The 115,631-nt window shown below is 45.9% G+C and overlaps 2 protein-coding genes and 1 long non-coding RNA gene across 4 annotated transcripts; 2 read left to right on the top strand and 1 right to left on the bottom strand.

The window, feature by feature from the left end:
* The first annotated feature begins 31,313 nt into the window (after positions 1 to 31,313).
* On the top strand, positions 31,314 to 60,170 carry CSGALNACT2 (chondroitin sulfate N-acetylgalactosaminyltransferase 2). Its single transcript, XM_068982349.1, has 7 exons — positions 31,314 to 31,974; positions 34,025 to 34,241; positions 35,619 to 35,724; positions 38,917 to 39,091; positions 40,681 to 40,775; positions 50,886 to 50,967; positions 57,849 to 60,170. The coding sequence occupies exons 1-7, from the start codon at positions 31,314 to 31,316 to the stop codon at positions 58,139 to 58,141; spliced, it is 1,629 nt and encodes a 542-aa protein (XP_068838450.1). The 3' UTR covers positions 58,142 to 60,170.
* A 6,035-nt stretch (positions 60,171 to 66,205) lies between these two features.
* Positions 66,206 to 72,062, top strand: LOC138087124 (uncharacterized). Of its 2 annotated transcripts, XR_011145473.1 has the most exons (4): positions 66,206 to 66,896; positions 67,607 to 67,740; positions 69,942 to 70,111; positions 71,621 to 72,062. It is a non-coding gene; the product is annotated as an uncharacterized lncRNA (long non-coding RNA). The 2 variants fall into 2 exon arrangements; XR_011145472.1 differs by having other exon boundaries at positions 69,942 to 72,062.
* On the bottom strand, positions 69,738 to 78,757 carry RASGEF1A (RasGEF domain family member 1A). The gene is made up of 12 exons (XM_068982002.1): positions 78,560 to 78,757; positions 76,142 to 76,264; positions 74,097 to 74,234; positions 73,543 to 73,764; positions 72,920 to 72,994; positions 72,508 to 72,600; positions 71,968 to 72,070; positions 71,804 to 71,883; positions 70,925 to 71,116; positions 70,474 to 70,597; positions 69,998 to 70,070; positions 69,738 to 69,762 (listed from the first exon to the last, which is right to left on the bottom strand). Exons 1-12 carry the CDS (start codon positions 78,752 to 78,754, stop codon positions 69,738 to 69,740), a joined length of 1,443 nt encoding a protein of 480 aa, XP_068838103.1. The 5' UTR covers positions 78,755 to 78,757.
* Between the last annotated feature and the right edge of the window lie 36,874 nt (positions 78,758 to 115,631).

Below are 115,631 nucleotides of genomic sequence, written 5' to 3'. Positions count from 1 at the left end.
CTGTTTGCTTCTTGAAACTGGAGTTGGACAGTTGTGAGAGAGACTGTAAAATGCATTGTCATGACTGAAGGGCTGCTGGAGGAAAAACTTTGCCCTGAACCACTATGAAATTTAAAATACTAAATGCTTCTGTTTATGACTTCCTGTTGGGTTATGTAGGAATGCTATGAGCTCCTCAGAAACCTGGCAAGGAGCAGTTGGTGGGTCAGTAGGGAAACACAAGTTATTAGCAACATAGGTCTGATCTGCGGTTACGTTGTGCACTGGACACAGAGGGCCTTGGGTGCACACGTGTACACACAGTCAGGTGCGAGAGTCACCCAGGGGCTGCCCCAGGCCCACAGTGCTCGAGCTCCTGGCCCTCAGCGCCTCCTTCAATCTAGACCTCAGGGATGGGAAATGAATATAATTTCTAGACTCAGTTATTTGCCTCTGAATGTTTAGAAACCCATGTTGAAAAAAGCTAATACTAAAATACGAAAAACTCCTTTTTCAAGAGGAGAAAGCTTCCATAAGTATTGTCTCTGTGTACGTGTGGTTTATTTTTCTGAAAAGGCACATTCTTCACCAAGCTCCACACAGGATTACTCACAAGGTCAGCTTATTTGGCTAGAAATGGAGTTGAATACTGGAGGAGGGAATGGTTACCTGTTCCAGTATTCTTGCCTGGAAAATTCCATGGACAGAGGAGCCTGGTGGGCTACAGGCCATGGGGTCACAAAAGAGTCAGACACAGCTGAGCAACTGAGCAGGTATTTGAATATAATGTCTGAGAACGTCTTGGACAAACACTTAACATAAAAGGGAAAGCAGAGTTTCCCCCACTAGAAACAGAGCATTTTTCCAGGCAGAAGAGTGGATATTTCCCTCTTCTCCTTTGAGCGTGTTTATATGTGGGATATTTGGATGGTGGTATTTAGGGTGATTCTAGAAAGTACAGAAGAAATCCTTACCTCTGTGTCCCTGGAAAGATGCAGTAAGAGTGGGGCTGAAGGGTGTGTGCCACAGTGGGGGCACACCCTCCCTTCTGCATGAATTTGCACGTGGTGTTTACCTTCTGGGTGTGCCTATACATCCAGAAAGCACTGTACACTCAGGTTCCCTGCCCCACTCCATCCCTTCTCCACAGCAACAACCTTGGCAGGCTCACTAGAACTTTAAAGGAACTTCCCTGGCAGTCCAGTGGTTAAGACTCCATGCTTCCACGGCAGGGGTTATGAGTTTGATCCCTGGGCAGGGAACTAAGATCCCCACATGCCACCCAGCACAGCTAAAGTTTGTTTTTTTTTTTTTTTAATAATTAAAAGAACTTTGTAGAGTTTCCCACATCTTTAGGGAGCTGGGATTCACATGAATAATTCTTGGCTGAGATCAGGAGAAACCAGAACCTGTATGTAGAGAGTTTTTCAGTGTGGAGTATGGTGCTGTGCCTGCAGAAGAGGCTGGATGGGTGGCTGTGTTAACTAACAGCTGGGAGGATAAGCTTCACTCCCGAAATTAAAGAGGCACGTATGTGAATGCTTGAAAGAAATCCCGGTTAATCTGTGCACCTCAGGTTTCAATTGCTGTGTCAAGTGATGAGATATTTCTGCAGATGTTTCTGGAATGTGCTAAGTCACAGGACCTGGCGAATGGAGATCTCTCAGGGGAGCTGTGACAGGGAGGCCATCTCGCTGCGTCAGCTTCAGCAACATCAGTGTCACAGGAACTGGGCCAGGCACGTGGAGGGAGCCGCGACCAGAGACCACCCCAATCAGTGTGACCCAGGACTTCTGTACCACCCCAGGAGAGACCTTGATCTTGCATCCTCTCAGATGACACTGCACAGTTCAAGTTCAAAATTGGTGTGGGCAGGTGAGGTAAGTACATTCTAAAACTAAGGGGGAAAAAATCATTTTTCAAGAAAAAGAATTTTTGATACTTCAGAGACTATTTATCATGCAGACTATGAGTTTTTTGAATAAAAATGCAAAGTTCATTTTTTACATCCTGATTTTTATTTATGTCAGTTTAATCAATGGTACTCTTTCAGGCTGCACTTGGTTTTCACCTGTGGTCCAGTCCTTTTCTGCACTTTTCATTTTCCCTTAGAGGAAAGTCATTCCTGTGGGTTGGGAAGGGTCTAGCCCTAGGTAGCACAGTGGTGAAGAATCCGCTTGCCAATGCAGAAGGTACGAGAGACTGGGCTTCAATCCCTGGATTGGGAAGATCTCTTGGAGTAGGAAATTGCAGCTCCCTCCAGTATTCTTGCCTGGGAAATCCCATGGACAGAGGAGCCTGGCAGGCTGCAGTCTATGGGGGTGCAGAGAGTTGGACACAACAGAGCAACGGCACACACATAGCCCGGAAGAAAAGAACATAAGGCTGCCTCTTGTTACCGGAGGCAAGGGACTTTGAAGGACTTCAGGGAGCCCATATATGCTTTGTCACAGCCTCTGCCCTTCGGAGCTCCTCTCAGCAAGAGCACGTGACTTGCTCCATGTTTTGTACCTTTTTTTTCTGGGAGTTTTAAAAAGCTTGAAAATTTTCCTTGAGACTCTCTGGCCATAGGACATGAGAAGCCAAAGTTCTTGGATTTTTCAGAACTCCAGGGTAAAAGGGTTGGAGGACTTCATGAACATATTAAAAGAAAAGATTACAGGAAACAAATATATGTATGTGTTTATTTAGCATGGCGTCTTAGCCATTGGACCATCAGGGAAGTGCCCATAGGAAACAATTTTTAATGTCAGGAATGACACAGAAGAGGGAAAGATTGCAGTTTCTCAAAGGATAGTCATTGAAAGAAATTAGAAGTGTTGTGGCAAAAAATAGAATTGTTTTCTGTCTGCACTGTTGTGGCTTGCAGTATCTTAATTCCCCAACCAGGGATTGGACCTATGCCCCCTGCAATAGAAGCATGGAGTCATAACGACTGGGCCACCATGGAATTCCCAGGAAATTGTACTTTTTTTAAGAGAGTTAAATCATCTATATAGCTTTGTAGAAACAAATAAGACCACCCAAAAGAAAATGAGCAGGGTTTATTTATTCTGCACTTGCTATTGCAAAGGAAGAGGCCACCATCTTGCTTTTGGCAAAGACTCAAAGGCAAGCAGAGGAGGAAGAAAGCTTTATATGAAAAAAAAAATAGTGGGGGAGGCTTCAGGTGTACTGTGATTGGAGGCTACTGGCATGAGGAGGCTGAAGGCACTAAAGTGACTAGAATGAGCATCTTAGGTGGTTCACTTGGAGAATATATTTGGCTTTCTTTGGGCAGTTTCAAGTTGGAAACGGGGGCAAAACAGGGAATCTGGCAGTTATTGACCAAATCCTGACCATTTTAGGCTGGTTACTGCAGAAGTTACGGGTTGGAGTTCTTTGGTTATACGTGGGCTGGCCGTTGTCTGTCTGCATATTCAGACTCTCAGTTCCTCTCATTTGGTCATTTTTTTGCTTGAAAGTTGATGAATACAAGGAAGTTTATAAATCCAGGCCTGCACCACTTAGAGGCTGATTATTCAGTCATCTCCATGGTTAACTGTATTGTGAGGTATTGTTTTTTAAAGGATGGATTATATTTATTTATTTACTTTCAATGTGTATTTATTTGGCCATGCTGAGGGGAGTATGTGGAATCCCATATCCCCTGCATTCTGGAAACATGGAGTCTTAACTACTGGACCACCAGGGAAGTCCCTGTTGATTGATTTTTTTTTTTTTTCCAAAAGAGTCATTCTAACAAATGTGAGGTAATACACCATGGTTGTTTGGACTTGATTTTCCCTTACCTTCCTGTTGTATCATCATGTTGATCACCTGACAAGAAAGTGGCTGTTCAGAAGCATTTGGGTCCCAGATAGACGCAAAGAACCAGCATCATGACACTAGGATGAAAACAAGAACAGTTAATAAACCCTGTAAGGTTTATTGAACGAAGAATCCCAGCCCAAGCCAAGCACAAATCCCATATAGACCATGAGGATCAAATTTATTAGAGAGTGAAGTAGCTTTGCCTGAAGGCATTGTATTGTCTGTCCCAGCTTCCCTGTTTCAATGACACAAGTAGGGTATTAGGAATGGCACAGATCATGTCTAAGCAACAAGAAGTCTAGAGCAATGCAACTGTCCATCACTAGTTGTGTCAACAAGATGGGACTGATCGGTGTTCCGTCTGGGGAAGAGGTGGTACTGCTAATGTCTTTTGCCAGAGTTAGTGATAAGTTTCTTACAAACCTATATTCATGGTTTCTACTGATGGAACACTGCTCTAATTGTTCACATAAACAATGAGACAGAAATTCCCCCAGGTTGAGTGCTGCATAATCAAGGCTGGCTTTGTTTTGAAACTCAGAATTTTCAGCCTTGGTCATTTAGAGACTTAGAGTCTGTGTACAGACAAGTCTTGGAATATTATTCCTAACTTGCATGAGATGTTGCTATGTCACTTCAGTCGTGTCTGACTCTGCAACTCTATGGACTGTAGCCTACCAGGCTCCCCTGTCTGTGGGATTCTCCAGGCAAGAAAACTGGAGTGGGTTGCCATACTCTCCTCCAGGGGATCTTCCTGATCCAGGGATCTAACCTGCATCATCTCTGGCGTCTCCTGCATTGCAGGTGGATTCTTTACTGCTGGGCCACCAGGGACGCCCAAAGCAAACAGGACCAGGCATCCTGATTACAAAAGATGTAATTTCTGGTAGGGACAATGGCAATCTAGGAAAGAAGATACTCATAACAGAAGGCTGGAACCAGGGCTTACATGGGTTGCACTACATGTTTGGATTGCCGTTGGTCTTTTACAGGTGGCAAATATTTGACTTATCACTCTGGAATTCAAACCTAAGGTCTGGCAATTACCTAGATTGTAATAACTGTTTTGTTTTGTTTTTTTTTTTCTTTTTGCTGATAAAGCAGGACACAAGGAGAGTCACGGGTGAACTTGTTTAAGGTTGTTTTCCATGTTGCTGCAAATGGAGCTGCCATCAACTGTAATTCTTATTGTCTCCTTTGATAAGATGTTAGCTTCCTTGTGGTTTTCATCTCGGGGTCTCGAGATGGAGGGTAGACTCAGCAGTAAGTTTAAGATCTAAGGCAGTGGCTACTTCTTGGGATAATCTATCAATGGCGTTAGAATGAGTATGTTCGGACATAACCATTGTAATAAAGAGAAAAGACAGGAGAGGAAAAGGGCCATTATTGGTAAATGACAAGCAGAGATCTACAGAAAATGAGAATAAGAATAAGCAAGCCAATAAACACACACACAAATACAAGAATTAGACAGAGTTTTGGTCTAACATCTTGGGGAGAACTATTCTATATCTTGCACACTACCCTAGGTTGTCTGCTTGTTCTAAAGGTCTTGAGTCAGCTCCCTGCTTCTGAAGATCAGCCACTTTTGGGGGTCTCAGAATCCTCAGTTTGAGGTTCTCTATTGGAATAGCCTTCCAATTATGTGGAATTCCAGATTACTTCTTAGTTGTGAAACATGAACCCGAGGATTGATGCCCTAAAGTTTCACTGCTATAACATATTCCCTCCCAGATGAAGGCAGAAAAGGTATTGACTGTTATTATTCAGCAAGGCATGAAATTCTGACATGTGCTGCAACATGGATGAAGCTTGAAAATGTTATGCTAAGTGAAATAAGACAGACCACAAAGAGACAAACACTAAAATTTTCCACTTACATGAAGTACTTACAGCAGTCAAATTCTTAGACACAGAAAGTCAAATGGTTGCCAGTGGTGGGGGGAGGGAAAATGGCAAGTTAGTGTTTCAGTTTTGGGATGATGAAAAATTCTAGACATGTTGGTGATGCTTGCATCAGGATGTGAATGTACTTAATGCCACTGAACTGTGTACTCTAAAATGGATAAAATTGTGAATTTTATGTTACGTATATTTTACCATGCAAACACAAAGAAAGCAATTGATTGTGTCTTGATCTAGAAGCATACTGAAAAAGCTAAGCAAAGATTCACTACAGCAAGTATGGTATTTAAGTTAAGTGAGGAGTAACAGGATGGTATTTGAATTAAGAAGTGAGCAGTAACAATTTTATTAATGGTCCTGTGGTCTTATACCTGTCCTTGTAATGTGGGCATATTATAATGGCAGGATCCCTTACTATGCTTACAGTTTCAAGGGTTATTGGAGGAGTTTAAGCAATGGTTTGGTAGGATCTATATGAACTTTAATAGGTTCTCTTCTGATTATTTTCCCATAACAGTGGAACTATGAGCCCGTGGAGTGTCAGGTTCAGTTTCAGTATTTATCTGGGGCATGCACCAAAAATAATGCAATACTAAATATACACCAGAGTACTGGGGACTAGTTGTGAGATTCCAGAGGACTCCTCTACTCATAAGCAGGTTGATTCTGTTCCCCATTATTTTTTGGTGCAAAATTTCAAATGCATTTCTCAAATGAACAAACTTGTTCAAAGTCAGTGTTCCTCAGAGTGGCCACTGAAGGCCCAAAACATCCTTGGTGAAGTTATGCCATTTAGAAAGATAGACCCAAGAGCTGGTTGGTGTTGCAAAGAAACAATATAAGAAGCAGGAGGTTTCCTTAGGGAACACGATGAGAGCCGGCAACATCAGGTAGGAATGTCATGCTTGTGCACCTTGTGTCTCTCAGGACACATAATTGAGATGGAAGAACCCCATTAAGTTTTACTGACAACTGCTATAAAGTTTGTCCTAGTGGGTGAACGCTAGACTCACAGGTCGAGGAGGCTCTGCCTGTGTTCTGCACCATAACTCTCCATCTGACAGACAACACTTTTAGACAGTACAACACAAAATAGAAACACAAAAGACAGCAAAAAGGATGCAAAAGAATGACCTGCTTCTATCAAAGATGCCAGTCAAATGGGAATCAACAACAAAACCTGAATACCAGACTGCAACTAAATAGCCCAGGAATCTAACATAAAGAGAGCAGAGGTAAGACCCCAAATGAAGAACTGCAAGGTACAAGGAGGCCACATGTACCAAATCTGCTTGAAGGCTGCAGTCTGAGGCAACAAGCAGACTATGATGCAGACCATATCTTGGTGGGGCCACCAGGAAAATGATCCAAATGAAGACTGCCCCAATGAAACAGGCAAAGGCTATTTATTCAGAGCTTGCCATAGAAAGGGGGTCAGACCCATCACTTACTTTTGGCAGAGACTCAAAGGCAGGCTGGGTTTCCCAGATGGCTCAGTGGTAAAGCATCCACCTGCCAATGCTGGAGATGCAGGTTCAACCCCTGGGTCAGGAAGATCCCTTGGAGGAGAAAACAGCAACAAACTGTAGTATTCTTCCTGAGGTAATCCCATGGTTAGAGGAACTGGCAGGCTATAGTCCGTGGAATTGCAGAATTGGACATGACTGAGCACGCACACATACGTGCAGAAGCAGGCTGAGGGAAGCTTTATAGTTTAAAAGAAAATCCTCAGATATTGGTGGGAGATTTTAAGGTTCTTTAAACTACATCCTTCTGATACTAATCATACCACAGTTGCGCTTTAGTATTTTTCCCAAGGGAACTACTTATTTTATAAGCCCCAATATATCACCCATTATCCACCATAGAATTTGAATTATGCATTATCTTCTCTCTAAATTCAAGTTACATACATTTAATGTATGATTTTGGAGAAGGCAATGGCACTCCACTCCAGTACTCTTGCCTGGAAAATCCCATGGATGGAGGAGCCTGGTGGGCTGCAGTCCATGGGGTCACTAAGAGTTGGACACAACTGAGTGACTTCACTTTGACTTTTCACTTCCATGCATTGGAGAAGGAAATGGCAACCCACTCCAGGATTCTTGCCTGCAGCGTCCCAGCCTGGTGGGCTGCCATCTATGGGGTCGCACAGAGTCAAACATGACTGAAGCGACTTAGCAGTGTATGATTTGGCAGTTAATAAGCTTACAATTAAAATTCATTGACGGCAGAACCTAAGTTGTATTTTTAAAGCAATTCTAATGGAGGAATCAAAGAACAGTTTTAAAGAAACAACACACTGCTATGATTTCATGCCAGATCCTGCACTGAGAGAGCCTCTACAGTTTCTTTCTCTTGAGTTTGTGTTTTCCCTGTTGTAAACTGAAGACCATAACCTATTCCATAGAGGTATCAAGAGACTATCCCTAGAGCATGACCAGGCAACCAGACCAAAGTGTAGTTGTGGCAGGCAGAAAATGTAATCAGGCATGTCATCTTCTCTAGAAGCTGGTCAAATGGTAGAGATTCTGGAAAAGAGAGGGATCATTATGTGTTATTTTAACCAATTCAATATATATTTATTGACCACTATGTGCAAAGTCAGAGAAGGCAATGGCACCCCACTCCAGTACTCTTGCCTGGAAAATCCCATGGACGGCGGAGCCTGGTGGGCTGCAGTCCATGGGGTCGCACAGAGTTGGACACGACTGAAGTGACTTAGCAGAGAGAGAGATGTGCAAAGTCCTGGGAGACAAAAGACATGACCCTTATTTTCAGAAGCTTAGAGACCCATGGAGTCTATAACTAGATGAATTCTTTACTCTTGAGTCAGGCTGAGGGGGAAAGGGTGTCAGAACTGTAAATGTTTTCATTTGTTCAGAAATGATATGAGAGCAGAATGAGACCTTGAAGTGGGTAGAGACTGGATATTCTACAAGCCTGGCTTAGAAGTAGACTTCCAGACTCTCTTACCCATGGGATTTTCCACAGGACATATCCAAGGAGAACATCTGGCTTAAAGACATCCCAACAACCATCATCCAGTAAAGCCAGCGGTCATTAGGAAACCTCTCAGAACACCACCTACTGTGACCTTCCCTAGTGGCAAAGAGTCTGCCTGCAATATGGGAGACCTGGGTTCGATCCCTGGGTTGGGAAGATCCCCTGGAGAAGGGAATGGCAACCTACTCCAGTATTCTTACCTGGAAAACCCCATGGACAGAGGAACCTGGTGGGCCCCAATCCATGGGGTCGCAAAAAGTTGGACAGGACTGAGCGACTAACACACAGAACACCACCACTCCTACAGGAGGCACCCCCCACCCATTCACCCCAGACTTCTGTTCTAACTAATGCACTTCTTGATAGCCATGAGCTCTGCCTACCACATACCTGCTAGGCACAGTGCCAAACACTTCAAATACAAAATTTCGTTTAATCCTCACAACAATCTTAGGAAGTACATGCTGTGTTATTGTCCCCTTAACATAGTTGAGAAAACTGGGGCTTGAAGAGGCTAAGTCCACGAAGGCTGCCAAGGTAACCAAATGGGGAAAGCAGAGCCCAGATAAGAGACCTAAGCCCTCTTAGCACAGTCATGTGCTGCCCAGACAAAGGCAGACGCCCGGTATCTCCTCTACTGCTCAGCTTGGGGCCTGACAAAGTGCCTTGGGGATGTGTCTGGAACAGCAATTGAGCGGCGGGAATGTCAGGGAGGGTTCTTCCCCCGCACCCACTGAAGTCAAGCAATGTCAGATCTCGAAGTCATTTTCCATAAAATCTACCCCAATCCCCTCCTTTCACATACAAGGAAATTAAGGGCCAAAGAAATGGAGTGACTGGCAGCCAGGGCTTCCTCGCTGGGGCTAAACACGCAGCCCAGCACTCCTGAGGATGCTCAGACACCTCTGACGACCTGTCAGTCCTCAGCTCACTTCCCACGCAGGCACTTATCGCCCCCTCGTTCTCCCAAGTCAGGGTTCCAGGGCAGAATCAGCACTGCCATCCTCTGCTGAGTCCCTTCCTTTTGCAAAGCCAGCCGTCCGGCCCAAGCTGGTGGTACTCCCGTCCTTGTAGACGCTTGCTCGGGCAAAAGCAGTTTACTGACCTCCGCACTCTCCCAGCCTCCACAAATCGTTTTTTTGAGCTCCACACACGCGGTCACGCACACCGGCGTATGTGTAACAGATCATGGATTATAATCAGTATTGGATGCTATTGCGCTGTCTTCGCCAAGCTCGGCGCGGATGGGGCGGGGGCGGGGCCGGGGCGGGCGTGGGCGTGGCGAGATCGCTCCGCGGCGGCGGCCCCATTTCCTCACGCGCGCCGGAAGTGGAGGTTGGCGGCGCGGCGGCGCGCCCCGAGGGAGGGAGGTGAGGCGGCGGCGGCCTCAGAGAGCCGGGCGCCGCCCAGTAGTGCCTGCGGCTGGGGCGCTGGCGGTAGGGCAACGGCCGCCGTGAGCAGATGGGTGAACGCGGTGAGTACCCAGCCCTCCTGGCTCACCGGCCTGCAGCTTCCAGAGCGCAGGGGCGCGGGTCCCGGACTGTGGGTCTCGCTCCTGGTCGGGTCACCTCACGGACGAGCTCTCCGGGGGCTCCTGCCCGCGTGGGGTCGCCGCACGGACAAGCTCTCCGGAGTCGGCTCCGTGTCAGGAAAAGCTGCGGTTTTTCGGAGCGGTTTGTCTTTTTATGAACAGTGCTGCCAGAGACCGTTGGTTTGGGTGTTTTATTTTTATCACTTTTTTAAAAAACCAATACACCACTGTCTCTGCTCCCCTCAGTGGATAAACTTTGTAGTCAGCTGTTACCTCTTTATTGCGTTAAATTAGTATTCTCTGGCGGCAGCCTCGCTTTCTCCCAGACGCTAGGCGCCTTTGAAAGACGCACATTTGTGGAGCAATTAGTGGGGCCGAGGAGACCAAGGGACGGGAAACCTCTTGCATTTTCAGACTTCATCTTGAAAATTATACTATTCCAGAGCAACTTGCAGAGGAATAATTGGTAAACGCCATAGTGAGGCTTTTGTTGATGATGATGTTATTGGCAGAATGAAAATTTGATTGTAAATCTTAAGCTTTTATCCTTCAGCCTGCTTTTCAAATTTATATGTGATGTCTGGATATTTAACTATCACTGATGGTTCTCAGGAGCTGGACCTCCATTTTTGCTGGAATTAATGTTGTATTAAAATAGTACTTCAAATGTGGAAGTAGCACTCCCAAGTATCTTATGACTGAGAATGTTAACGTTGGTTTTGTATTATTCTGATACTGTTTGTTTTAAATTGTCTTATGATTTAAAGAATGTATAAAGGATTTTGGATATCCAGTATTTGTGGCTCAGAGAATTTTTACATAAACACAGTTTTAGTCCATCAGTTTGGAGATTACATTTTTTCTTAACTTTTTGATTGAGGTATAAAATATATATGAAGTCATAAAGTGCATGAATCTTAGTTGTACAGCTCTGTGAACTTTTATGTATGTATGAAGTTTTGCAGCCACCAGCCACATCATATTATATACCTATGGAACGTTTCCATCATTCCAGGAGTTTTCCCCCTGCTGCTTCTAAGTCAGTTATACCCCTGTGCCCGCCCCCCCATCAGTATTCAGATTTCTGTCATCTATTAGTTTTGTTTAGTTGGGGTTTTATATTAGTGGAATCATACAGTATACTCTGCATACTGCTTATGAGTTTCACCCATAATGTTTCATGCATCAGTAGTTTGTTCTTTTTTACTGTGTGTAGAGTCCATTGCATGATTATATGACTACACTGTTGGTTGATCTTTTTGTTTCTAGTTTTTCTACATTGTGTATTTTGAAGACTGCTATGAACATTCTTACAAATGTCTTGGTGAACATCTGTGTCAGCTGTGGAATGGCTAAATCATAAAGTAGATGGAAAATAACTTTTTAACCATCCTGGAGTCTTCCTTTTTTAAAAAGTACAGTTTGTTATCTTAACTTTTGTAACATTAAAGATTGGTAAAAAGCATAACCATTAATATTTTCAAGACTTAAGTGATTTATTACCATATTATTTACTCCTTGGATTGCACGTCTATGACTGTCATTATTTAACTGTCCCTTAGTTAAGTCTGTTGGACAAGAGGTGGTGCCGTTTTGTCCCTGAAACTTGTTGTGTAACACTTAGGTAAGAACTGTGTTACTCAAGTTAGTGGTTGTTAGGGGAAATGAAACACCGAAAGAAGGTGACTAAAAATGGATTGAAGAGTCAAATGAATTGCAAGTCAAACACTTAACATTGTTCTCATACTGCACAAAGTTCTGGGTATAAATGTAAAATTGAATTATAAGGTTAGTTACAGTTGTGAATTTACTACAGGAGTACAGTGGTTTCCACCTGTGCTGAGATAGTGATACGTTTATAATGGAAACACCACAAAGATGATTAAAAGATACCCCTGACTGAGCAAAACACAAAGGACTGGACCTGAAACAATGGAGTTCATGTAAGAAAAAGAAGAAAACTTTAATATAGATATTAATAGGCCCAGATTTGGGAAGGTATGGCTCCCCTAGTGGCTCAGTGGTAAAGAATCTGCCTGCAGTGCAGGATATGCAAGATGTGTGTACGATCCCTGGGTGGGGAAGGTCCCCGGAGGAGGAAATGGCAGCCCACTCCAGTAATCTTGCTGGGACAATCCCATGGATAGAGGAGCCTGTTGGGCTACAGTCCATGGGGTTGCAAAGAGTCGGACATGACGGAGCAGCTGAGCACAGTCAGCACCGTCACATACCTACTGAATGTATACCAGCTGGCCTGAAAATACACAGTCAGTTCTTGAACATTAAAACATAGAGTGTTGGAAAAAGAACTTCCCTGGTGGTCCATTGGTTAAGACTCCAGGCTTCCACTGCAGGTGGCAAGGGTTCCATCCCTGGATGGGGAGCTGAGATTGCACATGCCTTGCATTGTGGCTCCTCCCCCAGAAAAGCTCTCATTGAGCATTCCGCCCCCCCCACCCCCCACCCCCACCACATTGGACTTGTTTTGAATTCAGAATCTTATTTCTCACCAAACTCTCATTCAAAGTAGTGGGAAAATAAAATCATTTTTACCCAGACCCACTTGGAATGTCTCAGGATGAACTATATCAAATGAAAAATTAATCCAAGAAAAATACATGTGGAATTCAAGAAACAGTAATGAAAGAAAACAGTAAAATGTATTTCTTTACTCCAAGGCATTGCTAACTAGCTAAGAAGGTTAATGCAATGCAAAAGAAGAAGTCATAAGCCAGCGTATATAGTTTTTAAGTCTGTAATCTGGAACATATATTTGACATGATTTTAAAGTTAATTGGGAAGGTGGATAATAGATAAAGCATGTGGGAACGTTTATCCCGAGTAAGGGAGAAGCTATAGATAACTGACCAATTACTGTTTGAAATGAATGCTTTATGGAAATTTGTCCCAGCTGGAAAGTTCCATTTCCAGGGATTTATCCTGAAGATTAATTCACATGTGGAAAGTTATGTATACACATATAAGACTATTTCTGCTGAGATTTTAATAATGTCAATGGATTTAGAAGAATACACAAAAACTAGAGAAGGGAACCCGGCCTCTGGGTTAGAAGGATAGGTGTCACTGTATGCCTTTATATTGTGTTTAACCTTTTTATTACATGTATTGTTTTGTGGAATTTTATAAAAAACATTTTTAAGAATGTAAAAATTCGTAAGGGTTTAGGGCATGGGATGCCAAGTCTGGTTGTCCACCAGACTTGATCCTACTTTCGTATGATCTGTGACCTAAGAGTGGCTTTTATATTTTCAAGTGCTTGGGGAAAAAAGAATAGTTTGTAACATGAAAATTATATGAAGTTAAAGCTTCAGCATCCTTTAGAACACACCTCCGCCATTCATTTACTCATTTTCTATGGCTGCCTTTGTGCTCTGAGGCAGAGTTGACTGGTTGTGATATTTACTGCTTGACCCTTTACCTAAAATGTTTGCTAACCGCTTATTTAGAGGCCAGAAATAGACTTCCATATATGTAGGAATTTTGCTTTGATTAAAGTGGCATTTCAAATTAGTGTCAAGAGTATGGATTATTTAATAAATTTTAAGATTTGACTATTTGATGAAATAAATATTATACTAGAATTATTTCTGGTAGGGAAGCCAAAATTGAGAAGTCCTGCAGGAAAAGATTGATAGGTTTAACCATTAACAGCAACAACAAAGCAAAACTTTGTGTAATGGGAAATAATACCTAACACTTATTGAACACTTAATGATTGTCACGTTTTGCTTAGTTAATTTGTACAATAACACTCTAAGGTAGATTCTGTAACTGTCCCTACCTAACAGATGAGAAAACTGAAGTTTATAGAGATTCAAGAATTTGTATTGATGAGTTAGAAAGTGATAGAGCAGATGTGTGAACTCAGACCATCTGGCTCCTAAGACTGTTATACAGACAAAACCCGAAAGAAGTATTTGTAGTTTGTTAACACCATTGTATTGGAGAAGGCAATGGCACCCCACTCCAGTACTCTTGCCTGGAAAATCCCATGGACGGAGGAGCCTGGTAGGCTGCAGTCCACGGGGTCACTAAGAGTCGGACACGACTGAGCGACTTCACTTTGACTTTTCACTTTCAGCATTGGGGAAGGAAATGGCAACCCACTCCAGTATTCTTGCCTAGAGAATGCCAGGGATGGGGGAGCCTGGTGGGCTGCCATCTATGGGGTCGCACAGAGTCAGACACAACTGAAGCGACTTAGCAGCAACACCATTGTATAGATATTTATCTATGTCAGCCGCATCTGGATCTGCTTCATCCCTTTTAGATAGACATTCTGTTATTTTCTGGTAGACATTCTGCAGTTTACTAAACCTTTCCCCTATTGAAGGACTTTAAATTGCTATTATTTAGCTTTATATCCCTGGAGTTCAGACGGTAAAGAATCTGCCTGCAGTGTAGGAGACCTGGGTTTGATCCCTGAATTGGGAAGATTGCCTGGAGAAGGGAATGACTACCCACTCCAGTATTCTTGTCTGAAGAATCCTATGGACAGAGAAGCCTGGTGGGCTACAGTCCATGGGATCACAAAGAGCGGACACCACTGAGCGACTAACACTCCCTCACACTCATAACACTAGCAAACACCTTATGCATTGACTTTATATATTAGTATGAATATTTCTGTAGTTTAGAATCTTAAACATGGAATTGCAAATTGTTGAATTAAAGGGCATGTGCATTTAAATCAGATTTGTCCTCCAAAAAATAAAAATGTGTGTGCATGTGTGTCCATATATGTGTGTATTTTTAGTTTATCCTTGTCTGTATGTGTATGTGTATATTTTTAGTTTATCTTTCATCATTCAGACAAACCATCTCTTTTTCCAGACCAAGCCCAGAAAGGTTAAGTGTTTTGCTCAAGATTACATAGCTATTAAGTAGCTATGATTTGACTCTTTTTTATTGTGCTGCAGGCTGCCTTTGGCAGAATTTTCTGCTTTATCTATAATGATATTGATGTTACTGCATTTATCTTGCTGAAATCTGTGTACCATAAGTTTAGTTTTCGTAAACTTATAAAATCCATAAGTTTAGTTTTCCCCAGAAACACTCGTCAGAATTAATTCATCTGACCTTACTTGTTCTTGACACCCAGCGCTATGCCTCTCTTAGTCAGTTTGGGATATTATAATAAAGTACTTGTAGACTGAGGGCTTCCCCTGTGGCTCAGAGGCAGAGAATCTGCCTGCAGTGAAGGAGATGCAGATTAGATCCTTGGGTCTGGATGATCCCCTGGACGAGGAAATGGCAGCCCATTCCATTATGCTTGCCGGGAAAATCCCATGGACAGAGGAGCCTGGTGGGCTGCAGTCTGTGGGGTCACAAAGAGCAAGTGACCATAGACTGAGTGACTTATAACAAGTATATTTCTCAAGTCTGAGATCGGGATGCCAGCATGATTGGATTGTGTTGAGGACGCTCTTCCAGGCTGTATCTTATTGTATCTTCACAAAGCAGAAAGAGGGCTACTCTGTTCCCTCATAGGGCTTCCCTGGCTGGCTCAGACGGTAAGGACTCTGCTTGCAGTGCAGGAGACCTGGGTTCAATCCCTGGGTAGGGAAGATCCTCCGGAGAAGGAAATGGCAACCCACTCCAGTGTTCTTGCCTGGAAAATCCCATGGACAGAGGAGCGTGGCAGGCTACAGTCCATGGTGTCGCAAGAGTTGGATACGACTGAGTGACTTCACTTTTGTTCTCTCCTAAGGGCATAAGTCCCATTCAAGAGGGCTCCACCTTCATGAACTGATTAGCTGCCAAAGGCCCTGACTCCTAACACTGCCATATTGGGGTTTAGGATTTTAGCGTATGAATTTGCTGGGGGGTGGTGGGTGCGGCTCATTCATTGCAGTGCCTGGACACATAGTAGGTGCTCAAAATATTTGTTGAATGGACACTGCCTTTTGGTAATCAGTATTTCTAAATATCTACAAAACATTTATTCAGTAACATGTTAAAGAATCCATGTATCATTGGAATTTTCATCAGTTTCTCAAGAAATAAAAAGTTCTAATTCCCTCCCTCACATGTTTGTACTTCATGTTTAGTCTACTGACAGGCTTTGTTTTCCTAATAGTTTTTGTGACTTTGTTTAAATGAACTCATAATTATATATTAAGTTTTTGAAAACTTAGTACATTATTCTGCACAGAAAATTTAGGAAGATTATACAAACTAGAACTTTGAAAATAAATATTCAAATTCAAATGAATTGCTTGTATTTTGCAGAAGATAGTAGGCTACTCTTATTGCAGAAGTTAGTTTGGCTTCCTGCAGTGTAAGCATTCTGGAAGTGATGTTTGAAGAGTTTATTAGTAGTTCCATAAAATTATAGAATCAAATGTTTGAGTAGGAACTGGAAAGGTCATATTATGTAGGGATCAGTACTGTAGAATGAACTATCTTTAATACTCTCTTCTTGTCTCAAAGTCACAAGGCAAATAGAAAGATGAATGAGACTTTCAGAGTAATCCAGGTTCTACTTTTGTAGGGATGGAGCCTGGGGTATTCTTAGTTTTGTTTTTTTAAATACAAATTTGTTGTTAATAAATCTTTGTACTTGTCCAAATGACCAAAATGGAGTTTACTTGCAAATGCCTCTTTAGCACTACTACTCGAACTACATTGGATTTGGTTTTATTTTTCAAACAGCTTCATTGAGGTATTGTAGGGTATTAACTTATAATACCCTGCACATATTTAAAGTATAACATTTGATAATTTGAACATGTCTACTGAAATCACCACCACACTCAAAATGATAGACATATCCATCACTACCAAAAGTTTCTTTGTGCCCTTTAATAATTTCTTACTGGTATCACCTTCCCCTACTCTTACTCCATTCCAGGAAACCACTGACTCCTGTGCTTTCTGTCACTATAAATTACCTTACATTGTCTTGAGTTTATATAAATGGAATCATAGTCTTTCATTGTACTCATTTTATTGTTGGACTTCTATTATTGAGATTCATCCATATTAAAGCTCAGTCACTCCCATCTCTTTGTGACCCTTTGAACCGTAGCTTGTTGGGCTCGTCTGTCCATGCGATTTTTCAGGCAAGAATACTGGAGTGGGTTGCCACTTCCTCCTCCAGCAGACCTTCCTGACCAGGGATCGATCTGTCTCTCCTGTTACAGGTGGATTCTTTACTCACTGAGCCATTGGGGAAAGCCACTGACGTCTGTATCAGTAGTTTATTCCTTTCTATCGCTAGCGGTGTTCCAGTGTATGGCTGTACTAGTTTGCTTATCCATTCCCTTGTTAATGGACATTTGAGTTGTTTCTAGTTTTTGGCTGTTTCAGGTACAGCTGTTTTGAACATTTGTGTACAAGTCTTTGTATGGACATATACTTTAATTTCTCTTGTTTAACTATCGAGGAATGGAATGGCTCGATCAAATGATAGGCTTATATTCAACTTGTTGAGAAACTGAAACCATCTTGCATGATCACCAGCAGTGTATGGAAGTTCTAACTCCTCCACTTGTCACTAGCATCAGGCTTTTAAATTTCAGCCCATCTAAGATGAACCATTGTGGTGTCTCATGTTTTGAATTTGTATTTCCCTAATGGCTAACAGTGTTGAGTATTTTTTTCATGTTCTTATTTGAAGTGTTTCTTCACATCTTTTGAATATAAGTCTTTTATCATATATTTGCTTCACCCATATTTTTTCCTGGTCTGTGACTTGTTTTTCCATTCTCTTAATGGTGTTCTTCAAAGAGCACAAATTTTGATGAAGTTCAATTTATTAATTATGCTGTTAGTTACATATCAAAGATATCTTTGCCTAATTCAGGGGCACAAAGATTTTCCCCTTTGCTTCTAGTTTTATAGTTTGCATATAGAACTGTGATTCATTTTGTGATTTTTTTTTTAAGTTGAGGTGTAGTTAACTTAAAATATCATTTGAGTTTTCAGGTGTACAACATAGTGATTCACTATTTTTATAGGTTATTCTGCATTTAAAGTTATTAAAAAATATCAGCTGTGTTCCCTGTGCTATAGATACTTGTATCTTATTTATACCTAGTAGTTGATACCTCTTAATCCCCTTCCCCTGTCATGCCCCTTCCCCCTGTGACTCACCTTGAACTATACACTAGTGCATATGAAGCAGTGTCTCATTGTGGTTTTCATTTTCCTATTGGATTATGATGTTGAGCATCTTTTTATATTGCTTGTAGACTTAATCTTTAAAGAAATGTCTACTCACACCTTTTCGGTTACATATCTTTTTTTGTTTTGTTTTTTGGCTGCATCAGGCAGCATGCAGAATCTTAATTAGTTTCCGGACCAGAAATAGAGCCCATACCCTCTGCACTGGAAGCACAGAGTCTTAACCACTGGACGGCCAGGCGATTCCCTGTTATTTATCTTTTTAATGTTGAGTAGTAAGAGTTCTTTATATATTCTAGATGCAGACCTCTATCAGATATATTATTTACAAATATTTTCTCCCATCCTTTTCACTTTCTTGATGATACCCTTTGCAGCACAAAAGTTTTTAATTTTAATGAAATCTACTTTATTTGATCTTTGGTATTTTGATGTCATATTTAAGAAGCCATTGCCCAATCTAAGGTCCCAAAGATTTACACTTATGTTTTGATTGTAAGTGTATAATTTATAGTTTTAACTCTAAAACACTTAGATCTTTGATCCATTTTGGGTTAATTTTTGACTATAGGGTGAGGTAGAGATTCAGTTTTGTTCTTTTGTTTGTGAGTATCAAGGTATTCTAGCACCTTTTATTAAAAAGACCGTTCTTTTTCCATTGAGTTACCTTGCCACTTTTGTCGAAAATCAGTTGACTTAATGTGAACATTTATTTCTGGACCCTCAGTTCTGCCCCATTGATCCGTATGTCTAGTCTTATGCTAGTTCCATGCTCTCTTGATTACTATAGCTTTGAAGTAAGTTTGGAAATGGAAAAGTTGAATTCTACGATTTTGTCCTTCTTTCTTAGTACTGTTTTGGCTAATCCAGGTTCCTTGAATTTCCATATGAGTTTTAAGATAAGCTTGTCAATTTCTGTAAAGCTGGGAATCTGAAGGAGATTGTGTTGAATCTGTAAACCAATTTGGAGAGTATTGCCATCTTAATAATACTAAGTCTTCCAGTCAGTGAGCGTTGCTGTCTTTCCATTTATTTAAATCTTTAGTTTCCTTTAACAGTGTTTTGTAGTTTTCAGAGTACAGGACTTGTAATTTTTTTTTTAATTAAGGTATAGTTGATTTACAGTGCTATGCTAATTTCTGCTGTACAGCAAAATGATTCAGTTATACATACATAGACATTCTTTTTTAATATTCTTTTCCATTATAGTTTATCCCAGGAGATTGGATATGGTTTCTTTGCCATCCAGTAGGACCTTGTTGTTTATCTATTCTAAATGTAATAGTTTGCATCTACTAACCCAAAACTCAGGCTTTCCCTCTCCCTCCCCCAACCCCATGGCAACCATAAGTCTGTCGTCTATGTCTGTGAGTCTTGTTTCTTTTTTGTTGATAGGTTCATTTGTGCCGTAGTTTAGATTCCACATATGAGTGATGTGGTGGTGTCTGTTTCTGACTGACTTCACTTAGCATGATGATCTCTAGTTGCACCCATGTTGCTGCAGATGACTTTCATTCTTTTTATGGCTGAGTAGTATTCCACTGTATATATGTACCACATATTCTTTATACATTTATCTGTTGGTGGACATTTAGGTTATTTCCATGTATTGACTTGTGAACAGCACTGCTATGAATGTAGGGTCTTTTGGTATTGTAGTTTTATCAAGTATATGCTCAGGAGTGGGATTTCTGGATCATGTGGTAATTCTGTTAGTTTTTTAAGAAACTTCACACTGTTTTCCATAGTGGCTGTGCCAACTTACATACCCATCAACACTATAGAAGGGTTCCCTTGTCTCCATGCCTTCTCCAGCATTTGCTGTTTGTACACTTCTTAATTTTGGTTATTCTGACTGGTGTGAGGTGGTACCTCGTAGCTTTGATTTGCATTTCTCTAATAATTAGTGATATTGAGTGTATTTTCATGTGCCTACTGGCCATCTGTATATTTTTTTTGGAGAAATCTCTATTAAGGTCTTCTGCCCGTTTTTTAATTGGCTTTTTTTGTTGTTGAATTGTATGGCCTCCTTGTATACTTTGGAGGTCAAGCCCTTGTCAGTGACATCATTTGCACATATTTTTTCTCACTCTGTAGTTTGTCTTTTCATTTTTTTTTTAATGGTTTCCTTGGAAATGGCAATCCACTCCAGTATTCTTGCCTGGAGAATCCCATGGAGGGAGAAACCTAGTAGGTTACAGTCCATGGGGTCGCAAAGAGTTGGACACGACTGAGCAACTTCACCTTTGCCTTTACTGTGCAAAAGCTTTTAAGTTTGATTAGGTCCCATTTGTTTATTTTTGTTTTTCTTTCTATTGCCTTGGGAAACTGACCTAAGAAAACATTGGTGTAATTTATGTCAGAGAATGTTTTGCCCATGCTCTGTTCTAGGAGTTTTATGGTGTTGTGTCTTATTTCTAACTCTTTGAGCCATTTTGAGCTTGTTTTTGTGCGTGGTGTGAGGGTATGTTCTAACGCTTTGCATGCAGCTGTTCACCTTTCCCTGCATCATTTGCTGAAGAGGTTATCCTTTGCCCATTTTATGTTTGTTGAAGATTAATTGACTTCAGGTATGTGGGTTTATTTCTGGACTCTGTTACTTTCCATTGATCCAAGTGTCCTGTTTTTGTACCAATACCACACTTTTCTTCAGCTTTCGTGTTATCTGAAGTCAGAGAGAGAGAGTGATGCCTCTTGCTTTGTTTTTCCCCCTCAGAATTGCTTTGTCAATTTTGTGTCTTTTATGATTCCGTGTAAATTTTTGGAGTGTGGGATTTCTTTCCATTTCTTTGAATCATGCTTTCATTTTCCTTTATTAATGTTTTATAGTTCTCATCGTATAAGTCTTTCACTTCCTTGGTCAGGTTTATTCCTAGGTTTGGGTTTTTTTGGTTGTTGTTTTGGTGTGGTTTTAAAAGATGTTACATTCTCTTTACATTCTCTTTCTGATGTTTTATTGTTTGTAAATAAATGCAACCAATTTTTGAATGTTAATCTTGTATCCTGCCAGTGTGCTGAATTCATTTACTAGATCAAGTAGTTTTTGTGTGGAGTCATTAGGATTTTCTCTATATAATGTCATGTCATCTGCATATAGCGACAGTTTTCCCCTTCCAATTTGGATACCTTTTATTTCTTTTTTTTTTTGTCTGATTGCTGTGGCTGGGACTTTTACCACTGTATTGAATAGAAGTGGTTAGCGTGGGCATCCTTGTCTTGTTCCAGATTTTAGCAGACAAGTTTTCAGCTTTTAACCACTGAGTATTATTTTGGCAGTGGATTTGTCATAAATGGCTTTTATTATTTAGAGATATATTCCCTTTGTACCCTCTGGTAAGAGTTTTTATCATGGATGAATGTTAAATTTAGTCAGATGCGTTTTCTGCATCTGTTAAGATGATCATGTGGTTTTTTACTTTTCTTTTTTAATGTGGTATATTACATTGATTTACATATATTGAATCATCCTTGTGAACTTGGATTGAATCCCACATAGTCATGGTGTATGATCTTTTTATATGTTGTTGGATTGGTTTGCTAATATTTTGTTGAGAATTTTTGCATCTATAGTCATCAAAGATATAGACCTGTGATTTTCTTTTTTGGTGGTTATCTTTGTTTGGTTTGGTATCAAGGTTGATGGTGGCTTCATAAAGTGTCTTCAGGATATTCCCTCCTCTTCAGTCTTTTGGAAGCTTTTGAGAAGGATCAGTATAAATTCTTCGTATATTTGGTAGGATTTGGCTGTGATGCCATCTGGTCCTGGACTTTTGTTTGTAGGGAGTTTTTTGTTTGTTTTGATTTTTAAAGATTATATTTCACTTTTAGTGATTGGTCTGTTCAAATTAGCTCTTTCTTCTTGCCTGTGATGCCATCTGGTCCTGGGCTTTTGTTTGTAGGCAGTTTTTTGTTTGTTTTGATTTTTAAAGATTGTATTTCACTTTTAGTAATTGGTTTGTTCAAATTAGCTCCTCTGTCTCAGTTTTGATGGGCTGCTTCTAGAAAGTTGTCCATTTCTTGTAGGCTCTCATTGTTGACATATAATATTTCATAGTATTCTCTTATATATTTTTTTATATATTTCTATGGTATTGGTTGAGGTTTCTCCTTTTTCATTTTTTATTTGGATTCTCTCTCTTCTTCTTCTTGGTAAGCCTGGCCAGAGGTTTGTCAGTTTTGTTTCAAACCAACTCTTGGTTTTAGTGATTTTTTTCCTTTTTTTTTAAAATCTCTATTTTGTTTGTTTCCTGTCTGGCGGTTATTATTTCCTTCCTTCTGCTGACTTTAGTTTTTGTTTGTCCTTCTTTTTCTAAATCTTTTCAGTCAGTCCAGTCACTCAGTCGTGTCCAACTCTTTGCGACCCCATGGACTGCAGCACGCCAGGCCTCCCTGTCCATCACCAACTCCCGGAGTTTACTCAAACTCATGTCCATTGAGTCGGTGATGCCATCCAGCCATCTCATCCTCTGTCGTCCCCTTTTCCTCCTGCCTTCAATCTTTCCCAGCATCAGGGTCTTTTCTGATGAGTCAGTTCTTCACATTGGGTGGCCAAAGTATTGGAGTTTCAGCTTCAATCCTTCCAAAGAATATTCAGGACTGATGAGGTGGTAAGTTAGGTTGTTTAATTTTACTTGAGATTTTTCTTGCTTTTTTTTTTGTTTGTTTTTGAGGAAGGTCTGTATCACTATAAACTTCTCTCTGAGAACTGCTTTTCCTGCATCCCATGCTTTATATTATTCCATGAAAGTGAAAGTTGCTCAGTTATATCCAACTCTTTTGCGACCCCATGGACTGTATAGTCCTGAATTCGCCAGGCCAGAATACTGGCATGAGTAGTCTTTCCCTTCTCCAGGGGATCTTCCCAACCCAGGGATCGAACCCATGTCTCCCACATTCCAGGCTGATTCTTTACCAGCTGAGCCACAAGGGAAGCCCAAGAATACTGGAGTGGGTATCCTATCCCTTCTTCAGTGGATCTTCATGACCCAGGAATTGAACCAGGGTCTCCTACATTTCAGGTGGATTCTTTACCAACTGAGCTATCAGGGAAGCCTGTATTATTCCATAGATATCTTATATTGCTTTCTTTCTTTTTTTTTTTTTTTACTTTCTGCCTGCTGTTTTGATTAATTTCCATTATTCTATCTTTCAAATCACTTATTCTTTTTTCTGCATTATTCATTCTGCTATTCATTGCCTTTAGCTCAGGTTTTATCTTGGCAAATCAATTTTCTAATTTTTCTTGACGCTTCCATATAGTTTCTAGTTCCTTTTTACAGTAATCTGCATTTCTTTTGCTACACTTTCTTAATTCTTTACTTCAGTATCTTCATTACCTCCTTTTGAACTTGGTGTCAGACCATAGAGATCTGTCTTATTACTTGTTCCATCAGGGGAATTCTCTTGGACTATTGGTTTCTCTGCTTCTTCATTTTGCTTATATTTCTGTTACTCTATGAGTTTAGGAGAAACAGTTATCTACTATAATCTTGGAGAGCTATTTATAGTCAGGAGCATCCCTGTGTGGCCTGTGTGGGTTTAATATATGTTTGGTGTGAGTGCTGGTTTGTTTGTTTGTTTGGCATGCTAATAGGAAAACATTTTATAGCCTACGTGTTTTATCGATTATACCAAATTGTAACACAAACATTATACGTGTGCTTTTAGCAGTAGACTTAAAAGTAAGCAGTGATATATGTTATGAGTAGTTATACTCTGTAAAAACTTCACTAGATAATTTTCTTTCCATCCTGAACACTGGGGTAAAAAATATGTTTAGAAGAAATACAATAACTTTCCTAGTTTGTTGAGTGATTTTATCAGGAAATGGTGCTGGATTTTGTGAAATGTTTTTCTATCTATTGATAGTCTTATGGGGTTTGTCCTTTGTTCTATTGATGTGGTGTATTGCATTAATTGAGTTTCCGATGGTAAATCCAGCTTGCATTTTTGGGATAAATTTCAGTTGGTCATGGCATGTGTTGACAGATTTAGTGTGCTTATTTTTGTTGAGGATTTTTGTGTCTGTATTTATAAGGAATGTTATTTTCCATTGATATCTTTGTCTGGTTTTGATATCAAGAGTAATACTGGCCTTATGGAGTGAGTTAAGAAGTATTCTGTTTTTTGAAGGATTTTGTGAAGAATTGATATTAATTCTTATTAATGCTTGAATTCACTGGTGAAACTATCTGGTTCTGAATTTTTTTTGGTGGGTGGTTTTTTCATTGCTAATTCAGTCTTATTATAGATCTATTTATATTTGCTGTTTCTCCTGAGTCAGTTACAGTAATTTGTCTAGGAATTTACCCATTTCATTCAGTTTTATTTTAAAGCAATTTAAATAATAAAAGAAATCTTGAGGCATTCCCTGGCAGTTCAGTGGTTAGGATGCTGTGCTTTCACTGCTGTGGCGCAGGTTCAGTCCTGGTCATGGAACTAATAATCCCACAAGGTGTGTGATGCAACCAAAAGAAAAAAAAAAAAGGAAGAAAGGAAGAAATCTTGTAATTATCCATGAAGTTAACACTTCGTGTTTCTTTTACATTTTCTTTCTGCTTAAAGGACTTTAGAGCAGGTCTGATGATGATGAATTATTTTTAACTTTCTAATGTCTAAAAGTTTTTGGCCTTTATTCTTGAAAGACACTTTTTTATTTTTCCTTTCAGTTTCATAAAGACATTGCTCCATTGTCTTTGTTTCTTGTATGTGTTTGATGTGTCTTTCTCCTAGGGTTCATTTTAGGGTTTTCTGTTTATCAGTAGGATTTAAGCAGTTCAATTATCATGAGCCTTACTTTAGTTTTCTTTGTGGCTTTTGTATTTGGTATTCATTGAGCTTGTCGCATCTATATGTTGATAGTTTTCATCAAATTTGGAAAATTTTCAGCCTTATTGCTTTAAATATTTCCCCTAGCCCCCTCCCCCTTCTTTGGAGACTCTGTTGTTGAGTCACTAAATCGTGTCCAACTCTGCGACTCCGTGAACTGCAGCACAGTAGGCTTCCCTCTCTCACTATCTCCCAGAGTTTTCTCAAACTCATGTCCATTGAGTCAGTGATGCCATCCAACCATCTCACTCTCTGTTGCCCCCTTCTCCTCTTGCCCTCAGTCGTTCCCAGGACCAGGCTCTTTTGCTCTTCACATCAGGTGGCCGGATTGTTGGAGCTTCAGCTTCAGCATCAGTCCTTCCAGTGAATATTCAGGGTTGATTTCCTTTAGGATTGACTGGTTTGATCTTCTTGCTGTCCAAGGGACTCTTAAAGAGTCTTCTCCAGCACCATAGTTAAAAGCATCAATTCTTCAAGACTCAGCTTTCTTTATGATTCAGCTCTCTAATTATATATATATTAGGCTGCTTGAAGTGGTCACACTGGCTCCTTGAAGCTTCAGTTAAGTTCAGTTGCTCAGTCATGTCTGACTCTCTGTGACCCCATGAACCGCGGCACACCAGGCCTCCCTGTCCACCACCAACTCCTGGAGTCTACCCAAACCCATGTCCATCAAGTTGGTGGTGCCATCCAACCACCTCATCCTCTGTTGTCGCCTTCTCCTCCTGCCCTCAATCTTTCCCAGCATCAGGGTCTTTTCAAATAAGTCAGCTCTTCACAACAGGTGGCCAAAGTATTGGAGTTTCAGCTTCAGCATCAGTCTTTCCAATGAATATTCAGAACTGATTTCCTTTAGGATGGACTGGTTGGATCTCCTTGCAGTCCAAGGGACTCTCAAGAGTCTTCTCCAACACCACAGTTCAAAAGCATCAATTCTTCAGTGCTCAGCTTTCTTTATAGCCCAACTCTCACATCCTTACATGACCACTGGAAAAACCATAACCTTGACTAGATGGACCATTGTTGGCAAAGTAATGTCTCTGCCTCTTAATATACTGTCTAGATTGGTCATAACTTTCCTTCCAAGGAGTAAGTGTCTTTTAATTTCATGGCTGCAGTCACCATCTGCAGTGATTTTGGAGCCCCAAAAAATAAACTCTGACACTGTTTCCACTGTTTCCCCACCTATTTCCCATGAAGTGATGGGACCAGATGCCATGATCTTCGTTTTCTGAATGTTGAGTTTTAAGCCAACTTTTTCACTCTTCTCTTTCACTTCCATCAAGAGGCTCTTTCATCAAGTGACTCTTCTTCACTTTCTGCCATAAGGGTGGTGTCATCTGCATATCTGAGGTTATTGATATTTCTCTGGCAATCTTGATTCCAGCTTGTGCTTCCTCCAGCCCAGCGTTTCTCATGATGTACTCTCATATAAGTTAAATAAGCAGGGTGACAATATACAGCCTTGACGTACTCCTTTTCCTATTTGGAACCAGTCTGTTGTTCCATGTCCAGTTCTAGTTGCTTCCTGACCTGCATACAGGTTTCTCAGGAGGTAGGTCAGGTGGTCTGGTATTCCCATCTCTTTCAGAATTTTCCACAGTTTATTGTGATCCACACAGTCAAAGGCTTTGGGATAGTCAGTAAAGCAGAAATAGATGTTTACCAGGTGCTTTATTCATGTTTTTCATTCTTTTTTCCTTCTACATTTTGAACAATTTGTTATGTCTTCAATTCATTAATAGTTTGTTGTGAAATATTTAGCCTACTGTTAATCCCGTTCAGTGTATTTTAAATCTCTTACGTTGATGTTTTCATCTCCTTAGTTCAATTTGGGTCTTTTTTTTTTTTTTAATGTCATTTGTCTCTCCCTATGTTTTTTGAACATGAGTGTCATTTAAATACAGTTGTAATAGCTTTTTAAATGTATTTCTGTGAATTCCAGCGTCTGTATCTTTCTAGGTCAATTTCAATCATTTCTAAAATTATGGATTGCATTTTTCTGTGTATGTCTGACCATTTTTGTTTGGATGTCAAAAAATTGAATTTTATTTTACTGAATGCTAGATATTTTTATATTTCTATAAATATTTGTGAGGCTTGTGCAATTACATGGAAACAACTTGATCCTTTCAGGTCTTGCTTTTAAGATTTGTTGGCAGGATCAGGTCCATGTTTAGTCTGGAGCTAATTATTTCCCACTACTGAGGCAAGACCGTTTTGAGTCCTCTACCCAGTCAGTGCCCATGAATTTGAAGTTTTCCAGCCTGTCTGGTGGGAACGTGCACTGTTCTGGTCCTGTTTGAGTGCTGAGCTCTGTGTCTCCTCATTTTTGTGTTCTTCCTTCCTTAGCTTCAGTTAGTTTCTTTGCATGCCTGCCCTCCTCAGTGCTCTGCTGCACGCCCACAGGGTGTCCTCTGAAGATCTCTGGCCTTCCCTCCCTGTGCAGCTCTCTCCTCTGGTACTGTATCCTTTGAACCTAGTTGCCTTGGTCTTCTCAGACTGTCAGCTTCCCCTCATCAACTCAGGGAGTTAGCTGGACTCTGCTTAGGAGAGGACTTCCTGTGCTATGGTGTAGAAACTAAGGCAGTTAGCTGTGCAGGCACTTGTTTCTTGTTCTTCCAGAGATCAGTGTACTTTATTACCTAATGTTCAGTATTTTGAAAATCATTGTTTCATATATTGGGTTTATTTTTTAATTGATTTTGTTTGTGTTTAGTTGTTTCAAGTGTGAGAGTTAAATCTGGTCCATATTACTTCATCTTGGCTATAAGAGGAAATCTCTTTAGTCTGTTTTAAAGGGTAAGAATTGATGGCTCCTAAACTTTCTTTCTGGGGCTTTCCTGGTGGCTCAGTGGTAAAGAGTGCGCCTGCCAACACAGAAAACTCAGGAGATGTGGGTTCGATTCTTAGGTGGGGAAGATCCCTGGAGTAGGAAATGGCAACCAAGTTCAGCATTCTGCCTGGAAAACCCCATGGATACGGGAACCTGGCAGGCTTAGTGACTGAACAACGGCAATAAGGACTTCTTTCTACTCCAGAGCTCTTTGATTTTGTTTTACATCTGTGACAGTTCCATTTCCCATTTCCACAATATCTCACCTTCAGAATACTTAACTGTCTGCTGTTGGTGCTTGGAACGTTGCTTGGAATTACCTTTGGGTTATGAATGAATCTTGTTTATCATACAAACACACTACTGCAGTGATGGCAGTCAGGCTGTAACAGCATGAAAATGGATGTGTTCTCTAATACTGTTCTTAACATATTTAGAGCTGTCATAATCCAGTATTTTAGGATGTTGTTAAAGAATTTCTTTCAGGAACTAGGTAAATAAGACTTATTTGGAATGCTTAAAGTAGAATGCTGCTTTTATGGTTAACAACTACGGAGCTCTGCAACTAACATTTATATTCTAAAGTAATTACAACAACTCTTTCATTTCAGTGGATAATATTCAGCATAAGAATACTTAACTGAAGATAGGCATGTAAGATCTCTCAGACCTATATTTTGCTTAAAGGAAAGAGAAAGATGACCTTGGCTTAAATGCGATCACTTAATAGTTATGTTACCATATTTAAATTAAATCTTTTCATTTCTGGACCTGTTTTTCCTAGACAAAATGGAGATTAAAACAGCACTGTTCTGAAAGGATGGCATGAGAAATGTATAAAAATATAAATCAGTATTTTTTCAAGATTTTTGGATCACAGCTCACTTATAAACATTTTGTGTGGCTAGCTCATGCATATGTGTGTATGGATTTACAATACAAAATTTGCTCCTGTACATAATGTATGCCAATATTTCCTGTTCTGTTTCATTGAAAAGTAAACCTTAGGTGCATGTGGGTGCATTCACTTGGATTCAACTCTTTGTAACCCCGTGGATTGTACTCCCCCCCAGGCTCCTCTGTCCATCGAATTTTCCAAACAAGAATATTGGAATGCATTGCCATTTCCTACTCCAGGGGATCTTCCCAATCCAGTGATCAAACCTGTGTCTCTTGGCGTCTCCTGCATCGGCAGGCCACTAGGAAGCCATTAATGGATGAGATCTCAATTTCAAATATACTGTCTATATGAAGAAAGAAATTATGAGGCATCATATTAATGAAAGGTTGAAGTACTTAGATTTTTTCGTTCAAAATATTATCGAGTTTGAAGGTGAAGTCACTCAGTCGTGTCCAACTCTTTGCGACCCCATGGACTGTAACCTACTAGGCTTCTCTGTCCATGGGATTCTCCAGGCAAGAATACTGGAGTGGATTGCCATTTTCTTCTCCAAGGAATCTTCCCGACCCAGGGATCGAACCCGGGTTAGCTTTGCATCCTTATTTTTTACTTAGTTTTCTTAATACTGATTTTTTTCCTTATTTTTCTATATCACTTAAAATAAGATTTAAAATCAGTAAAAAAGATGCCATCATAGTAAAATTTACTTGTGAGTTAAATTTTTAAGGATACATGGTTATCTTTTGGTTAACTAAAGTAATAAATGGCTAAGGATTGTAAAGTCCATTGTTTGTGATCCACTAGCCCAAAGAAGTTTGAATCTATCCTACATTTTGTACAGAGATGTGCCATGGTGGGGGGAGGGGGAAATCACAGCATTTTACACAGAAGGCATCCAGACTTTCCAGATCAGTAGGAAACTGATGAGGATCAACGTTGCCCAGTGACTTTCTTCCATAGGTTCTGCTGCAGTGGGCGAAACCAATTCTTTTAAAAGCTGGCTGTAGTATCACACATATTCTTCTTGACAGACACTTCTTTAGTAGAGTAGCTCTCTCTGCAGTAGAGGCCTTCCCTGCTTCCTGTCTCCTAGGTTTAATCTTCTCTGTTTCTAAAATTAAGTATCCTTAAAGGTTAGAAAGAAACATCGAAGAGCTCACATAACTGGTTGTAGTATGAACGATAGCATGTAATTCTGTAAATTTATAATGGATTCTTTGGAGAAGGGAATGGCAGCCCACTCCAGTATTCTTGCCTGGAAAATTCCATAGACAGAAGAACCTGGTGGGCTACAGTCCATAGGATTGCAGAGTCAGACACAACTGAGCAACTAACCCACCCACCCACATAATGGATTCTTTAATTTTTTTCCTGCAGATAAACATGTTCATGTCTTTATATAGACTCCAGACCTTTCCAGACTTGTAGGAAATCTGTTGCTGTGTAATACAGTGGAAAGAATTATGTGATCTAATGCTCAAATAATCTACTGGAAGAAAGACTTTGGATATAAAAATGTTTCTTAATGTGTTTTCCACATGTCTGTGACCTTCTGAAATTGCTTCCCCACGCTCACTTAATTTTAAGTCTTTTAGATTCACTAAGTTGAGCTATAGAAATTAATAAAGTAGAATGCTTAAATTGAATAAACAGTAAGAAAATCTCTCTCTCTAGAAAGCCATTATCAGTATAACAAAAACAATTCAGCTCCCAAATGGTGATATATTATAATTGGGAAATGGTGGGTTAATTGAAATGTTAGTATAGAGTTATACGTGATGTAATTTACAAATAGTTAGGGACCGATATAATCTGTGTAACACAAACTATGCTAAACATAATTTTAATGTTTCCTTGATTCATTCAAGTTATGGATATGTAGATATTCTGGTTGAAAGTATTTCATATATTTTAGTGTTTCAGAAGGTATTTTTCTTAATACTTTCTCCCAGCATTAACTGAATATTATATAGTATATTAGTGGCTCTCATGGTGCTCTGCCTATGATTTCACATAGCTAAGCTTACTAAAGCTGTCAACAGTTTGATATACTTAAGGAAACAAAATTCTGATTGATTCTGATGTGTTTCTTTCAGAAAAATCAACACCCATGGATTTTATCTGACTGTGTAGATCAGGTTTTTTTTATTCTGGATATCACGGTAACAGTATAGGAAATATGCATTATTTCTCATGTCTGCAAGTAGTCCTCACTGCTGAAGGAAGCAATTTTTTAAGCTACAGCCAAATTCATTTTGGTACTTTTTATGGAAATCTTGATTTTGTTTTTACTTTTTTATAACCTTTTGCAAAAGGTATTAACAAGCAAAGAGCTCATCTCATTAGGCAAGTCCACATTAATAAGAATGCCTAGAAGAGGGTTGATTCTTCACACCCGGACCCACTGGCTACTGTTGGGTCTTGCTTTACTCTGCAGTTTGATATTATTTTTATACCTTCTGGAATGTGCCCCCCAGACTGATGGAAATGCATCTCTTCCTGGTATCATCGGGGAAAATTATGGTAAAGAGTATTATCAAGCCCTCCTACAGGAGCAAGAAGAACATTATCAAACCAGAGCAACCAGTCTGAAACGCCAAATTGCCCAACTGAAACAAGAACTACAAGAAATGAGTGAGAAGATGAGATCTTTGCAAGAGAGAAAAAATGTAGGGGCTAATGGCATAAGCTATCAAGGCAACAAAGAACAAGCACCTAGTGATCTTTTAGAGTTTCTTCATTCACAAATTGACAAAGCTGAAGTTAGCATAGGAGCCAAACTACCTAGTGAGTATGGAGTCATTCCCTTTGAAAGTTTTACCTTAATGAAAGTATTCCAGTTGGAAATGGGTCTCACTCGCCATCCTGAGGAAAAGCCAGTTAGAAAAGATAAGCGAGATGAATTGGTAGAAGTTATTGAAGCTGGCTTGGAGGTCATTAATAATCCTGATGAAGATGATGAGCAGGAAGATGAGGATGGTCCCCTTGGAGAGAAACTGATATTTAATGAAAATGACTTCATAGAAGGTAATGTGAAAAATGTGTTGATCCGTTAACATTAGTATGACAAAATTCTGTTATTGTATGCTGATAATATGTCAGAAAAAGTTATAATGTGATCAAAATAAAATAGAAAATAAGAACCAGGGAAATAGAATAAGTCTAAGCTTGTATAGCAGAATACTCCCCAAGTTGAACGGCTCTTAGGGTTGTGTGTGTATTTGCATGTATATGTATTTGCATTTATCTCTGAACTGGTTTTGATGTTCCTTTTTTATATTTTTTAAAATGTATGAACTAAGGCTCAAAATTTGAAAACCATTTGCTAAAGGAAAAAAGAACCTAATTAAGATTAGTGGTAATTCTGTATTTCGAGTGGAGGAGAAACACATGTCAGAACATCAAGGAGGCATACATAATTTTGAAAAGCATATTTGGCATTTGGAAAAGTAAAGAAATAAACCCATTTTCTTAACACAGACTGCAGAAAGGGCATAGCATTTTTATATGTCAAGATGGGACACGACTCAGAAGTTGAGGAGCACTCATATACATTTAAGAAATTTGTTGATTGATATAATTATAGATTATATCAGGAATAATTATAGGCCCTAACCCATCTCCATCTTATACCCCATGCTAGATATTTAGTTGTAGGCTTAAGGCCGTTTTGAATACAAATATTTCTTAAAAGTTCTCTTTGCATGATTCTGTATGCCACATGTAGTTTTTTGGGTTTTGTTTTTTTCTTACCCCAATCTTCATGGGTATCACTTGCTATAATATAATACCTTCAGCCTTTGGAGGCCGTCACCAAGGGCCTTGTACTTTTCTGTGGCATTTTAGCTATCTTCTCCGTATAGCCATCTCTTTTTACCCCGTCACTTCCTGCAGTTTTTGATGGGTTGTTTCTTTCAAAACTCCTGTAGTTTTTCTGCAGGCTCAGCTTTTTATCTTTTCACTCAGTATGTTTATAGCTTATGGCAGAATTGAAAGCTGCAGAGGAAGTAACTAAGATATGTAAAATGTCTTCGTGTCTTCTTAAAAAGAAAGGAACCTATGCCAGTTTTATATTCTGTATCTTCTGCTTTTTTTTTTTTTTTAAATATAATTCTCCTGGGATTCTGTCACTTACAGGATTTTTCTCCGTTATGGAACATATTTTGTCCCTTGGTTTTCCTCCATTGCTCCACTTCCCTCATCAGAAAAATAATTACGGACAATGATTTAGTAGCTCCTGTCCCTCTGCCAGACTTCAGCTTAGATGTCACTTCTTCTGGGGAGGTCATCACCAACCTAAAAGTTTAAGATAACAGTATTCCTATATGTTCTTATAATCTCTACCCTGTGCCCCCTCTCAGAGCACTGTCCTAATATACCGCATTGCCCATTTCCTGATTTGTAGTTCTGTTAGACTGTAAGCCTCAGGAGGAAGCTCTTGTTCACCATTTTATTTCCAGATATTGGCTGACTGACACATCTGTAGGTCTAATCTCTCTCCTGAGTGTCACACTTACAAAATCAGATTGCCTAATAGACTTCCAGGCTTTTCTCCCAAAGGCATCTCAAATCACCATGTTTAAACTTACACTAATTTTTCTTCATCTGACTTCATTCTGTTGTGTGTTTGCATGTGTATATCACTATATTATTATTTCCTTTTTCCGTCTCCATTGCTAGACGGAACTGGGACCATGTAGCCATCTTTATACCATTAGTACCTGACACAGAAGTTTTGACTTTCAAGTCTAGAATTTAATATTGCTAGAAGTAATTTGTTTATTTTCATCATTTGGTTTATGTGTTGATAGATTCTGCTATTAAAAAAAAGTCATGTAAAAAGGAATCATCATCATTTGGAGTAAATTTTATGGGTTGAATAATAGAGCAGAATATTTTTTTAATCTTTTAAAGTAGCAGTTTTTACTGACTGTATCATGGGGATAAAATTTTCACAAATGTATAAAAGCTGTACAAGTCTGATTTCACACTTTTGATCGTTGAGTAAAGTCAGTAGTCACACTGAATTTGTGAGCGTTGATATGGAGACATCTTTGTTCCTAATTCTTTCCTTTAGGTTATTATCGCACTGAGAAAGATAAGGGCACACAGTATGAACTCTTCTTTAAGAAAGCAGACCTTATGGAATATAGACACGTGACTCTCTTTCGCCCTTTTGGACCTCTCATGAAAGTGAAGAGTGAGATGATTGACATTACTAGATCAATTATTAATATCATCGTGCCACTTGCTGAAAGAACTGAAGCATTTGCACAGTTTATGCAGAACTTCAGGTAATTCCCAGAGCTTAGTGATTTGGCTAAGTGCTCCTAAAAAAAAAAAATTTTCTTGCCATTTTATTTAGTTTACCTTCACTGAGTAGGGTTACTTAGAATTGCAGAATAATTTTATAGGCTTTGGGGAACTTCATGTTTTTGATATTCCCTTTATTCTTAAGGCATGTATAGTATATTGTGTCATTGACAATTTGAACTGTGAAGTAAATTGAGGGTAACAACTATTAGGGACTAAATTTGATTACTTTTATAATTGTGTTTGAATTCATTTTAGGACAAGTTGAATTTTTAAAAATAACTTTATTGAGGCGTAACTTATATACAATAAAATTGACCTGTTCCAAGCATACAGGTTTCATGACTTCTGACAAATTTATACATTCTTGTAACTGCCTTTCCAATTAAGATATAGAACATTACTATCTCCTCAGAAAACTCCCCTGAGAACAATTTGAATTTCAAAATTGGAAGAAAAGACAAATATTCAAGTAAAAATGGGAGAATGTTATTCTGTCTTGGGAAGCAGAGATTGTAATGGTTTTAAAAGCATTTTTTTAAATTATTAAATTTGGATATTTTTATATGCTGAAGTGTTAAAAATTAACATCTATATATTAGACTTTTTTTTAGACTTTTGATTTGAGAAAAGTTTTGTTTGTTTTTTTAATTTAATAATTGTCATGTTTTTAATACTTTAATATGGTAGTCTTAATTCTTTGTAATCCCAATTTTTGTTCTCATTGGAGTTGTTGGGTATAAAAACTAGTAAACACGATTCTGTTACAGAACATCTAGAAATCATGCTTCCAAATGAGTTTTGCCTTTTTGAAATTGCTCGCTTGAGATCTGATTTCCTAAAGCATTTTTAATTGCCTTCTGGGAATTACCTTCAGATGCTACATTTTTCTCTACAGTTAATACTCAATCATGACAAATATTTATTCCTTGATGATAGGTATAATTTCTCTAATTAGGTAGTCTGAGGACAAAATAAGTTTTGAACTAAAACTTGAGTTATTTATTTGATTTTGAACTGATTGTACTTAATTCTTTGAGTAGCTTATAGTTTGGTTCTGAAGGCAATACCAAAGCAAAAGTTCCAAAAATGTTTCAAAATATGGCAGCTTCTTGGGCTGCTTACATTGGCTCTCCAAGTGTTGCATTCATTTTGACATATATGCTGTTACACATTTGCTGTGATGCCTTTAATAATTCAGCAATATTGCCAGTTTTATATTTCCTTAGTTTCATGTGATTTCATTCTAAATGAGTAATGCTTTATTTGTTTTCTTGTAAAGCTTCGTATGATTGCCTTCTGAATGAGTAGTGCCTTCTGTATTTTCCTGAATGAACTTTATTTTTCAACCCTGTCAGGGATGTATGTATTCATCAGGACAAGAGAATTCATCTCACAGTGGTGTATTTTGGTAAAGAAGGACTTTCTAAAGTCAAGTCTATCCTAGAATCTGTCGCAAGGTTGGTGAGCCATGTCCACATTGAAGTCTTGTATGTATAATAGCAGAAGAATGAGAAGTTCAGATACTTAATGAATTAATAATTTTGAATAGTTGCTGTTGAAAGTTGGCTAAGATGTGAGTGGTTGTGGTAGTAAGTTCCTTGTTTCACCCCTAAGTTTATTCATGCAACTCTAATGACTCGTCTTCCTTAACCTCAGCGTGGCATGATTAGGGTGCTCTTACTCTGTGGCCCACTCACCTTCTTTGCATTTGCCTCCATGCACTCTTCATTTCCTTCTTTTGAACTCTTTACTTTTTCTAAATCTAATCCTTTCACTTTGATATCATCCCCTAAGCTTGTCTCTTACTTGCCACCTTTCTTTCCTTCCATTTCCCTAAGTTCTTTCCCTGCAAATGATGCTTAGGTCTCCCCTATCTTTCAGAGACCCCCGCCTGACTGTGCAGTACCCAGTAACTACCACTAGGTTTCTGTCCTTTCACAACTAAACCTCACAGAACAGTAGTTCTCTAACCAAGCAACTCATGTAGTACCTGGCACATAGTAGGTGCTCAGAGGTTTGAACGAATGAATTAGTCATTCCTTGATACTCCATTATTAATTCCGTAGCTTCTCTTCCTTTTCATCTCTACGTTATGGGCCCAGAGTTATGACCTAACTGCCAGTTTCAGCCTTTTCTCTGTCATCCTCTTTGACTGCTTTCTTACACTTGATACCTAACCAGTATTTCCTTCTTGAAACTCTCCTCTGATGTTTGTAAAATGTATATATTTTGTAAATGTAGATATGTTATAATATAAGATACTAGGTTGATTGTCTTTTCTGACCACATCAACCCTGTATCCTTTACTTGCTTCTTTACCTTTCTGCTAGTTGTGGCCACTCCCTAAGAGTCCAGCTTTGGCCGGCCTTTCTTCTCGAGTCGTTCAACTAACATTCATTGAGTCCCACCGACTATGTTCCAGGTACACTGCTTGGGAGTCTTGACTGGGGTGGTTGGGATAGGACTGGGCACAGAGGAGGGAGTGCGCTCCCGGTCCCAAAGGGACTCAGCATTGGGGTATGAAAAACACTGTCTTCTCCTTCCCCTTCGCCAGCTCCTCCTCCTGATGGCCCTCTTTCAGTTCACACTAAGCTCGTTCTCATAATCCCTGGGCTTGATGTCTGAGAGCAGCATCTTTCACTCATTCTTTCCCTGTAATTAGTCAGTTTCTGCACGCTGCCCAGGACCTCTGCTCTGCCCTTTCCTTGCGGCTGCCACCACCTTAACCCAGGTTCCTTTCCCTCCTTACCATTTTCAAATCACTTACTAAGTGCCAGTGACTGATGTTAGCATCACGGAAGTTGCATTAATCAAGACTCCTCTGTGGCAGATGATGGAAACTTATTAACTTACTCTGAATTTACTTGAGGAAAATGGGAGTGTTATTGAAGAATCTTGGCTAACTCCCCAGATTAAAGGAATTATTAAAACCAAATTTAATGAAGAATACCAAAACAGCTTTGGTGTCTCAGTGACTGGGCTCAGAGACTTGAATACCGTCAGAATTCTCTTGTCTTCCTGTCTGTTTCTCTCTGCATGTTGACTTCATTCTCCTGTTGCAGATTGGCTCCTTGCACATGTGAGGTATATGGCTGTTGGCGGCTCTGGGCTCACATCTTCTCGGCTTTGCTGTCAGAGAGGAAAGAGCTTTCTCCCAGGTCCAGTTGAGAAAATCCCAGGGAAGGACTTTTGCCCAGTCTTGAGCCACTTACTATGGCCAGGTGGGGTGGGGATATTTGGATTAACCCAGCCTGAGTCTGGCTCCCTGCCCCTAGGAAGTTACTGTGGTTGGTATATTCTATGATTAGTTCCTCCACTTGAGCCTGGGAGTGAGAGGTGGTGATTGACAGTTTCCTCAAAAGAAGAGAGAGATTTGCAACATGTCGGGTGGAGGGGCAGGGGCACTCAGAGTCCACTCCATGCCTTGTTTGAGCCTTGGCATCCATCTCTCCAGTCCCCATTCTATCCTGTTGTAAGAGTAATCTTTTTAAAATGTTCCTTTTTGATCCAGCTATCCCCTAGTGCAGTAGTTCTCCAACGTCAGTCACCTGGAGTGACTTGTCGCGAGAGTCGCTGATGCTTGTCTCCTTCCCTAATATCTGATTCGGGGGTCTGGGGTGGGGCCTGAGAATTTGTGTTTCTAACACGTTTCCAGGCAGATCTGATGCAGTGGGTACAGTCCATTGGCTGTGGAAACCACTGCCCTTGTGGAAAAACCCTGACTCCTCCTTGACTTCAGAACACTAACCAAGTTCTTTAACCTCTCCTCCTCAGTCTGACCCTTTTCTGGTCTTCTCTCATTGTTGCCATTTTTATCCCTGTGTTTCAGTCTGATTTGTCTGATTACTGTTCTTTAAAAAGCTTTCTACTTTCTTACCTCCTTGCCTTTGAGAATAATTCATTGGAATGACCTTTACATTCCCCACTGAATTCAGTATTTTAACCAAGACATAACTTAAATTCTGCTTCTGACATCTTTTCTAACTACTACAGACACAAGCTGTCTTTTTTTCTCGAACTGCACTTCATTCATTCAGTCAGAAAATACTTATTGAACTCATACCCTGTGAGGAGCACTGTCCATAGTAATGAACAAAACAAAATCCCTCCTCTCATGGAGCTTACATTCTAGTGGGAGACACTCGAACAGACATGTCCGGTGATACTGAGGGAAACAACGCTGGGCAGAGGGATGAAGATTGAAGCAAAGGGAGGTCAGGGCTACTTCACGTGTGGTGTGAAGGGGATCCCCCTGATGAGGGCACATTAGAGCAAAGGTCTAAGAAACTCGAGAAAAGGATATTCTTTGTATGTATCATTCATGTGGATTGCGTTATTTATTACCAGACACTATGATTATTTTCCCATGTGTATATTTCTTAACGACCCCAATAGGTTTTTAAGATCCTGAAAGGTAGTGGCCTCTCAGCACATACTAACTTCACATCACTAGCATGTTGCCTCAGATGTGGGCATTTAGTTGAATATCTGTCCCTGATGATACAGACATTTAAAGCTGATGATTTCCCTGTATCACTATAGACCCAACATAATAAATACCTGAAGTGTAAAGTATTTTTTTGTTACTTGTGTTAACAGAGTCAACTTCAAGTGGGACTTACCATTTGTTGTATGTGTTTTCCTCATAGTGAGTCTAATTTTCACAATTACACCTTGGTCTCACTGAATGAAGAATTTAATCGTGGACGAGGACTAAACGTGGGTGCCCGAGCCTGGGACAAGGGAGAAGTCTTGATGTTTTTCTGTGATGTCGATATATATTTCTCAGCTGAATTCCTTAACAGCTGCCGATTAAACGCTGAGCCGGGTGCGTAAAATGTTGGCAGGTGAATTGAGTGTAAAATTTTAGAACATTCAAGTGTCAGCGCATTCCATATTTTGAATCAAGTTTTTTAAAGTTATATTTGGCATGATTTAATTGGAATATTAAGTAGGAAAGTAAAAATTTGCCCCTCTGAAGTTCATACCCCTTATTATTTTATGGCCGGATTCCAGTGTATACATTTGAATCCAAATAAACAAATGCAAAGAAATAAAAAGTCTTGAAATTGATTAAGGAGGAAGTAGAACTCATCAGAAAAAGCCAAGCAGTGTGATGTGTGTGAGTCAGAAGCAGTCTTCCTCAGGCAGGTGGTGCCAACATGCATGTAGGCGTGCACTCATGAAGTCTAGGTACAGATGGTGCTTGGGCAACTGCTGTGCACTTGGGGATGACTACTATACTTTGTTTTATTTGTACGTGTTTCAAAAATGTTAAGAGCAAATGACTTTTATATATCAGATATTATTGTAATGTGATAAGGAGGTTTTTCTATATTAAAAATTCTCATAGTGTATGTTTTTTATATAGAACTACTCAGATCATGCGGGTTATCTTCTTGCGAATCATTTTGGTTAGGGTTGGTTGTCAGGAACTCTTTGAGACTCAGGGGGATAAATGAGGGTTAGATTTACTTTTTTTCTAGCAGATAGCAGGAAGGCCAGAATGTGGCAGTTGAAGATGTATTTACTTAATGTAGAAGAAATATTTTATCTGAAGTATTTTATATTCATTTTAAATTGTTTCTTTAATGTAACAGAACAATTTGCCTTGGGGAAATTGAGCTCCCCTTCCCTACATGGTTTAATGAAGATGAATGAAGTCTGCTGGGGATCTTGTATTAAAAAGACTATCACGTTATTTACAGGGTCCTTTGCAGTTTCTGAGCACTGTATATTACCATATCTGATTGAAGCCAGTCTCAACAGGGTGTTCTCTGTTGAGGGGAGATGGGCTAGCTAGTTAGCCTTAATGGTCTCTTCAGTGCTAACTATTTGAAAGCTAATAACAAGGCCTTTTGAGGGGCCATTGGGTACTTAAAACTCAAGTCTTCCCAGGTTTTCCAAATCTTGTTCAGATCTGTCTGCAGTTCTGTATTTTACTTATTTTCTGTATATCCATTGTACAATATCCTCTGGATTCACTGTTTCACAATTCATTTTGAAGGATGGATTTAATAGACGTTTGGGAGTTTCTTGGTGATTGGTTAACCTACATCTGTTACTGCTAATTCAGTGAAATAATGATTAATAAATGGCTCACCTCATGAACAGCTAAGAGAATACTTTTGAGCATCTCCTCAGAGTAAAAGGGAATAAAGCATCTTTTAGTCTTTTTTTCTCTATTCTTTTGCAGGGTTATAGTTTCATAGCCTGAACTACTGATGCATTGTAAAATCATTATCATGATCATCAACATGAGGTTTTAGTAACCTGAACGTTGATAGAATGCAGTATTAATAAAATAAAATCATCATATGTAATAAAAACTTTAATGAAATTGTAGTAGATATTGCAGTAAAGATCAGTGCTTTATTTTATTCTTTTTGTGGTGTAAATGTATATTTTCATTTATAGGTAAGAAGGTGTTTTACCCTGTGGTGTTCAGTCTTTACAACCCTGCCATCGTTTATGCCAACCTGGATGTGCCCCCACCTGTGGAACAGCAGCTGGTAAGACTCTTATGGTCAATTATGAAAAGCCTCAAAGATCCTTGCTAGGTTCCTTAATGTTTGTTTCACTGGTAGAAAAAGTTTCAATTAAAAACTATAGTTACTATAAACACTTTTCATAGTGTACCCTCCTCCATAACATGCTTTCATATTTATTATTTCAGAATTGTGTCATTCTGGCAGGGATGTTGGGGATGGAAGAGAAAAATTAAGGCTACAGAGAAAAATGCATGTTCTAGATTATGAAAAATTTCTAGTCATTTCTACCAAATTACTTTTAGTGATACTAAAAATAAAATTTAATTTTAAAACCTTACTGAAATTAAAACTACTAAATAAGAAGGAATAGTATACTATGGGAAATTACTTAGAAAGTTTTAGAATGGGAATGCCATATATCAGAACTTAATAGTTATTGACAAAGTTATACAAATTTTGAAAAAAAAAGTCAAACTTCTATGGAATAATTCAGATTTACAGAAAAGTTGGAAAAATAGTATAGAGAGTTCCTGTACTTCACCCAGTTTCCCCTAATGTTAGCATTTTACATAACCATGGTTCATTTGTCAAAATTAAGAAACTAACATTGGTAAGTTACTTCTAACTCCACTGTAGATTATATTAGGGTTTCACCAGTTTTTCTACTATAGTCCTCTTTCTGTTCCAGGATCCAGTCCATAGTACTTTGCATTTAGCCTAATCTTTTATTGTTATTAATAACATTAAGAACAAAAAGGAAACAAATAAACTAAGAAGATAGTTTAACCTGTTTAAAAAATGAAAAATAACTCCAGAAAAGAAGTAAAGATAAAAGCAGAAATTAATGAACCAAAAATAATAGGTTGTCACACATAGCTTATTCTTTATGTGCAGGAAGAAAATAATCATAAAGTTAGGTGAATTCAGGGTATAAAAGAAAATACAACATAGGAAATTAGAATAAGACATTACAAGAAATCAATCTCATATAGTAAGTTTTTAAAAATTCTAACTAGGAATTCCCTGGTGGTACGGTGGATAAGAATCTGCCTGTGGATTCAGAGAACACAGTTCGATCCCTGGTCCGGGAAGATTCTTCATGCCTCAGAGCAGCTAAGGCACACACCACAGCTACTGAGCCTGTGTACTGCAGCTGCTGGAATCTGTGCTCCTCAACAAGAGAAGCCAGTGCACTGCAACGAACAGCAGCCCTCACTGGCCGAGCAGAGAAAGGCCACACACAGCAATGAAGATGCAGCACAACCAAAAAAAAAACCTAACTAAAAGGAAAAATTTGAAAGTTTATAAAATATTAACATGAGCTAAATTCATGTTAGTATTTTATAAAAGCTCATCTTAGTATTCTATAGATAAAAGAGGTGGAAGCTCTTAAGAGATTAAGAGCAACTAAAAATATAAGAACAGTTATCAAATAGTTAACCTCCATATATATATATATATATGTATGTATGTTTCACTGTTGAGTTTTTCCAAACTTTCAAAGAACAGATAATATTAGTACCATATCATCTGCCTGCCAGGTTCCTCTGTCCATGGGGATTCTCCAGGCAAAATTACTGGAGCAGGTTGCCATTTCCTCCTCCAAGGGATATTCCTGACCCCGGGATCAAACCCAGGTCTCCTGCATTGCAGGCAGGTTCTTCACTGTCTGAGCCACCAGGGAAGCCCATCTTTATAGCAGTCCCTGGTAAAACAGGTATGCATAACATACATGTACACAGATGTCTACTTTATCTGTAGGCCAGTATTAGGAATATAGATACAAATGGGGTCAAAATGACCAATTGGGCACCACATCTGCTTTCTCTGACACTCTAAATCCTTTGTAGAGGTAAATTATCAGAAATGAAAAGCCATATTAGTATTGGAGAATGAGAGAAGTGCTATTGGGAGATCTAAACTTTGAGAACTTTGTATAAGATGACAGTAGTTGTCATAGGATTGGTTACTGGAGGAGAGAGCAGTCTGGAACATATTTAGGAGAACAATGACAACGAGGCTGCCTTGCATCCTCTGAGCTCATAGAAGACAGCAGTGGTGGCGTCTGTGTGCTTCTCTGGGAGGTGTGCTGAGCAGCATGCATCACAGGCATCTCACAGGCTGAGGCAATATGTTTGGTCCCTGGAGCTAGAGAGGCAGGATAGAGCCCTAGGATTACTGATTATAGGGTGGATGGGGAGCCGCAGACTCCAAAGGTGAACTGCTACTGGCACATTCTGTCCAAGGCCATGTTTAGCCCCTTCTTCACTGTTATTGGAGATAGACCTTTGTAATCATAGCTAACAACCATGGTTTTTGAACAGTGATTTTTGAAACAAAAATGAGAAGCAGTTAACCACAACTAGCCAAACAGTTGAGGGAAACTAACACTGTGAAGGAAGACCAAATTTGAATAAAGAGAAAAATTGACACATGAGAATATGAATAGAAATAGAAAACAACTTTAACTTAAATATATCTTTATAAGGAAATTAAAGAAAATGTTAATTTCATAAAATTATTAGCATTTGTTACCAAAAATAGACTTGGAACTTGCAAAAATATAGAACTCAATAAGTAGGGTGAATAGCAGAATGATCACAGTTGAAATAGATTTGTAAACTAGCAGACAGGCCAGCTGGACATGTAAAGACCAAGAGGCAATGTTAGAGAAATATCAAGATATGGGAAATCAATTCAGAAGCTCTAAGACTGTTAAATAAATGGAGTTCCAAAAGGGAGAGAAAAGAGAGAACAGAGTGAGGAGGAAATAGAAGAAAACATCAAAGAACTAGGGAAAGAGAAGTCTTCTGGCATTTGAGAACAGAAGGGACAATCCTAGTAGTTTCCAGAGATGCTCAAAGGAGCAGAATCTAGCTTATCTACAAAGGAATAATAATCAGGTTGGCACTTGCAGCCTTTGTGATAATATTGATACTAGAAAATACTAAAGAAGTCCCTTGAACATTCTAAAGAAAAATAACTTCAATTATAGAATTCATATTTGACCTGTTTGAAAGCAAAATAGACATTTTTGAACACTGAAGAACTCAGTTTAACTATTTTTCAGAGGCCTTTTCTAATTCAGCAGAATGAAAAATCAGCATATTGAAAGAGGAAGACCTAAGAATAAGAGTGGTCAACAATAAGAACCCAGTAAAACTTCTTTAATTAGTTTCTTTAAATAGTTGATGGAACACATAATAAAGTTAAATAGCAATTTAGGATTAAAAAGTCAAAAGGTATATACATGGTATAATATGTGTATTACCTAACTCTGTCCCAAGATACCCAGAAGCAGTGGCATCCTTAGAGTATTAAGCATCCTTAGAGTAACAGCTCCCAGATGTTAGTGCTGAGATGGGTGGTAGAGGAGCCCAGAACATCTTGTAGCTCTAGAAAAAAAAGACGATGGTATATGTCAGAGGGATGTAAGACCCTGAAAGAGCTCCCAGTGGCAAAGCTGGAACAGTTTGAGCAACAAACTAGTACTGGATTATAACACCAGCATAAAATAAATATCATGAGTCCATACTGATATGAATAACTTTGTGAGTGAATAAGGAGATAAATAATAATAATAAATGACAGATTGATAGGTTGATTAGATTAGATGGGGGTTGGAAAGGGACAGATCTTCCAACAGAATTTTAAAGAACTCTTGTAGGTACTCCCTTTTCCACAAGATGGAGCTAGGTGACTCACTTCCAAAGAAACAAGTAAGAGAAAAGTTTTTCTTCTTAACTTTTCAACAGAGAAATCTGGCAGGCACCACCTTTAACTAAGTAATGAAGGTTAACATCACTAGTGTTGTACCCCCCACATAAGATGTAACAAGAGGGGCATGTCACCCCTGTGGTCCTTCTTCCAAAAACCTATAACCCCAGCCTAATCATGAGAAAAACTTCAGATAAACCCAGATGGAGGGACATCCTATCAAATACCTGACCATTACTCCTCAAAACTGCCACGATCATCAAAAAGAAGACTTGAGAGGCACTCACAGTTTCTCAGGAGACTAAGGAGACAACGTCAAATGTACTGTAGTGCCCTGGACAGATCCTAGAACAGAAAAAAGAACATTAGAGGAAAAACTGGTAGAATCCAAGTAAAGGAAAAAACTGATGGCATCCAAATAAAGTCAGGAGTGAGTTAGTAGTAATGTATCAATGTTGGTTTCTTAGTTTTGACAAATGTACCACAACAGTGTGAGATCATAACATTTAAAGGAAGCTAAAGCTACATGAGAAATATATGGGAACTCTTTATTATGTTGTAACTTTTCTGTAAACCTGAAATTGTTTCAAAATTTAAAAGTCTAAAAATTTTGCTTGAAAAACAGACCAAAAGAAATGCAAAATGGACTCAACCTGTAAGAATGAAGAGCGAATATTCTTGTCTGGTTTGAGAGAGTGTGGACAAAGATGTTTTGAGGTAGATTCATTCTAGATGTTATATAGAAAAATAAGTTTAAGTGCTTCCACTTCAAATTCTAGTTTCACCACTTTGTAACCATTGCAAGCTATTTAACCTATTTAAGCTTCATTCTCGTTAAAAAGCGTAAGACAAAAGTTTGCTCTCTATAATGTTTAAAGATACATTAGAAAGTAAATAGGAAATACACCAAACAGAAAAAATTAGGTAAAAGACATCTGACAATAATTCATAGTAAACAGTTTGAAATAGTCATTCTTCACAAGAATGAGTTAAAACAACAGGTGATAATTTTTTCTGCTGTTAAAGTGCTTTTTTTAAAAAACAGTCACATGAGTGAGGCTGGCAGGGTAGAGTCTCTTCCATCCCTGCGGTGGTGTGGGAATACAGGTACACTTTCTGGTTTGAGAGTTGTCAGGTAAGTTCATCCCTCTGATCCAGTAATTTCCATGACAGGAGTCTCTCCTGAGGAAATAATCAGAGGTGTGTAACGCAGCAGTATGCAGAACATTGACAACATTCAAATCAAGTAGAACTCTAATAATAAAATGATAAGTTGAATTATAGAATATACTGGTGAATGTCATGTGTCAAGAGGAGATTGTTCATGAAATGGAAATAAATACAACTACATGAATGTAGAAGTAAATGTGAGGTTAAAAAATGGAGGATGGTGTATATATATATTAGATATTTTAATACTATAATATCTAGTATTTTTATGTACATTTTTCTTCATGCAAGGTACTGTTCTGTTTTTTTATACATGTTAATTCATTTAATCCTGTAACAACCTCTCAGGTAGGCACTATTATTACCTGTATTTTATAAATGAAGAGAGAACTAGGCATAAATGGGTGCCCCTCCCCCAGTGCACAGCTCACCAAGGTGGGGCCAGGAGCCCGGGCAATGTTGGCTCCATAGTCTCCACTCTGTTATATTAATTCATTAAATAGTGAGTGTCCATTCTGTGCCAGCCATTATTCACCACTGGAACCCCAAGATCCATACAAATGTGGTTATTATTCATAAGAATCTTTAGTCTTGCAGGAAGAGACAGAAAATAAAATCAGTTAGCAAATAACCAGCAGATAATTAAAAGAGGCTGAGTTGTGAAGAATGATGAGGTCATTTCTGTGCTGTTTGGTCAGAAAGGTCTCTCCGAGATGAGGCTGTTGGAGGGCCATCTGAATGACAGGAAGGAACCTGCCCCACAGTGACTGGGGAAGGCGGTTCCAGACAGAAAGATAGCTAGTAGATTTCCTAAGGTGACTGGAGCACAGTGGGTGAGGGAGCACAAAGGCCAGGTCATGGAGAGCCTGTTTATACCCCTGTGAGAGGTTTGACTTTATGCTAAGGGTGATAGACAGCCTTGGGAGCTTTGATTCTGTGGAGAATGAATTGTGCGTGGCTCCAGCTGCAAGTAGCCAGTTAGGCTTTTGCAGTAGATCAAGGAGGTGCTGTGGCTTGGGCAAGGGTGGTAATTGTGTAGAGAGGTTTAGGTATGATTTAGAAACAGCACTTGCTGTTGGATTAGAACGTGGGGAGTGAGGGAGAGACAGGAGTGGAAAGAGGAGAGAACAGGACTTTGGTTTGAGCTTGGTAGGTGAGTGTTGCTTATTAGTGGCCTGAGGTGATGTGTCAGGGTTGCCAGGGGATTCATGAACCTGTTGTTTGTGAGGGGCTGAGAGCTGGAGATGTAGCTTATGTGTGGATAGCTGCATCCCCCACTTGCTTAGGAGAAAAATAAGAGTAAAAACAAACAATCAGGGATTATGGATAATATGAGTTTCCTTCTACTTTCCTCCATGAAAATGTGCTAATTTAAAAATCAAAGCCAATGACTCTTTCCCCCAAGTCTGATATTTGAAGAATTTTCATAATATTTATTAAATCAGAATTGGCATAGGGTAGAAATGTCAGAGTAGATGTCTTAATACTTTGCACCAGGATTATATGTATATTTTTTGACTACAGAGATAAGTATATTAGAGCCTAATCTTGGTTTTGCCACAGAAGTTACACCTCTATAAGTTTGTTTATTTGTTTAAATATTTATTGAAAGCCTGTGCTGTGCCTTGCATTGTTCCAGGTGCTAGAGATATAGAAGTGATTAACATTAGCAAAAGGTCCTGCCCTCAAGAAAGTTTTACATTCTACTAGAAGCAGGAGCGGAGAAAGCAATGATAACCCACTCCAGTACTCTTGCCTGGAAAATCCCATAGGCGGAGGAGCCTGGTGGACTGCAGTCCATGGGGTCGCTAAGAGTCGGACACAACTGAGCAACTTCACTTTCATGTATTGGAGAAGGAAATGGCAACCCACTCCGGTGTTCTTGCCTGGAGAATCCCGGGGACAGGGGAGCCTGGTGGGCTGCTGTCTATGGGGTCGCACAGAGTCGGACACGACTGAAGTGACTTAGCAGCAGAAGCAGGAGAGAAGCCTTCCCCACCCCAAACCTCCCAAATGGAATAGGAAAGTTTGTGTTTCATTTATTAGCTTCTACTTGAGCCAGATCCTCAGTACTGCCTGGGTCATTCTGTTTTCTAGTTGGTTCTCTCATTCTGCACAGCAGCTTTTTCAGACTGTCCCCTGAAACTCTCAACACCCCTAACTCTTCTCAGAAGTTAATGCCTCTACAGACCTATATATTCTTATATTCCTGCTATCTGTAAGAATTTCCATGTGGTTGCCCTATAGATGACTCAAATTCATTATGTCCAGAACATTGCTCCACATCATTCCTCCTGGGCTGACCCTTTATGGTGCTCCCACTCTCGGGGAGATAACCATCATGTACCCTTTGTCAGGACAGCAGTCTGTGGTCCAACCTCCTGCCTAGTTTTGTAGGGCCCAGGAGTTAAGAATGGCTGAAAAATATTTTCAAAAGGATAATATTTCATGACATATGAAAATTTCATGAGATTCAAATTTCAGTGGCCTTAAATAAAGTGTTTTGGAATACAGCATGTTTCTTTAACTATTGTTAATGACTGCTTTCACTCTACACTGGCAAAGTTGAGACAGATTCTGTGTTCTTCAGAGCCTAAAATATATACTATCTAGTTTTTATCAAAGTTTCCTGAGACGTGCTCTACATTCGTGGGCACCGAAACATCTGACTCCAGTATTTAGACACATCATTTTTCACCCACAGTGGTCTCTCCCACCTCAGGCCTTTGCACAAACTGTTGTCTTGCCTGAAACTCTCTCCCAGCATATCTTCTTTTACTTGATTAACTCTTGCTTCTCTGTCAGATCCCAGCTCTCCCTTCATTTCTTGGAGGAAGCTGTCTGAGAATGCTGCAGTTTGGGTGAGGGATCAGTCTCTCTGCTTTCTGTCACCCTCCTCACAGCCATATCCTCACTTCCCTCCATATCTAACTAGACTCCATGGTCAGTCATGAGCTCCAGCCTCTTCTTTGCTGTACACTCACCTCCTTCATCCCTCACTCCTTCCAGTGTTTTCTCTTAGAACCCCAGCCTAGTAGTTAAGGGCACCACTGTCAACCAGGCCACCGAGCAGCAGAAGGTAGAGAGCGAGAAATACCCTCCCACTGCACAGCACAGCTTTAAATACTTAACCACAGGCTTCTGGGTCTCAGGCTGCCTGTAGTCCCCGTAGTCTTTGTCTTCCACTCCAGCCGCACTGTCCCTACGCCTCCCAGCAACCCTCACCACTTCTCACTCCACGTATCCTGCTTCCTGTTTCACTTAGGAAGGAGAAGCAGTCAAGCGTTCACTCCCTTATTTTCCTGTCATGAGACCCATGGGCCTCACTGGCCCTGTCACCTCCTCAGCCTCTCTCTCTCCAGTCCCAGTGGAGGAACTACCCACATCCCTTCCTAAGGCCGGCTCGTCCTTCTGTAGTGGACTAGATAGAGCTCATTCCTGATGTCTAAACAAGGATATCCCTCCAGCTTTCTTCACTCTATCATGTCCTAACATTCTGCCTCTTCTGGATCATCACCATTTGCCTACAAAAATACTGTAATACCACTTAGGTCTGAAAAATGTAATAGCTCTTTCTTGACCTGGGGCCACGTTCTTCTTGCCCTTGTTCTCTGAGCTCTTGCCAGAGTCGCTTTTTACTGTTGACCACTCCAGATGTGCTCCTACCTCAGAGCCGTGGTTCATGCTCCTGGAATGCTCTCCAGATACTTGCGTGGTTCACTCCCTGATTTCACTAGGGTCTCTGCCCAGACTTACCTCCTCAGGCCTTTTGTGGCTGTTATATCTAAAATAGGCTTTCTGTTTTGCTCTCTCTTTGGCCTACAGCATCTTTCTTCCTAACATGTGTCACCACCTGAGACCTGTATTTATTTATTTGGTATTTTCCCATCAAAACGGAGGCTCTGTGGTAGTAGAGACTCTGTTCATGGCTGGGTCCCCACTGAATTGTGAATTTTAAAAGGCAGTCTATCAAGCTTCAACTTTTACTTGATTCTACATGCCCAATATCATCAAAGCCCTGATTTTTTTCTTTCTCTGCTTGGACTTCAAGGGTGACTATTCCATTTTAAAGCTGGCTTCCCTCATGGTGGGAAAAAACTGCAGCAGTTCCAGACTTCATATTTACACCCTATGCCAGAGACTGACAAACTTACTCTGTAAAGAGCCACATAGGAAATATTTTAGGTTTCGCAGGCCATAAATCCCTGTTGCAACTATTCAGCTCTGTCATTGTACCATGAAAACACCCACAGACAATTCATAAACAAATGAGTATGCCTGTGTTACAGTAAAATGATGTACAAAGCCAGTAGCTGGCCAGATGTAGCCTGGAAGCTGTAGTTTGCTTACTCCGGCCCTGCACTATCCAAGGGGAGCAAGCGTCTTTTCTAGTATCTCTCTCAGAAGAATGAGGGGGCTCTCTGTTTTCCAACGTTCCCAACAAGCGTCCTATTTTAGCATGTTGGCCTGAACATTATCTCGGAATTCCCTGTAGCTCAAACGGTAAAGAATCGGCCTGTGATGCAGGAGACCAGGGTTCGATCCCTGGGTCGGGAAGATCCTCTGGAGAAGGGAATGACAATCCACTCCAGTATTCTTGCCTGGAGAATTCCATGGACAGAGGGGCCTGACAGGCTACATTCGTAGGGTTGATTATCTAATGCCTGTTAGTGAAGTAGTTCGTGAGTGAGTGGGATGAGACTGCCTCATTGGTGGAGAGTGCTCACAGTCCAGTCTGATGCTGCTAGTGGAAGGAGCATCCCTGAAGCTCATGGACTGCATGGGGCCAGGTAATTACCTGAGCAAAACTTGATACAGTTAGGAATGGGGGTAGGGGAATGGATGCTGGCCATGCATCAGATAAGGTCTGCTGTGTAGAAGAGACTGGTGTATTACAGTATCTGCCTACGCCACTGGTGTCCTCCTAAAATAGAATGTAAGCCCCCTGAGATCAAGCATCACACTCTCTGATTATTAGTAACCTCAGCTCAAACCTCATACAAGACTTGAATCAGATCAAGTTGAAGGCGGTTAAGAATCCTATGCCCATGGGGATTACTATATTTTTGTTGGTTTTTATAAGGATTTAATAATATAAAGCCATGTGATCCCATTATCAATCACATAAATGATTCCTTTTTACAGAAAAAATTATTTGGAAAATATTTTAATTTGTTTCATCATTGATTGAAACTACTTCTGGTTTTTGAGGGATTAAATTGAGTTTTGTTTTTTAAACTTAAGGTTCACAAAAAGGATTCTGGGTTTTGGCGAGATTTTGGATTCGGAATGACTTGTCAGTACCAATCAGATTTCCTGACCATTGGTAAGTATACCTTACATTTAAGAATAGGACTTTAGGTGTTTACTATAATATCTTAAGACATTTTTCTAAAAGGTCTCAGATTTTAATGTTTTTCTAATAAATTTTGAATATCTGAGATTAGCTGAAGAGTCTGGAAATACGAAAGACAAAATAACTTTATTATTAGAGTCTTTGACTGGAAAAATGAGTTAATAAAGATAAAATACCCGTGTTTGCGGTTGTTTCTAGTACCGTAACAAAAGATAATGTTGGATTATCTAGCTCAAGGGCTTTCATATTTTTTTATTTAGAGAGGAAACCACCTTTATTTGTGTTTTGAACATAATGCAGAATTTCAGTATCTAAAACAAATGGGGGGGAAAAGTCTCCTGTCTCTAGCTCTGGTTGTAGTTGGAGTAAGGGACTTAGAATCACTGGCTTAGTCATCCACTCCCCTAAACCAGGTTGACCAAGAAGAATCTGATCTAAGCTACCTGCCCCCCCACCACCATCAGTCTTACCCAGCAAAAGGAAGGCATCAGAGCATAGTTTAAGGAAGCAAGCTGAAACCTGATTTATTCATTCCGTGTTTCCTGATTCACTCAGGGGCTCCCTTTCCACTGCATATTGTTGTTCAGTTGCCAAGTCATGTCCAACTCCATCCCTGTGGACTACAGCATGCCAGGCTTCCCTCTCCCTCACCATCTCCCAACTTCATGTCCAACTTTGCCCAAGTTCATGTCCGTTGCATTGGTGATGCCATCCAGCCAGCTCATCCTCTGGCACCCTCTTCTCCTGCCTTCAATCTTTCCCAGCATCAGGGTCTTTTCCAGTGAGTTGGCTGTTCGCATCAGGAGGCCAAAGTATTGGAGCTTCAGCTTCAGCATCAGTACTTCCAGTGAGTGAGTATTCAGGGTTGATTTCCTTTAAGATTAACTAGTTTGATGTTGCTGTCCAAGGAACTCTCGAGTCTTTTCCACCACCACAGTTCGAGAGCATCAATTCTTTGGTGCTCTGCCTTCTTTATGGTTCAGCTCTCACAACCATATGTGACTCCTGGAAAGACTATATGGACCTTTGTCGGCAAAGTGATGTCTTTTCTTTTTAACACATGTCTAGGTTTGTCATAGCTTTCCTGCCAAGAAGCAATGATTGCCTTCTAATTTCATGGCTGCAGTAACCGTCCACATTGATTTTAGAGCCCAAGGAGAGGAAATCTGTCACTGCTTCCACGTTTTCCCCTTCTATTTGCCATGAAGTGGTGGGGCCGGATGCTGTGGTCCTAGTTTTTTTTAATATTTAGTTTTAAACTGGCTTTTTCACTATCCTCCTTAACCCTCATCAAGAGGTACTTTAGTTCTGCTTCGGTTTCTGCCATTAGAGTGGTATCATCTGTATATCTGAGGTTGTTGATTCTTCCAGCAGTCTTGGTTCCAGCTTGTAACTCATCCAGCCCAGCATTTCTCATGATGTGTTCTGTGTATAAGTGAAGTAAACAAGGTGACAATAAACAGCCTTGTCATACTCCTTTTGCAGTCCTGCACCAATCAGTTGTTCCATACAGAATTCTAATTGTTGCTTCTTGACTGGCATACAGGTTTCTCAGGAGACAGGTAAGATAATCTGGTATTCCTATCTCTTTAAAAAGTTTTCCACAGTTTGTTATAATCCACATAGTCAAAGGGTTTAGCATAGTCAATGAAACAGAGGTATATGTTTTTCTGGAATTCCCTTGCTTTCTCTATGATCCAGCAAATGTTGGCAATTTGATCTCTGGTTCCTCTGCCTTTTCTAAACCCAGCTTGGATGTCTGGAAGTTTTCGTTCACATAATGCTGAAGCCTAGCCTGAAGGATTTTGAACATGACCTTACTAGCATAGGAGATGAGTGCAATTGTCCAGTGGTCTGAACAATCTTTAGTACTGCCTTTCTTGGGAATTGGGATGAGGATTGACCTTTTCTAGTCCTGTGGCCACTGCTGGGTTTTCCAAATTTGCTGACATATTGAGTGCAGCACTTTGATAGCATCATTTAGGATTTTAAATAGCTCTGCTGGAATTCCATCCCCTCCACTAGCTTTATTGACACCAGTGCTTCCTAAGGCCCACTTGACTTCACACTCCAGAATGTCTGGCTCTGGGTGTGTGGCCACACCATCATGGTTATTGTTGTCATTAAGATCTCTTTATACAATTATTCTGTGTATTCCTTCTATCTCTTTTTGATCTCTTCTACTTCTATTAGGTCTTTACGGTTTCTGTCCTTTATTGTACCCATCTTTGGATGAATGTTCCTTTGATATTTTCAGTTTTCTAGACAAGATCTCTAGTCTTTCCCCTTCTGTTGTTTTCCTCTATTTCTTTGCATTGTTCATTGAAGAACACCTTGTCTCCTTGCTTTTCTCTGGAATTCTACGTTTAGTTGGGTGTACTTTTCCCTATCTTCCTTGCTTTTCACTTACCTTCTTTCTTCAGCTATTTGTAAAGCCTCCTGAGACAACCACTTTGCCTTCTTGCTTTTCTTTTTCTTTAGGATGGTTTTGTTCACTGCCTCCTGTGCAATATTACGGAGGCAGTGTGCAATATCCATAGTTCTTCAGGCACTCTGTTTACTAGATCTAATCCTTTGAATCTATTCATCACCTCCACTATAGATGCATAGGGGATTTGATTTAAGTTTTACCTGGTTAGCCAGGTGGTTTTCCCTGCTTTCTTAAGTTTAAGCCTGAATTTTGCTCTGAGAAGCTGATGTATTTTTAATAGAATACATAAATATATGTCCATTTTACTTACGTTTTTATAGTCAGCCATTTGCTTTGGAAATTCCTCCACCTTGTCTTTTTATCTCTGTAACAAATGATGGAAAATCAGCAAATAGTAATAAAAAGACTATTAAGTGAAACTAATAAATTTTTCCCCTGATTTCTTGCTTAATAAAATAGTAAGGATCCATCATCGCCTCTGACCTGTGTTATTTCTCACCGCTGCTTTCTCTTTTTCCCTTCGTATTCCTATCAGATGTATATTGGTGCAGTTAATGGTGAGACATTCTCTGAGACATGTTCGTTTTTCTTCATCCATTTCCTCTTGTCTTTGTGTAACATAATCTCAGTTGATCTGTCTTCAGGTTCTCTGATTCTTTTGTTAGTTCAGATCTACTTACTGAGCTGCTCTAGTGAATTTTTCATTTGAGTTATGGTGCTTTCTAACTCCAGAATTTCTCTTATTAAAAATATGTAATTTCTATCACTTTATAATGTTCTCTACTTGATGAGACATTGTCATCTTTCTGTTAGTTCTTTAAGCATGATTTCTCTTAATTCTCTGAACATATTTATAATGGTTGTTTGGAAACCTTTGCTAAAACTGACATCCGGTCCCTCTCATAGGCAGTTTCTGTTGTCTGCTTCTCTTTTGATATATAGGTCACAGTTTCGTTTCTTTCAATATGTTTCTTTTTTGAAAATGAGACATTCTAAGTTATATATTGTGTTGATTCTAGATATTAATTTTCCCTGCCTCCAGGGCCTACATTTTGTTTCACCTTTACTTGTTTATTAGTTGACTCTGCTTTACTGTTTTAGTGACTCGTGGCTCCCCATCCTCCGTCTCATGTCACTTCTCATGTTACTCGTCAGGGCGTGTGAACAGTCATCCTGGGGCAACCTTGGATTGAGTGAATATCTTTTTCACTGTCTCCTCCCATGCCTCTGTTGGTGTCACACCTGGCTATTAGGCTGCATTAATTTGCTCACAGGACAGTGCTCTGGGACATAGATTGCTCCAGTCTGAACAGATTAAACTAAACCCTTTTGAAAGTGTTAGTCACTCAGCTCAGTGTCTGACTCTCTGCAACCCCGTGGACCGTAGCTCACCAGTCTCCTCTGTCCACGGAATTCTCCAGGCAAGAATACTGGAGAGGGTTGCCATTCTGTCCTCCAGGGGATCTTCCTGACCCAGGGATTGAACCCAGGTCTTCTTCATTGCAGGCAGGTTCTTTACCATTTGAGGCACAGAGAAGCTCTTAAACCCTTTTGTAGGGTAGTTTTGGAGGCAAGTTTTTGAGGTTTGTTTGGACCTCAGGATGACTCTTAGCTGTTTCTCTTCCTTCCTGTCTGGTAAACTGGGTGGCCTACGTTTTAGCTTGCTCTAATGGGCTCTTAATTGTTCATCACCAAATCTCCATATTTATAGGAGCCCCTTTACACCTTAATTTCTGTACACTTTCTTTCAGATAAAGTCAATTCCTTTGGGAAGAGCTCTGGAGTGTTTGTTCTTATGGACTGCCTCTTCCCCTAAAAAGCTCTGCGTCTCTGCTCGAGACCTGGGCGTGGAGTTGGTGGCACAGTTCTCTCAGAAGAACACCCCTGCCTCATGATCAGAACATTAGGTGGGAGCTGAAGGGCCCGTCTCCCTCTTCAGTTCAATTCAGTCGCTCTGTCATGTCAAACTCTTTGCGACCCCATGGACTGCAGGATGCCAGGCCTCCCTGTCCATCGCCAACTCCCTCTCCCTCGTGCAGAGCCTCTATCCTGTGAATGTGGGCTTGGGGAGACAGGGAGCCCCCGCCCCTCAGCAGCACTTGTTTGCAGTTTCGCCTCCTTCATTTAAAGCTTGTATTCCTTTCCCTCTTTCCTTCTGGCTGTCCCGTTATACAAATGTTATACCTTTGGTAGTTATCCCATAGTCCTTGGATATTCTGATCTGTTTTTTTCCTTTTTCTCCCCACCTCCAGTCTTCTTTCTCTTTGCTTTTCAGTCTTGGAAGTTTCTATTCACGTGTCCTCAAGTTTAGAGATCTTTCCTCAGTCAAGTCCAGTCTCCTGGTGAGCCCTGCAGAGGCATTCTTCATTTCATTACTGCTTTTTATCTTTGACATTTCTTTTGATTCATTCTTAGACTCTATCTCTGCTTCATTGCCCATCAGTTCTTACATATTGTCTTTTTCCATTGCAGCCCTTAGTGTATTAATCATAGTTGTTTTAAATTCACAGTCCTATAGTTCCAACATCCCTGCCGTATCTGAGTCTGGTTCTGATGCTCTTTCTCTTCAATATTTTTTGACCTTCAGTTGGCCTAATATTTTTTTCCATAGCTGAACATGATGTACTGGGTAAAGACTGAGGTAAACAGGCCTTCAGTGATGTGATGGTAAGGCGTGGGAGAGGAGAAAGTGCTCTGTAGTCCTGTGATAAGGTCTCAGTCCTTTCTTCAGCGATCCTGTGAGTCTGGACCATGAATTTTGCAGTCATTTCTCAGACACTGCCCCCAATCTTAGGTAGGACAGGATGGCTAGAGTGGACCAGTTGGCTATATCCTTTGCCCCAGATAGCTTAGGCTCTGGTAGGATAGTTTTTCCTGAGGGTAGACCTTGTTAAGAACAAAAAATGGCATATTTCGGAATGGTTCTTGTCCCCCTCCTGAAAGCACTGCGGGATTTTTCTGCAGTCTTCACTGTGAGAACCTGGTAAACCTAGAGATAAAACTCACAAAAGTGTATGGGCCCCTCTGGAGTTTTCAGCTCCTGGATTTTTCCACTGAGCCTCTAGCAGTTCATCAGTTCAGACTTTCCTACCCCTGTACTGGTTCCCCTGGAGGTTTCTTCTGGTCTGTTTCTTCTCTAACAGTGATAGTTGTGATTCTGTCTTACCCGCCTGTCTATCTCTTCAGTTTAGGGAAGAGCGGTTTGCCCTGTGACTTTATTTCTCTGAGGGATCTGAGAAGAGTTGAGTTTTCAGTTTGTTCAACTTTTTATTTGTTGGAAGGATGGAATGAAGGTCTGTCTGTACATGCTGGACAGAAACGGGAAGTCCTCTATTTATTTTCACTGTCTACACCATCTCTAATATTTGAGGAACTTATTCATATCTACAAGTACGAAAAGACAAGATATACCAAACATAGCATTTATTAAAGCTGTGATTATTTAAAATAATACTTTTCAGAGATCTCAGGATTCTTGTCATCCTGTAAGTATGATATTAAGTGACATGGAATTATTTGATAAAAAGACATCATTTGGAAACCTAGATTTTAATTAAAGAATTAATTTTTTCTCCATCTTTCAGAATCTTTTCTAGCTCTTCAAAAAACTCAAAATAGTTTGTATTCTCCATGCTTCTTTAAAGTTAGTTCAGCCTAAACCAACCTAAAAATGGTGTGACCTTGATCTCCTGTGCTCTAGGTGAGGCTGTAAGTGACGTTTAACGTTGCAAAATCTACCTGATTCTCTTTAATTGAGCAGCACATGACCATTTCTTCAGGATACTTTCCTCATTTGACTGCTGTGATGACACATTCTCCAGAATTCTCTCCTTCCGCTGGGGCTGCCTCAGTCTGTTTTGCTGACTTTCTCTGCCTGTTTGCCCTCTAGATATTTGGCATTTCTTAGCAGTTAGACCTGGGCCCTGTTTTCCTTGTAAACTTTTATTAGTAATTTCACCCACTAATGTGGCTTTAAATCATCTGTATGTCCATTCTCAATTTTATGTGTCCCACTTGGCCCATTTCTTCTGTTTCCCCCCCTCACAGAAAATTTTCTGTGACCCAGAAAAACTTAGATCTCAAAGGATAGAAGGAAAACACCATAAAACATTATTGGTGGTGATATTATGGGTGATTTAGGTTTCCTTCTCCTTTATTTGACTTTCTAGAGGTTTTCTATAAAACTGAAGTTGGCAAAGTATTCTCAAATATTTAATCTTATTTTGATACTCAACAACAGACCCTTGACCTTCCAGCTATCAGCTGATAACTGTATTTCTAAGCCAAGATGTCAGTCCTCTACTTCTGGTGTCTTTAGATTGTACATGTCATCTCATTTGAAGCAGAATGTTTAAATCTTACCAGGTTCGACTGTGCTCTGCCAGGCAGCTATTTAATAGTATGAGTTTTGATCTTGCAGGTGGATTTGACATGGAAGTAAAAGGTTGGGGTGGAGAAGATGTTCATCTGTATCGAAAATACTTACACAGTGACCTGATTGTGATTCGGACTCCGGTTCCTGGTCTTTTCCACCTCTGGCATGAGAAGCGCTGTGCTGACGAGTTGACCCCTGAGCAGTACCGCATGTGCATCCAGTCCAAAGCCATGAACGAGGCCTCTCACTCGCACCTGGGAATGCTGGTCTTCAGGGAGGAGATAGAGACGCATCTTCACAAACAGGCATACAGGACAAATAGCGAAGCTGTTGGTTAATGTAATCGTTGACACACTAGTCTGGACCGCAAACCAGCACTATTTGCTTAGCCTTAATTCCAATTCCAGATGCAGTGCCTCTTTCAGGAAGACATGGCTTTTGTATTCTTGCTGATATTACTTCAGCAGTTAAACTTGGTGTGAGAAGAAAAAGCAGCGTTGCAATGCAAAGTCTCTTTTTCTGAGCATACCTCACTATGGATCATTGACAAATCAAAATCTGGTATTTGTTCTAAGAGTAGTCTTGAGTTAATTTCTACCTGGCTTCATGTGCTGATGTGTATCCTGGTTGCATCTGGGCTGAGGGGTGGAATGTGTTGTGCTCAAGGTAGGTTGGAGCATCCTGTTCCTTTTGAGAAGATGGAGGGTTATGGATGGAGTGTGTCAACAAGGGTTCTTCACCTGCTGACCACTGAGTCAACCTGCTTGGTTTTAAATGAAGATCTTTGGTCAGTTGCTTAAAGAATCCTTTTTCACTGAAGTGGAGGATAACTGAATGACATATCTAAAATCCCCAACTAATGAAGAGCAGGCAGAGATAAAAATTCCTCAGCTTTGTGTTGCCTAGCCCCCTGAATGTCTATTTTTAAACAAATGTGTAATAGTAGAATATACTAAGGATAGAATCTATGACTTGATTAAAAATATAATGTTACTAATTTATCATCATGTTTGGATTAAGAGTCAGAGTTGCTATAGGCTGTTCTGAACAAACAAATAAATATGGAAACACCTTAAACACAACAGTTAGTTATGCTGGAGTACAGGACACTAGGGGTGTCTGGGGACATCAGTTTACACGAGCCAGGGCTCTAGCAGGGCCTTCTTGCGGTTCAGAATAGGTGAACACAGCATAGTGTTGTGTGTTTTTTGCTTTGTGTTGTCTCATTTAGCATGGATCCATGTGTTTGTATTATCCCTTTTGTTTTATATGTTAATTATGCTACATCTGTATTTACATCCTTATAATACTTTGAGTTGAGGGGAAGTTTCACTGAGAGGAGAAAACCAAGCAATTTAGTGAGGTGTGCCAGGAGATCATACTGATTCAAGGAAAGGGGCAGAGCAGAACATCATCTGAATGGAAATCTGAATTATAGGGTATTTTAGGGAAATATATAACTTGCAGATAAAATGGTATTTTAATTGAGGTATAAATTATATTAATGAGACAAGATGAGTAAGCAGTTATATTCAGATAGGACTGTACTGTGCTGTTTATCACACATGGATCTTTTGCCACAGGGTCAATCGCTATATCCACAAATTGGAGATGTGGTGAAAGCCATGTATAGATTTTTGAACTTGTGACTTTTAAAAGGGACCTATACGGAATTCTTTCTATTGTATATAAACCCCTGAAAATTCATGGAAGACAAATCATTATTCTTTTTGCTCCGTATATCATATCATCTGAAATATTATAAGTCCTAAACTTCTTGGTGCTACATGAATTCAATTTTACAATAACTCTTACTGAGTATTCTTCTAAGTATTAAGTTGGGATAGCATTTAGGCTTGGTTTTTTAAGATGTGTAAAATGTTCTCTGCAAAATTGTTCAGGTCATTGTCTCCTTTTATATACAGTTATTTATTGTAAAAACCAGTGAATTAAGATATTTAAACTGAGAGAACCTAATTATTTACAGAAGTGAGTTGTAGCTTGTTTTTTGACAGAACCAAATGGAATTTTTTCCTTTTTTAAAAAAACAAGCTTTTAATTTAAAGATGGAAGCTAAGCAATGGAAACATTACTATGTTTTTGATAGTAAGAGGTACCAATAAAGTATTTTATTACCAAAAGTTAAATGAAAATGTGATAAGCTAATTTCTTTCTGTTGAAAAGTATCAAATACAGAAAATTGCATGACATGTAATTGTGTACTTTAAAGAACAGTGACGCCAACACCAGTGTAGCAGCTATTCAGATTAGAATCTTGAACTTTGTTGGTGAAAGGTCTCTGTGTGCACTTTCTTAATCACATACCCTCACTCTGTCCATATTAGTCACTATCCTGATGATTTTTGTGATAATTTTTCACTTATTTTTCTTCACTGTTTTCCCAACTATGTATGTATATCTACACAATAGACTGTTTTGCCTGTTTCGAATTAATATGTGTATTATTTCATCATATATTCTCTAACCGTGGGTTTTTTTCTTTTTTGGTTCACTCATGTTAATCTCAAAATTAATTCATTTTAATTACTGATTAGTATTCCACTAAATGAATATACTGCAGTATTCTTTCTGCTCTTTACAGATATTTGGATCTCTCGGTTTCTTGTTGTTTTCTTATTTGCTTTTGCTGTCACAAGCAGTGTTGCCATGAACACTGCTGTGCGTGTCCCTTACGAGTGTTTGAGAACTTCTCCAGGAGTAATGATGCTAAGTCACCAGTGTGTGTGTATTCAGCCTACTTCCCAAAGTGGACCACTTCAGCACTGTGAGAGGTCCACTTTGCGTCCCTGGCAATACTTAATTATGTCAGACTTCTTAATTCTTACTAATCTAGTGGGCTTTTGGCGTGAGTCGTAGTTACAATTTTCATTTCCAGCCTTTTTGCCGATTATTTTAAATTCATAGGAATTCTTCATATATTCTGAGTACCAATTCTTCCTGGTTAATGTTTGCAGATATCTTCTCTGGGATGTGGCTTGTCCTTTCCCATTCTTGATGGTACTTTTTGATGAATAAAAATTAACTTTAATGTGTTTGGTTAATCTTTTTTCCTTTATATAGTCTTCGTATTAATTTTTGAGAATGGAGAAAAATATCTTAAAGCTGTTGTTCTCTATTATCTTCTGAATATCTCATACATAGCTTTGTTCTTAAGGATTGTCATGGTTATTTGTAACCTTCGTACTTTCATAAAAGTTTTAGAATAAGCTTGTTAAGTTTCATGAAAACTTGTGTGAATTTTTATTAGAATCTCATTGAATCTATAAGATCACTTTGGGGAAAAAGTACATTTTATCATACAGAGCCCTCCAGTCCTTGAACGTGATATTATCTATTTTGGTCTTTATTATCTTCAGTTAAGTTTTGTACTTTTTCACACAGTGGATTTTTTTTAAAGCTTTTTTTCCTAGATAGTTTGCATTTTTGATGCCACTGTAAATATCTTTTGTTTTTCTTTTTTCTTTTTATTTTTTTATGATGTTTAGAAATCAGACTGATTTGTGTTAATTTTTGTGTTCAGTAACCTTGCCAAACACAATTTTTTTTTTTACACCAGCACATGGGATCTTAGTTTCCTGACCAGGTCTCAAACCCATGCCTCCTGCAATGAAAAAGTGCAGTCATAACCACTAGACTACCAGTGAAGTCCCAAACAACTCTAATATTGTATTTCTAGTTGGCATTTTTTCTGTTACACAATTATATATCTATTAGTAATAGAGAAGTTTTGTTTCTTTTCAATTTCTATATATTTTTCTTGTTTTAAACTGCTTGTTAGGATTTGTTTTGCAGTGTTGATTGGAAGTGGTAAAAGTGGACTTCTGCCCATATTTCTGATTTCAAGGGAGACATTTGCAGTTTCCTCAGTAAGTATGGTATTTTTTTTTAATAAATACCCTTTATTAAGTTAATAAAGTTACCTTCTGGTACCACTTGGCAAGTTTTTATCATGCTTGAAAGCATTTGCTAAATATTTTTACTACATCTTTTGAGATGATTATATGACTTTCCCATCTTAAATATGTTAAGTTGATGGATTAATTTTCTGAAGCACCCTCGCACTCCTGGGGTGAACACCAGTCTGTCCTGATACATGACCCTTACACATTGCTGGATTCGGTTTACATGCATATGCAAGCATTTATTTGCATATCTGTATATATTTGTGTATGGGTGTTCATATATAAGTACTTTTTTCTGGTGTTTTTCATCTGTGTTCATGAATAAGATTGCCTATATATTGTACATCCTTTCTCATTCTTGGGCTTTTCTATAAAGGTTTTGCTCGCTTATAAACTAAGTTACAGGTGTTCCTTTGTACTCTATAGTTTCTAGACTGTAATTATTTCTTCCTTAGAATATTTGACAAAACTTCCTGAAAGCTACCTGGGCCTGAACCTTTCTACACAGGAAAATCTCTGATCATAAGCTCAATTTATTTAATGACTGTAGAACTGTTCAGATTTTCTGTTTCTTCTAGAGTCAGTTTTGATTGAGTTATTTTAGGTAAGGTGCTATTTGTAAGGAATTTATACATATAAACTTGAAATTTTAGATGAAACATACAAAGCTGTTTGCCATTTCCTCTTGTTATCTGTGTAATATGTCTGGGATCAATCATGATAATCTTTTTATTCTTGATATTGTTTATTTGTGCTTTTCGTTTTTCTTAAATAGTCTTACCAGATGTTGTCAAATTTTTCTCAGTCCTTCCAAATAACTGAACCCCTACCAGCCACATATGAGAGATCTCGTTGCTTCATATCATCCCCACAAATATTTTTAACATTTTAAATTCAGACTCTTTAATTTCTGTTGAATGTGTAGTTTTTTAATTTTGATTTTAGCTTATCATTAGGAAAATGATGTTGAGTATCTTTTCAGATGCATATTGGCCATTTGAATATCTTATTTGTGAAATTGCCTATTCCATTTTTCTGCCCTTTTTTCTTTCATGGGCTTTTTTTTTTTTTTAATTGATGTATAGGAGTTACTTCTGTACCGTGGATATGAGTCTTTTGTCAGATTTATATATTGTGGATATCTTCTGCCAGGCAGGGGACTGGTCTTCATTCTCTTGATGTTACCTGTTAATAAGCAGTTGTTAGTAATAAAGTCCAGTTTATCCGCTTTCTTTTATGGCTAGTGTCCAATTTTAAAAACCTTTGCCTACTCCAAAGTAAAGATTAAATGTTCATGTTTTCTTTTAAGTGCTTTATTGATTGCGTTTCATATTTAGATCTGTGATTCATATGGAAATAATTTTCATGTAGTAGAGTCAAGATTCATCCTTTAGAATTTCTTTTGGCGAAGGCATTATGCCAGACTCTATTTTAGTTTATAAATATCTTTATCTCATTTAAGAAATATTTTTGAAGGGTTTAGAATTCTAGGTTGAGAAATTTTTTAGCATTGTCAACTCTAATAATATATTCAGGGATTTGACCAGGAAAAGTGAGTTTACTCAGGAATAGCCAGAGGCATTGCATTTCAGAATAAGTGAACTACAGTGGGCCATAGGCAAATCAGAGAACAAGAAAAGGAAACTTGCTTCTATATGGTAAAATGGGGAATTGGGAGGAACTGTATTAACCGAAACGTTCATTGGAGGAAGCTGGGAGTTCATTCTAGTTGGTGGGCTTCTGTACTTGCTGAAGAAAAAGAGAAGTTTTCTTTCTTCCTAGTTGGTGATAGAGCAGGCAGCACCTTCCTGTAATGGAGATGTTTGCTGCCTTTCTTGCTGTTTGAAGTAATTGATGATGCGTAGCTGGGTATGAGAACTCCCCCTCCTGGCCTGTTCCAACTCTAGCTGAGGTTTCTTTAATTCCACAGCACACTGATGTTATGATTCCACTGTCTTCTGCCTTCAGTTATTTCTGTTGTGAAATAAGCTATCAGCTTAACAGTTGATATGCCATTAAAGGTAATCAACCTTTTTTCCCTCTGGCTGTCTTTAAAATCTCTTCTTTGTCTCCATTCTGAATCACTATGATATGTCTGTATGCAGATTTTATTTTTTTCTTTCTGATCCTGCTTGAGAGTCTTTGGGCTAATTGGATTGTCTTTGAAAGATTCTCAGCTATTACATTTTCATTGTCTCTGCCTCATTCTTTTTCCTTCTGTAACTCTAATAACATATGTTACATCTGTTTCATATTTTACAACCTTTGCCTTTCTGTGTTACATTCCAGTTATTTATCCAGGATTTTGTCCAAGTATATTTGGACAAAAAAGAGCATCTGTATAAGTAGGTAATTTATACAGAATTTATCCAAATAGAGCATCTAGAAATGAAAAATTTATAATCTAGTAGGTGGATTTAATGGTATATTAGACACAGCTAAGGAGAGACTTTTCCAACTAGAATATAGACCAGAACTTTTGCTTCCACTGGGTAACTTAGGGACAATACCAGCTCAGGGCCATGTTAAACTAAATTCTGAGCTTGAAGTTTTTTTGGCCAGTGTGATTTGTGCTGTAAAACTTTGTGAAACTCACTGATTTGTGGTTGTCAATTATCAGGGGTAAATTCTCCCCATTCCCATGGAGTGCTGAGGTCAAAACAGGCAGTCTTCCTTAGCATCTTGGTGGGATTGGAATAGGAGTGTTTTATTTCAAGTTCACTGTTATGCTGAGGGGTGGCTCTTTGATATGTCAGCTTTATGGGCTAAGATTTCCTATTGACCCTTCTTGAGCAAGCTCTGGACTTTCTTCTCTGACACCCTTGTGGACTGAAAATTAAAGCTATGACTTTCTGCCTTTACTTGGATGTTAAAGTTTTGCATAGGTTTATCAGTCAATTTCAGTAGGTGAGCATTTAAACACTCATCTCACACGCTAGCAAAGTAATGCTCAAAATTCTCCAAGCTAGGCTTCAACAGTACGTGAATCATGAACTTCTAGATGTTCAAGCTGGAGTTAGAAAAGGCAGAGAAACCAGAGATCAAATTGCTAACGTCATCAAAAAAGCAAGAGAGTTCCAGAAAAACATCTACTTCTGCTTTATTGACTATGCCAAAGCCTTTGACTGTGTGGATCACAATAAACTGTGGAAAATTCTGAAAGAGATGGGAATACCAGACCACCTAACCTGCCTCTTGAGAAATCTGTATGCAGGTCAGGAAGCAACAGTTAGAACTGGACATGGAACAACAGACTGGTTCCAGATCGGGAAAGGAGTACATCAAGGCTGTATATTATCACTCTGCTTCTTTAATGTATATGCAGAGTACATCATGACAGATGCTGGGCTGGATGAAGCACAAGCTGGAATCAGGATTGCAGGGAGAAATATCAATAACCTCAGATACGCAGATGATCCCACCCTTACAGCAGAAAGCGAAGAACTAAAGAGCCTCTTGAGGAGGGTGTAAGAGAAGAGTGAAAAAGCTGGCTTAAAACTCAACATTCAGAAAACGAAGATCATGGCATCCGATCCCATCACTTCATGGCAAATAGATGGGGAAACAGTGACAGATTTTTTTCTTGGACTCCAAAATCACTGCAGATGGTGACTATAGCCATGAAATTAAAAGACGCTTGCTCCTTGGAAGAAAAGTTATAACCAACCTAGACATCATATTAAAAATCAGAGATACATTACTTTACCAACAAAGGTCTGTCTAGTCAAAGCTATGATTTTTCGAGTAGTCATAAATGGATATGAGAGTTAGACTATAAAGAAAGCTGAGCACAGAAGAATTGATGCTTTTGAACTGTGGTGTTGGAGAAGACTCTTGAGAGTCCCTTGGACTGCAAGGAGATCCAACCAGTCCATTCTAAAGGAAGTCAGTCCTGAATATTCACTGGAAGGACTGATGCTGAAGCTGAAACTCCCAATACTTTGGCCACCTGATGTGAAGAACCAACTCATTTGAAAAGACCCTAACGCTCAGAAAGATTGAAGGTTGGAGGAGAAGGGGATGACGGAGGATGAGATGGTTGGATGGCATCACCAACTCAATGGACATGAGTTTGAGTAAACTCTGGGAGTTGGTGATAGACAAGCAGGCCTGGCGTGCTGCGGTCTGTGTGGTTGCAGAGTCAAATACAACTGAGCGACTGAACTGAACTGAAGCATTTAAGTCTTTCATGCTGTCAGAAAAGGGCAAGTGCTTAACTCATATTCTTTTTTCTCGCATTTTTTAAATGGAGGATTTGTTGTTGTCAGTTCTAAGTCATGTCTTACTCTTTGCAACTCTTGGAAGCAAGCTTCTCTGTCCATGGGATTTCCTAGGCAAGGGTACTGGAGTGGGTTGCCAATTCCTTCTCCAAGGGATCTTCCTAGACCAGGGATTGAACCTGCATCTCCTGCATTGGCAGGCAGATTCTTTACCACTGAGTCACCAGGGTAGCCCTAATTGGATAATTACTTTATAATGTTGTGTCATTGTTTTTGCTGTACAACAGAATGAATCGGCTATCTGTATACATGTGTCCCCTCGTCCTTTATCCTCCCTCCTGCCCACCCCCACGCCAGCCCTCTAGGTCACCGCAGAGCACTGAGCTCTCTCCCTCTGCTACACAGTCGCTTCCCACGAGCTATCTGCTAAACACAAGGCAGTGTACACATCCCAGTGCTGCTCTCTCAAGTCGCCCCACCCTCTGCTCTCCCTGCTGTGTCCACAGCTCTGCTCTCTGTGTCACACTTGCACATTTGCCCACGAGTACCATTTCTCTAGATTCCATATATATGTGTGAATATACAATATTTCTTTTTCTGACTGACTTCACTCTGTATGGTAAACTCTAGGTTCATCCACATAACTAACTACAAATGACCCCAATATTGTTCCTTTTTATGGCTGAGTGATATTCCATTGTATATATGTACCACAACTTCGTTATGCATCTGTTGATGGATATTTTCTTTTATTCTTGACAACATTGTTCCCTTAACATTTTTGCTGAAGATCCATACCTGAGTCTCCCATTGTTGCCCCTGCTGGGTGGGGACCAACACCTTCAGAAACACTGCCTGGAGGGCACCGCCCCATGTGTGAAGGACAGTGCCGTGGCTTGCCAAGCCAGCTCGCCTGCCACTCCCAGCTCAAGCTCCAAGATGCAGACCAGGTGAGGTGCTGCTCCTTCTTCAGGGAAGGTATGTAGTAACTTCCAAGACTAACTATACCAAGAAAGTAAGGATGCTGTTGAGTGGAAAGACCTAAAAAGTGTTTTCATTGATCCAAAACTCACTTAGGAGTCCTCACAGGGGTCCTCATTTGCTCCACAAACACCCGAGCCCCTATTGCATGCTGTCCATTCCACAAGGCACTTGGAGGGGCAGCAGGTGACGAGGGCCCCCAGGCCTTGCCTCTCTCCAGTACGGTGGCCACTAGCTATTCAAGTGTAAATAAGTCAGAGTTCTGTTCCTCTTGCACTGGCCACATTTCGGTGCCAGTCCCTCGGCACACCTGGTGACCACTATACTGGTGGATGATGACGCAGCACAGCATCCCCCTCAGCACAGACAGGTTTCTGCAGGCAGCGCTCTCTAATGGGCTGAGCTGGCTCTGTCCCGCCTAGCACAGACAGGTTTCTGCGGGCAGCGCTCTCTAATGGGCTGAGCTGGCTCTGTCCCGCCTAGCACAGAAAGGTTTCTGTGGGCAGCGCTCTCTAATGGGCTGGCTCTGAGGAGCAGTGTCAGGTCTGCAGAGCTGACCTCGTCCAGCCTGGGCACCTGACACGTTGGCCGTGAGACATTCCAGACAAAGGCAGCCTCTCACTTCTTTTCCTTCAGTTCCACAAGCTCTTGTGTGCCCCTCAACAACTCTCTCTTCTAGTGCTGAAACAGAAGAACCGCAACGGAGAAGCACATCGGCCAGCGCACCCCAGCCCCCAGAGAGACCCCCAGAGCCCAGGGACACCAAAGGTTCCTGTCCGCCCCGCAGTAAAGGAACCTCGGCAGTCGTTGAAGGTAGGCCCTGAACTTATATGACCGCATAATTCATGGCTGCTAGTGATATCCTTCCTGGATCTGTCTTTGAGGAAAGCAGGAGAGAACCTGCCTCTTGTACAATTTTTTCTTGTTTTGCATTATTTGAAAAGCCCTTTGTCAGAATATGGAGGTGAGATGAAAGGCCGTGGTGGCCCTGGCATCTCATCCTCCCTTCTGGCCAGGCACCCCTGTGCCTCCTGCCAGCATCAGAGCCACCATCCTCACAGCCACACACAGAGAACAGGCAAACGAGGGGAGCAACATGTTGTTTTATTGATGCAAGTACGTCCAGTCACACCAATAGCTGACATCCTGCATTATGGTACAGCTTGATACTCAGAGTTCATCTCGAAATACCAAAACATCAGAGTTAGGGTATGTATCAAATTGGAAAAACCAAATAGCAAATGTAGACACTGTGGCAGGTCGGCACTAGAACTGATAACCCAGTGAAGTGCACACTGATGTGGAAGCTCCTTAACACGTGGACAAAAAAGGTTCCAACATTGTATTCCAAATATAGACTCTCAAGTTTTAAACCTTTATCTCAAATACATAAAGCAGTATGTATTATCAGTATACAGTATGTACTATCGAGAACATCTGAAAAGTGCAAAAACACTGTGACAATACAGTGTGAATATCCTCGCTCCACCCGGGGCTGAGGGCAGCATCAGCAGCAGATCACAAAGCCACCTCCCCCTGAGGCGGCGGCGTCACATCTCCAGGCTCTCCCAGGAGTTCTGGGAATTGGCAAAACAGATCCATCCTCACCCAGGCCTCCCAGCTGGAGGCTCTGACGCCAGCCATGTAGGGGGAGAGAGGGTGAGTAGTTCGAGGTCTGCTTGGGTGGAATGAAAGCCCGCCAAGAGGGAGACAGTCAGCGTGGACTGCCCACTTCTGGCCTTGGAGGGAGCAGGGCTGTCGTGGTCCCACGGCCAGGAAGTCAGACAGAAAATGGAGCGCATGCCTCGAGTCCTGGTGTGGAAACAACTCCAAATGTCGGGCAGGCGTATGTGCATGGGCTCCGGCAGATATGGGCCTGGCTACCTTTGGGTTCAGTTCCACTAGGGGTGCCCCCCAGCCCAGAGGGAAGGAGGGTACTGATTTGTAAATTGCTTCTTTTCACTTTGTACTTGGACTTCAAGGTGGCTTTCAGTGTCCCCTTCCTTCACTGTACTGTGTTTTCACTTCATTACGGCTAAGCGTGTCAAAGTGACAGCCTGGAAAACTGACAATTCCATGATTCCCCTCCTTACGTTATTTGAGATTTTCTCTTTTCCTAAAATGTAGTTGAGTGATTTGCCAGACATATTCCAACAGAAAATACGCTGCCAGGTATCCCCCTTCCCTCCCCACTGACCCCGATAAATCCCTGATAAAGGAAAATGAAAATGTAAACTTTGGAAAGCCCATGTTCAAGGTGCACTTCTAGAAATAAGCAAATGAGACCCCCCACCCCCGGCCACCCGAGCCCTTCCTGCCGGACCCTCGCAGGCCTGGGCACTGAGGGCAGCACTTTCCCGGCGCCTCCAGCGGCCCAGCTGCGGGCGAGACCGGCCTCCAGTACCCTCTAAGGCACTAACCCCGACATCTGGCTGGAAAGGAGGCAGGGCTCACGTTGGTTTTGGTTGGGTTTTTTAAAATATTTTTTTGTAAGATGTTAATAATCAAAAGTAGAAAATAAAAATCTACATTTCATTAGAATAAGATGTTATCATGGACACCATCTCCCATGATACTCTTTCCCCACCCCTCCCCAAAGCAGGGCCCTGCCCTGTTATTTAAAGTAAACAAAAGAACTTTGTTAAGTGCCAAAGGTTGATGCATGAAATAATTATTTTTTTCTTCATAAAAGTTATGTACAAAATGGACCCCAACCAGTGAGGCCTCCTCATCTCAACCCATATCAATCAAGATTAAAACTCAGTACATAAGTGTGCTTCATCCAGCGTCTGCAGGCCGCATCCGTGCCTTCAGGCTCTGTTAAGGAGAGTGGTCCTAAAGGTGGGCAGGGAATGGGGAAATGGTCAGGCGGCCGCAGGCCCTTCCCCCGGGCAGGCCTGTGCAACTAGGGGAGGTCTGGCTGCCAGGAACCGGCCATGGAGGGAGGATCAGGGAAATTCAAACCCCAGGTCCTCAGGGATGCTGCCTCACCTCATCCTTTCCCTTCCTTATAGACTCGGGCATGGGGGTTGGTCGTGGGGTCCCGAGACTGCTCCTGGAGTTCTCCTACCTGAGGGTCTTCCAGCTGTCCTTTTCCATGTGGTTTTCTGGACCTTCACTTTCAAAGGAGGCGATGAAGAGAGCTGAGAGACAAGAAGACCCTCAGAAGCCATGTCTACACACGGTCAGTCTGCCCCCAACACACATACCCTTCTCAAACTCTCCCTTCCAGGGTGGAGTGAGGCCCAGGAAGGAACTCCCAGACCAAGAAGGCAGTGATGTCTGGCCCGGGATGGTCCCCAGGGGTCTGCTGTGTGGGGCCCCCAGCTGCCTGGGGACTCTTGAGACTTCTCTGGTTCCGCAGCGCTGACCCAGCCCCATCCTGGCTCTCAGGAGCCCGATCTCTTCTTGTCCTTCATCTCCCATCTGCTCGCATCCCACCCTCATGCACTCTCCCGAGAGCTGAGTGTCCCCCGTGTAGCATGGGAATAACCACCCCATGTCAGAATGACTTTTACAGTGTGTACCTGGGCAGGGGGTGCTCACCTTCTTCGCTGTAGATGGGAGCCGTCAGCAGGTAACTCTGAATCTTCTTATCCTTCTCGAAGGGACACTCCACCTGTGTCCATGTCATGAACTCATGGATCTGCCTGGAGATCTCCCAAAATTTCTGAAGGGTCAGAAGATTTGTCACTGTAAGCTTGAAAACCTTGGTTAGGGAAGGGGACGTAGGCTCTGCTTTCAGCCTGCTGCTCGCCCTCTTGGTCCCAGCGAGACAGGGCAGCAGCCCTACAGAGCCAGCTCGGACCCCAGAAGGGCCCACGCACAGCACAGCACCGCCAACCAGAACACACCCTGACCTCACTCTCCGGGGTCCTTGTGTTGCCGAGCTGTGTAACCAGTTCACCCACCCAGAGCTAGGGCCACTGCACACCCGGAGGTCACTTGGCAGCCATGACCCTCCCTGGGTAGGGACGGGGCACAGGGCTGAGCTAACCTTGAAGTTAATGTGTCCATTGGGCAGGTGGTTGGTGTGGATTTTGTGAAGGAAGTAGATGTCCTTGACGAAAAGGTTGAACACGGGGATGACGATCTTCTCCCGGCTGCTGTTGGCCGTCTGGGACCTCTGCGTGGCCCCCTGCAGGGCTGTCCGGTAGTTGCAGAAATTGCTGGACGGGTCCATGTGGTGCTGTGGGCAGACGGGAGGATGTGGAGGGCACTGCACCCCCATAGCCCTCAGACCTGCTCAGGACACCCTCTGCAGGAAGCAGCTCTGGGCAGCCCGTCGTTTCCAGGAGTGAGCACAGCGGGGGAGGCGCAGAGGGCACCGGGCTGTGCACCAGGCCAGGCCTTTGGTTTAGGGTCCGAGCATCAAAGGAAGAGCTGGAGAGAAGTCTCAGCAGCTCGCTCACACCTCTTCCTTCCCTCCTGAGTATGCGTCTTAACCTCCTTCAAAACCTTCCTCTGCCCTTTCGCAGAGGCCGACAGCCCCAAATCTGACCAGCTCCACAAACTCTTACAAAACTGGATTCTGTGATCAGGTACATCTGGTCAAGGCTGCACACTCACTGGCCAGCCCCTGGGCCACCCAGATGAGCCAGGACCTTGGGAACAGGCCAGTCCGCTTGGTCAGCCTTGCCCAGCCTGAGGCTATCGGCCTGCCTTTGCCAAACCCCTACTAATCTCTCCCCAGAATTCTGCTTTAGGCAGTGCCGGTTCTGACTGAAGTCCCGAAGCCGAGGATGCGTGGGCCGCCCGCCTCCCGGGGGCAGCGCGGCCAGGCCTGCTGACACGCCCGACACCGGACAGCACTCGGGGCAGCACGTCCTCACGGGCTGAAGCACGATGGGAGCCCCCTCCTGAGGCTGACACCTACCTCTAAGACGTCGAACTTTGCCGTCTTGACCTTGGACCACGTTTTCTTCAGCCTCGCCACGGGACTGAGGTTCATGCCAGCTGCAGGGAGTGACAGGCAGGGTGAGGGCCGGGGGAGGCGGGCCCCGCAGCACTAGAGGGGGACCCTGGGGGCCGCACACTCACAGATGATGGCCATCATGGAGTTGAAGTTGCCGATGTTGAAGCACTCTCGGGCCACGTCAATGAAGAACTCCAGCATGCGGGTCCGGTGCTTCTTCTTCACTACCTGGAGGGCGGCCAGACCACTCAGCCTGGGCCCCACTGGGGGTCGTCCCCTCCAGCCCCAGCCCCTGAAGGGCAACCTGATGGGGAGCTGCCTGTGCCCACAGAGGCTGTGGGACCGGGTTGAGGGGACATGCCCAGGCTGCAGAGGCAGGAGATGAGGCCGTGGTGGTTTGCTGCTGGGCCAAGGGGCAGGAGGGCAGGCAGAGGGGACCATGCTGGGCACAACAGGGTGCTTCCACAGTGGGTCACTGTTGTAATTTAAGTCATCGCTTTGGGGCGGGGGCGGGGGTGTGATACTTCCAAGGCCTTGGCAATAAAAGTTTCCTGACTCCACTTACAAAGTTTCATCCTCTGTGGGGAAGGGGAGGCAGAGCCGCAGGGGACACCGTGGGGTCAGGAGGAGACTGCGCCCCACTGGGGCCGCCGTGCAGCACTCACCCGGCACACCTCGGTGGCCACCAGCATGCTGAGGCAGTTGAACCAGTTGTCATAGGCCTCCAGGCTGTAGGTCTTGGTCATGTCCCCTCGGCACTGCAGGGACATGGCAGGTCAGAGGGAGCCCAAGGACCCTGCCTGTGGGTGCTGCTTCACCCCACCCCGAGAACCAAGGAGCCGGGAGAGGAGACTGTGAAAGCAGGGAGGGGAGGGGGGTCCTGCTGGGCGGGCCCCCAGGGGATCCCTCCAAGCCCTGCAGGGATCAGCTTGGAGGCCTCTGGGAACACAGCCCCCCGCCCAGCATACATCAGCCTGCATGGCCGTCGTCCACCCCTGGAGCAGGTGCCAGGAGACCAGACCCACGCGCGTCAGCTGTGAGCCCCACCTCCAGAGACCCTCAGCCCTCAGCCCTCACCCTGTGCTTGTCCCGGGAGTCCGTGTGGCTGACAATCTGCATCAGGTCCTCGGGGTGGATGCTGCCGACTCTCTCCTGGGGCAGCAGGGAGACAGCACAGGAGGGGTGACCATCTGCCCTCCTCAGGGCAGCCCCACCCTCAGCGCACAGAGTGTGTCCAGAGCAGCAGTCAGGACCTCCCTGCCTGGGTGGGCACCACAGCCACGGCCCTTCCTCAGAGCGCCCAGTGGACAGGGCCCCCAGAAGTACCCCAGGGGTCTGGAAGGCCCCCCTGGGAGCAGGGGGACAGGACTGTGTGCAGAAGCCTCAGGGTCACGGCTGCTACATGCAGGGTGCCTGCCCAGCCCAGGGCGCAGGCAGGACTAGGGGACCAGAGCCGGTGGGAGGAGCCCTGCCCCTGGAAGCCCCTGCCATGAACACGGGGCTGCCGTGATCTGGGGAACCAGCTGCTCAAGTGGGCACACGCCTGCCAGAGGCAGTGGTCAAAGCTGCCATGCGGGCTTCCCCCAACACCCCAGTCTGACCAGCAGGGGAGACCCTGCCGCACCCTGTGGGGGCTGGTGAGAGGATGAGCATCTGAGTGCCCCCCAGCCCTGCACTAGAAGGGTGTCCACCACACTAACCAGCTCGATATGTGTCAGCTGCTGGGCCAGCACCAGGGGGTCGCAGCACACGCCCAGGATGTCCTTCTGAGCAGCGGGAGGCTTGGCCTTGAGGACGGGCCCTTTGTCCATGGCCGGTGAGCGGAGCTTCTCCCGCAGCTCCTGAAGCTGGCTCCGGGCAGCCAGGGACAGCAGCAGGCTCTGCGTCATCTGGGCGATGGCCTTCTTCACAGTGCCGTTCTCCTGAGGGGCGGGGGTGGAGAAGGCGCTGTCGTGGGCTGGAGGGACCTCCTGGAGGTACCCAGCTCATCTCCGGGGACCTACCTCTCACTAGGCACCCACCCACATGGCAGGAGGAGGGGGCCTGGGACCATTCCCACTCTAGCCACAGGGTGTTCATGTGCAGAGGATGCCGAGGGCAGGCCTGTGTGTTGCTGGCCAGCTGAGCTGCCCTCATGGGGGTGAGAGGCAAATAGGGCCGCCCGGCAGCCCTCTTCAGGAGAGTGACTGCCAAGGGGACCATGTAGAGAGCTCCCCAGACAAGGCACCCTGCCAGGGTCTGAGAGGGACCTCACCTCATCACACTGGGTGACCCGATGGGTGATGGCCTTCAACTCAGCCATGGCCTTCTCGTCCTGGAAGTCAAAGGGGAAGGCCTCCGTCCACTCCTTAAGCAGCTGCACGATCTTGGCTGAGAAGGACTTCAGCTTGGCCTGGGTCAGGGCAGGTACAGTGAGGTCTGTGGCCCCCCCACCCATCCTCAAAGGACCTGCGTCCCCTGCCCCGACACTGGGCTGAGGGCTACCGGGTAGGGACAGACCCCCGCTGCCTTCGTCCACCTGCGGTTCTGTCTTTCCCTGCTTCACTTTCCATTCCCCTGACGCCAGCTCTCTTCTTCACTTAAATTCATTTTCAAAAGACCACCATGACATAGAAAACTAGTCTCATTTGCTGTAATTAGAAGTTACCCATAAAAAACACGATGAAGGGCCTCCCTGATGGCTCAGTGGTAAAGAACTGGCCTACCAGTGGAGAAGACACAGGTTCGATCCCTGATGCAGGAAGATCCCACACGCCACAGAGCAGCTAAGCCCATGCACCACTACTCCTGGGCCTGTTCTCCAGGGCCTGGGAGCCACAGCTATTGAGCCCGCACACCCTAGAACCCGCGCTGCACACGGGAGAAGCCGCCACAATAAGAAGCCCACCCTCTACAACTAGAGAGTAGCCCCCACTCGCCATAACTAGGAAAAAACCCTCAGCAATGAAGATCCAGCGCAGCCAAAACAAAAGTATTTTAAAAAAATGAGGAAAAGCAAGCAAAATTATGAATGTTAAGCAGGAAACTGCCTTCTCTCCGTGAAAAGCAGGTTGGCAAGTGCCAGGAAGGACTGCAGACACCCCAGGCGTCCTCTCCCCAGGTCCACACGCATACACAGCTCAAGAAGAGGGTACAGGATGCTCGGTGCCGGCCCCGCTCAGGTTCCCCAAACCCTTCCTGGGCCCACCTTGGCTCCTGCCTGCCCCTGACCCGCCCCCTGTGCCTACCTGGACCATCCTGGCCCTGCCTGCCCTCGGGGCCTGGCCCCCTCATGACCCCACTGCCCACCCCCACACCTGCCTGCCCCCGGCCACCCATGCCTGTCTTATTTAGCCCACTGATTCCACCCTCGCCCCCTGCCCAGGCCCTGGTTAGGTCATGGCAGTCACGGCACCTCAGGAGGCCCTGCTGACAACCCCCAGGTGCCTGCTGCACCCACACTCAGCAGAACAGGAGGCCTGCATTCCCTCCTCAGAGGCCCCGCCCTGCACGTCACCCCAGACAAGGCTGGCAGACTCGCCCCAGGCTCCTCTCAGGCCTCTGCTGACCCCTTGCTGACCCTCAACCTCAAATTCCATCTCCCACTCACTCTGTTCTGGCTGTTTTCCACCCATGCCTTCAGGAACCCTTCCTGGTGCCCACACTGCAGTCTCTGCCCGTCCCGCTCCCAGCCCAGCAACCCCGAGACAGACCCCCGAGGGGACACTCGGAAGAGCCTTCACTGCAAACCTCCGGTGGCAGGAGGCCCGGCCAGGTGGAGGGACAGGTCATTGGGAACAGGCCCTGCCGGCTTTTTGCCAGTCTGCCTGCCAGCCCCTGCCCCAGGGCCTCAGGGATAAGCTGTGATTTCGTAATCATCCTGACCACCCAAAGCCTGACTCGGTCAGGAGACGTGACTGTGACAGACACCCCTATCTGCGCCACTGCAAACTCCAGCCTGCAGGTGCCGCGCCTACCCTCCTTAGAGGGGGCGGTGACTCAGGAGGTGAGCCGGCCTTCTCCACAAGCTGAGCCGGACTCTCCCTCTGGGGTCCTGGCCTGGAGCAGGAGAGCCGTCCACTGTGGTCCTCCACCGGGTGCGGGCACCCACCAGCGGCAGTCCCTCCAGCACCCGGGGAGTGTACTCCACGTGCACCCCTGCAGACCCCTAGGAAGCCCAGCTCCAGCGATGCCAGGAGGCCAGACAGGCAGACCTGCCCCCAACAGGAAGGGCACCTGGCCGGCTCAGCCAGGCCCCATCCTGAGCCAGCTTCTTGCCCAAGCGTGAGCAAGATGGGCACCGTCAGGAGCTCATTTTACCTTCTCGGACCCAGCCTCCAGCTGCTGCCTCTGCTCCACGCAGAGCTGCCCCACGCGGGCCAGCAGGTCATGAGGGGGGATGAAGACCCGGGAGCTCAGGAGAAACGTGAAGATGTACGTCCTCTGAAGACAGAGATAGAGAGAGTGACGAGGGAGTCAGGCCCGGTGTGGTCCCCAGGGGTGGCGCGGCCGACCCTGCCCCATGGCCCAGCCGCCCCCTAGACCCAGCACAGGCTGCATAGCTCAGCTCACCTTGAATGCCCTTCCTCGTCCTCACTGCTCCCCAATTCTGCCCACCAGGCACGGCACAGACAAAACCCGACTTGGCAGCAGCTCTCCGCCACCTCCCCTGATGAGCTCAGCTCCCAGTGCTCTTACTCTGCTGGGAGGCTTCCCTACCCACTGCCCAACCCCACGCTGGGAACTAAATCCGAACGTGCATGTTGGGGGGACCCTCCGGACCTGGGTGGGCCTGCTGCCCAGGCCACAGTGCTCCCTGGGTCAGGCGCCAAGGGATGCTCCGTGGCCAGTGAGGCAGGGCCTGGGTGGTGGGGGGTCTGTGGGGGTCTTGTCTGTGGGGCAGGGCAGGCTCTCCTTGGCCCCAGGATCCCACATCAGAAACTGCTGCAAGCCTCGGTCACCAGTCAGCTGCGGGGCTCGCCCCCACCTGCCACACCAGGACCCCCGGTCCCACGCCCATGCGTCCTTGTCACCGGGCTGTGGTGCGGGCTGAGGGGTGCTCGTGGACTGAGAGGCGGCAGGACCCAGGGCTCTCAGAAGCTTTTGTCTGATGTGGATTCTGCCAGGCCCCTGCCTGCAGACAGGGTGGACTTGGGGGTGGGGAGGCTGCTTGGGGCTCTCCCGGGGACTCTAGTCAGACAGTAATCCACCCTCACCTGGTTGCTGCAGGCTGAGGGGCCCGGGAGCCTCCGCCCCAACTCTAGGCCCAAAGAAGCAGGTCTCCCTTGCTCCAGCCTAATGCCAGCCGGGCCGTGTGTGCTGGGTGTGCAGTTCCTGGAACCAGGCTCCACCCTCAGGCCCTCATGGTCCCCACACAGCCTTCAGAGGCCACGGGGAGAGGCGGTTTCCCTGGAGTAGCAGAGGATCCTCTACCAGCAACCCCCCCTTCCCCCATCACCTCCACTCCCGACAACTGCAAACTGCCCACTTCCTGTCCCCAGGCTATGCAGCACGCAGACTCTAGGGTCCCAGCTGGTCAGCGTGAGACCCTCAAGGACCCCTTCGAAGCAGAAGGGTTTGAATGTGAAGAAAGCCGCCCGGCGGCCACATCTGGGAGCTCTTAGCCCAGGGCAGAGGAGCGCCCAGAGCAGGAGCTGGCGTCTCCGAGGGGTCTGCAGGGCAGGGGCGTGAGGAGAAGGCAGGGAGCCCAGGTGCTCACCGGAGAGACCCCATTCTGCCACCACCTGCCCTTTGCTCTCCCCTGGGGCTCAGGCTGGGACCCTGGGGCACAGTATTTTGGGGACAACACAGGAGGAGCTGGCTGAAGAGGCTCCTCTGGGACAGGCTGAGAGGGGAGCCTCCCCCTACGTGGACACAAGGCCACTGTGGCACAGACCAGCATGGGGCTTGGAGGTCCCCACCCCTGGGGGCTGCAGCCCTGCTCCAGGTGTCTTCAGGGCCTGGGGTCCCCTCTTCCTGGCTCTGCCGCCCAGAACCTCGGCTGCCATGCCTGCACCCCCAACAGAGGCCCCAGCCGGGCGAGAGGATGGATGGGGTGGATGGATGGATAGACAGAGGTGTGGATAGAAGCCCGGGAGGGAGGGAGGCAGCCTGGCAGGTGAGGGTGGGCCAGGAAGCCGGGAAGCCCAGCTGGAGGGCGGAGGGGCGGCTGCTCCCCACCCTCCCTCGCAGCCCCATGTGTGACGCGGCCCCTAGGACGGAGGGGCGCCTGGAGAGCGAGCCAGGAGCAAGCCCACTCCGCCATGAGTGGTCACTACCGGCGGCAGAAGGGAAGCCACACACGACAGGGGACACTCTCACGCTTCCAAGAACTTGCTAACGTCATCTGGAGTGACGGGGAGGCCTGGGGCTGCCCTGCCCGCATGGGCAGGTGCCCCGGGGTCTGTAGGCGGCCAGAGTGGAAGTCATTCTGAAGCATGGCGGCTCGGGTACAAAGTCAGCTTCCCAGCTCAGAGATAGGCCCCATGCTGGGTGGACCCTCCCCAGAACCCCGCAGCACTGGCCTGCCCCTGAGCCTCCTCTTCTCCCCCAGGGCCACCTCCTACTCGCCTGGGGGCAGTAGGGGCAGAGACGGGCGGGGCAGGAGAGCAGGGGAGGGGAGGGCAGGGCTCCCGGCTGCCCTGCGCCGCCCCCCGCGGCTCCGTCCACTCTGACCCGGCCTCCCTCCCCAGCCCAGCCTCCCTCCCCGGCCGTCCCCGTCGGTCACCAGGCACTCACGTCAGGGTAATAGTCCACTGTGGGGACCAGGTGCTCCATCAGGGCCTCCAGGGACCCTGAGATGAGACGTCCATCTTGGAAGATGAGGTCCCCAGAGCCGCCGGCCCCACCGCCTCGCTCCCCCATGCCGGGCTGCCCCTGTCCACTACAGCTGGGCCCGAGGATGCTGGAGAAGACCACGGACGTCTGGGGCATAGTTTCCTGGGAGGAAGGAATGGGACGGTCAGACATCAAAGACTCCTCCGCCCGGCCCTCCTTCCCGGCCAGCCGCAGGGAGGGCCTCAGCCCCAGCAGGGCTGGGAGGGGGTCATCAGATGTCAGCGCAGGCAGAGGACAGGCTCCTCAGTGGCCCTGAAGCCACCGATCAAGATGTCTGATAAGCATTTCCTCAGCATCTGCTCTGTGCATACCAGGCCTCATTCCAGCGACCTGGACACACAGCACTCTGCCTCCTGGGGTTCCGTCCCAGCAGAAAAGCCAAACCATGGAGAAGAAGTAAAAACAGCACCAAGGGAACACCAAGTGTATAGGGGGGGCCGCGGCAGCTGCAGGGAGGTGGCCCTGAGGCAGGCTGAGCATGAGCTGCACGGCTTCCGGCATAAAAGAGGGATGTTCCAGGTACAAGGCACAGCCGGTGCCGAGGTCCTGAGGCCAGGGCGCAGGAGGGGGATCAGCAGGAGAGTAGTCTGGGGAGTGACCAGCCTGACTGTATACACTGGTGGCCCAGGGTACAGCCAGGGAGTGATCCAGGAGGCGTGGGTGCTCCGGGCACAGGAGTGACCTGACTCAGGGGGAGCGTCACTGTGGCCACCGTGTGGAGACCAGTGAGGGAGAGATCTGAAAACCAACTGGTCTGGGCTTTGCCATAACAAGACCCTGGAAGAGATGGCTGAGGTCAGGTGACAGAAGAGTGGGGCAGGGTCGGCTCTGGACACTGGGATGGATGGTCTTTGACCTGAGCCACTGACCGGCATGGGGGAGGGCTCTGAGGGTGCGGTCTGGGGAAAGACCTGGAACTTGCTTTGGACTCGCTGGATCTGAAATGCCTGTTAGATGCAGGTGTTGGGCAGCAGTCTGGGGTTCAGTGTGACGGTTGAGGGTAACCCCTCGCACGGCAGCCAGGCTCTGCTGGAGGCTCTCCTGAGGCCTGGGACACTCTGCAGCCCTCTGTGCCTCAGTTTCCTCTCTGCCCAGGCAGCCGATTCCGCGATGTCAGCGGGTACACACCTGCCAGCCCGAGGCTCGGGAACCAGCACCCGTGGGTACACTTTCCTTCCTACTCCCTGGACGGTTGGAGGGGGGCCTACCCCACCCGCTGGGCTAGTCCCCCCAGGCAGGACAGGGAGACTGAAGTAGGGGTGGACGAGCTGGCCCTTCCTGCCTCTGCGGGGACTGTAGCCAGGTCTCACCCTCTCAGGTCACCAGCAGACAGGGGCTACCACCCCACGCCCAGCTCCCCAGGCAGCCACACTGACCTCTCCAAGCCCTGGGAAGCAGAAAGAGCCCCCAGGGCCAACCTGCCAGGGATGCTGCCTTCAACCGGACCTGGTCTGCTCTCTCACTGGGGCCAGGGCCAGCCCTGGAGCCCTTCCGGCCTCAGCTTCCCCACCGTGCAGAGCCAACAGCAGCCACGATTACTTTACTGCCACAAAGGACCCTTCCAAAAGCTTTACCAGCAGAGCCTGCTCCTGCCCCACAGCACATAAGCCGAGCCTCACACCAGGGTGAAAGGGGCCCTGGGTCAAATGACACTGGCTTCCCTGCCAAACGCCTGGAGGTCCCCTTAGAACTCTCAGAACATCCTTTGAGATGAGGGCAAGTGCTCAAGGGAAGTCCCCGGGGCCAAGGCCAGGACTGCAATGTCTGTCCCCCAGGCTCCATGCCGCCCCTGCTCCACGGGTTCAGACTCACAGAACACTCCCCACAACCCATGTTAAAATGAACATTCCCAGGCCCCACTGGGTCAGAAATTTGGGATGGGTCTTCTTTACCGCTCAAGTCAAAGAATCACTGACTCGGACAAACTCTTCATCTTTCAGATAATGAATCAGAGGCTCCACAAGAAGGAACTCAACTGAGGGAACCCTAGGATTTCCAAGTTCAGCCTAGGTGCCACCACCTCTAGGAAGCTCCCCTGGGTTAACCCCTGGACTGCTGACCCACAAGGCGAGAAGCGCCTGATCACCCACCTCAACGTCTTCCTGTCTGGCTGGAGCCCGGCCCGCAGCCACACTCAGGAATCATTTGGGGGAGGAAACAGTGGACGCCCTGGTGGCTGCTCTGCTGCTGTCACTAGCTCCGGAGGGGACCTGGACCCCAGAGCTTCAGCTGAGGGGCCATCGCTGTGGGGTGACTTTCCCACGATCACACAGTTCTGGGTTCAGAAGGTGACCTGAGCCTGGTGACTGTGGTCAGCTGGACATCCTGACCCCAAGCTTCTTGGCCATCAGAGATGGCGTTTCCGGAGCCCCTGGCCCCTCACCTGCGGAGGGAGTAGGCCGCTCTGATCAGGAGGGGCTACGTAGGGGGCACGCTGATACCCCTGCTAACTTGCACAGTCCCCACCCAATCCCCCACAGGGCAAGGCCACCTGCAGGGCCACACCTGCCCCGGGGCTAGGAGGTCAGGGGCCAGTGGGAAGCCACCTGGGGACTCACCCCCCCCCCCGCCCCCCGCAGCTCTGCCACCCATAAGGGGATGGATGAGTCCAGCAGGAGGCCACGGGGCAAGTTCTACTCTGGGCACCAGCCCACCACTCCCTGGGAGCCTCAGCACTCACTGTCTCCCTTGACAGATGAGGGGTAGACGCTCAGGGTGGAGTCACCTACCCAGGGGTGGGGCCCCCCATCCACGTGTCCTGGACTCATCACGCTGCTCCTACCCCAAGGCTCCCCTCCTGTGTGAGGGTCTCTGTTCCCCCAGAGACTGTGTCCCAGCACCTGTCTACGCACAGCCCAGGAGGTCATGGGAACGAGTAGCCAGGTGAGGCCCATCCCTCCAGCTTGGGGTGGTGACCCCTCTCAGAGTGGTGACCCCACCACTGGACTCACCAGGTGCACAAGACCCCGTATCAGTCATTAAATGACATCAGCAGATGTGACCGTGACACGTACATAAATGCACAGAGGACATCCAGCCACCCCTGGCCATGCTCATCACAGGGAGCAGAGAGGGAGGGGACTTGCTTTCCATTCTACACATTTGTCAGCTACCTGATAACGTTTCTAAATGGCACATCTATCTTGTCATCTTTAAAATAACTTTCCTTTTTTAGTGCAAAGAAGCTGAGTTTTGAAATCAGCACTTTTTATAAAGGCAAAATAGGCTTCTCAGGTGGGGCTAGTGGTAAAGAATCCGCCTGCCAATGTGGGAGACGTAAGAGACTTGGGTTCCATCCCTGGGTGAGGAAGATCCCCTGGAGAAGGACATGGTGACCCACTCCAGTATTCTTGCCTGGAGAATCCCATGGACAGAGGAGCCTGGCAGACTACAGTCCATGGGGTCGTAAAGAGTTGGACACAACTGAAGAGACTTAGCATGGATGCATAAAGGCACAATAAGCAGGTGCTGGGTCTTCAGACAGAAGTATGGCCCCATCCAGCAAGTCACCTGTGAGGTGGGCTCTCGGGGAATTGGGAGAGCCCACAGGGGCTGTGTGGGACCACCCCAGCCTGTCCCCTACCCTAGGACCCAGCCTGGGGCCCGATCTCCCTGACCACAAGCCTCCTCCCCCTCCTCTGTACACTGAGCCCTGTGGATCCTGAGGACCACCCCCCAGAGTCCCTTCCTTACTGGCCCCTGCCCAGTCCCTAGGAGAACCCATCCCTGCCTGGTTATGAGCACCTTGGGGAGGGTCTCCAGGCTCAGTGCCAAGTGGGAGGAGACAGGTTCCCTGAGTCTAGATCACGCCTGGGTTTGAATCCCAGCTCTGCAAGAGGCCAGGTCCTTGCTCCTAGACGAATCTAAGCAGCCTTGATTTCCTCAGCTGTCAAATGGGGATGATGGCAGGACCACCCCTGTTGAGACCTCTGCCTGGCATCTTTGCTGGCCATCCCAGCCCGCTGTGGTCCCTCCGGCTCCTACCCGTGAGGCCCTCCTCTCAGTTCCAGCAAGAGCCACACACCTGTGTGTCCATCGCCCCTGACTGGACCTCCTCTCAGGCAGGAGCCCCTCAGAGCAGAGCACCAGGAAATCTGAGCTCCTGTCTCAGGAGGCAACTCACAGCACAAGCAATTGCAAGCAGGAGTACAGTAGCTATTAGGAGGGGCTCCTGCTCCTGCTGGACTGAGCACGCACCCCCATATCGGTCACTGTGTCTGTCCCCTGCTGCCTGGATGGGTGAGGGTGCTCCGGGGCAGCCTTGGGAGCAGATACCAGCAAGGGGTCCACACGCAGAGGTGGGGCTGAAACCATCACTGAGCCCCAAGGGCTGTGCAAGGGAGGAAGAGCTGAAATCTCTCCTCATGCGAACCACAGATTTACATCCCCACAACCTGCTTTGTAAACTCAGTGCCTGCGAAACATCTGAACAGACAAGCAGTGTGCCCAGGGTGGAGATGAGTCTACCTTGAGCATCTGTGGACCCGTGGGCTGCACACCCAGGGGCTGGGCCAGGCCAGAGTCTGAGCTGTCCCCACAAGCAGGTCTAAGTGCATGACACCGCAGCCTCGGGCCCTGGGGGGATCTGATGAAAACAATGCCTGAGCAACACCAGGGCCACCTGCCGGCGCACACAGGGTTAAGGTGGGGCAGAGAGGAGTAGGGGCTTCCCTGGTGGCTCAGTGGTAAAGAATCCTCCTGCCAATGCAAGCAGACATGAAAGACTCAAGCTTGATGCCTGGGTCGGGAAGATCCCCTGGAGGAGGGCATGGCAACCCACTCCAGTATTCTTGCCTGGAGAATCCCGTGGACAGAGGAGCCTGGCAGGCTACAGACTGTGGGGTCGCAAAGAGTCGGACACGACTGAAGCGACTAAGCACGCACACGTGCAAGAGGAGTACCAACTACGGTGTAACGCGAGAGCTCACATCACGGGTGAGAGGGGCCACAACAGAGCATGCTCATGGATGAACTGCTCCAGAAAACCGATACTGAGCGACTTATCTTCCAGTGGGTGTGTTCCAACCCTCCCTGCTGCACACAAAAGATCAGAAACACAGCTAAGAAACAGATCAGCAACAGATCCGGGGGCTTCTACAGCCACAGCTGGGGAGGAGACCCCACCTCCCACGCTAACCCTAACAGCAAGGGGAGGCCCTGCTCAACACCCAGGGCAGGGGCTGGTCTCCACATCAGTCACATGCCTCATCAAGCGGGTCACGGCCAGCATACACGAGGAAAGAGGCGGCAGACATCCAAACTAAAAAGAGCCCTCACACCAAAAATATTAAACCCACATAGGGATGATCCTTCCTAAACACATCCCACCAAGAGAGTCTGAGGGTCTGGCACTGGGAAGACCCCCCCCACCCCGCCCCGCCCCAGAGCATTGAGCCCTGAAGGCCAGCAGGGCTTGAGTACAAGAGCTCCACGGGGCTGGGGGAAACAGACTCCACTCTCGGAGGCCACATACAAGGTCTTGTGTACACCAAGACCAAAGCAGTACCTCCACAAGAACCTGGGCAAGACATACTTAGGGATCTTGGACACTCTCCTGGGGAGGCAGAGGTCAGCTGACCTGACCTTGCCAACAGCCTGCAGGCTCCAGCACTGGAACGCCTCAGGCCAAACAACCACCAAGACAGGAGCACAGCGCCACCTGCTGCCTGAGGTCATACTGAGCTCACAGCCACCTCAAAACACACCACTTGACACAGCCCTGCCTATCAGAGGGACAAGACCCAGCTCCAAGAGGGAAGACACCCGGTGCCCCATCAGGAAACCGGCACAAGCCCCAGTACCAACTTCGTCCACCAGGGGGCAGACACTAGAAGCAAGAGGAACTACCATCTTGCAGCCTGCAGAAGGGGGACCACAAACAGAAAGAAAGACAAAATGAGATGACAAAGAAATACGGTGCAGATGAAGGAGCAAGACAGAAAACGCCACAAGGACAACTAAATGAAGAGGAAACAGGCAAACTACCTGGAAGAGAATTCAGAGAAATGACAGTAAAAATGATGCAAAATCTCAACAACAAAAAAAGAATGCAAGCACAGACTGAGAAAATACAAGAAATGCTTGACAAAGAGAAGATTTAAACAACAACAAAACCAGATACACAACACAATAACTGAAATGAAAAATACATAAAAAGAATCAATGGCAGAATAGCTGAAGCAGAAGAATGAGTAAGTTAGCTGGAAGTCAAGAGTGGTAGAAATAACTTCCATGGGACATAATAAAAGAAAAAGGAAGGAAAAGAAATGAGGACAGTCTCAGAGACCTCTGGGACAACATTAAACACACCATTTGCATTAGATGGATCCCAGAAGAAGAAGACAAAGATAAAGGGCCTGAGAAAATATTTGAAGAGACTAAAAAGACTTCCCTAACATGGGAGAGGAAACAGTCACCCAAGTCCAGGAAGTGTAGAGAGGCCCATACAGGATAAAACCAAGGAGGAACATGCTGAAACACACAGTAATCAAACTGACAAAAATTAAATACAAAGAAAAAGTACTGAAAGCAAAAAAGGAAAAGCAACAGATAACATACAAGGGAATCCCCATAAGGTTATCAGCTGGTTTTTCAGCAGAAACTCTGCAGGCCAAAAGGGAGTAACACAATATATTTAAAGTGATGAAAGGGGAAAACCTACAACCAAGAATACTCTACCCAGCAAGGCTCTCATTCAGATTCAACAGAAAAATCAAAAGCTTTACAACAAGCAAAATCTAAGAGAATTCAGTGCCATCAAACAGCTTTACAATAAATGCTAAAGGAACTTCTCTCAGTGGGAAATGCAAACTAAAAAAGCTACAATAGATATATACACAAAAAAGAAAAAGCTACCCAAACACAACACTAAAAATAGTCACCGAATCACAAAAGAAGAGAACAAAAGAGGAAGGGAAGAAAAAAAGACTTACAAAAACAAATCCAAAACAATTAAGAAATCATACATATCAATAATCACCTTAAATATAAATGGAATAATACAGATCAAGAACCATACATATCAATAATTACCTTAAATATAAATGGACTAAATGCTCCAACCAAAAGACACAGATTGGCTGATTGGATACAAACACAAGACCACTATATATGCTGTCTACATGAGACCCACTTCAGATCTAGGGACACATACAGACAGAAAATGAGGGAATGGAAAAGATATTCCATGCAAAGTGAAATCAAAAGAATACTGGAGTAGCAATACTCATATCAGACAAAGTAGACTTTAATTAAACCGCTAGACCATTCAGGTATGACCTAAATCAAATCCCTTATGATTATACAGTGGAAGTGAGAAATAGATTTAAGGACCTAGATCTGATAGATAGAGCGCCTGATGAACTAAGGAATGAGGTTCGTGACATTGTACAGGAGACAGGGATCAAGACTATCCCCATGGAAAAGAAATGCAAAAAAGCAAAATGGCTGTCTGGGGAGGCCTTACAAATAGCTGTGAAAAGAAGAGAGGGGAAAAGGAAAGATATAAGCATTGAATGCACAGTTCCAAAGAAGAGCAAGAAGAGATAAGAAAGCCTTCTTTGGCGATCAGTGCAAACAAATAGAGGAAAAGAACAGAATGGGAAAGACTAGAGATCTCTTCAAGAAAATTAGAGATACCAAGGGAACATTTCATGCAAAGATAGGCTCGATAAAGGACAGAAATGGTCTGAACCTAACAGAAGCAGAAGATATTAAGAAGAGATGGCAAGAATACACAGAAGAACTGTACAAAAAAGATCTTCACAACCCAGATAATCATGATGGTGTGATCACTCATCTAGAGCCAGACATCCTGGCATGTGAAGTCAAGTGGGCCTTAGGAAGCATCACTACGAACAAAACTAGTAGAGGTGATGGAATTCCAGTTGAGCTATTTCATATCCTGAAAGATGATGCTGTGAAAGTGCTGCACTCAATATGCCAGCAAATTTGGAAAACAGCAGTGGCCACAGGACTGGAAAAGGTCAGTTTTCATTCCAATCCCAAAGAAAGGCAATGCCAAAGAATGCTCAAACTACTGCACAGTTGCACTCATCTCACATGCTAGTAAAGTAATGCTCAAAATTCTCCAAGCCAGGCTTCAGCAATACGTGAACCGTGAACTTCCTGATGTTCAAGCTGGTTTTAGAAAAGGCAGAGGAACCAGAGATCAAATTGCCAACATCTGCTGAATCATGGAAAAAGCAAGAGAGTTCCAGAAAAACATCTATTTTTTCTTTATTGACTATGCCAAAGCCTTTGACTGTGTGGATCACAATAAACTGTGGAAAATTCTGAAAGAGATGGGAATACCAGACCACCTGACCTGCCTCTTGAGAAATCTGTATGCAGGTCAGGAAGCAGCAGTTAGAACTGGACATGGAACAACAGACTGGTTCCAAATAGGAGAAGGAGTATGTCAAAGCTGTATATTGTCACCCTGCTTATTTAACTTATATGCAGAGTACATCATGAGAAACGCTGGACTGGAAGAAACACAAGCTGGAATCAAGATTGCCAGGAGAAATATCAATAATCTCAGATATGCAGATGACACTACCCTTATGGCAGAAAGTGAAGAGGAACTAAAAAGCCTTTTGATGAAAGTGAAAGTGGAGAGTGAAAAAGTTGGCTTAAAGCTCAACATTTAGACAACGAAGATCATGGCATCTGGTCCCATCACTTCATGGGAAACAGATGGGGAAACAGTGGAAACAGTGTCAGACTTTATTTTGGGGGGCTCCAAAATCACTGCAGATGGTGACTGCAGCCATGAAATTAAAAGATGCTTACTCCTTGGAAGAAAAGTTATGACCAACCTAGATAGCATATTGAAAAGCAGAGACATTACTTTGCCCACTAAGGTCCGTCTAGTCAAGGCTATGGTTTTTCCAGTGGTCATGTATGGATGTGAGAGTTGGACTGTGAAGAAGGCTGAGAGCCGAAGAATTGATGCCTTTGAATTGTGGTGTTGGAGAAGACTCTTGAGAGTCCCTTGGACTGCAAGGAGATCCAACCAGTCCATTCTGAAGGAGATCAGCCCTGGGATTTCTTTGGAAGGAATGATGCTAAAGCTGAAGCTCTAGTACTTTGGCCACCTCATGCAAAGAGTTGACTCATTGGAAAAGACTCTGATGCTGGGAGGGATTGGGGGCAGGAGGAGACGACAGAGGATGAGATGGCTGGATGGCATCACTGACTTGATGGACGTGAGTCTGAGTGAACTCCGGGAGTTGGTGATGGACAGGGAGGCCTGGCGTGCTGCGATTCATGGGGTCGCAAAGAGTCGGACATGACTGAGCGACTGAACTGAACTGAAACAACTAGTAGAGGCTTCCCTGATGATTTAGTGGTAAAGAATCACCTGCCAATGCAGGAGATGCGGGTTTGATACCTGGGCCAGAAAGATCCCAAACGCCGCAGAGCAACTAAGTCTGGGTGCCACTACCACTCAGTCTGCTCTGGAGCCCAGGAAGCGCAACCACTGAGCCCATGAGACACATCTGTCAGAGCCTGCGTGCCCCAGAGGCCGTGCTCCACACAGACGGAAGCCGCTTCAACAAGAAGCCCTTGCACTGCATCTAGAGAGCAGCCCCCACTCGCCACAACCAGGGAGAAGCCTGCAGAGCAATGAAGACAGCAGTGCCAAAACCGAATAAATAGACTATTACAAGAGACAAAGAAGGACGCTACACAATGAAAAAGACACCGGTCAAAGAAAAAGATATACCAACTGTAAATATATAGCACCCAACACAGGAGCATTTCAATATACAATTTAAATGGCAACAGCCATAAAAGAGGAGATCAATAGTAACACAACAATAACGGGGGCTTTAACATCCCACTTAAACCAATGGACAGATCATCAAGACATGAAATCAGTAAGGAAAGAAGTCTTACATGACACATTAGACAAGATGGACTTCCTTGAAATTTATAGGGCATTCCACCTGAAAGAAGCAGAATACACTTTTTCCTCAAGTGCACATGGAACATTCTTCAGGATAGATCACACCTTGGGCCACAAATCAAGCCTAGGTAAATTTAAGAAAACTGAAATAATATCACGCATCTTTTCCGACCACAAAACTATGAGATTAGAAATAAATTGCAGGAAAGAAATAGTAAAAACACACAAACATGTTGAGGCTAAACAACATGTTACAAACAACCAATGGATCATGGAAAAAATCAAAAAGGAAACCAAAAACACCAAGAAACATATGCCAACAAAAACATGATGATCCAAATATTATGCAGTTCTAAGAGGGAAGTTTACCATGATACAAACTTACCTCACAAAACAAGAAAAATCTCAAATAAACCACCTAACCTTACATCTAAAGCAACGAGAGAAAGAACAAACAAAACCCAAAGTTAGTAGAAGGAAAGACATCATTTAGAGCAGAGCAGAAATAAATGAAATAGAGATGAAGAAAGCAATCGAAAAGATCAATGAAGTTAAAAAAAAAAAAACTGGTTCTGTAAAAACATAGACAAAACTAATAAACCTTTAACCAGATTCATCAAGAAAGAAAGGGAAAGGGCTGAAATCAATAATGAGATATGAAAAAAGAGAAGTTACAGTGGACACCACAGAAATACAAAGAGATCATAAGAGACAACTACAAACAACTATATGCCAATAAAAAGAAAAATCTAGAGGAGATAGACAAATTCTCGGAAAGGTACAACCATCGAATACCAAATCGGGAATAAACAGAAATCATGTACAGACCAATCACAAGTGCTAAAATTGAAAGTGATTAAAAAACTTTCAAACAAAAGTCCAGGACAAGATGGCTTCACAGGCGAATTCTATCCAATATTTAGAGAAGAGTTAAAACCTATCTTTCTGAAACTCTTCCCCAAAATCACAGAGGATAAAACATTCCCAAGCTCAGTCTATAAGGCCAACATCACCTTGATACCAAAAACAAAGATACCACAAAGAAAGAAAATTACAGGCCAATATCACTGATGAACATAGACACAAAAATCCTCAACGAAATACTAGCAAACCAAATCCAACAACACATTAAAAGGACCATACACTGTGATCAAGTGGGATTTATCCCAGGGATGCAAGGATTCTTCAATATATGCAAATCAATCAATGTGATAACACAATTAACAAACTGAGGAATAAAAACGATATGATCATCTCAATAGATGCAGAAAAAGCTTTTGACAAAATTCAACACCCATTTATGACAAAAACTCCAGAAACTGGGCACAGAAGGAAACTTCCTCACCATAAAAAAGATATACATCAAGCCACAGCTAACATCATTCTCAACTGTGAAAAACTGAAAACATTTCCTCTAAGATCAGGAACAAGACAAGGATGTTCACTCTCATCACTTTCATTCAATACAGTTTTTGAAGTTCTAGTCATGGCAATCAGAAAAAAATCATAATAAAAGGAAACAAACTGGAAAAGAAGTAAAACTGTCAATGTTTGCAGATGACATGATACTATACATAGAAAATCCTAAAGACATTACCAGAAAACTACTAGAGTTCATCAGTGAATTTGGTAAAGTTGCAGGATACTAAATTAATACACAGAAATATCTTGTATTCCTATATAGCAACAATGAAAGATCAGAAAGAGAAATTAAGAAAACAATCCCATTTACCACTGCACCCAAAAGAATAAAATGTCTAGGAATAAACCTACCTAAGGGGGCAAAAGACCTGTACTCAGAAAACTGTAAGATGTTGATGAAAGAAGTCAAAGATGATACAAACAGATGGCGAGATATCCATGTTCTTGGATTGGAAGAATCAATATTGTGAAAATGAGACTACTACCCAAAGCAATCCACAGATTTAATGCAATCCCTATAAAATTACCAATGGAATTTTTCACAGAATTAGAACAAAAACATTACAATTTGTAAGGAAACACAGTTCAGTTCAGTTGAAACACAAACAACCTCAAATAGCCAAAGCAATCTTGAAAAAGAAAAACAGAGCTGGAGGAATTAGGCTCCCTGACTTCAGACTATATTACAAAGCTACATTAATCAAAACAGTATGGTACTGGCACAGAAACAGAAATATAAGTCAATGGAACAGGACAGACAGTCCAGAGATAAACCCACATACCTATGGTCAACTAATTTATGACAAAGGAGGCAAGAGTATACAAAGAAGAAAAGACAGTCTCTTCAGTAAGTAGTTCTGGGAAAACTAGATAACTGTGTGTAAAAGAATGAAATTAGAACACTCTCTAACACAAAACACAAAAATAAACTCAAGATAGATTAAAGACCTAAATATAAGACTAGATACTATAAAACTCTTTGAGAAAAACATGGGCAGGACACTCTCTCACATAAATAGCAACAAAATCTTTTTGGATCCACCTCCTAGAGTAATGAAAATAAAAACAAAAATAAATAAATGGGACCTAATAAAACTTAAAAGCTTTTGCACAGCAAAGGAAACCATAAACAAAACGAAAAAACAATCCACAGAATGGGGGACAATATCTGTGTACAAAGCTACCAACAAGGGATCAATCTCCAAAATACACAAACAGCTCATGCAGCTCAATAACAAAAAATAACTCAATCGGAAAGTGGCCAGAAGATCTAAATAGACATTTCTCCAAAGAAGACATATAGATGGCCAAAAAGCACATGAAAAGATGCTCAACATCACTAATTATTAGAGAAATGAAAATCAAAACTACAGTGAGGTATCACCTCACATCAATCAGAATGGCCATCATCAAAAGTGCTGGAGGCGGGAACCGCTGGTGCGGGATATGGAAGAACAGAGAGCTCCCCTGGCTGCTAGTTTCCCTACAGTGACCCCTGCTGGTAGAAACTGATAGGAAACCAGCTGTCCAGAATGGTAATTGCCAAAGCCTGGTCGCCAAACTCAGTGGAAAGTTGGGTTTGGAGCTGGAAAACCAAGAGACACAGGAGGAAAAAAAAGAAAAAAAAAAAGAGTGCTGGAGAGGATGTGGAGAAAAGGGAGCCCTCCCACACTGTTGATGGAAATGTAAATTGGTGCAACCATTATGTAGAACAGTAAGGAGGTTCCCTAAAAAAACCAGACGCAGCTCTACTATATGATCCAGCAATCCCTCTCCTGGGCATATATTCAGAGAAAACCGTAATTCAAAAAGACACGCATATCCCAATGTTCACTGCACCACTATTTACAACAGCCAAGACATGAAAGCAACCTAAATGTCCATTGGCAGAGGGACAGATAAAGAAGATGTGGTGTGTGTACACACAATGGAATATAATTCAGCCAGAAAAACAAATGAATCAATGCCATTTGCAGCCACACAGAGACTGTCATACTGAGTGAAGTCAGAGACAGACAAATACTATGTATCACTTATATTAGTGTAATCTTTAAAAATGGTACAAATGGTAAGGAAAAAAATAACAAATGTAGAAAACAAACTTATGGCTACGGGGGGGGGGGTGCGGGGGGGAGGAAAGGGAGGGATAAATTGGGAGGTTGGGACTGACATGTACATACTTGGAGTGTGTTGCCATGCCCTCCTCTAAGGGATCTTCCTGACACAGGGATCGAACCAGCCTCTCTTACATCCCCTGTATTGGCAAGAGGGTTCTTTATCACTAGTGCTTCCTGGGAAGCCCTATATACACACTACTGTATGTAAAATAGATAACTAATAAGGATGTACTATATAGCACAGAGAACTCAACTCAATACTAAGTAATGATCTATATGGGAAACGAATCTTTAAAAAAGAGTGGATATAGGTATATGTATAACTGATTCACTTTGTTGTACAGCAGAAACTAATACAACCTTGTAAGTCAACGATGCTGCTGCTAAGTCTCTTCAGTCGTGTCTGACTCTGTGCGACCCCATGTAATGATCTATATGGGAAACAAATCTTAAAAAAAGAGTGGATATAGGTATATGTATAACTGATTCACTTTGTTGTACAGCAGAAACTAATACAACCTTGTAAGTCAACTATGCTGCTGCTAAGTCTCTTTAGTCGTGTCTGACTCTGTGCGACCCCATAGACGGCAGCCTACCAGGCTCCGCCATCCCTGGGATTCTCCAGGCAAGAACACTGGGGTGGGTTGCCATTTCCTTCTCCAATGCATGAAAGTGAAGTCGCTCAGTTGCGACCCCATGGACTGCAGCCCACCAGGCTCCTCTGTCCATGGGATTTTCCAGGCAAGAGTACTGGAGTGGGGTGCCATTGCCTTCTCTACACGTCAATAAAAAAAATTTTTTTAATGAAATAACAGTAGCTAAAATTCTGAGTACTTTGTATGTGCCACCAGTGACACTATTGCTGGAGTGGAACCATCTCATTCATCCTCACAATAACCCCAAGTGAGCAAACGCCACTCTCTGCATGCTGCCAGTGAGGACAAGGCACAGAGAGGCCACGTAACTGTCCAGGGTCACACAGCAGATAATCCGAGGAAGCAGATACAGTGGGGGCTTCAGAGCTGCCATTGACAAGTCTGATAAACCTTCAGTAGGTGATGATGATGAAGGCATGGAGATGCTGGAAGACACAGAGACGAGTTCAAGATGGGGCGACTGCAGCAGGGCCAGGATGGCAGCAAAGGCAGTCAGGCAGGCCTGCGTCTGTGCCCGGATCAGCCTCTTGTGGCTTTATCAGGACCCTCAACCTCACGGAGCCTTAATGACCTCATCTGTAAATGGGCACAGGGAACACTGTTTCAGAGGTATGCTGGGAGGACGGAGTGTGCTCACTGGGGTAAAGCACTGCGCACAAGAACGCGGTACCACCTCCCACCTGAAGAGCAAACTCCCACACAGGTACCTACTCCATGCCCCACACAGGCCACTCTAGACACACAGGCCCCCGGGGAGTCAGACCCTGCAGGGATGCTCTAAAACAAACGCAAAGCTGGAGCCGCAGGGTCAGCACCACCAAGAACTTGGCGGCGGCAGCAGTGCACCTTCCCCTGAGTCAGAACTCCCTGTTCTCTGAAGTTTCAGATCCTCTCCTTTAGAAAGCTTTGCTGCTCCTAGTGTGGGCTTTCCCGGTAACTCAGTGGTAAAGAATCCACCTGCCAATCAGGAGACTTAGGTTCAATCCCTGGGTCGGGAAGATCCCCTGGATAAGGAAATGGCAACCCACTCCAGTATTCTTGCCTGGAGAATTCCATGGACAGAGCAGTCTGGTAGGCTATAGTCCATGGGGTCGCAAGAGGCCAACACAACTTGGCAACTAAACAGTAGCAGCTGCTGCACCTGGTGTGGCCCAACCCACAGCACCACCACCTGGCTGATCACTGAAATGCAGGGCACTGAGTCCCAGCCCAGGCCTGCCAGGTCATGCCCGCACCTTCCCTGGATGTGTGTGTCCGTTTGAAAGTTTTAGCCTCCAGGTGATGAGACCAGCTTCACCTAGGTCAGTGCCTCTGGTGGCTGCATAACAATCACCTGAAGAATTTAGAAAACCACTTTGCCCAGCTTCCACCGCAACAGTTCTATCTGGCGGGGGGTACAGCCTGGGCACTAGTGTTTTTCAAGGCTTTCCAGGTGAAAAGGGCAAAGCAACAAGTACACAGAGCCTCTCTCCTGCCTCTGCTGCTCCTGCCTACAGCCAGACCTGCTTCAAGGCTGCAGACTCAGACACTGGTGGAGCTCTCTGGAAGCCTCCAGAGGCCAGAACGAGGCAGGGGGAAGACGGAGCTAGGGTTGGGGGGACAATGATGGAGCTCCCAGGGATCTGCACCTCTGGCCCTAGTCAGCTCGTACTGGTCTGGACAAGGCAGCAGGCCTTTTAAGGGGAGTGGGAGACGGACTTGCACTGCCTCCTCTGACGCCTTACAGCTCTTCCTCTGTTCTGGCAGGAAGGCCAGCACCTTCTAATTATAGATGCAATCGACTCACAGTCAGGCCGGTGAAACTGATTCACTGCTTCTTGGAAGCCAGGCCCTCAAGTTTCCCACCTCCCGCATAGGTGCAGGTGGGCACGAGGGCAGGCCCAGGAGCAGGGGGGAGCGGGCACTTCTGCCAGCTCGGGAGCGAACTGGCACTGAGTGTAGAGGCAGCTGCCGTGTGTCAGCACTTGTCTGTCTCACACATGGGTTTACCCGACTCTCCAGGGGCACTATGGAGGAAGAGGGTCCTCCCTTTAACTGGGCCCAGAGTCCCCGTGGCCAAGCCTCAGAGGGTGCCAGGTGCCCCTGCAAGGGCAGAGCAGCACTGTGGGTGCCGAGGGTGGGCTGGGAGCAGGCAGAGAGGTCCGGTAGGGCAAAGGCTGAGCCTGAGGGGCCCTCTGCTACTGCCTGGATAGGCGGCCACCAGCAGTGTCCAGCGGGCTGGCTGTAGGTCAGGAGGGCCGGGTGGGCCAAGCAAAGGGGCACAAGGGCTTCCTGCGGCTGTACTGTTGCCCTGTCCCTTTCCAGCCCTCCTGGGCTGCCTCACTGCCTGACCGCAGGCTGTCCTGGCCCTCCAGGCTCCATTTCCTGCTGCCGCCCAGAGCCAGACACCAGCTACCCCTACACCACGGTCCAGCCCAGCCCGCGGCCTCCTAGAAACTACATTCCTTTAACACCCCCTGCCTGCACCCTCACCTGTGACCTTCGCACACACACCTGCTGAGTCCTCTCCTGCGGTTTCAGTACTGGGAGCCGGTGAGAGTCCAGGCTGGAGTCAGGAGACACGGTCTCCACACCGTAGGGCAAATTCTGAGCCGCTCTAAACCTCAGTTTCCTCGGCTGTAAAATGGGCCTAGAGTTTCTTGCGCCTCCTCCCTCGCTGGGTAGGGATGAAGGCTAGATGGGAAAACACGTCCCTGGGAGCGGTACCGGGGCCGTTGTGTGCCTCTCGCATCTGTGCCTTGCCTCGGTGGCACCCACGTGGCCCAGCACCGCCCGCCACCACTCCTGACCTGCAGTGACAGCCATCAGCAGGGCAGAGCAGCGGCAGAGGGATGAGCAGCACCGAGGGCAGAGCTGCTCTTGTCCCCTGGAGGCTTCAACTTTCAAAGGGACAAGCACGTCCAGGGAAAGTGCGGGCATGACCCGGCAGGCCTGGGCTGGGCCTCAACGCCCTGCATTTCAGTGATCAGCCAGGTGGTGGCACTGCGGGCACCAGTGGGTGCCGAGGGTGGGCTGGGAGCGGGCACCAGTGGGTGCCGACGGTGGGCTGGGAGCGGGCAGGGAGACCCTGTGGCTCCACCGCGGCCCGTGTGGGTGTGCGCATGCGCACAACCAGCCGTCAGGCCGTACGGAGCCAGGTGAAAACCCCGGGCAGACTCAGATCACAGGCTTCACAGAGCCTCCAAAGACTGCAGTAAGGCTGACCGTCAGAACTCAGCGCCGTTATCTGGCTGCTCTCCTTCCTCCCTCCTGTGTCCCAGGCCCAGCTCCCCAGTAAAGCGCTCGCACCTTAGCCTTGCCTCCATCTCTAGGGAGGCTGAGTTCAGAGAAGGGCAGCTATTCTTCTGGTTTCCACACACACCCCTGCCCCGACTCCCCACATCTGAATGAGACCCAGCGGCTCCTAAGTGCCCTGAGGGCCAGGGCTTAAGAGCCGACACCCCTCGAGCTGGGTCCAGGCCTCCCTCCAGGTGCTGGTTTGGGGCGTTACTCCATCTGTGTGAGCCCTGGCCATGTTTGTCAGACAAGATACTGGTCCCCAAACTTCCCGGTGTGGGTGTACAGGAGGGGAGAACCACAAGGAACCTGTCTTCAGCATAGAACAAGAGCTCACACACCAGGGGTGTCATAGTTCAGAAAGTAAATGCCGTCCCCTGGGTACTGCTCAGCCAGGCCAAGGACTCTGAACACGGGATCCTTCCCACAGGGTATAAGCGGGAGCTCATCCCTGGGTCAGAAAGATACCCTGGAGTAGGAAATGGCAACCCATTCCAGAACTCTTGCCTAAAGAAATCCCAGGGACAGAGGACCGTGGCGGGCTACAGTCCAGGGGGCAATCGGATGCAAGTGCTCACACAGCACACTGCGTCCACACAACTCAGGTCGAAGGCCCTTTTTAGGGACTCAGCCAAAAAGCTTAGCTTCTGAGTATGTGCAGCTGCCCTGCACATGCACACACACACACACACACGCATGCACACCTTCTAAGAAACACACCGCACCAAAGCATCAAGGACATAGAAACTGCTGGACTGAGGGCCAGGAGGTGAGGGAGGCACAGTCGGGGAGTAAGAGGAGACCTCGGGCAGCCCCTGTGCTGTGAGAGATGCCGGCAAAGGTGGGAAAAGAGGGGTTTTAGGACTCTCCCGCAGATTATGAGTGAAATTCCCTTTTGCAACGTCTTCAAGAGACTTTAGCTAGAGATTTGGGGGCCACTCACTGCTACATGCCTTCTAATGTGGCCCTGGTACAGGGGAGTCCAGGAGGAGGGTATCTGCTGCTGGCCACACTCATGCAAACTCCAGACACCCACATGTGCGCAGTTTTTGTGACCTGAGGCACAGTCCTTCCACTCAAACTCCAGCTGTGCCCACGAGGGCCTTCAGAGACCCTGCACCTCTGGGAGCCGCAGCTGTGGCAGAGGCCCAGGGCTGCTGGCCTTACTAAGACAGCCAGAGCCCGCTCCGTGTACCCAGATGAGCCCATGGCTACTCCTTCGCGCATCTTCACATCCTCCACTTGCACCCTCATCCAGGCCTGGGTAAAGGCCTTTCCCAGGTGCTTTTCCTGCTTCTGGTATGAGACCAAACAAGGCCTGGAGGAGGCCTAACCCTGCCCAGTGGTCTCGTAAAATACTTCCACAGCTGAAGCTATCACAAACAATTTACTTAAATATACTTGGCTAAAGAATGTAAGTGACACTTGACTCTAGACAAACATCCAGTTACTGCAGCATCCATGTGCAGGGTTGTGCATGCTCCTGACTGTCTGGGGCAACCTTGCACACCCTCCTGGAGGTGTTCCCACACCTGAGGTCTGCTCCTGCCTCACTTCTTGCCTCCCAGCCCTGGGAGGCAATGGTCCCTGCCCAGGAGCAGGGCCTGTGGGGCACTAGTCAGCCCCCTGGCTCGATGCCCCAAGCTCTGGACAGGAAGGTAGGGTGGAAGGGCAGGGCAGGAAGGGACTTGGGGCAAGAGGTGGGGCAGGGACCTCAACCTTCAGGAGCCACTGGGGAAGGACCCCACCTGTGGGCTCTCAGGGGTCCTCCAGCCTCCTGGCCTCTGATGCCCAGTTACCTGTTCCTAACTCTGCTCTCAGGATGCATCCCAGGAAAGGGAAGGCACTGCCCAATGGGCATGCATGGCCCCCACCCCAGGGGGGTCTGCATGACACACGTTTCTCAGCCCCAGAGGGAGGAGTCAGAGGGTGGCTCCAGGAATAACTGTCCACCGGCTCTGCCCAGCTAAGAGGGAGGTCAACAGCCCAGGGAGGGGACAGACTCCTGTGCAGCTGGACAGAACAATGTCAGGCCTCCATTCAGCTCTGAAGGGGAGGAGCTGTCTAGGCCAGATTCCCAGGGTACAGTTCAATCCTGGAGTCTGCAGTTCTGGAAGTTTCTAAATGGAGAGGCAGGGATAAGCTTTCTTTGATTAACCTTCTATATATTCTCTTTAATTTACTTTGTGTGTGTGTGGCCGTGCCCCATATGGGATCTTAGTTCCCCGACCAGGGATTGGGCCTATGCCCTTGCAGTAGAAGCACAGCATTCTAACCACTGGGCCAACAGGAATCCTAACCTTCTGTACTTGAGATGTTTATCACTGGGAGTTGGGAGCCCAGCCAGGTGCTGGGTGTTACATCTCATCCAGTCCAATTCCCCCAACCCACCGGGGGCAGTGTGGAGATGCTCATTTCTTAGATGAGGGTGCCAATGACTTGTACAAGGCTGCCCAGGCAGGTGGCGGTGAGTAGGTGTGCCCAGGCCTGCCTGCCCCACTTCCCTGCTCCATCTGGAGACTGTCATTCCAGCTCATCATTGTGCCTGGCCAGGGCTTGACCCTCTGAGCATCAGATGAACACTGAGGCCTTCGCCCTGAGCACACGGATAAGTGCACCTTCCCATGACCTTCTGCATAAAATTTCAGGGACTGACGGGCTCCCGGAAGCTCATCCATGGATGCCAAGTTAAGCATCCCAGCTTCCTGGAAAACGGGGACAAAAATGGCCCTGAGGGCCCATCTTGCATGAGCCCCCAGGGAGCTGCTGGGAGGTGGAGGAGGGGCGCCACAGCCCCCTGCCTCTGCCAGGCTTTGCAAGGGGTGCTTTTTTGGAGGCAGCACATGGGCTTCTATTTTTTAACCTACTCAACAAAATGGAGACTATTTTTAGCTCAGCAAGCTGCAGGGCATCACAATTAGCAACTGAAAATTACACATCTTGCCAGTCTCCCCTCTGTTGACTGGAGGAGAGCGAGAGCAAGTGCTCCTGGGGGTAAACTGGGTGCCAGCCCTGGCCCCCCATCCTGGAGGACCATTCAACCAAGAGGGCAAACTTTGGCAGAGATTTCAGAATGACTGCATACGTGGGGCTGTCTCTGGTTTCATCCCAGTTCCAGAAAAACCCAGGCTTGGTGGGAGCAGGGCAGTAGCCCCATCAGCACTCAGAAGCCACAGTTAAGGAAAGATCCATGCTGGCTGCTTGGCCCAGGGACCTCTGCTGGGAACCTTGGGGCAGCTGAGGCTGGGCCTCCTACATCTGCCAAATGGAGCCCTTCACCCTTCTAGGGCTCACTGTCTGGTTCTCTGATGTCATTCGCGCTGGAGGTGGGTAAGAGGTGGGTACTCCACAGAGCCCTCACTCCTTGACCAACTGACCATTCACTCGTTCATTCATTCATTCACAAGTGTTACCAAGGACCCGCCCACACCTTGGAGACCTACCAATGAAGGAAACTGGGTCTCTGTCCCTACTGAGCCCCTTGGGGCAGGGTGTGGCTGGGATGCAGTGACTATACAGATAAAGATATTATGGGTTAAAAGGAGATCAGTCCTCCAGAAGAGGAAGAAGAGGAGAAGGTCAGGAGAGCAGCTGCCAGCCTGAATTCAGACACAAGTAGGCAGACAGCTCTCTCTTGGGGGCGGTTCTTCCCCTCCCCAAATCCTGGCTTTCAGATCTTCCTACCTTTGAGCTCAAATGTGTCTCTTTAGCTCCTGCAACCCTAGTCTTGTCTAGGGTTGTCCTTCGTTCCCTTTCTGCCCAGTCAGCTTCTTCTGGTGGCTGCTCAAGGGACAAAATGTCATTGTCCACCAATAACCATCCCATTATTGAGCCTTGAGAGGCCCAGGGAGGAGCAGGTAGGATTTCAGAGAATCCTTGCCCTTTTCCTGGAGGGCGGGCTGCTGGCATGCCAGCCTCCCACTCAGGGCCCCCAGGGCAGAAGGATAGTGCCCAGGGCCTCCCCATCCCGCCTCAGGACCATATACTAAAAAAACTCAGGGTCTGGCTGCAAAAATAGGCTGGGGTTCCAGCAGGCTGGGAGTGATACCTGGCCAGCCCTGAGCTGGGAGCTAGCAACCTCCCCTACAAGCTGGCACCTCCAGCAGAGGCCTCACAGATGGAACTGAGTGTGACCTGAGGCCACTATGCACAGGACAGGCTTAGTACAGGTTGGTTTCGGTGGAGTCAGAACTGGAGGACACTTGTAGGCCCCAGGGACAGTTGTTCTCCAGGGTCCCCACCGCCTTTCCAGACACAGTTATGGGGGCTGGCACTGCCCCTCTCCTGACCCCTCCCTGGAGCCCTCTCCCCTCTGGACATACACTCCGGATAGCCGCTGGGCCCCTGATACGGACAGGGAGAAAGTAGGGGGAAGCCGCCTCTCCTTCTGGGCCAGCAGACCCACTTGCCTGGCCATGCTGCCCTGTCCCGGCATGTGGGGCTCCGAACTGACTCTAGGGACTTCCCTGGTGTCCACTGGTTAGGATTCAGTGCTTTCACTGCTGAGGGCACTGTTCAATCCCTGGTCAGGGAACTAAGATCCTATAAGCCTTGCAGCATGGCCAAACTTTTTTGAAAAAAAAATTTTAAATAAAAGAACTGGCTCTACCTTTGAGGTGGCTGCTCTACCTGGGGTGGAGAGTGGTAGGGGTGACATGCCTCTGTGTAGAGGCTTCATTAGTCCTCACCCCTGTACCCCCATGGCCCTCCCAGCAGGGAAGCCCTCAGGAGGGCATGGCTGCCCCAGCCTTGCAGGCAGGGTGCTGTGCAGCTCTGTGCAGCTCCCATCCTCCCAGCCTGATGGATCTGGCGGGGAATGAGGGCGAGGGGTGGCGTTTTTCACAGAAACCAAGCTTCAAGAAATCATATTCAAAATGCCAGGAAGAAGAGCCGTATTTACCTCGGTGCACCCTCTGGGCCAGCCAGGGCAGTCCCTGAGGCTGGTGGAGGGCTGTGGGCCGGACTCCAGCCAGGAGGTGGCTGCCATGGGAACGGAGCCACGCAGCACCTCGGCGCCTTCTCCACAAAGGCCCGGCCTCGGAGAGATGCCAACAATTAAAGCTTTGTTACAGATGCATGATTCATTATTTTCTTCTTCTTCTGAATTCTTTCCTATTCCCAAATCCTATTTGAATTGACTAAAGGAATCTTGCCATCTCCTCTTCACCCTCCTAAATACTGATTCTGCCGAGTCCGGGTTTCCTCCTCCTCCTTCGTTCCCTTTCTGCCCAGTCAGCTTCTTCTGGTGGCTGCCCAAGGGACAAAATGTCATTGTCCACCAATAACCATCCCATTATTGAGCCTTGAGAGGCCCAGGGAGGAGCAGGTAGGATTTCAGAGAATCCTTGCCCTTTTCCTGGAGGGCGGGCTGCTGGCATGCCAGCCTCCCACTCAGGGCCCCCAGGGCAGAAGGATAGTGCCCAGGGCCTCCCCATCCCGCCTCTGGCCTCAGATTCCACAAGGGTCACGGTGCACTCCTGCACGTGGGCAGGTGACTCAGACTCCTGGAGGTTGAGCTGGGCACAGCCTCAGACAGAAGGGGGAGGAAGATGAGACAGACTCGGGAGGCACTCCTGTCCTCAAAGCGCCACCAAGGAAGGCGTTGTGCGGCCCCTCACCTCCACTGAAATCCCACCTCTGGTATCTCCTTCCTCTATAGGACGTCCACTTAAGATTGGTGCTTAGTATGTGAAGCAAAATCTGGGGGAAAAAAAAAGTCTGCAAAAATCTGCCTCCTGTCAGGACCCCAGGTTCCAGAAGGGGACATCTGACCAAGGCTCCCCCGGTACCCCACACAGGAAGGACCCCAAGGAGCAGCATGGGCATGGCTGTGAGCCAGCAGGACAACAGGGAACTGGGTCAGAGCTGAGGGTCCTTGAGAGACAGGGAGGCTGGGCCCTAGGGCTGGAGGGGCTGGAGAGAGAAGCCACACTCAGGCCTGAGTAGACAGTGGCCTCTATTCCACCCTGCAGGCTGTCTGGGAGTGTGGGGAGGGGGGAGAACGTACAGTTCTTTCATTTTTAAATGACATCTAATTAGGCTGAGCAACGATTTTCCTTTGTGTTTAAAAACAAATAAAAATCCATTTCCTTCGCCCGAATTGTCATCCTCCTGGCAGACACCCAGAGTGGCGCCCCTGGGATCCTGCCGCTCTGCAGGGGCTGGAGGTTTATGTGTGCCAACCTCAGGGTGGAGGGCAGCAGGCACCCAGCTCCCTACTGGGCCTGGACAGCACAGCCTGTCCAGTGGCCACGGCCTCTCAGAAACGACCTGGACACACGTCCTGACCCTCAAACAGAAACATCTCCCACTCCCTATGCACACAAGCAGCTTTCCTGCCCCGTGCCTGACCTGCACCCCCTAGTGTCTAGAACCGGCCTGCCCCCAGGAGCACCAGCAGCACAGCTGTCTCCACTCCTTGCCAGGGCACTGCACGTTCCCACTCGCCGCTCTGCATACATGGCTGGCACAGCAGCTGTCATCCCATTTTCCAGACAGGGAACAAAGCCCCAAGGGTTTAAGTCATTGGCCCCAGGCCTTACAGCTCCAAAGTAGTGAACCCCGGTGAGTGTGACCACCATGATCTGCTATGAAACCCAGGATTCAGCGCAGGCTCCAGAGAAGGGAGGGCAGGTGCAAGGCGAAGGCAGGTGGAGGGAGATGTCCAGGGTCCCTGAGAGATGGACAAGGCCTGGCCCAGAGCCACCTGCTTGCGGAGTGCACGGAGGGGCCAGTGAGCGCAGCATTGTGGGGTGCCAGGGCAGGATCCGAGGGCCAGGTGTGCCTGTGCACCCGAGGGGCCCCGTGCTGGGCGGCCAGATCCAGGCCTGAGCTGAAACAGCCGTCAGTGTCACTGCCAGTAGGTGACACTCACAGAAGGTTTCCACCTACTGGGCCATCCTACATCCACACAGCGGCCCCCAAGGCGTTACTGACCACTGCTGGGATGAGGTGAAGCCCAGGAGGCCAAGGACAGCCTGAGGTCACACAGTCTGGCCAAGCAGAGCCAGGAACAGCCCGCTGCCTCAGCCTGCAGGCGGGTTCTTTCTGCCAAGGATTGAAAGTGAAAGGCACACTGCCGAGAACATGCTTGCCCCGCTGTGCCCAGGAAATGGGCCCGGCGCCCAAGCACAGTGCATAGGGCTCTTCGTGGACCAGAAACAGGCAGGACAACCAACTAGAACTTTCTACAATTCCTGACACCGCGACTCAGACCCAAAGAGATGCGTGGTAGAATGGAATGAAAATACTGCAGGGCATTCTCTGAGGACGTGGGGATGGAAGCATAAAGAGAAAAATATGTGAAATATTATGCCCTAAAAACAGCAAGGTATGTCCTTCTGTCCAAAAGTACTCACCCACATTGCTCACACATCAAACGACCAATGAAACCCGGATGGAGTTCCTAAATGGAAACGTACAGGCGACAGAATGATACGTCTGGATATTAATAAACAAACGATAAACCAAAAAAAAAAATTTCACCCGTTTAATAAAAAGCTTCCCTAAGTCATGTTTGTGTTCAAGTAGCAATCAAAACTCCAATTATAGACACATCAGAAAAATTACCCTTAGAAGAAATCCCGTGAAATTCAATATGGCCAAAGCTGTACTCAGAGAAAAATTCATAGATTTCAATATATTTTAAATAAACGGGGGGTGGGGAATGAAAACAAATTAAGCACTTGATTCAAAAAACTAAAAAAAGAGCTTCTAAACAAAACAGACATTCAGCAGAGCAAACTGGAGGAAGGAATTACTAAATGAGAAATTAGTGGGTTTAAGGAAAGGAAGACAGTAGGACTTGCTGTACACTCAAGAGCTGGTTTTCTTTTGAAAGTGAAAATTTTAAAGATAAACCTTTGGCAATTCTCATCAACAAAAGGATGGAAGAAAGGAAGGTAGCTAGCAGAACGGGAGAGAGGGAAGCAAAGAATAAAGAGAGGAAGAAACGCAGAGACAGAGGATGAAAAAGAGAAGCTAATGTGGAGAAGACACCTTAAAAGGACAGATGATATAAATCCGTGCTAAAAGGCCCGAAAGCATTTTGAACTGGGATATTACCTAGAAAATATAAATAACCAAAATAGGCTAAAAATATTTAGAACCCAAAAGGACCAATAACCATAGTACAAATTAAGTAACTTCACAGCCAACTAAAACCTCAGGGAAAAATAAAAGCAAGCCCCGGCTGAGCCAGTTTCCAAAATGAATTATTTCAAGCCTGAGAGAGTCCAATAATTTTATATTTAAACTATTTCAACTACACAATTCATATTGAAAACCTTTCCTATTCATTTTATGAATCTAACATAACCATGATTTATAAATGTGACAAATATCTACCCTAATAGAAAAGTACGAATAAATTCTCACCTATGAATATAGATGAAAAATACCCCAAGCAACATATCAGCTGAATGAACTCAGCAGCATTTCAGAGCACAATTGAGCCTGACCCTGTGGGATTTATTCCAGGAACAGGATGATTTAGCTCAGAAAAGCTAATAAGTCAACACATTAATAGGTCCAAAGAGGAAAGGAATTTGATGATTTTGCCAGATATAGAAAAGCCTCGGATGAATATCCATTCTTGGTGTACACTCTTGGCACTTAACATGGGAATTAAGTGTACCTCATGATGAAGAATATGTTTGAAATTTAGGGTCAATTTCAGACTTCACAGCAAAACGTCAGAGGCCTCTTCATTAAAGTGAAGATGAAGCCAAGGACAACTGCTATTATTGAAAGCTGCTGTGTACCTTTTAGAAAACACAGTAAGATCAGAAAGTTTTTAAAAGATACATTAGAAATGAATTAAATCATTCTTGGTTTTCCAGGGAGCCCAACTGAAAATCTGTTCAAACTAATAAGAGAGTTTAATTATCAATTACCTAACACACATTTTTTTTTTTTTTAAGATCAATATTTTACCTATCAACCTCCTCGGGGAACATCCCGACTCAGTCCATGTGGAATGTGTGTTTTCACTCCGGTGGCGAAAGAGAAGAGGGTATGTGTGAGCCAGGAATCTGCGTGTGTGGGCGTATGTGCATGCCCTAGGGCTTCCCAGCTCTTCACTGGCCAGGCACACATTCCCAATGGGCCCGCTCTGCCACCCACATCAGCCACCCAACTCACAGCCCCCTTTCCTGGCCACATACCCCTGACAGCCCCCCATGTTGCCCTCTCGGCGGGGCACCCCTGGGAACTCGCTTCCCTTTTCTAAGGATGCTGCACAGGCGCCTGGTGTGTGCAGGGGGTCCAGGCTCTGGGGTCAGCCAGCCCCAGGATGAATGCCTGGTCTGCTCACGGTGCTGCCTTACATCATGGAGCCTCAGCCTCCTCTTGTGTCACTGGCACAGCGACCTTGTGAGGGTTAGAGGAGACCGGAGAGCTGGCTCCCAGGGCCTCTGACTCACACTTGCCATGGGCAAGGGGTGGCTCGTGCGGCAGCCACACTGACCTTTGGGAAATGCCGTGGGCTTGGCCCCAGCCAGGCAGGCGTGGGTGAGCAGGACAGTGAGGGTGGGGTGGTTCCACTGGAGGCCGAGACACAAGGCAGTGGGTTTGCCAGAGAAACCCCATGGCCCACCAACCGCCCTGAGGCCACGGGGCCAGAGCCCTTGGGGGCAGCAGGGCTCCAGCAGGGAAGAAGTGGAGAACCCCAGTAGAGGCCATCATCCACATGCTCTCACCTGACCTGTCACCTAGGACTCTCCATTCTGTCTGCCTCCAGGCTCCCCTTGTCCTGGAACCCACAGGGCTCCAGCCAGCCCAGAAGCTGGGACAGTGGACATCGTGGTCAAGGGGCCAGCTCTGACCCCTGGCTGAACTCAGGCCAGCCGCAGCCCCTGTGGGCCTCAGCCTCCCCATGTGTAAAACAAGGAAGCACAACTGGGCAGTCTCCGCGGGCCGCTCCAGCCCTTGTGTCTGCTTCTTCCTTCCCCCACTTATTTAGTTGACAAACATCCCTGAGGTCCTGTGACCTGTGCCACACACCTGGGACTGGAGGAGCCCACAGAGCACCCTGTCGGCCAGCAGAGGCAGCAGTAACGCCCCCCGCAGCGTGAGTGAGAGACGCGGGATCAGATGTCTGTGCTGGGTGCTGAGGGGGGCACGGGGTGCGGTGGGGGGTATAACTCTGTAGGGAGACGTCAGGGAGGACTTGAGGTGGGCTTCCAAGGAAACTCCAAACCAGGGAGTTTCCAGCGGGTCAGGAGAAGGAGTAACAGGGAGACATAACAGGTCTCACACCAGAGCCCTGAGGGACCAGCCCTTTTCTGCTCACTTACTTGCAACTCCCCAGAGGGAGACTCCCAAGGAGCCCAGAGGTGTGGAGGGTGCAGGTGGCTTCCACAGGTACCGCAGCTCCATCTCCCTGGTCAAATCCTACCCACACCAAAGCCGATACCCCACGCGGCTGTCCTAGATGGCCCAGCCTGTGCAGACCCTGCACCACTGTGGGCCCGGTCTTGGTGGTTATGCGACTGTTTCCAGTGCCCCAGCACCTCAGAAGGCAGCCAGGTCGACACAAGATGCTCTGGCTCCCTCCATTCACCTTGCCTCCCCTGGTAGAGCTCACGCGAGGCTCCCCCAAACCGAGCGGCAGGCAGGCCCAGCAAGATGGGGGCGTGGCACCTGGGTGGGCTGTCCTGAACCGGCAGGTACAAGTGTAGGCAGCATGGCCAAGAGGCGGCAAGAGCCCGCAGGATGGAGCAAGCTGGGGCAGACCCTCCCTGGACTCCATACTGCCCGTGAGTGCCAGGTGAATTGCCCCAGGGGGTGTCAAACTGCTCTCCCTCCTCTGCGCCCCCACCTGCCCCACCTGCATCCTTCCCCACCACTCCTTCCTCAAGTCGCTGCCTCTTCTCCATCTGCACCCCACATTTCCACCATCAACAGGGCCTCTCGCTTTACCTTCCGAGCGTGATCAAATCGGGCCTTCTCTCCTCCTCCACTCCCTCAGCTGAGCCCCTGAGCCCCTTGCGCTGGCCAGACTATCCTCTCACCCTCACCAGCCCTGCCCCTGACACTGGCTTCCAGTCTGGTGCCTGAACACACGGGCAGCTTCCACTTCCAAGCTTGGCCTGACATCCTGGCAGGCACTGCTGCTCCCCCTGCCACTATCTCCCTGCCTCTCGTCCAGCAGGTCCTCAGGTGAAAGGCTCCCCGGACTGCCCTACCCAAGGCGGCCCCACACTGGTGGTCAATGTGCTGGGCACCAAACACGCTGGACATGTCGCCAGGCTGAGGAGAACTGTCACTGCTGGTCCTAGTGAGATTGAGTGGGGCCATGTGACTCATCTGGCTCAAGAACAGTGAGTGGAAGTGACGTGTGGCACTGTGAAGCGGGGCACTGAAATGTCAGTGCAAGGGCCTCACTCCCCCTCTGCCATGGGACCTGTCAGCCCAGGTCCTTAAGAGAGGAAGGCTCGGGGTGGGGCCCTGGCAACCCCTCACGGACAAGCCAATGAGTGGAAATTACACTGTGTTGTTATCGGCCCCTGGCTTTGGGGGTGGTTCAGCTACTGCTGATAATCTAAATTATCCTGCCTGATGTACCCTTGATATTTTCTATTCGTTTACTTTTTCTCTTTTAACACTTATCACCATGTAACATTCCATATCTCATTTATTGATTGTGCATTTTTTCTCCCCCTGATTCTCTTGCTAGAAGGTGAGCCATGAGGACAGGAGCTGTGGTTTGTATCTGGTTCCCTGCTGAATCCACAGTGCCTGCACATAGCAGGGGCTCAATAAATGAGTAATGACTACATGAAAGAACGAATGAGTCCTGCTTCTTGGGCACAGCCAGGCCTGATTAGTCCCGGTTGCAGCCCCCTTCTTGGCCCCTGAGGTTTTGGGTCTACACTGATGAGCTCCAAGCTGAGAGGGCTTAAAGAGCAGCACCTGAATCACATCACCCGATCATCTCAAAGGAAGAACTGTAATAAACAGCCATGGAAATGTAACACTGCCTCATGCTCAGGATTAATTCCATGACAGGTTCTCAGCTTCCTTCCTATAGAAAAGAAGCTGCCCCTCATCGTGGGGCCCACATCCCTCAAAGCCCTAGCCTGAGGCTCACTGCCCTTATATACACAGGTGTCTGTGTCCTGCCCCACTCCGTGCTTCTCCCTCTCTCTCACACACATCCCATATTTAAACATCCCACGGTTTTCACATAATCTCACTCTCACCCACACATCACACATACACACGTACACACCTCCCACATGCCCACCTCGTTACAGTCCCCCTGTCTCCTCCAGGGCAAACAGGTGGTTCTGTGCCCCTCAAGTCGGGGAAAGGATGCACTGTGGTCTTGTCTCTTACACGCCTGACTGTGCCAGTCCTAGGGCAGCCACCCTCCCGCCGGCCCTGCTGCTGGGCTGCTGTCACCTGCCTCCCCAGCGCTATCCGCCCCACAGGGGTCCGTACCAGCTGTGCAGGTGCCACTCAGCTGTAGACTAACACTGGCCTCCGCAAGCAGGGCCAGGCAAGGCAGTGGCAGCCGAGGCTGCCTATCCGTTCTGAGCCCTGGGCACAGCCCACCTGGCAGCAGTTGCCCGCGGGGACCCACAGAGGGAGTGGCTCCCAAGGGCAAGCTTCTTCCAGGCCTGGCTGAAGATGTCCTCCGGGTGGCCGCACTCCTTGCCGGGAGGGAGGTCAGCCCTGCTTCCGCAGCTCGGCGGCGCAGGAATTCCTAGCCCCGCGGTCCTCCTGCAATCAAGGGGTTGCCCTGCGAGCGCGTCCGCGTCACCGCCTCCGCCACCCGCCGCCCCGCACCTGCCACGCGCCGCAGCCCTACCTGGGGCTCCAGAAACATCCTGGCTACCTGCTGCCAGCGCTGTCCCCCGGCGCCCCGGGCGTCTCGGGTACGGCTGCCTCTGCCCGCGCGCCCAGGCGGCTCCAAACCCCGGCCCCGCCCGCGGACTTCCCCACGCCCGCCTCCTCTCGCGGGGCGGGGCCGGGCCAGGGGCGGGGCCGAGGGGCGGCGGGCGCCCGGGGAGGGGCAGGGCCGGAAAGCTAGGAGTCTGGGTGGGGCCGAGGTAGGGGGCCCAGGGGTAGCAGGGGACTTGGGTGGGGCCGAGCGGACCACGTGGCAGGGGCCGGCGCCGGGCCCGGGTTCGAATGGGCGTGGCGTAGGGGCGTGGCAAGGGCGGGGCGGGGCGCTGCAGGAGGGCGTGGGGAAGGTGCAGGGGTTGGGGCGCGGGGACCGGCGCAGCGTGGGCCGGGCTCACAGGCCTGGCGCGGGGTTTGGGGGCGCCAGGAGTGCAGGGGGAGCGGGTCATGGCGTCAGTACAGAGGCCACAGCAGGGTGTCGGCGCTGGGCGCTCCGCCGGACGGGCTCTGCCACTAGGCGAAGGGGCGCCGTGCTGGTAGGCGCTTCGCGCGGGGTGGGAACGGTCGTGTTGGTGAGATCCAGCTCACGGAGAGCCCCCTGCGCCCCCGTATCCTCCCTCGAGCCTCTCTTCACCCTCCCCAGCCTCACCTCATCTTAGATGTCCACTACAGAGCTACGGCAGGTGTTTGGCCAGCGCTTGGCTTGAATGCCTCCCCTCACGGGGTTCTCACTCCACACAGCTCTGGCCTCGAGCGTCCCACGGAACTCTGTCCTGTTTCCTTGAGTGAACACAGGGGACACAGCAGCTGCTTTTGTGGGAGGACTAATCTAAGACACGGGATGGGGCGGGCCTGGCACACGGCACAGCGACGCGTCATTCCGCCCTCAGGAGCCCCAGCGCTGAGAAAGAATCCTGTCAGGCAACCAATCGCCCCACCACCAGGTTTCTGCGTTGCCCTCAACCCAGGCTCTGAGAATCTGAAAGGGAAAGGTGGACCGAGGGAAGACTGTCCTCTCTGGGAGGTCTAGAACCAGAGGGCCCAGACGCTGAGTTGGGAATGGGAACAGGGCAGAATCTGGGCGAGCTCATGAGCAAGCCTGGGGCTGGGATGGGAAGAGGTGACCCTGTCAGTATTCAGGTAGGTCCGCTGGAAGCCTACCTTGGACAGCCCCACACCTCACCCCCAGCAGCCCTGTGAGACAGCCATCTCTCCCCTCAGCTACTCCCTCTCCTTTGCCTGTTCTGTCACCAGTAGCAAGACTGGCCCTCAGGCTGAGTCCTGGAGGACGGCTATTTCTGTCCTGAGGAATGAGGGGCCGTGCTGAGTCCCTTCACCAGTCTCCTGCAAGAGGATACAGCAGTTTGGAAGCCACTCCACTTTCTCTTCTAACACTGGAACCCAGATCTCACTGCTCCAGCACCTGCACTATTAGCTACAGCCTTGCACAGCTCCTGGGGTGGGTAGTTAGGTAGAAGGGGGCAACATCAGCAGAAATGGCCAGGGCTGCAGATACATCAGCTCCCCCCACCCAACACGCACACAAGCTTTCACACTACCCTCCCCCTGCTGCTTCTGCATCTCCTTTCACGCCAGTCAGAGGATGCAGAGCTCACAGTGGCCTCCACAGGGAACTCATGGCACCAGGACCAGCCTGGATCCTTGGTCCTGAGCCTGCCTGGCCACGCTGCCCCTTCAGAAAACTCCATGGTGCCAAGAGGGGTGGAGGGTTTTGCCCTGAGGGAGTCTGCCAGGCACCCTCCCCCCGACAGTCCTCGGCTCTATCCCACAGCCCTGCAGGACAGTTAGACCCTCAGGTGGCCACAGTATAGTTCCAGAAAGTCCACGTGGGCAGTTAACACCCTTACTGCCACCTGCATTCAGAGCAAGCCTTCCCCTCTGTCTCTCTAGGTGCTGCGGTCCAGAGGAGGTGGCTGAGCCCATGCACAGCCCCACTGCGCCTTTCTATACATGCTCACTCACAGGTTTCACCAGCATCCCTTGATAAGGTAGATGCTTTCCCAGGAGGAAGGAGCACCCGCTGCCCACTGTCCCTGCGATGGGAATATCCTCACATACATGGATGGTGCGCTCTCCTCTGCTCACAGGTGTGACCTCAGCATTCATGTGTACACGTGGACCACAGCCACATCCTTCCTGGTTCCCATGGAGGCAGGGAGATGGGCCTGCCAGGGCTGACCCCTGCCAGGCTGTTCCCCTGTCTGAAGCTGTGGGTGGGGCTGGGCTCAGGGAGCAAGATGCTACAGGGAGAGTTTGAGGGGACCAATACGGGAACCCAGTAACCTTGCCAGAGCTGGCTTCAGAAAGTGGAAAAGGAACCAGGTGTGGTGCGGCCAGCAGACATGTGCTGGGGGCTTCTGGGAAGACGAGGCAGCCCAGATGATGTGGGCTGGCCATGAGGCCAGGAACAGGGCATCTATCCCATGACCATGAGAGGACGCTCTGAGCAAAGAGCAGCAAAGCCTGATTACGGGATGACAGTGACCCTGGACATCCTCACAAGTACAGACACCTGGGACCAACAAGAAACTGGGACAGGAGGCTGGACTCAGGGCTACAGGCTCCTAATTAATGTCCCTGCTTCCACCCATCCTGCCTTGACACAGTAGCTCGATTGGCCCTGTTAAAACCTATGTTGGGTCCTGCCCATCCACTGCCCAGAACCCTCAGTGAAATGAAAGCCAGGGTCTAGTGGCCATGGGGGTGCTCCGACAGGAAACCTCCCACTTTCCACTCCCCCCACCCGCCCCCTGCTCGCCCTCCTTCTGCGTGCAGCGTTCTTCCTCTTGAGTCTGTAGTGAGGTGTCACCTTCTTGGTGACATATTTACAGTGTTAACCTCCACTCCCACACTTCCTCTCCCCCTGAACCTTCCTTCTGAAGGCCACTTCAGTCTGACATATTCTTTCTACTTGCTTATTTGTCAGTGTCTCCTCTAGGGAGAACTGAGCTCTGTGAGTGCAAGGCCTTGGTCTGTTCACTGCTGTGCCCCAGGGACTGGGACATGTTTGCATACGGGGGCACTTGACACCTCTCTGTTGAGTGAACACGTGTGTGTATGTATGCCTGTGAATACGTGTGCAGAGCTAGACATAGGTGTATACATCCAGTTCAGGCTTCATGTCCAGAATATATAAAGAACTCACATAAATCAAAAAGTCTGAAGACCCAACTTTTTAAAAATAGGCAAAAGACTTGAAGAAGGATATCCAAAAAGATGATAAACATAAGAAAAAGCACTCAATTTCATTAGTCATCCGGGGAAGGAAACTTCACACCACCATGTGATACTGCTGTACGCCCACCAGGGTGGCTAAAATGGAAAGGCAGAAAATTCCAGGTGCTGACAAGGGTGTGGCACAAGAGAAACTCCCATCGTTGGTGGTGAGAGCTGAACTGGTAAAGTCATGTGGGAAGACGGACCAATAGTGCCTAAGAAAGCCAAGTGTACACAGACTGCAGAACTCCTCGCTGGGTGCAGAACCACCAGAAATGCTTACATACTCACACCCGAAGACCCATCCAGCAGTGTTTAGAGCACCACTGTCCACAACGGTTCTATACTGGGAACCAGCTGGCTGCCCTCCACAGCGAGGAGGTAGAATCACTCTGGGAGCGCCATCATCAACAAGAGTGCACACACCAGGATCAGTCTTACCAGCATCACGTGGAGCAGAAGAAACCAGACGCGAAAGAACATCTAATCAGGAGCCAAGGGGTCTGCTGGGGCTGGGTACTGATCACCCATGTATTCACCCCAAGAGAAGTCTGAGCTGCAACATTTATGATCATGCACTTTGCTATATGTACATGACACTTCAGAACAATTTATGTTTAGAAAAAAGTTAGGAGAGAGAAAAAAGAAGAAGAAGAAGAAATAACATGCCAGTCAGGGCAAAGCTGTCTGAGCCCCAAGACCCTTCCAAGTGTGTTGTGAGCCGCAACTCAGAGAAGCAGAACTGGGGAAAGGGGCATTTTAAGGTGGTCTCTGCCTCCCTCTCTTCATTCTCTCCAAAACCAAAGGCCTCTCTGGGTAAAAACTTCCTTCCTTTAAAAAGGTACAGCCTGCAAGGTTTTAGTTTTGGAAGATGGAAGGGGGCCTCGTCTTGGGTGACTCCCATTGCAGAGCAGAGGGAGCAGGGCCCCAGGTGCTGGGGTGTGGACCAGCATCACGACAAAGACCCTGTGGAGGCTAAGTCCTCAGAAGCTAGGGCTCCAGGGAGGGTGGGGGTCATGGGGGGGGAGGAGGGGCAGGTGCCAGCAGGCTCAGGTGAGAGTCTCATGGGACCTGAGGGACCAATAGAGGTGACCGCCACTGGTGAGGGAGCAGGTGACAGTCAGATTCTGCTTCCTGCACACACTCCCCTCCCCACACTGTCCAGCTGAGGCCCCCACCCAACCAGCCACTTATGAGCCAGGGCAGCCGTGCAGGCAGAGCTTCGGCTCCAACTCTGAGTGTCATGGATGAGGCAGGCGCCTCTCTGAGTTATCATTTCCTGGATATAAAGCAGGGTTCATGACCCCCAGGTCACAGGGCAGCCGGCAAAACATGAAGCCAGAGAATCAAGCACGTGGTAAGCCCTGGAAACTTCTCAGTTTCTAGTTCCAAGGACTTGAGCTGTCCAGGGGCTCTCCGCCTGGCCTGGGAGGCAGCCCAGGCCATCTGAACTCATAACCACCTCCGGAGAGGCCCTTTCCAGTTTCCTCCACGCCCTCGCTAACAGTGTTTAACAGGAACCTGTGGGATATGGTGTGCCCCTAGGGCCAGTCAGCAGTCTGAGCAGTCACGGGTTGCCCAAGCTCACACCCACGCTAACCCGTGAGCTTCATGGCACGTGTGTTTGACACCCTGGGGCAGGACCTGACTGCTGACCCTGCCCTCAGGGGACCCGGATGAGGTAGGCAGGCTGACGTCCACTGAGAACACACATGGCTGTCTGCACTTCCCTAGCCCTGTCCCATGGACACTCCCTTTGGAGAATAATGTTGGAAACAAACACACTGATGTGGTTTTAGGTACCACCAGAGCCCAAGGGGCAGGGGAGGGCAAATGAGAGGAGAGTAGACCATTCTGATGCCCTCTCACACCGCACAGGTTACTGCTCTGCCAACAGAGCAGCCCCCTGCAGGATCCCCCAAGAAGCCTTCCCGTTGCCTCTGCTTGCCTTGACTGTGGCACTCCCCTTCATCTTATGTGAAAATAGATTAAGGTAGAGCCACCCATCCGCCAGGTTGTGTAACTTGCCACAAATGTGCAACTGGGCGTGTAACTAACCATGACTAACAGCACAGACCACCTGGGATGGCGGCCGCTCCCTGCACCCGGGCCCTTCATCACTCTCCTGTCAACAAGCTGGGAAAGGAGGAGGTGGAGAAGGGACTTCAGGCGGCCACAGGGTTGTGTATTAACTGCAGCCTGGCTCCCTCCCTGGGCCCAGGTGCAGGGGAACCAAAGGGCCAGGGGGGCTAGGTGGGGACAGTTCCCCAGGGGCCTAGCCAGACCCAGAGGGTCCTAGGGGTTGGGGAGGGGCCTGGGTGCCCCAGTGGGCAGGGCTGGAAGGAGGCAGAGATCCTGGTGCATGGGGTTGGGCAGGGGGGGCCTGCTCTCACAAAGGGTGCCAGGAGGGGCCAGACGTTAGAGAACCAGCCCTTTGCAAGGGGAACTGGGTACATCAGGAGAGCCGTCCCTCCATGCTTGGTGCCAGAAGCCTGGCTTCCACTTCCAGAGAAGGAGGGACGGCAGGCGGGAGGAGATCCGTGAGGACCCTCAGTGGAGGAAGGAAAGGAAGAGGGGTGCCTGGGCATAAGCATATCTGGTCCTGTCCTCCAGTGAATGGGGACCAGTTCCTAGCAGCCCTCCCTGGCTGTGCTCCCCTGAATCCTGCCACCCCTTCACATTGAGTGCTCACCAATCCAGGTTGGCAGTACTGGGCAGAGATCACCAGGCAGAGGTGGAGCAACCAGCCCAGGGGGGCCTGCAGAGCCTCTGGGCTGGTGCCCTGGTGCCCACGGTGGGTGGACCAGGAAGGGGTGAGGAGCAAGCAAGTACCAGGAGGACCACCCGAGGCCACACTCTGGCCCTTTCCACGGCCCCACCCCCAGGCCTCAGAGAGGCCACACTCAGGTTCCTGCTCTCCAAGAAATAAGTTAGTTCCTCACAACCCAGGCCTCCCTTCTGGCGACACTCCCTAGCCGATTCAGATTCCGGAGGCGGTTTTCTGGTCTATGTGTGGGACCAGCCACCAGCATTTATCTCCCAAGAGCAAAGGAGGAGAAAGAAACCCCTTTCCCTGAGGAACCCAGACCTGAGTCCCCAGCACGTGACAGCGGTGGGAGGTGCAGAGGAACCTGGCTACTGGCCCGGGCAGACAGACTCCCCCTGGACCAGAGTGGCAAGACCCCACCTGCCATGGCACCCCGAAAGTTTCCATTCCTCCGAGTCAAATATTTGGCAACCTGATGGGCAACCCTGATGTTAAAAGGCTGTTCCAGTATTGGTTATCATCAGAGAACAGTCCTCTGGCCAAGAGAAAATGACCTTCCCATTTGGAGGCCTTGCCATGGGGAAGCTGACCCTGGGGGGGGGTCATGTGGAGGTCAGGACCAAGGTGAGACTTCTGGGTCTTGCAGGGCCATGCTGAGAGGATGAAGATCCCGAGGTTGGGTCCTCCAGAAGGCCCGTGACCTGAGGCTGGGCAGCCCCATGGCCTTGGAGCCCCG

The sequence above is a fragment of the Capricornis sumatraensis genome, chromosome 10, assembly GCF_032405125.1.
Source record: "Capricornis sumatraensis isolate serow.1 chromosome 10, serow.2, whole genome shotgun sequence".
Lineage (NCBI taxonomy): Eukaryota > Metazoa > Chordata > Mammalia > Artiodactyla > Bovidae > Capricornis > Capricornis sumatraensis.
Note: the sequence above shows the minus strand (reverse complement) of the source record. Positions and strands in the feature narration are given on the sequence as shown.

What these genes read in the sequence shown, in the direction of transcription:
- RASGEF1A (XM_068982002.1), bottom strand. Translation starts at nt 78,754, where the DNA reads ATGCCCCAGACGTCCGTGGTCTTCTCCAGCATCCTCGGGCCCAGCTGT. An exon ending in CAGTGGACTATTACCCTGAC is followed by an intron (nt 76,265 to 78,559) that starts GTGAGTGCCTGG and finishes CTCTGTCTTCAG; the next exon opens with AGGACGTACATCTTCACGTT. An exon ending in ACTCCCGGGACAAGCACAGG is followed by an intron (nt 72,601 to 72,919) that starts GTGAGGGCTGAG and finishes ATGTCCCTGCAG; the next exon opens with TGCCGAGGGGACATGACCAA.
- CSGALNACT2 (XM_068982349.1), top strand. Translation starts at nt 31,314, where the DNA reads ATGCCTAGAAGAGGGTTGATTCTTCACACCCGGACCCACTGGCTACTG. An exon ending in TGAAAATGACTTCATAGAAG is followed by an intron (nt 31,975 to 34,024) that starts GTAATGTGAAAA and finishes TCTTTCCTTTAG; the next exon opens with GTTATTATCGCACTGAGAAA. An exon ending in TAGAATCTGTCGCAAGGTTG is followed by an intron (nt 35,725 to 38,916) that starts GTGAGCCATGTC and finishes CCTCATAGTGAG; the next exon opens with TCTAATTTTCACAATTACAC.